The sequence below is a fragment of the Gobio gobio genome, assembly GCF_949357685.1.
Source record: "Gobio gobio genome assembly, chromosome: 13".
In the NCBI taxonomy this organism is placed as follows: domain Eukaryota; kingdom Metazoa; phylum Chordata; class Actinopteri; order Cypriniformes; family Gobionidae; genus Gobio; species Gobio gobio.
The window spans coordinates 30,790,030-30,934,208 of NC_137106.1; the positions used below are offsets into that span (position 1 = coordinate 30,790,030).

The 144,179-nt window shown below is 38.4% G+C and overlaps 3 protein-coding genes and 1 long non-coding RNA gene across 6 annotated transcripts; 1 reads left to right on the forward strand and 3 right to left on the reverse strand.

Annotated features, from left to right (window-relative positions):
- Positions 1-23,796: 23,796 nt before the first annotated feature.
- On the reverse strand, positions 23,797-49,203 carry setd3 (SET domain containing 3, actin histidine methyltransferase). 2 transcript variants are annotated; one of them, XM_079833341.1, is made up of 13 exons: positions 49,113-49,203; positions 47,536-47,663; positions 46,480-46,572; positions 44,028-44,176; positions 43,144-43,216; positions 41,994-42,250; positions 33,766-33,824; positions 32,755-32,869; positions 29,107-29,181; positions 27,890-28,056; positions 26,754-26,839; positions 26,019-26,179; positions 23,797-24,620 (listed from the first exon to the last, which is right to left on the reverse strand). In XM_079833341.1, the coding sequence occupies exons 2-13, from the start codon at positions 47,636-47,638 to the stop codon at positions 24,156-24,158; spliced, it is 1,803 nt and encodes a 600-aa protein (XP_079689467.1). In that variant the 5' UTR covers positions 47,639-47,663; positions 49,113-49,203; the 3' UTR covers positions 23,797-24,155. The 2 variants fall into 2 exon arrangements, with proteins under 2 accessions (XP_079689467.1, XP_079689466.1); XM_079833340.1 differs by having other exon boundaries at positions 26,019-26,203.
- A 1,420-nt stretch (positions 49,204-50,623) lies between these two features.
- On the reverse strand, positions 50,624-105,844 carry ccdc85ca (coiled-coil domain containing 85C, a). 2 transcript variants are annotated; one of them, XM_079832688.1, is made up of 6 exons: positions 104,721-105,844; positions 71,396-71,475; positions 67,171-67,275; positions 58,913-59,008; positions 56,570-56,668; positions 50,624-53,590 (listed from the first exon to the last, which is right to left on the reverse strand). In XM_079832688.1, exons 1-6 carry the CDS (start codon positions 105,424-105,426, stop codon positions 53,501-53,503), a joined length of 1,176 nt encoding a protein of 391 aa, XP_079688814.1. In that variant the 5' UTR covers positions 105,427-105,844; the 3' UTR covers positions 50,624-53,500. The 2 variants fall into 2 exon arrangements, with proteins under 2 accessions (XP_079688814.1, XP_079688815.1); XM_079832689.1 differs by lacking the exon at positions 56,570-56,668 and having other exon boundaries at positions 50,630-53,590; positions 104,721-105,744.
- A 5,355-nt stretch (positions 105,845-111,199) lies between these two features.
- Positions 111,200-126,901, forward strand: hhipl1 (HHIP-like 1). The gene is made up of 9 exons (XM_079833567.1): positions 111,200-111,820; positions 117,089-117,735; positions 121,392-121,535; positions 121,661-121,989; positions 122,088-122,214; positions 123,339-123,484; positions 123,838-123,919; positions 124,623-124,705; positions 125,375-126,901. The coding sequence occupies exons 1-9, from the start codon at positions 111,530-111,532 to the stop codon at positions 125,923-125,925; spliced, it is 2,400 nt and encodes a 799-aa protein (XP_079689693.1). The 5' UTR covers positions 111,200-111,529; the 3' UTR covers positions 125,926-126,901.
- LOC307136503 lies at positions 114,104-115,642 on the reverse strand. Its single transcript, XR_013817792.1, has 5 exons — positions 115,518-115,642; positions 114,859-114,932; positions 114,555-114,602; positions 114,389-114,471; positions 114,104-114,238 (listed from the first exon to the last, which is right to left on the reverse strand). It is a non-coding gene; the product is annotated as an uncharacterized lncRNA (long non-coding RNA).
- Positions 126,902-144,179: the final 17,278 nt, after the last annotated feature.

Sequence of the window (144,179 nt, forward strand, 5' to 3'; positions counted from 1 at the left end):
CTGGTGGTCAGTTTTTTTTTCCGTTTTCTGACCTGTCAGCTATCATTTTACCCATTATTATAATAACATGTAGAATAGTTCACCCAAAGAAAGTAGCCATTAAACCAGTTCTATTAAAGTAGTCCATATGACCAATCTAGCGGGGAGAGAGTCTCAGTCAGACAGAAAAAGTAATGTATCTTTTTATACAAAGTAGCAATATAACACAATTTGTGGTATTTTTAATGAGTAACATCGCTTTTTTTAAAACCTTCATTCTCCTTGTTCCTAACACAAAGCTATTGTATTAGGGAGAGATGCGAGATATATTGGTACTTCACTACTGTTCAAAAGTTTGGGGTTGGTAAGATTTTTTAAATGTTTTTGAAAGAAGTCTTTTATGCTCACCAAGGCTGCATATTTGACCAGAAATACAGTAAAAAAGTAACATTGTGAAATATTATTACAATAACAGTTTTCTATTTTAATATTTTGTTATGTTTAATATATTTTATATATTAATAATGTTGTTTATTCCTGTAATGGCAAAAGCAGAAATCATTCTAATACTGATTTGGTTCTCAAAAAAAACATTTATTATTATTATCATCAATGTTGAAAACAGGTGTTCTGCTTAAAGTCCACAAGTCTTTATATTCAATAACCAAAATGAAAGAAAAAAACCGGTGAAAAAAATTGCTTAAAATAGCTTGAATTGCACTCAGAGACCCACTCTGTGAACATTTAATCAAGTTACTGTAAACGCTGCACAAAGATATCGTTCTTTACAACGCCAGACACATAATGGCAATCAATATGATTAGCCTTTTGCTTGACTACATAATCAAACAGCTAATAATGTGTTGCTAATGTTACACAAACTATGTTTCTGTTCGCCATCTCAGTCTGCCCTCGAAAAATCAGCATCAGTGGAGAAAGGCATATAGTTCATCATAACATAATAATTTACCTCAAATACATAATTCACTGCTAGAAATACCCGATTCATATCTACAGAAAAATATACCAGAATAACCTAGCTGGCTTCTCTTAAAGGGTTAGTTCATCCAAAAAGGAAAATTCTGTCATTAATTACGATGGTTCAGAAAGGCCTCCATTGGCACAATGTACTTTTACACTCTCAAGACCCATAAAAGGAACTAAAGACGTCGTTACAAAGTCCATCTCACTACAGTGGTTCTACAATAACTTTATGAAGCGACGAGAATAGTTTTTGTGCGCAAAAAAACCCTAAATAACGACTTATATAGTGATGACCGATTTCAAAACAAGGCATCATGAAGCTTCGAAGCGTTATGAATCAGTGAGTCGAATCATGATTCGGATCGCGTGTCAAACCGACAAACTGCTGAAATCACGTGACTTTGGCGATCCAAACCGCTGATTCGACTCACTGATTCATAACGCTTCGAAGCTTCATGATGCTGTGTTTTGAAATCGGTCATCACTATATAAGTCGTTATTTAGGGTTTTTTTGCACACAAAAACTATTCTCGTCGCTTCATAAAGTTATTGTAAAACCACTGTAGTGATATGGACTTTGTAACAACGTCTTTAGTACCTTTTATGGGTCTTGAGAGTGTAAAGTGCATTGTGCCAATGGAGGCCTTTCTGAGCCATAGGATTTCAACTAAAATATCTTCAATTGTGTTCCGAAGATGAACGGAGGTCTTACGGGTGTCGAATAACATGAGGGTAAATAATTAATGATAGAATTTTCCTTTTTGGGTGAACTAACCTTTTAAGACTCCCCTGCGTTGCAGCATAGTAATGATATGTTAAAGCCCGCCCACATGTGTATGTGATTGGATACAAGGTAGTTTGTGACGTCAGAAACACCAGTGATTTCAAACCGTGTTTTTGGTTCACTGCAGTTTTAAGGAGACAATACTCAGCAATGGTGTTGACTTGTGAATTTGTACATGGTTTGTCCAAAAGCAAATTAAAAACACCACATAGGCATTAAAAACTAGTCGTTAAAATTTGTGTGGAAACTGTGAAACTTTCTTTTTCAGAATTAATGTCTTTAATGTCACTTTTCATCAAATTAATGCATCCCTGCTCAATAAAATAGTATTTATCATTTCTTTTTCTTTTTTTTAATCGGTGTGGGTAGATATCAACTGCATTTAACCGTCCATGCTCATATTCCCTTACATTTAGATTCAACCTTTGCTGTCATCTAATGCTCACTCACAATTAATCTTTGCTAATAAAAACTAATAATTTAATAGCATTTTTAAATGTTATCTTTAGAAAAAAAAAGTCATACTGCACATTATAATGTGATGCCTAAATTCACTTGTACACTATAAAAAATGTCTAAAAAATCAAGTTGGATCTTATATAACTTTTAAAAAGAAGTTGAAATTGCTTAAATTATTTTATGAGTTATGATTGCCCCTAAAGGGACATGGTGATAGAAAAAATATGAGATGGGAGGAAAAAAATGTTTAAACTCTCGCAAAGCTTTTGTGTTCCCCGAGAATCTTTGCGTTCGCTTGCAAACCTTTTGAGTTCTTTGAGAGTGAACCCAAAGTTTCATGGGGGAACGCAAAACATTGATTTTCCCATCTCATATTTCCACCATCATGTTCCTTAAGGGGCTTTGTAGATTTTTAGTTTTCAGTATTTTATTTTTAATTAATTTAGACACAACAGTATAGAACTGTCAGTTATAACTGTGAAAATAATTATTGGTTTATCGCTATATCTGCCAAAAATTTTATATTTTTGCATCCCTACTTTGTATGGCTTTAGCCATGAGTTGCATGGCTTTATATGTTATTTTAGTGTAACTCACCATCCACTTTTGTTGTATGGACATGAGAAGCCTGGACATTCTGCAAAACATCTACTTTTATGTTCCTGAGAAGAAATAAAGGCAAATGACATAAGTAAATTAAGTCAGATTTTCAAATTTTGTGTGAACTAGCCTTTTAATGGCATAAAAGGAAAAATAATGTAAATTACAGAGCGCTTTTGTGATGCGTGACACTCGGTCAGTCTTTGGTCTTCCTGTGAAAAACCATTAAGAAAGATTTGGTGTCCTGCCGCACTTCTCCTTGAGCTAGAAAAGCAGATAGAGACAGAGAAGAAGAGAGACGAGGTGATGCCACATTCACCTTTGATCAGCTATGATTTTTCACACCGCACCGGTGAACTGCACTTTTCACAGTCCACTCATGGAAAACGGGAAATGCTTTAGTGTCCAAACATATATGCATCACAGCCACTTTCCCGCCACCCTGACCTAGAAATGGAGGACCCGGTGAGCCGGCTGACCGGTGAAGGGGGCGAGGGGCCCCGGCTGACAGGAGCTGGCCGCTCAGGTGGAGGCACCAAGGAGAGGAAGACGAGATGGCTTGTGGCACGCTGGCTTTCCAGCTGGCCAACCCGTCCCACTGTCAGGACCAATGTCTGTGGAGGAGGAATGCAGAGAAAGAGAGAAGAAGAGAGGGGAGAGAGTTCAGCGTAAAGGCAGACCTGATGAAGAGAGACCAGTGGAGCTCAAGTCACACCTCAGGGACTGGCGCTCCTCTGCAGGGTCAGAGTGTTCGACTACAGGAGGTCATGAAAAGGTGAAGGAGAGTCTGATACTGCAGCTGTAGCTTTGTGTAGCCAGACTTCTGACCATCGGCATAAAGCCTGGTCCACATTAAATCATATTCTAGCCAAGAACTGTCCAATTAGCCAGGAGACAACATTTAAAGTGAACAATTGCAGTTTGTTTTTTAAACGAGTTTACCAATCTAAAATTGGATAAAAAAAAAAAAAAAAAAACATTAGCCGCTTTTCCACTGTCAGGCCAAACCGTTCTCTTTGCTTAACCGTTCCATTCCATGCCAATCCGACCCAGCTATTTACATATCTATGGTTTCATTTTCCACTGTGGGGCTGATGATGGAGAATACAGATGTGTCAATCATTGCCTTGTAAAGTATGTGTTCCCCAGGTAAGCGACGCACACGCACCCGGCCATCCACGTGATGTAAAAGAAAACGTGGTTCGTCAGACTAGGCCACCTTCTTCCATTGCTCCGTGGTCCAGTTTTGATGCTCACGTGCCCACTGTTTGCGCTTTCAGCGGTGGACAGGGGTCAGCATGGGCACCCTTACTGGCCTGCGGCTATGCAGCCCCATATGCAACAAACTGCGATGCACTGTGTACACTGACCAGCATTAGCTTCTTGAGCAATTTTGAGCTACAGTAGCTCGTCTGTTTGATCGGACCACACGGGCCAGCCTTCGCTCTCGACGTGCATCAGAGCCTTGGCCGCCCATGACCCTGTCACCAGTTCACCAGTGTTCCTTCCTTGGGCCACTTTTGATAGATACTGACCACTGCAGACTGGGAACACCCCACAAGAGCTGCAGTTTTAGAGATGCCCTGACCCAGTTGTCTAGCCATCACAATCTGGTCCTTGTCAAACTCGCTCAAATCCTTACGCTTGCCCATTTTTCCTGCTTCTGACACATCAACTTTAACACATCTGAACAAAATGTTCACTTGCTGCCTAACATATCCCACCCACTAACAGGTAATGAGATAATAAGAACTCAGTTTACATGTTGTAATCAAGTTCTACAAGCACTTGAAGGCTCTGTACAGTTCAGAATCATTATGGTAGTCACAAGTGAACGCACCTAAAGCAGTTTATAAAGTGTCATAAGTGGAGTTATTTGTCAGGGTTTGTAATGGGCTTTATTTAAATAAAAACAAAAACAAACGAACAACAACAAAAAAAAAATACATGGCCAATGAACACAATCGTAAGCCATGTGCTTAAAGGGTAACTTCAGCGATTTAGCATTAAGCTTTGTATCAGTAGAAACCCGTAGTATATTCGAATTATCGTACTTTCCCCCCTCATGTCCCCCTGAGATGAATATGCATTTTATTTCTGGAAAAAATCCTCCGATGACGCAAATATCGTCATTTTGCATCATCTGAGGATTTTTTGGCCAGAGGCTAAAGACTACAGCCAGTAGAAGGAGCTAGTTCCGCATGTTTTCAACCCGGCCTCGGCTCGGGCATTCATAACGGAGCGGTGCGGAGCAAAGTGAGTGTTTCAACTTTTCAATGAATTCCTATGAAAGTTAAGCTTCCATAGGCATGATCTGATAATGCGCCAGACGCGCTCAGCTCTGCTCAGCTCTTCGCTTTTGTAATGAATGAAATCTGACTCCTGCTGCATTTGTGTCGTGACTTTCGTTCGGCTCACTCACACGTTATTGAAAAGACGTTCAGTTTTTAATTGTAGTGTCTGTTCTCCAACTGAACAAAATTATTTTATTACTATGAATATCAAAACGATGGTGGGGTGGTGGGCAAGTGATAACCAGTAGCCGTGGCCTCATAGGGCAGCGAAGCAAGTGCATTCTGGGAGTTGTTGTCTTTCATCCACATGAGACAAAAATACATTTTCTGTCTTTTCTCAGTCTAGAAGGGACCAAATTCAAATATAATTTCACATTTCTACTACATAAATGACCCAGTTTAAATACACATTCATCTTCCCAGCGCTGAAGTACCCCTTTAAATATAATATGACACGAACACGCAGCCAATGAGAGCTCTCACCAACTGTGTCCACACAAAACATGACAACATTAAAGTATACGGACAAAATAAACGCAAGCCACATGCTACACAGCACAAGACAACAAGAAAGCATGCGGCCGATATAAAAACAAACCACGTGCTACACAGAACACAACAACAGAAGACAAACACATGGAGGATGAATGTCTGAACACCGACAGAAACTAAACCAAATTAGATTGAAGTGCCGGGATCTGAACACCACGCTCCGGACACAAAACAACTCACATGGATGGGACAGCAGAACCGCACACTCACCATGACAAGACAATAGGGCTGCTTCCGAAAACTGAAAAATTCTGCATGTCATCACCGTCATCTTTGAATTGACCTCAAATTACACTTACTGAAGTTAGGGGTGATCTGACCTCAAGTGGTTCCAATGGTTATTTTTAAGTACTTTTTAAGGGGGATGTCTAATGCTATTTCATGCATTCTGACTTATTTACAATGTTAAAGAGTTGGATTTTCATTCTAAGCATAGACAAAAAAAAAGTTGGACGTATATCAAAGTATTTCTGTGCCAAATACAATCCTTCAGGATTCTAATAAGTTTCGGAAAGATTTTTTTCGAGTAGGGTCATGTTCGATGTCATAAAGGGCAGAATTCCTTATATGGGCACTTCTCCCGGATGAGCGCATGCGCACATCAACCAGAGCGAGAGCAAGAACACACCCATCAACAACCTTCGTTCGGGTTACGGAAGCCGTCTACAGCGCTGTCCTTTTGTTTTTAGACCACGAAATCAACAGCCACTAAAGAAGTGTGTTTCTGGTTGTGAGGGAAATATAACCTTGTTCAGCTTCCCAAATAACCCAGCGTTAAGGAAACAGTGGATGCCGTTTGTTTTTACGGAGCAGCAACAGAGTTCTGCAAGTGTTTGTGTTTGTTCCCAGTCAAAAAAAAAAAAAAACGCAGGCGGTGAGTGAAACGGCATCAAATGTGTTTTGTTGGCAATCGGCACGTAAGTGCATATGATATAAACATCAACGTATCTTGAATCGAAAGTTATCCAGGGATAGTGCCATGATGTATTGTGTGTGTGTGTGTGTGTTCGTGCTGTTTAATGTTTGATGATCGCGTTATTTTACATTTGCGTGAGCAATCTTCTATCCCTTGTTTCAGCTTCTTCTTTTCCTGTATTTTGATAGAAGATGTGTCATAGCGCCCACTACCATATTAATTATTTAATTAAAGTTAAAGTAAACACTACCAAAGTTCCTTACACTATTGTGTTTGCATCAGACACATTCTACCTCCCTTTTGTCATATGACACAGTTTTTTGTGTCAAGTACTTGAATAACCAGCTGTAGAAAACCGTGGAAGTGGGAAACACTCACCTCTCTGTCTATACAGTTCCTGCAGAGGCCCTGTGATTGGCATTGGTGACACTGGTCTCTCGAGGAGTTCTTTCACCAGGTTGCATTTGTTAGGTCTCAGAGGTGGTCTAGCAGTCGGAGTATCCACCTGAAAGAGAGCATGACTTTTAATGTGTATATTCTCTCCAGAGAAAGAACATGGTTTGAAAACAAGCCATGGTCCTCAAAGCCACATACCGGAACCAAGACATCCATTTTCTCGCTCTCTTCCCCTTAAATTTCTCAGTGCAATTGTATATTGATCTCACAAAAGACAAAATTCGTTTTCCCCAGCACAGAAATGTTATTCTTTTATTACAGAAATGAGTGCAGTGAAAACAACACTACATGCTCTCTATCACTCTGGGTGCACACGAGCCAGAATTCTATTATGGGAGAGCCGCACCAGATACAATGAAGTATTTTCAAGGGATCTTGAGGCAACAAAGTATATAAAATGCCATAAATAAATTATGGCAGGCAGACAATTTTAAGAGCATTAAAAGTTTGATCTCCTTCAGGGGAGGCCGCGAGGGACTTTTGAAGCAGTAATTATTCATAAAAATGAAATGTCATATTAGTTTGTCCCGGTCTAATTTGATTTCACATTGATAAATTTTTTCCGCTTCGACAGGATTCGGTGGGACAAATGTGGTGCTCTCCTCACATCATTTTCTCTAATAAAGACACATTTGTTTGAATATACAGATGAGGGGTTCCGAACAATGACAGTAATTAAAACTGTGGAGCCAATCACTGATGTTTAACGATTATGTCTGTTATTACATCTGATTACTGATACAAAAAAATTATACTTAATGCATGTTTGAATGGAATGATACATTTCTAAAAAGCTGATTTGAATGTGAAATAATTAGGAAAGCACCATATTTTTCAGATAACTTTCCATTTTGGTGTATTTGGTCCCACTCTTAGACTTGCACAGAACAAATGTTAGCATGGGAGCAGAATATTCAGCTGAATTATTCATTTAATAAGGAAGCTACAAACAAAGAAGCACATTTATGGTAAGAATCAAAAAAACAATACTTACTTAGATACACTTTGTGGTTTGCTGGCAAAATCACTTGCTTGTACTTACCTTGTATGTTTAAAAATCCAGCAGTGAAAACACATTCAACTTTAATTTTCAAATTTCTATTATTTTGAAAGAAGTCCCTTATGCTCATCAATGCTGCATTTACAGTAAAAATAGTAATATTGTGAAATAATGTTGCTATATAGAATAACAGTAGCAGCCATTACTCCAGTCTTCAGTGTCACATGATCCTTCAGAAATCAATTTAATATGTAATATACACTCACCTAAAGGATTATTATGAACACCTGTTCAATTTCTCATTAATGCAATTATCTAATCAACCAATCACATGGCAGTTGCTTCAATGCATTTAGGGGTGTGGTCCTGGTCAAGACAATCTCCTGAACTCCAAACTGAATGTCAGTCAGAATGGGAAAGAAAGGTGATTTAAGCAATTTTGAGCGTGGCATGGTTGTTGGTGCCAGACAGGCTGGTCTGAGTATTTCACAATCGGCTCAGTTACTGGGATTTTCACGCACAACCATTGTTAGGGTTTACAAAGAATGGTGTGAAAAGGGAAAAACATCCAGTATGCGGCAGTCCTGTGGGCGAAAATGCCTTGTTGATGCTAGAGGTCAGAGGAGAATGGGCCGACTGATTCAAGCTAATAGAAGAGCAACTTTGACTGAAATAACCACTCGTTACAACCGAGGTATGCAGCAAAGCATTTGTGAAGCCACAACACGCACAACCTTGAGGCGGATGGGCTACAACAGCAGAAGACCCCACCGGGTACCACTCATCTCCACTACAAATAAGAAAAAGAGGCTACAATTTGCACGAGCTCACCAAAATTGGACAGTTGAAGACTGGAAAAATGTTGCCTGGTCTGATGAGTCTCGATTTCTGTTGAGACATTCAGATGGTAGAGTCAGAATTTGGCGTAAACAGAATGAGAACATGGATCCATCATGCCTTGTTACCACTGTGCAGGCTGGTGGTGGTAGTGTAATGGTGTGGGGGATGTTTTCTGGGCACACTTTAGGCCCCTTAGTGCCAATTGGGCATCGTTTAAATGCCACGGCCTACCTGAGCATTGTTTCTGACCATGTCTATCCCTTTATGACCACCATGTACCCATCCTCTGATAGCTACTTCCAGCAGGATAATGCACCATGTCACAAAGCTCGAATCATTTCAAATTGGTTTCTTGAACATGACAATGAGTTCACTGTACTAAAATGGCCCCCACAGTCACCAGATCTCAACCCAATAGATCATCTTTGGGATGTGGTGGAACGGGAGCTTCGTGCCCTGGATGTGCATCCCACAAATCTCCATCAACTGCAAGATGCGATCCTATCAATAATATGGGCCAACATTTCTAAAGAATGCTTTCAGCACCTTGTTGAATCAATGCCACGTAGAATTAAGGCAGTTCTGAAGGCGAAAGGGGGTCAAACACATTATTAGTATGATGTTACTAATAATCCGTTAGGTGAGTGTATATAAAATAACATTATAATTTGGTGCTCAAGACACATTTCTTATTATTTTCACTGTTGAAAACAGTTTTGCTGATTAATATTGTTTGGAAACTTTGAAGAAATGATTTGTATTGAAACAATGTAAAAGTGTTCACTTTTAATCAATTGAATGGATTTTTGCTTAGTAAAAGTATTAATTTGTTTTATTTAAACCCCAAACTCTTGAACAGTAATGTAAATAAATAAATGCTAAAATTGAGCCTAAACAGTGCACTTCTTTGTTCAAAAGGATACTTTTTTATTTTTTGGAACATCGCCAAAAAATGTATAAATAAATACATTCAGTGTTGATTGTGTTACCTGCAGCCCACAAGGTATGTATGGGTGAAATGAAGTCTGAATCATCACCTTTCTGATCAGCATAAAGCACCGGAGGACACTTGCATGGCCAATTTATTTCAGCTTGTAATACTCCTACTGTTTGCCTGTTTTGGCAAGACCTGGTCTGTTTGTTTTCCATGGTGGACCACTGATACTGGCTTACACTGGCACTATCCAAAGCAGATAATGAGGTGAACATGGACCTGCGCTGCAGTAAAAGGACACAAAGAGTACAAGTGTGACTGAGAGAGAGACACTGTAGAGGGCTGACATGTCCTTTGAGTCCCAGACACTCCTTGTTAAGGGTATTAGGATCAACACCATGATTGATCTACATGTCAGATCGGTAAGTGAAGGCGTGGAGTCAGCTGTCCACAGCTCATTTTCCACCTGGAGGTCAATTAAGACACGGAGAGGTGAGGAAACCGCTAGGTGCCTTACAGTGCGTAGACCCTAATATGGAGATCTCAACACACACACACACACACACACACACACACCGCATGCTTATAGATACACAAAGCTAGCCTCATTTGATTGCCCAATGTCACTGCATGGGGGAGGGTTCTGTCATGATAGACAGAGTGTCTTTTCTATGAAGGTACGCAGAGAAACAAAAGGAGGGGGTGGTGGATAAAAAGATAGATGAATAAAGGTAGAGCTTTATCTTTGACTGGGCTGAAGACTGTCTGTAGTCATTCAGTACTGCCTCATTTCCCTGTAACGCATAGGGCTTTTCTTTTTCATTAGCGGAGCTCGGAGCACACAAGGAGTCAACCGTCTGGATATTCTGACACCCCTACAGCACTCTATTTACCACAGCTCTTCAGTGATGTATCAAGGGGAACGTCTTCCCGGTATTAAATATAGATGCAGTCGGATTAACATATCAGGAGAGAGCATGATTAATGTGAGATTACACTGGATAACGCTGCTGCTTTTTCCATCACTGTTGGAGTAATGGACTTTGATTTGATTCAAATCATCCTTTACCCATCAACATAAGCAGCTGCTCTTAAGAGAGAGACGGGACATCACTTGACTGCTTTTGAGGGCGCTTAATACAAATAATATATGCAAGTTTGAGAATAAACTTACAATAACTTCTCTTGCTTGCCACGGGTCTCTTGGTTGGCATTTGTTGCCCAACTTGTGCCGTACTGTTTGTGCTACAAATCAGATGTTGTGCTACAACATCTAATCGTTTTGTTGAAGAGAGGTGCGCTATACCTTCTTAAGCGATCTTACATGATATAAATCAAAGGAAGAGACTGAGACTTGGGGAAGTAAACACTTAGTAAATACCCGAAACAAATTAACAGCTACATGCTAACCACTGCAGACAGACAAATACTACTCACATTATCTTCAGAAATCATGCTTGTGAATACTGAACATTCTAGAAACCACCTTGTAACCACACAAAACACATGAATAAATCACATGGCAGCATGCTAACATCTTAACTTAGCTAACACTCTAGCATCATAAAGTCAAGTCCCATTTTCTTTAGAAAAAATCTAGTTTGAGAACCTAACAACCTAGCAAACACCTAGCATAACACCCAAAATACATGAACAACATAGCAGCATGCTAACATCTATAGCAATCACACATAGCGGTGATTTTTGCTAAGTCAAGTCCCGCTAAAATAAAAATCTAGTTTGTGAGTATTGAATATCCTAGCAACCACATAACAGAATGCTAACCACTCAGAACTTAAAGTAAAGGCACCACTCACATATAGCATAGCCTACTTCAGAAAATGTAAAAATCTTCTTTGTTACTATTGTAAAGCTAAATTGATTCAAGATCTTCTTAAAACAGAGTAAAAATTTATTTTTTGATATGAAGTTACCAGTTTTATTTCAGTATTTTGGTGAAAAATCGTTTTTTTATATGAACTATAAATGCTATAGACCATGAAAGGTGCTGAATGAACATGACCCATGGTGTGGTGCAAAAAACCCAATAACCTGACCAATCCATGACCATCTGATTTATTTTAGTTGCTCTCTGCACCTTAAGAGATACATCACAAGTCTACATGTGCATATCGAATTTCACACCCTCGATAAATTGCTGGGCCAACGTATTGATATTTTCTGGCCTGGTCCCGTTTTGCCTCCTTTCTCCTTGAGAGAGACACCCGCGAAGGGTTAAACCCTCCCCCCTGTTCTGCCCCGTGCCACTGCGTCTCTCTCGCTCCCTCACTGTGTCTCCCTGCATCCATTTGCAAATGATCTCGCTTGTCTGCATATTGTCACTTGCAGCCTGCCCACACATTCATCAACTGTCGGCCGGCTCGCCGCGCACTCCACGCGCCCTCTACACTTAATTGTTCCCACTCTGACCTGGGAGAATAGAGAATGATGTTTCCCTCATTCGTGCCGATGCGGGGCGAGGAGAATTAACAACTCTGTGGGGATGGCCGAGCTGTGGTATGGTCGGTCAGGCTCTCCCCCTTCTTTGTGTTTCTGGGGCACGGTCCTACCCTATTACCAGAGGCAGGAGAAGATTCACTGGCTGCATGAAGAAATGAGACAGAAAAGATAGGTGTAGACATCTCCTTCCATGGGCCGCAAGTTGGAGATCTAGTCCAGATATATCCGTGTAGACAAATGGACATGGAAACTAACTTTAATTTTTCAACATCAATATTTTAGGTTAAACTTTATATGTTTGTATAAGAGAAAATGTGCATTTTCAAATGATGTTTATCTTCATGAGTTCATTACAAATCATATTTAAAACGGTTCTTTAGCTACCTGGGCTGCTAACTCTCATGCATTCAACGTGAGACTCAACAATGAAACTGTTCTCATGCTCTCACGCCATTCATCCATTTTCTCAATAAAATATAAAATAAAATAAAAAAAACTCTCGGAGCAAAGAGAACACTGATAACACGCTGACAGACAAGACAGAGCAGGTTACTTTTGATATGAAACAGTCTCAGCTTTCAAATTCTGTTATATACAAAAATACCATTTTGGTGGTGTAACAGATCCGTCTACCTCTTTATTGCTTGTTATGGCACCAAATAAACATAAATTAACATCAGAAGGCATGTTGAAGGATACAGTACAGTTTACTGAAATGTCTCATGTTATCGTTCAATGAGTGCTTCAACCACGGAAAGAGGAATAAAACAGCTTGTAAACCATGTCACGTAAAGCCATTCAATGACCTGGATGTTGGTTAGCTAGAAAAATTTACTCTAGAGAGGAGCATTTTGCTAAATATATGCACTATATAACGTATTTATTATATTTTACTCTTATATCATTACAAATATAATAACATTATTATAAAAACTGCATTATTATTTAAAATAATCATTTGTTAATATGTAATTTTCGCTGCTAGAGGTTGCTTATTCAAACCAAAGGCATAGCTTGAGGGCGCCTTGATTTTGCGTAATCATGAAAAGAATCCAACGGGTAGAAATCATATTCATTGAGGAGCTAATGTATTAAAGATTTATTAACATTACTGTTGTATGAAGCAGGGCGCGGCTGAGAGCCGTTGGAGAGGAATGAGTCTGCTGGAGCGATTGCTAATTAGAGGTGAGCATGAGGAGCTTTTATTATGCCGCAGATGACCACTTCCGCTTCTTCCGGTCATGCGTAGCGTATGTGGAGTAATGCAGTGCTGTTTTATCATATTAGATACATTTGAGTGTGTTGAAAGCAAGCCTGTAGTGCTCCTGTCAGAAATTGAAGCTTCCGCGCCTCAATCGCCCCCCGGTGGCCGGTCCCAGTATAGCTCCTAAACCCCACCCCTCCATGTATTTGAATGGGTGCGAGACACACTAAACAATTTAATTACACTTCAAATAATTGTTTCCTAAAGATGGTTTCTGTCATTTTAGGCAGTTTTTATTACAATAATTTAATTTCAAGTGTTCGTTTTTTAAATAAGTTTAGTTTTAGTGAGTTATTTGATGCTATAAAAACGGGGGGTGTGACGTCATGATTGACAGCTGAGATTGACGGCTTCTCTGAGTGAAGTTGTCACTGAGGCACTAATGGACTTTTTTCTGGATTTTTGGGAGGAGATTGGAGCTTTAGCTTTAATTTCTACATTTCCATAACTGTTTATTTCACACCAACATAATGAATTGTTCTGCATCTGCGAGAGTGTGGGCGGGCTTTTGATAATCGCGCCTCTACTTCCTGTTCTCTACTGCGCAACTCCGGTCCCGAGATCGCTACTGCGCAGACTCGGTCCCAAGATGTCAGCGTCGTGAGCGGGCCTATGAAAGCTTCAACTTTGGTCAGCGGAAGTCAATGAAGTCGCGTCGTCCATATTTTTTTACGGTCTATGGTTGAAAGTTATAAAGCTCATAGATATACATAATAAAGGCTAGATATCTCGTCCGCGCTGCTGGCCAATGGAGGTCGACGTCCGCACCTGGCGGCCATCTTGTCACAGGCAGCTCGATCACTCGTAACATTGTTTTCATGGTGCTTGCGCTTTTTAAATAACCATAACTTGCTCAATTTTCTACTGATTTTCAAACTGTTTGGTTTGTTATAAACGTCAGAGATGTAGTTGTGACACTGCATACTTATGAAAAATTATTCATAATTTGTTCAAGCATCCATAATCATAGCCACGTTAATAACGTTTGTAAGAAACCAAACCATTTTTAAATCCGTTAAGATTTCAGTGAGATAAGAGTATTTGTGTTCATGCAGATCACTCGCCTTAAATCAGGTACCACAGAGCCCTGCCTGTGACAAGATGGCTTAAGATATCTAGCCTTTATTATGTATATCTATGATAATGCTACTCTGTGCGTTCGCCCGTCAGCTACTATGAGACGCTTGCTGCACACTGCAGTAAGCTAGATCGATATTAGGCATGGTAAAACATGGTACTCGCGGTAAATCAAGAAAACGAGATTTTAACAGTAGGACTAACTGTGTTGACCTGAGCTATATAACAATGATTCATTTTCTGTCTATGAATGCATCCGAACAGTTGCTCACCTGTCTAATAAAACATAATATATCAAAGCGTCTTTATTTCTACAAATCGTAGAAATTGAGGTTAAATTGCTTATTTCTCTGGATTTAAACATTTTTGGAAACATTTGGGATAATGCAAGTACAAGTCAAAATATATAACATTGTTCTAGTGTTTTTTGGATATTTTAATACAAAAATTTTACATATTGTGCCTTTAATTTTAGTCTTTAATAAGTTGACAGGTTTCCCTGTATGTTTACATTATTAGTTGAGAGATTTGTTCAAATATGATAGCAGGGCTCGACATTAACGTTTGTTTTTTGATGGGGCAAGTGAAAAATAATTTTACTTGCCCGACGTATCCAGAGTAAACCGTCAAAACAAAAAATAACTAGGGATCCACCATAATGCAAGAAATGATTCTGCATTCAGTTAGTGTAAGTGATGATCGATAGTGGATAATAATATAAAAACAAACTGACCTTAACAAGGTTGTGCTATTGATGCTCTCGAAGCCTCTCGAGGACGAAAACAAATGAGCGCCGCTCATACAAAGAAACTCAGTTAACATACACGGTTAAAATTGTGTAGTTTTTATAATTTATAACATATGATACAGTTAAGCAACATCACACTAACAAGAGTGTTGTTTTCCTGAATACCATCACGACTGAAAATTACACTGATTTCATACGCCTGTTCCATAAACAATTAATTAACATTAAGTCACTTACATTTTAGATGCAATATGGACTGTTTTTGTTCCATTTCAGCAGCGAAAATAGTTTCAAACAAATATCGCAGCAGAACCATAACGCATCACACTCCAACGTGTTACTGAATGATTCAGCGTTTGAATGAATCGGTTGAATCAAAGATTCAATGACCTATTCGTAAACGACCGCCTAATTCTTGAATGAATCCGCCATTTGAACGAATCGACTCAATGACTCACTCATTAAGACGGTCACATGCTGCCACCTACTGGTGGTTTCGTTTCACCTTTCCAACATTTCTTATTTGTATATTGAAAAATATTTAAAATATTCTCATAACATTATTTAATGCAGTTGTAATTTTTCAGTGTAAATGATTTAATTTGATTGGTAACAGCCTATAGTGTCTTATTCTAATTAAATGTATAGATCAAATTTAAGAATATAAAAGGAAAGCTGAAGCATAGCCTATATTTAATAAGATTATGGAAAAATGACCTTTATAAAAAGGTAAAAATATCACAAATATGCATATTTAAATATGTCAAAGCTGATTGAACACTGGTGAGAATATTGCTTCAGAATATATTTATTGAAAATATCCGGACAAGCACATTTTTTACTCGGACAAGTGAATGACATATTTACTTGTCCGAAGGACAAGCGTGTGAACAGGCCTAATGTCGAGCCCTGATGATAGGACTGCCATGTGTCTTGCTGTTGTTTAACATCTCGTGACAAAATGCTGTTAAAAGTTAAACTTTTAAAAATGCATCAAATAGTGCTGCACCCACCTAAATATGTAATGCTTTAACTTATTTAATGTTTAGTAAATCACACTGTAGGACAGAGTCACTCCACAAAACATAATTGCGAATGTGTAAATTAATGACCAATCAAATATATTTTTAACCAATTCTAATTATTTTTTTAATGGTATTTTTTTGACAAAATAATTGAATAATTATAGGTAAAAATCGTTGTTATTTGCTGTCCAGCTAAATGAATAAATATAAGGCAATAAAAAAAAAAACACTGGCCTTTTTAGTAAAATTGCATGTCGCGTCAACTGCCCATCCAAATATATAAGCATCATCTTGCGGCGGGGCCCCCGTTCTGTTCTGGTGGCGAGAGGTCAGTCTGCGTATGCATGTCACAGACGAGCACTCCAGGAACGTGCCGGCACTGCAACGTCACACACAATGGATTTATGGCTTCTTATCTGCATGCCATTTGCATTAGCGAGGAGAACGGGCCCATTTTCTCCGTCTGGATGGCGGAGCGGCCTCCACCGGTGCCCAGGGGCTCCTCAATGCATCACTCGCTCCCTCCTTCGGCTGCTAAACATTCCCACTGCATTAGCTAAGACAAGACATCAATTATACATGCCGTGGTTTCACTGTTGCAAAATACTATTTCCAGTTGGCTTAAATAGGATTAAAAATTAAATATTGCTTGCTGAAAAGGAATATGAAATCAGCTTGAACTTCTGCTACTTTCAAGCAGGACGTTTGGGGCCAGTACAGAGCAAAGGGCTTGTTTTGGGCGAGCTGCATGCGTGCGTTTGTCCATGTGATGGCAAAAAGGAAAGACTTTTAATTAGCTGTTTTTGGTCTAGCAAATATTTACCCAAGCATTTCACAAACAAGTGCTTTTAAAAGTTTGATTTAAAGCAGATCTAACAGATGGTGAACCAGGCGCTGGCTCATAACTCAACTCATAGCCGAGTTTCAGTGTGACCACAGGGTACCATTGCATATGTTAACTCCGAGCAAAAGACGCTAATATTGGTATCAGTTCAGCCATTAAAATCTTAAACAGCATATTCAGAGCGACAGCAAAAGGAAGCATCCAAACTTTGCTTTAGAAAAAAAGAGTGCATACCCACCACCACCAAATGTTCTTCACACTTCTCTTCATGGACTCAACCACTCCTCCTTCCACATGTCAGTTCCTTAAAGGGATGGGGTCGGAAGTGGTATGGGCCGGTCGTGCCAGGCCAAGCCTGATGGCTCATCCCCAGACCTTTAGTCCTGCCTCGTCAATTATGAATAGCTACTTCCATTATGAGCGCCACATCTGTTTTAAGGTCACACTTGGTCAAAAGAAAGTGCGCTCTGGCAGTCATCTAAGATTTTTTTTATACATTTCTCCCTCTTTATCACGCAAATACTAACATTAAAAGCGATTTAGTATCCCATCTGACCAAAGCCAACTATAAGGAAGCAGTTTGAGCAAAGCAGCGTTGATTCCACAGGTATGCGTTTGGGACAGGAATATAAATCAGACCAATGCAGACTATTTGTTTTCGCTTATTTGAAAACAGTAACAATCTCATTTGGTGGCTCTAGTGATGGAGAAATAATACTTCAGCTTTAAAGTCAACATGAAATCTTTTATTTGTAATAAATTATGTTTTATTAAAGTTCGAGAGGAGCACGTTCCGATAATTGACACTGAGCAATAAAAGGTGTATACACACACACACACACACACACACACACACACACACACACACACACACACACACACACACACACACACACACACACACACACACACACACACACACACACACACACACACACACACACACACACACACACACACACACACACACACACAGGACAACACGGCAAATATGCATTTAAATGTACTCCCTCTAAATGATATGCAAGTGTGAACTCGTGAAAGTCAGCATGGAACAGAAGTGGCGGTCATCTTTTCTTCACTATTGTGACGTTTATCCGAGGGAAACGGCTTCCCGAACAAGAAAAACTGTCCGGTGGGACTTGATTTTATCCATCAGAAATTTACTGGATCATAGTGGTTTGCTAATTGTTGCGATCTCATGTGAGTGACCGGTTGCTGGAAGGTAGGGATTATTCTCATCAGAGATGAGATGTTTTTGTGAGGACAATTTGATGGAAGGTTTTTCTGTGAGGACACCCCTAAAAAAAAAAGATTAAATGATTTTTTTATTTGAACCCTCTCCAGCAGGTATTAGGTGTTGTTACCTGGATGATCCACAACTGTTTTCAAAACTGTTTTTAAACTATCCTGAGCAGTTTAACTACCCAATGTTCCTTCAGGTCCTGCACATTCTTCAGTTTTCCAGCATCTTCTGCATATTTGCCCTTTCCAGCAGGGACTGTATGATTTTGAGATCCATCTTTTCACACTGAGGACAATTGAGGGACTCAAACACAGCTATTAAAAAAGGTTTAAACAGTCACTGATGCTCCAGAAGGAGCAACAACGCATTAAGAGCTGGGGTCAAAACTTTTGAACAGAATGAAGATGTCATTTTTCTTATCTTGTTTAAATATCAAACTTTTTCATTTAGTACTGCCCTTCGGAAACAACAGAAGATACTTGCATGTTTCCCAGAAGACAAATAAGTTCAATTTACCTTGATCTTCAAAGTCAAAAAGTTTTCACCCCCAGCTCTTAATGCGTTGTTTCCTTCTGGAGCATCAGTGACTGTTTAAACCTTTTTTTAATTAAAATACATCAGAGATGTCGGAAAAACATATTTAGTTTCTGCTCTGATAGCCACTAAACCACGTAGGGCCTTGTGAGACACTGATTACCTGTTTCAGGTGTGTTTATTTGGGGTTGGAGCTAAACTCTGCAGGACAGTGGCCCTCCAGGACCGAGTTTGGAGACCCCTGGTCTACACTAGTTCATTAGAAGAACTGAACAGAAGTGAGAACTAGGGTCAGATATCACTGGGAAAGTTGTCTCATGAAAGCTTTCTTCATGCAATGTGCATTAACTGCTGGGAGCTACAGCAGAGTTAAACCGAGACTAGAAGAGGGTCAAGTCGGAGTCCAATGAAAATAGTCTTAGACTTGGGATCTACAATACTGATATCAAAGGCCCTGTTTACACCTGGTATTAAGAAGCGTTTTGGAGAGACGAGGGAGACATTCCCGTTTACACCTGGTGTTTTAATCCGTCTCTTTTGTCCACTTTTAACCACCTCTGTCCTGATTTCTTCGAGGGAGGGTCTATGGGAGGGTAAATATATGAGCTTTTTTCAGATCTTTTGATATAATGGACGACATAAGCTTGCGCAAAGTTACATATGAATACGATCAGAGATGTCGGAAAAACATATTTAGTTTCTGCTCTGATAGCCACTAAACCACGTAGGGCCTTGTGAGACACTGATTACCTGTTTCAGGTGTGTTTATTTGGGGTTGGAGCTAAACTCTGCAGGACAGTGGCCCTCCAGGACCGAGTTTGGAGACCCCTGGTCTACACTATGAAAGCAAACCAGTCAAATGCGTTTTCGACTACCTCTGAAAGTGGTCGAAAGAGGACAAGCAAACCGTTAGACCCGGTTTACACCTGTATTTAGTGTCGTCCACTTGTGATCCGATCGACCAAAACGCATCTTAACACCAGGTGTAAACACAGGGCCAAAGAACCTCCTCCTCATCACAAACAATTGTTGCTGTATTTGGGCTTTTGAGTTGCTAAATTTTGGAGGTTTATATATATATATATATATATATATATATATATATATATATATATATATATATATATAAAAAAATACATTATTGGTTCTTATAGGTCTTGAATAACAGCAGAGAAATGAAGCTATCCTGGGTTCTTTGAAGCACCAGTGGTGTCCAAAATTACGATGCTGTTTTATTACTTACACCTGGAAATATAGTTCATGAGCAAAAATGTCATTAAAATGAGGAAATATTCAGATCTATTGCTACATCACCAAATCAAAAGTCAATTGTGACATTGATCATGTGACCGTTTAAAGAGGTTTTTCACTTCCGCTGAAGCACAAGATGCTCTTTGGACCATATCAAATTATCCTGGAGAACTTTATCCGTTCTTACTTGAAGGTGTTCACCTCGAGCGTCAAAAAAGAAATTAATTTGAATTGAATTACATTTTTAAGTCAACTTTCACTAGTAGTCTCAAACTTTGGACCGCAATGAAAATGGTTTTCTGAAAACAATGGTTTTCCCATGTCATCATCAGGCTGCAAAACCCTTTCTGGAACATTTATTTTTAAGCGTGCAAGTCATCTCTACATGTCAACAGTACCGGTCGGGCCTCTACCACTTAACGTGCATGTAAATGTGACCTCGTAACCTTGGAAGAAAGCCCCCCTCTCTCAAGTATGGCACACGTATTGGTAAATACTTGCATGACAATGGGCCCTCCGCCCAGGACCCTGACAGCATTCTATATTAATAGAAGTGCTGTATATTATTCATAGGCAGAATTACTTTGGTGGCATGGTCCCAGGCCAAAGGGAGCTCCACTGCACTTCTGCTCTCAGCCCTGACAAGAGGAATACTAACAATACCGGACATGTGCAGGGCTGCCCGAGTTTGCCACTGCCCACACTATCGCCCATTATAATAATCTATTCAAGGATTAAAGGGGTTTTATCTTGAAGCCCATGAATAATGAATGTGGAATTTCAAAATTTAATTGCCCCGAATTAAATGATTCAAGATAATGTTTCTTTTATAAATTTGTAATGGGGCTTGGGGGGCAAAGAATGAAAAAAAAAAAAAACATTAAATAAAACCTTTTTTTCCCCCCTTCAAATGAAACGAAGAATGAAAGGACAATGGACAAGTGCCCTTATGTCTCTTAATGGAAATTGTTTTTAAAAAGGCCCTCTTAAAGACAGATAGACAGGTCAAAGATTTCAAGAAAAGCACTCCACCTTCTTTGATTCAGGTGAACAAATGCACACAACTTTAATCTTGGACTTGTCATTGTAGACAGACTCTAATGGCTTTTCCCTATACAGTTGTACTGATGTACTGCGAGTCAGTGCAATCCACAATGTACCTTCTTTATGGCTAGATCATGTTAAAGATTTGAGAATAAGTGTATTAAAGCTGTTAGCTTTCCAAAGCTATAAATCTATATACAGAAGCAGCAAGAACAAGTGGCAGGCTTCCATACACTCAAACATCTTTCAACCAAAACAAACAATTCTGAACAGTATATTGAACAGCGCTGTTTATAGGCAAAACACTTTAAACGTAATGCAGTTTCAGTTTCAATATGCAGTTTCAAAAGGACAACAAAACACTGTGGGGGTATCACCTAATACAAGTCACTACGGATGGATCATGTGACTGGAGACAAATAGTTCACCCAAAAAAAGTCAATATTTACTTAGCCTCATGTTGTACCAATCCATAATTATGTCATTTATATTATTATAACAGTAGATTAAATGCAAATAAGCAACTCATTTTTATATTTGAGAGTTAATAGTGTGGAAAAGCACCAAAAAGGAGCCATACGATAGCTTTGTGTGAGGAAAAGATGCAAGATTATCAGTGAATAATGACTTAAATCACAGTCTGCACCCCCAAAGCTATCATATAGCGTCAGGAGACTTGAAATATAGTGCGCAAGTTGCATGTATAGACCACTTTCATGAAGCTTTTTGGTGTGGCGGCCCTTGGTTACCACAAGCATTGTATGGCAAGAGCTGCAATTTCAAGCTTTAAAGGATTAGTTCACTTTCAAATAAACTTCTGCTTATAATTTACTCACCCCCTTGTCATCCAAGATATCCATGTCTTTCTGTCTTCAGTCGAAAAGAAATTAAGATTTTTGATGAAAAGATTTCAGGATATTTCTCCATATAATGGAAGTCAATAGACCCCATACGGTTAAAGGTCCAAATGAGAGGTTCAGTACAGCTTCAAAAGGGCTTTAAACCACATCAAACGGTACCAGTCGATCAATAAAGGTCTTATCTAGCGAAACGATCTGTAATTTTTTTTTTAATAAATAAAGTTTAAGTTTTATAAGCACAAATGCTCGCCTTGCTCTGTTCATTGATGCGCGCTCGTGACGTCACGTAAAACGCAATTACGTTGAAAAGGTCACGCTAGACGCAGGCGCAAAGACGTTTGAATATGTGGATACGGTCCTCCTTCCGCTCATTTGTAAACACTGACTCAGTACTTCCGCCTGCGTCTAGCGTAACCTTTTCAATGTAATTGTGTATTATGTGACGTCACGAGCGCGCATCACTGAAAAGAGCACGGCGAGCATTTGTGCTTATAAAACTTAAACTTTATTTATTTAAAAAAAAAATGACTGATCGTTTCGCTAGATAAGATCCTTATTGATCGTCTTGTACCGTTTGATGTGGTTTAAAGCCCTTTTGAAGCTGTACTGAACCTCTCATTTGGACCTTGAACCGTATGGGGTCTATTGACTCCATTATATGGAAAAATATCCTGAAATCTTTTCATCAAAAATCTTCATTTCTTTTCGACTGAAGACAGAAAGACATGGATATCTTGGATGACAAGGGGGTGAGTAAATTATAAGTAAAAGTTTATTTGAAAGTGAACTAATCCTTTAAGGTCCAGAAAAACAAAACAATACACAGATTCGAAACAACATTTGGGTAAGTGAATAATGCTAGAAGTTTCATTTTCGGGTGAACGATTCCTTTTATAAATAGTCCCCAATGTTTTGTTGTTTAAAAATTGACAGGAACAGAGTTTTGCCTTGTGGGAGTTGCAGATCTGTAAGTGCGCAAGGTCTTCACCCTGGATCAGTATTTCTCTATCTGGAAAGCAACTAAATGGCATTTGTTAAGGCTTAAAGATGACCACAATAGTTGCATGACAAATTCGAGAGAATTTTGCAGTGAATACTTAAATAAAATCCTCAATACTTGCATTAAAAATAAGTAAAAATAGATTTCCCAAAGATCCAGTATGAGCGAAGTTAGTCCTCCGAGATCGTATTCTCCATGTCCATTAACTGCAAGGTTGTCTCATTAGCATAGAAGAATTAAAATGAATATATATATACCGTCCTAAAGAGTGAATGGTTTTAACACAAACTTAGAATTACATTCACAGCAAAGAGCAACCATACAGCCACCAACAACCTCTTATCCTCTGGTTCAGGTTATAACATTCAAACCCGGAAATAATGTTCACCATGTTGGGACTAAAGTCTTTTTATGCGAGTAAAGTAACCAGCGTGCAGCAGTGATGATCTCTTCGCAGATCAATGTCAGAACATAAAAGAGTAATGATTGTCAAGCGGCACTAAACGTCAAGCGTGTTTCTGGCATGATCTACAGCAACGGCTGGTTAGAGAGAAGTCCGAATTTTAGATGACTAAACAGAAACATCCTTGGCAACGTTACCATGTTAAAGTCTTTGATATATATTTTTTGTCCTTTTTTCATTTTGTGAAGTCCGAGCAAGCCTTCATCTAGACAGGAGTCCATATGATTGGTTACTTTCTCACCTTGTTACCAGGAACCTTTCTGGCGAGCAAGATTGAAGCTACTACAAAAGAAAACGAATGTGGCACTGATTAAAAACTCAAACGAAACAAAAAATAAAACAACAGGCTTTTTGTAGCTTGAGCTAGCTCATACTTAAGCTGCATTTATTAAAAAAACGAACAAAAAGAAAACATTTAAACTGAAATCCTCTGCTTTTTTTTTCCGTTTTGTTTAGAAAGCTTTTGTTCCTATTGGTGAGTCTCTTAAACAAAGATAAATAAATAGCAGGAACTAAGATTGCCACCGTGCTCTGGTCATGACTATTTGCAACTATCTTTTGGTTCACCTTCAGTTCGTTTGGTACTGGGGTCGTGCTTCTCAACCTCACTCCCTTTCTCCACTGCATCACTTCCTGGAGGATCCTCTTGAGTACCATTGAGATCTTTACACTGGCCGTTAAGAACAGGGGATTTGGAAGAGTCCAGGAAGGCTGCGTCGGGCTTGATTTCAACCAGGTTCATCTCCTCCTGAACATTCTCGTCTTCTTCTTCCAGTTTGCGCAGGATGATGGGGAGTTTGGCGTCTGCGTTCTCCAAAAGGGCGATATCACTTTCTTCGTACAGCGGCAGCGGGGCCCCTTCGTCCAGCTGCTTCTGGAAGTGCAGACGCTTGGCCCGACCGCAGGACACGGCGCGCTCCAGAATCTCTTTCTCCGCCAGCCGTAGCTTTATAGCAATGCGGGAGTGCAGGGACAGGTCGGGCTTCTCCAGCATGGAGCGATCCTCCTGAACAAGACAACAACAGAGATCTTAAAATAATGATGATATTGGGATATTGGGTAGCACGACCATTACAGTTTACCAATCAGTAATAAATTAACTGCTAGATTACAAAATCAGTTATCACAATCTTTCAGCGGTTTTCCCAGATAGTTGAATTTTCAATTCTGATTGGATGAACCACATTCAAAGCCCTTGTGTAAAAATTTGGGCAAGAATTAATGATTCATTTTTAAATAATTCTAAATAATTATACTGCAAATAACATCACACCATTCATTTTTGGTCAAGATCATGTATTGACAATGCAAGAGTCAAGCACTGCGTCAAGTCTCCTCCAGCACATCCCAAAGACTTTCCATGAATTTAAGCTGTGGACTCAGAGGTGCCAATTCATGTGTGAAAATGATTCTTCATGCTCCCTCACAACCATTCTTTCACACTTTGAGCCTGATGAATCTTGACATTGTCATCCTGGAATATGGCCATTATGTGTCTTCCTACATGGTTGTTTAAGAAATTAAAAGCTACACACTCCATCAATTAGGGTTAGAAGAACTGTTGCCAATCGTCGGCTGAAGCCTTTGCCAATTTAAATCCATCAACTTTTTTTTGGCCGGGCAGTGTATCTATATGCATATATGCATAACGAAAACATTTGTAATATTACAAAAGGTGGCTGTTCTATACAAAGAATACTCAAAAAACTGTTTCCATTATCCGCTGTGCTTGCATGCATCACTTATGATGTATATGTTTTTTTATTGAATTACTTATTGATATAACTTTTAAATGAACTTCATGAGTTTAAAGAAGTGGATGTTTATAATAAACCCAGGACAGGATTAGGTTTCTCAGAGGACTGTTTAATTTGTCGAAAAACGGTAGGTCATTTGCCCTGGAATATGTGTGAGAAAAGATATGGCAGATTCGGACAGGATAAAAATCACAAAGCATGTCTGTGAAACAAATTTCTCTAACATCCTCCATGGAAACCATTCCCGTCCGAATAGGGCTTTAGTTGACATGAAGTTGCAAAGTTACTTATAGTTAATAGAATGTCTAAAATGGACTAATTGAAGTGTAACCGATAATAAGAGCAGCAACTCAGCTTATCAGAATGATTCTACTTTTGTTCCCTATGCAATTTAAACGTTTAAACAACTTAAAGCTGCACTATGTAACTTTTGTCACTCTAGCGGTTAATAAACTAAACTGCGTGCGTCTTGTGGAAGAACACTGCAGCCGGAGCTACTTCTCTCTGTTTATGTCTATGACGAGTCACGCAGGTACAGGGCTATGATTTGGAAAATTGACATTTTGTCCAAAAAAAAAGTTACGGAGTGGAGCTTTAAATATGCTTTATAATATTTGGGTTCAGATATTGTATGACTGTTCCATCACCTCTGAGGTCGTCTTGTAGGTTTTGAGAAGCAGCGCAGCTCGTGTTTCCAAGAACGTCCACAGCTTGATTTCGTTCTCCCAGCTGACAGGGAATTCAGTGTTGCCCAGGGTGAAGATCTTGTTGATGGCGTGATCGCCCACCAGGTAGTCCCTGAGTTCCTCTGCAATCAGAAATGCACACCTCTCTGGTTAAGGGAGTAATCTGCTGCGCAAGTGAGCCGGCAGGTCTGATCTGCGACGATTATGTAAGGTATGATTACACGGCTGCTAACGAGATGAAAGGGCTTGCCGAACGAGTGCTTTGCACGCGCACACCGCTGAATCCTGTTACACCAGTAAAATAGAAGCCCCTAGCACAGGGGCTTCGCTTAGTTTAAAAATTAACATAAAAATTCTGAATAATGTATCAGCTCAGACTTAAGAGGTCTTGCCAGAGGACATGGCCTTGCTTTATGGGATTTATGACAAAAACTTCTACTACATGGATGCTGATAAATATTTCACTGACTCTGGATCAGTCCTTCCACACATCTGCCACACTGTCTTGATCAATTAAACACCTGAGGGGCACTTGTTTACGCTTCGTTGTCCTGTCTAGTTCAGTGTAAGGATGTGATATGGAATAAGGCATCTCACTTCCTGATTTATGGACCACAGGTGGCCACTGGTCTACCTTAGTGCCAGGCTTGACGGTATCAGGACACACACACACACAAAAATATGCAAGATGCATACCTTCAGTCATGCAGAAGACACGCAGGAAGGCCAGGAGCTGAGCAGATATGGGCGGCTCGCTGCAATGCAGGGCAAAGATACTGGACCTGAGGAGGAGAAGAACCGGAGAGGGTTCAAAGCACCATCTGACTTCCCCCCCACCTATCTCAAATTAAACCCCAATTAACTCCAGCGGAACGGGCAGGTGCTAATGGAAGCCTCCTGCCTGCACGAGACCGCAGCGCTGCTCCCCGTCGCATGACAACTGATTGATCTGAAGCGATGAGAGGCCACTGAACTTGATGCATTTTTAAAAACACGCTAAATCATTTATAATTTACCGTTTAATTACTGGAGCATATCTATGGCCTCTTCCTGTCTGACTTACAGTGGGATGAAAAGAAGCATCTTGACTCTGACCTGAATCAAAAGGTAATTTCATATGGGCCTGTGTGGATTTTTTTTTTTGAGACTTAAAGGATATTGATCTGTGTGACAGAAAGTTCACTGATAGTATTATGCCACAATAGAAGAGGTTTTACAGCACTGTAATTCTGTTACACCTGAAGGATGATTCTTGCAGCAGTACAACTCACAGCTGAGACATCTAGGATTTAATCGGATGTTAACATGAGAATACCTTGCGTATGAAAAGACAAGAAAATGCTTTTCAAATGTGTGGAGAAATTGGCAATGTACATTGCCCTCTAGTGCTGATGCTACCTATCAGCTAATAATAATAATAATAATAGTAATTTCCTTTTAATTTATTTTATTTATTTTCAATTAACTTTTTTTAGTTTTAGTTTTTATTATTAAAAAGTTCTCATTAAACTAAAACTTTCAAGTGTTCAACAACTTCCTATTCACTTATGATGGTAAAACTTGAAGGCATAAATGACAGACACTTTTTCCATTGCCTCTTTTGGCTCGAAAATAAATGAAGTAGTGCTATGAAATGTAACTTATTTCCTAAATTCATCAGCTACAAAATCATTAAAAAAATGTATAATAATTCATGCAATGCAATGCAATGTTTATAGTGACTTAAAACTAGACTAAACACTGAAGTAATGATAAAAAAAGAAAAGCTAGTCAAAGATCTGACTCTACATAGATCATGTGGACTGGATGTCATTTCTGTACAGGATACTCACGCAGGAATCCCTGCACGTGCCAGAACTTCTGCCTTCATGGCATACAAACGCTCGCTCTTGCTCACACCCAGCTTAATTTTCACACGGTCGTGTGCGTTGTCCTCGAAGAAGAAACCATTGTGGATCACAAACTCTGCATTGGATCTTGTACCATAGAATATGTAGATCTGAGGGAAAACGAAGGGAAGGGCTTTTGTAATTCAACATATTACTACAATAAAGCATAATTGACAATGCCTTTTATTTAATGACAGAAGTAGACCTGGACGCACAGGTCTATGGGAATGGATGCATTATTACACAGTGGCAATTTAGTCCAGAAAACTTCCTTCCCACACTACAGTCCTTTCAAAACACCGTTCACGTCTTCCCCTCAACAATACATCCACAAAATTTACAGATAGTGCAGTGCAGAAAGTGTGTGTGAGAGAGAGAGAGAGAGAGAGAGAGAGAGAGAGAGAGAGAGAGAGAGAGAGAGAGAGAGAGAGAGAGAGAGAGAGAGAGAGAGAGAGAGAGAGAGAGAGAGAGAGAGAGAGAGAGAGAGAGAGAGAGAGAGAGAGAGAGAGAGAGAGAGAGAGAGATTAAACATAGCGCTGAAAAGAAAGAGAGGGGGCGAGAGAGAAGCACAGTTCAATCCTGTTCTCAGCCTCTCCACAGTGAGTTCTGGCACGATGCGAAATCAGCAGCAGGAATCAGGGATCAAACGGCTCTGTACGGAGCAACGCTCCCGAAACGGCCCCTCCTACTCCCCCCAACGCTTGTCCGAGTCCCACACGCCGGCCCCCGCACTCTCTTTCTTCTTCCACTGGCTGTCTCTGCAAATCTTATCAAATAATTCACATTCTGGAGAGAGAGGAGGGGGGTGTATACCTGGCTTGTCACTGTGTGCCCTGCATATCCGCTCTCCCCATGACTGGATCTGAATGCCTCCGCTCTGATATTACCCCCGGGCCTTCGTAATGGCCGCTGGCTGATAAATGCATCACGGAAGCACAAGCATAGAGCAATAGCGCGAGGTGAGAGTGTGCGAATAGAAATTGAAAATGTACCAGTGCATTAGGTGGACAGTGCATGGCACGAAACCCACCCGCTGATTTTTGTCAATCGCATCGAGCAATGTTAAATTGAACGAGATATTTCTGCAGTAAAAGACCGATGGTCATCCTTATTGTGACCTGTAAACGGATGAGCTGCTGTGATGATGTTGCAAGACTCACCTGTTCGCCCTCTTTGTAATCTTTCAGAGCTACGCATTCGCATCGGTCATCCTCTAGATTGTAGCCAGTCGTAATCTAGAACAGAACAGAAAATTCTTGTTAACATTTGAGTCACGTCATATAGTTGTGAGGTATATTCATACAAGACACTGACTCAGCTATATGAGATCTGTATGCATACATGTAAAGTGCATCCGGAAAGTATTCACAGCGCTTCACTTTTCCACATTTTGTTATGTTACAGCCTTATTCCAAAATGAATTCAATTAATTATTTCCCTGAAAATTCTACAAACAAGCAGCACTCCACCAATCAGGCCTGTATGGTAGAGTGGCCAGACGGAAGCCACTCCTCAGTAAAAACGCACTTGACAGCCTGCCTGGAGTTTGCCAAAATGCACCTGAAGGACTCTTAGACCATAAGAAACTAAATTATAAGGTCTGATGAAACAAAGATTGAACTCTTTGGCCTGAATGGCAAGCATCATGTCTGGAGGAAACCAGACACCGCTCATCACCTGGCCAATACCATCCCTACAGTGAAGCATGATAGTGGCAGCATCATGCTGTGGGGATGTTTTTCACCGGCAGGAACTGGGAGACTAGTCAGGATCGATGAATGCAGCAATGTACAGAGACATCTTTGATGAAAACCTGCTCCAGAGCGCTCAGGATTGTTGTCCTGTTGGAAGATGAACCGTCGCCCCAATCTGAGGTCCAAAGCACACAGCCAAGAAAACAAAGGAGTGGCTACGGAACAACTCAGTGAATGTCCTTAAGTGGCCCAGCCAGAGTCCAGACTTGAACCCGATTGAACATCTCTGGAGAAATCTGAAAATGGCTGTGCACCGACGCTCCCCATCCAACCTGATGGAGCATGAGAGGTCCTGCAAAGAAGAATGGGAAAAACTGCCCAAAAATAGGTGTGCCAAGCCTGTAGCATCATACTCAAAAAGACTTAAGGCTGTAATTGGTGCCAAAGGTGCTATTTAGTATTGAGCAAAGGCTGTGAATACTTATGTACATGTGATTTATTTTTCTTCTGCTTTTTATTTTTGTATAAATTTGCAAAGATTTCAAACAAACTTCTTTCACATTTTGAGGAAAATAATTAATTTAATCAATTTTGGAATAAGACTGTAACATAACAAAATGTGGAAAAAGTGAAGCGCTGTGAATACTTTCCGGATCCACTGTATGTGTGTGTGTGTGTGTGTGTGTGTGTGTGTGTGTGTGTGTTTGTTTAAAAAAAAAAAAAGAAATTAATACTTTTATTCAGCAGGGATGCATTAAATCAAGTAAAGAATTTCACATTATTATAAAAAATATATATATTTCTATATTTGTCATCAAAATTCGCCCTGGCTGCCCTGCCAACAACGCTGTGGAAAGATTTGTGGATGCTCCTGATGTAGATCGAATGCTTGGTCTTGTAAACTTTATTTAAAGGGGCCGCAAAGCAAACAAGCATGTTGATTGGTATTTGTGCAGATTGACCACGAGAACTTAATTATAGTTACAAGTTTGCTAACGAAATAAACCAATTATAAGCCATTTGTGTGGTGTGGCTTTTGTGTTCATAGTTAAGTGCTAATCTAATTTCAACATGCAGTTTATAAGAGACGTTTACTAGCCTTGGTCTGTAATTAACATTAACATCCATTTGTGTGCAGCCTACATTACAATAACTGTCCAGGTTGGTAAGTGTAAGTTTAGCCTCAATGCAATTGGTCAAATCTGTGTTGTTTTGAGCAAATTAATTGCATTGCCGCGGAAAAACAAGCGTTTTAGAGCGAAAATGTTGCGCTTCTTATCAAATTCACATCACTGTGGATCATCAAATTGTTGTGTTTTGTGTGACTTTACTCTACCTTCGGAGAAGACTGAACTAATGTTTGGTCAGAACCAAAGTTTACTCCACTGTGTTCTCTGGAATCCTCTCAAGTGGAGGACTTCTACATTCCATTTGGTTGCTGCCGAACCGCGTCATAGCTCAATACCATAAAGTTGCCCTGACTTCAACTTTCCCCGACGCCCACAACGTAGCTCGCCGGCTCACATTGAAATTGAATGACTTCCGGTCACTTTTAGCAGTGCAGCGGTCTGAACGCACAGTAAGGAAGTATTCTTGAGTGTTGTCTGTGATAAATAAAGACCCATTAGTGCTGACCATACAAATGAGATTTGTTCCCTGAGTCTAATTGGAGTGATAAAAACATTTTGGACCCCCATTTACATCTATTCACAGTCAATTTGTTACCAGATCAATGGAGACATTTTAATACCAGATGTAACAAAAGTCAACAAAAACTTGTACCTCTTTGTCCCCCCGCCCTACCCCTTAACTGTCATCGTTCAGTCACGCTCTTTTTTTTTTTTAATCGCCTTTTTCACATCACATTTTAGTAATCATCACAAATTAGGTATCATTCGAAAGCTTACAAACACAAAATTCATCCAGTGAAAACTGAAACTGGACATTGCGTTACGATAAGTCTCAAGGTTCCATATTTTGTGAAAGAAGTGATATTAGGACAGAAATGTATTAATTTGTTATAGGAGAATGCATCAAAACAAAATTCAATGGAATGTGAATTTACACTGTCTAAACAAAATCCCATAGGAACTAAATTTGGAACAAAACTTGGTTAGACATTTGGCTTTGATTTTATAGTAATTTTAGAGTAAACTTTATTTTGTAAAATATATATTTTGCATAAAAATAAAAAAATATTTAGTTCAGTACATTTGATATACAGTAAATTTAAACTTCCATAACTTTTTCAAAACTGTCATTTTCACTTCAGCAATAATCTGCTGAGGGTCTTCTTTAAAACAAGACCAAACTTAAAACGGGGTTAAAACGTATAAAAAGCTTAAAAACGTCAAATACAAAAACAATTAGGAACCAAAATTGCAAGGCTATTTCATGAAATATTTCTGTGGGTGGGAAAAAGATTAAATAAAAACAACAGAGCAAAACCAACAAATAAATGTAACTTACTAATGGTTATAGAGCCAGCCTATTAAAATAACACACCCCAACAAATACAATCCTTCACTATTAAATCTCTCAAAATCTAGAAATCAACTAAATCAAATAAGCTATTTGTAAGTAAATTGTACGAAAAACACTGCTACCAAACATACAATAAAAACAATATGTTTTTATTAAACCTTAACCAGGGGATTACCAAAAAAAAGCATTTCATTACACATTTTAATGACCGTGATTTTCAATGCACATGATAATTTGAAACAAAACTTCGTTTTAGGATATAAGTGCATTACAGAGTCAAATGAACAGAGGCGATATATTGCTCTGTGGCAAGAGCTGCTGAGCACAATCAAAGACAAATTATCCAAATAAATATAAAAGATCCCTTGGGATGAAGGCATAATCTACCGAAAAATCGCATTAGACTTTGCTCCCGCATTTCTTAAAAGTAAATGTTTTTTCCCCCTGTACTTCAAGATTGCAATACAAGTGAAAGCACTATAAACATCCATGTCATGGAGAAGGATGATAGATTGATAGATAGATAGATATAATTAATACAATATAATATATAAATAAATTGGTTGCAAAAACCTTCTGCTACCCATAAATGATTTAACAGGGAGTTCTGTATTGGTTTTGCAGACTCACCAGGCCGTTGGTGTGGTTGCACATGTCCCAGAGAGGGATGAGGGCCAGTGTGACCCGACTTCCGTCTGCTGTAGGAATCTGGTTTTGACGAGTCATTACAGAAGACACTGCCCACCTGATATACAAAATGGCATCACTTTATTACAGATTTAAAACACTACTAAAATTGCTAGACATTAAAAGGGAAATATAATGGAAACCCAGATTTTTCTTGTTCTTTTGAAATCTTTTGAAAGATTCTGCGACTAGAAATAATTGTTTGTTTTCTGTGAAATTATTGTCTAGTAATGTGTATGAACAAAGTAAATGGAGTCAATTGTATTGCATTCCCATCCATGTTTACACACCAAGGCCTTTAGTATTCTTAATTGGCAGCGCTGATGCACACTTCACATGCAAAAATGTACTAATCAAAACAGGGGTCAACTGCATACAAAATTCCTAAATGTGCAAGAGTAAAAATGACCTTTTTAATTCTTAAGGCAGGAGAGAGGGTGGGAAATGGTCATGTAAAACTAAATTACAACTGAAAGAAAATCTTCTTACATTACGAGTGCACTTCTGATAAAAAAGTACAGAATACAGCTGCTTCAATAGCCTGCGCATCAGGCAATATAATGACCTTAAATCTGAATTTGTCCAGAAGAGCGTCTTACTTATCTAGTCTAAATAATCTGGACATAATTTATTAAAAGGAACTTAAAGTCCACCGAAGACAACATTAGCTGTGACAAGACGCTATTTCATTCTCTTCACACATTACCCAACGGGAGCACAGACTTGCATCATATTCAACAATCTGAAGATGAAAGGGGACCAATGATAAATTATTCCTTCACAGATAATTTGGTTCTAATGAAAGAACAATGAGAACAAACGCCTCATTTTTAAAGGCCATCGCGTAGCCCTACAACCAACCTACGGCTTGTCTTCCTGCTCTTTTCTTTTTTTGAACCTCAGCAGGGAAGAGAAGTTCTACTTTTTTAAACATGGTAGGGCATTTCAACCAACCTGTAGTCGTCAAAGGTAAAAGCATCCTTCAAGGGCAGTTTGCTGGCGTTTGGATGAGTCTGGGAATTGAAGATGAAGAACACAGAGTGGAGGGAAGGAAAAAGGAGAAAAGAGCATAAAGGACCAGAGAAGGAGATATAGAGGTAAAGAGGAAAAAGGAGGAAAGAAAAGAGAGAGAGGGGAAGAAAAAAGAAAAACCACACAAATCAGTCAGTGGAATTTCATTATGTGGCTGCCTAACAGATCCTAACAAGAGTGTAGCCAGGCAAAGAGCGTCCAGTGGTGCTATGCAAGGATCATGGTGGCATTAGCCCCCCATACATCACTGTCAACTTAATTTGTTGTGCCCAGCAGCCGTCATAAATCTGCTTCATCAATTTGTGTGACAGAGAGTCACTGGTGCCACAGAAATCTACATTTAAAGCCACAGACTCGCTCCCTCCAAGGGCTCATTTGCAGCGGGTGTCATGGAGAGGGGGGAAAAAAAAGCTACAATCCCGTAGAAGGGGGGGAAAAAAGTAGGGAGCAAAGAATGCCAGGGTCTAATTCAGCCGGCCCGTAGCACCCTCCTGAACATGCAAAATGAGCCATAAAAATAGATGTAGGTATGAAGCTGAGAGTGAAGGATATTCTTCTTTTCCCCCACAGGTGCTCTCATGGCTGTGTGTGTGGTGCTTGTCCTGTGAAATGAAGCACTGTACTCCACAATGAGGTACCGTGCAAACCGTAATGGTGCTGATATGTATATAACATAATACATCAAAAAAGCTCACGCTCGAATATCATAATCACGACTCAGGTGATCAGTCCATCACACAGAACGAGTGATAAAATTGCCCAACAGACACAGGAACCAAAACAACATATTAGAAATCTGCCACGTTCACATTTTCTTTAGATATAAATCACTTACAGATATGAATACAAAATAACCTCCTTAATAATAAAGATGTCTCTTTGACATGAGGGTTTTCATCTGTAAGATGTAATTTTTTCAAACCTGGGGATCGAAAACCCCTGGGGGTTCATGAGTAGAGTTGGGTATTGTTTGAATTTTAATGATTTAGATTCTGCAGATCGATTCCGATTCTTATCTATTCCAATAAGGTGTATGAAAAAAAAAAAAAAAAAAAAAAACTTGCATATTCACATTTATTCTTTCAAAACCTTTCATTGCAGCTGAATAAAGGAACAAAAACCAACAGCAAAAACCGTGGCAAAAACTGGTTTAACTACTATAAATGTCAAACATTTATTAGTAAACACTCAGTAATTAAAAAAAATAAACAAATTAGAAAAAAAGACAACTGAACAAAATGATTGAAATAAATTCTCTTTGTCTTTTTTTGTTTGTTTAAAGTTATTATAGAGACAGCAGCAGAAATATTATGCTGCTGTCACTTTAAGAGCTGCATGGATCCAAAATACTGTTACTCATGCGCTTTCTTTGTCAACTGTTTACATTCACTTAAGACATAACCGACTGTGTTTACGAGGATATTTACAAATGTTATTTATTTATTTTTTCGTTCAAGTGCAAAAAGACGTGGAAGAGATCTCAATTCAGTAAAGCGCACTATACAGTATGAGAGGCGGCTTTCTGTGCGCACATTTTGGGTGTGTGCACAGCACAGAAAACAGCGTGAGAGTCTTGAGCTTTAATGGTTTAAAGTCATATTAAAATGCACACAAAAGGAATCGATGAAAAGGAATTTAATTTATAACAAGTTTCCGATTCCTGACCTTATATATCAGATTCCAGAATTGGAATAGATTTTCGATTCCCAAACCTATTAAGGAGTTGATAAGCTAATAGATTACAACATAAAGTCCTATTCAAATCAAAATACAACAATTACTAAAAAATGTAAAAGTTTACAGTATTTGTTTACCTGCATGTCATGTAACCATGTTAACAAAAAAATGGGAACATGTCAATGTGATAAATTGATATATTAATTTTAAATATTTATAAGATTAATGCTGCCTTTACGTGCTATTGGAATTGTTGTAAATACGGGTTTCCTAGTTAAAAATTGGACGTGAACGCCTTCAAGTCGTATTTACCACTAGGAAGTTCAGGGATAATTTTGATACCCAAGTTCCTGAGTTGGGCATGCCACAAACTTGAAATATGGCGGAGGGAAGAATGATTGCTGCTGTGACTGGATCTTTATTCGTTTTTTCCACAACCGCTACATACTAGTACATATTTACATATATGATAATCATTTGAAGCGTATTATAGCAAAAATAGCCTGTATTTGACTGAAATTCCAGAATGGTCAACTAGCTGACTATAGATAGCGTGGTGAATGTTTATATGGTTGTCAATAAATATGGTATGCTTAGTATAATTTTGGCTTTAATAAGATTTTCCCAATTGCAAGAATAAACCTAGTGTCCTCCATGGCTCCTGTTTTTTCCATCAACAAAGCATTTGAATGTGACAAGCTCGTAATCACGACTTCAGAAGTGGGAAGTAGGACATTTCCAATAGCACATGAATGCAGCATTAGACAAAGGGGTTCGGCTCACTGACCAAAACAAAAATTTGCTGTAAACAATCCCTACTGTAAGCGATTGAGACTGTTCAAGCTTTACTGTGCAAAATGCATTTTTAACCCTCTGGTGCTCTTCGTTTAGGGGTTGCATTGGTTGTCTTCCCGGTCATAAGTGACCGGACACCTAAAAATTCCATTAAAAAAAAAACAATGCAATTTTTTTCTTCAGTAATATTGTTTCTTTTTAATTTTGTATTTTGAGATGATTTGATGGTATTTAATATTTATGCAATAAGTATGGTCTATTTTTGCCATTGAAAAATATACAAACATTTTTCTTTGTATTCTTTTTTTAAATTTTTTATTATTGCAGTATTTCAGGTTAAAACAGAGACTAGGCCTTCAAAATATTTTTTTTTGAAGGCAGGTTAGCGCCCTCTTTTGGAATTATTTGAGAAATCATGCAACCATTGGTGTAATAACTAGAGGTCTATGGAGAGGCTTGAGAATTCCCTAGTTCTGTTTTGAACACATTTAATGATTTTTTTTTATGGATTTGAATATATATTTAAAAAATCTCAAAGACTATTTATTATAAAGTTTTAGATATTTTTGTTTGTTTGTTAGAAATATATTTTTTTCTGTGAATTTGTGTTTTTGAAGATTTCCCATTCATTTCCTATAGTGTCATTTTTGACCGAAGAGCACAAGTGGGAGTATTTTTTTTACAACCACATAGCATGCTCGAATCATGCCCTCAATTTTTTTTGTGTTTACATACCTAATGCTAGAAAAGTCACCAAGTTTCATATCATTCTGATGAAGCTGTGATTTTTAAAAATTCCAAATATGGTTCATAGGTTCAGTTTTTCATAGGTGTGTGTGTGTGTGTGTGAGTGTGTGTATAAGTGTGTGTATAAGTGTGCGTGTGTGAGTGGATGTGTCAATATCACACTCTTGATGTTTTAGAGTGTCACCCCTTTACTGCTGTGCTTTTTTTCAGCATTGTACTAGCATTTGTAGATTGTACAAGCAAATATTCTGTGAATTTTTGTGTTTTTGCTGATTTCCCATTAATTTCCAATGGTCGGTCATTTATGACCGAAGACAATGAACGCTACTTTTTTTTTAACGACCAATTAGCATGCTCGAATCATAACCCCAATCTTTTTGTGCGTTTACATACTTAATGCAAGAAAAGTCACCAAGTTTCATATCATTCCGATGAAGCTGTGATTTTTAACATTTCAAAACAGAAAATTTTCCGGTCAGAAATAACCGAAGAGCACCAGAGGGTTAAAAGACTTATTTTATGGTGCTTTTAAATGCATGCTATATGCTTTTGTTGTATGGAAAAGAGCAGTGTGAACACTCCTTTAGTGTTCCATTGAAGAAAGTTATATGAGTTTGGAATGATAACAAGGTGAGTAAATGATGACAATTTATTTATTTTTTTGGTAAAGGATCCCTTTTAAATACAATGTGAAGGTTTCCAGGTAGTGTACTCCACCACAGAGGTCTCAGAGACATACGTGTGCTTACTGGAAAGAAGGCGCAAACTCCTGTGAACCAAGCTGCACCATTAGGCTCGCAAACCGAGGAATATAAGCATTAAATGCAAGTGCTCAGAAGTAGTGGCTAACTTTTACCTTCCACGTCTCTCCCCATTAATCAATTTCGCTGACACTAATTGAGCTCTGTATTCCCCCTTGCTGCTCTGGAACCCACACACACTTAGGGAAGACGGTGATACAGTGTGGTCACATCACATCTTTGCCTGTAACTCAGTGTGTCGGCAGAGTAGAGTCCAGTTTTGAAATTGTTGTAGCCCTACAGCAGAGCGTGAGAACATGTACTTCGGCTGCTGGGAGTAACCAGGCAAAGGTGTAACACGCTCAGGTGGATGAAGGTCTACAGGTCAGCTGTGATTTCATAAAGCATAACATAATAAAAAAAGAAAAGCCTGACCACTTCCTTCCATTTCAACCCCAATTCTAAGAAACAGGCTGACTTGGAATCATCGCTCACGTATGCTGACGGACAACCATTAAAAGATAAGCGCCGGGTAAAGCCGGTAAGTCAGAATTCTGTGTCTTGGGTTTGAGCCTCACATTGCAGATGAAGGGAAGTGGTTCATGTATGGATGGGAAAAAAGAAAAGAAAAAAAAAAGCGTATTACAGGTTGACCGAAGTAATAGGGCAAATCTCTAGAGAGTCAAGCGGTTCACCGCAGACTTCTTGCAGGAAGATGTGCTGAAGCTAGCTAAACAAAGTAGAAAAAAAAACACATTTGAGCATCGGTAACCATTACAGGCCACCTGAAAAGGGTTAAAGCACAGTTAATGATATTTTCAGTCCTCTGAGAGCCAAATACTCGAGTGCCCAAGTACCGTAATAGATTCAATTAAGGCAATAATTAGTTGAACAGAGTGATAAACCTCAGGGGGGGAGGGCGAACCTGGCTGCAGAAAGGCCACAAAGAGGTCCGCCCGGATCCTCGGAGTGCTGTGGGTTAGGATAAGGCCTTTAGTCTGGAAAAATGTGCTCATGTACAGAAGTAGTTTGAGACGAAACGGAGGTAGTTTTAGACGGCACGTTTGATGAGGTGTAGTTTTCGGAGATAAAGGGCAGCTGCACCGCTGCAGGTTCATCTAGTGATGCATTAGCATCACCAGAGAGAGGTAATTCATCATGTGCCACAATGGCACCGCGGCTCAGAGAGAGACGAGGGGGGAAACGGCCCTGTAAATCAATTAGAAAACAAAAGCTCCCACCACGAGTGCCTGCTCTCCTTAACGAGGACGGCGGGAAACGCGGCTAATTGGCCGGTGGCCTCCAGGAGGTCTTTCTGGAGCTGAGATCCCCAAGCACCCCATCCGCCGCCCTGGCCGGTATTAGAGAGCTTGCCATCAGTGTGCATGCTGAGGTTCAAACGGGATTGATTTTTACTTCTTACTTCAGTTACGCCGACCGTTTCAATGCTCGACTTAATGCACATTGCTGAAAATGATGAAACAAACGCAGGCCTATATCGTCGTTCGACGCCGCAAACTCTCCCTCATTTTCCGAGCTGCATCAGGAAGGTCAGACAGATATCTTCTCAGGTTCAGGGAGAGGGGGTGGGATGAGAGCATACCACTGGGACCCTGTTCATTTCTCATCAACAACGGCAGATGCAGCACACCAAGGTTACTTTGCATTCGCTGCATACCGGGGTCACCTTATGAGGTTCACCTCCCCCACACACGCACGCATCCAGCCCCAACGAGGAAGACACGGTTATCATTGGTCCCCCGCGGACACGGGAGGCGCTTGGATACTCCTCAGAGGGCGCTCGGCGTTGACAACAGCCTATCCCTCTTCACACAGGCAAATATGTATAAAAAGCTCCTCAATTCCAGCAGGTGAAGGGCCTTGCTTTCTCAGTTCTTCCCGAGGAGAAGCCGGGAGGGGGGGGCAGGGACCAGATAAAGCAGGCGGTGGGAGGAAGTAGAAGAAAGGGGGGCTGGGGTTGTCAGTCATGTGTGGAAGGTACATTCAGGTCAATTCAATTCAAAGCCAATGCGACAAGCTAATTTTCCAGCCCGGTCATCTGCGGCCGCCTCAGAAGAGAGGCTGACATTGACAGTAGTCATTACAGTGACACTGGCTCCCAACCTGAAGAGCCAAGAGGAGAGGAGCGGACAGGACACTCACCGAAGGGCCGGCAAGACAACCCTCCCCCTCAACTGAACCTCTTTGGAAAAAAAAAACAGAGCTTTATATGAGCAAAAAGAGTTATGTTCATTTCACTCTGAACTCCTGCTTGAACGCACAGAGAATGAATCTTTCCGTTCATTAAAAGGTTTACTCGGCGTGATCGGTCTGTAATTCATTACGCCAAGAGGTCGGCAGGTCCTGCAGCTTTATTTTAGCAATACAAACTTTACCAAGTTCATTTCGGAGGAAGAAACGTTTCATTTAAACCAGTACCCTTGGAAGCTTAACTCACTTCTGCCACCTAATGGACTACAGATTCAAATTGAAATCGCTCACTACATATACAAGTTGATTAACTTTCTGATGACTGACGCCGACGGCTTAAAGTAGCAGATGCATACATTTCAGTTTATTGTATTTCCTGTTATTTGTCCCAGTCGCTGTATAGAAAACAGCATAAATACTCTTGATTAAAGTTATTAACAGAGCACGAGAAACAATAATACCGCTCCTAATTACACTCCCACCCCCTTTTATAAACTAGAAAACATTTAATAAAGAAAAATGTCAACAGATTTGCAGACAAAATGACAAATACATTAACTATCTGCATGAATATTTGATACCTTATCTTGACAGTAATGTGAAATATTAGTTTCTTTTCCCTAATTGACAGTCATCTAATGAAAGAAACAAAATGTACCAGCAAAGATGTAGAACTGAACTGGGAAGAGCATATTATTGCTTCCTTAATAGCCAAGAGGAGGTCCAAGAATCGGGATACAATTTATTGGACAGATCACGGTCCCGTTGAAATGAACTGCCATCTCAATGTGTCATTTAATAATCATAAATCTGCATATTCAAGATTTGCATCATAAAACTGGAATTACATTTTATAGTAATATCATGCACTTTTTGTGAAAAAAGTGGAAAGAAAATACGTTCTAGAACTTACCAGGTGAGGCTACAATCGAACATTAAGCATATATATTTGACTGGACTTGCAAAAGTAAAACTTATTTTTGTTTAGAATGAATGGTGGAAACAATGAGATATCAATAAATCAAAAATTGTTGCATCTGAAGGGACAAGTAGATTTTATAGTCTAAAAGTACATTTCTATTTCTTACATTTTTAATTCCTTATTGAAAAGTATCATATCATATTGATCATTAGCATATTCTTTTCTAGCACTAAAACTTCAAACATACAAACTAATTCAAGCCCACTTATGTTTTGCTTTGAACACTACTTTGAAGAATAAACATCTCCCCCTGCTGGTCAAAGATTGCCACTGCAACACCGTCTCTGAGCCATGTCAATGGCAGCTTATCAGGGGCCCTGAAATTGGGTGCAAGAGGGCATTATAAAGCTCCTTTTACCCATCTCCAATGTGCCTTCAACGGCAGGGATCCTTTTAAAACTGGATTTCCTCACCTCAGCAGACAGCAGTGTAAAGGACAGCTATTCATGTGGCTAGAGAGTCTGAATAACTTGTCGCTCTGATTGCTTAAAAAAACCCTGCACTCAAACGGCTTGCAGTCCATGTATGAGACACAGATAGGGCTATCAGTCACCGCACTCATCAAAACTGCCATCTTATGAGTACAACTCTATGAGTTTACTGAAGAAAGTTTGTACTTTTGTATACTTGTGATAAATTCAGGGACATCCATTGCTAGAATGTGAGAGTAGGAGCTTAAGTTAGAGCTGGATTAACAGCTGAAGTTATTTTTCTCTGAAAAAGTAAATATATGTAAACAGTATGCAATAACCAATTGATATATAAAACACTTGATTACACCACATTACATTTGGCCTTCAACAAAAGGGTTTAATAATAACTTTTTTTTTTAATTATTCAAGTTTTTTGGTGGTGAAATCATTCATACAGTTAAGATTGAGGTTGATTTTCACTTCCTTTTGTCCTTCTATTAATTAAAAATCAAGCCAAATAAATAAGTGAAAATAATGAATATATATGCATGCACCTAGACTATTGAGGGAATCTGTGTGACTTACGTGGATGACTTTGTAGAAATAGGCGTACTGCCGCGCTGTGTTTTTATATTGACTGAGCACATCCTGTATGGCTTGTGTGGCCAGCAGGTGGCGCACTTCCTCCTCTTCAAAGTACAGAGGTGTGTCGTAGTCAGCAGGCAGGGTCTTGATGTAGGGCAGCCAGGGAGAGCTGGGATTGGCCCGTTCACACAGCAGGTGTAGAGCCAGAGTCACATTGCCCATGGCCTGGAGTATCCGGTCCTGACTGTACAGTGGCCCTGTGAAAAAAGGTTAAATTAGGAGTCTGCAAATGATTTCCAGATATGAATACAAAACTAATACTTCTCACTTAAATTCATGCTGTTTTCATGCTAGGTTTTGATGTGGACATGTATTTAATTGAGCAGAAAGCTTGGTTTGTTTGAAAGTTAAAAGAGTTTATATCGGGTCATGTAAACCACAGTACAGTTAGATTTTGAAAAAGTAACAGCGCAGATAGTTACTTTAAAAACAACTAGTGTTGTTATTGTTAATAAAAACATATATTTTTTTTTTTTAAATATTCAGCTATAGAAATAAAGCTGAAATAAAACAACATATTATAAATTTTATTACATGGAAAAACTTATAACAGCTTTACTAAAACTTATTAAAAAAAATATTTAAAAAAAGTTTTAAAAAAACCCACTAAAAATAAAACTGAAATTTTAAAAAGTATTAAATAAAAATATAAAAATAAAAGCTAATAATATAACAGTATAAATAATACTAAAACAGCACTGTTTCTAAAAAATGTTTTATCTACACTGTAGAATTAAAATTTTAAATATGACAACAATAAGTTATTACTATTATAAAAGAAAAATAAATAACAATATAAAATAAAATAAAAACATCATAGTAAAAAAAAAAAAATTATATGATATTTTATTTTACATTTGCCCCACACACTTGCATGTTTATTAATTCATTTTCCAATTAATTTTTTGGGGTAATCAACAGCATGTCTCAGGTGCTATCGATGGAGCTAAAAGCTGTATTTATCCTGGAACATTAAAGTAATATTTATATAAACGTGGTCTGCATATTCTATGCGAAGAGAGAAACATTTGCACATTTCAATGTTGAGTTTGAGGTCAAAGACTGACATTGCTACACAATGCGAACTCACCAAGGACAGAGTTCTTGGCTGATTCCACAGTCATCAGCATTTTTCTGGGGATCCACAGGAACAGCTCCTCAGCCTGAAATGGACAGAAAGCCCACGAACAACTGAATTTCATGGTTAAAAACATGCATTCAAAAGCACATCTTCATTTCAATAAAAACATCAATGTACAGTTCAATAAAAACTTTTGATTACAGGGTATAGTCCTTTCCTGAGACATTCAAATTCCATTACTACATTTTGTAAATAACAATTAGCTAAAGAACCTGAACACTGTAACAGCCATTTAAAACCACCCGAACATTAACCCCAATTAAGTCTGAAAGTAAAATATGTCCAATCAATAACCTCTATAAATCAATCAGCATGAAAAACATTCCCTCCTAAAGCTCTAATAAGGATAATGGGGGAGTGAAAAACAACAAAAACAGCTATAATCACTACATAAAGGCCTGTAATTAAAACTTGGTCAATAGCCATCAAAAAGGAACACAAATAGTTATCATCTACTTTATCTACTGCCAATATACAAGTTGGGTTACGTGTTTCAGCCTTCAACAGAATATATGACAAAACACTCTGTAGGTGGCAGAAAAAGTCAGCACATCGCACATATGATTTACAATGGATTTAATGTTGATAATTTCAAGTGGTTTTGTGATGGCAATAAAACTATCAGCATGAAGCCTAGTTTATATTCTAGCTTATTTTGGCTAAAATAGATATTATTTAAAGACAAAAGGGCCTTTCAGACCAACTTGTAAAAACAATTAATAAAAAAGAAAGTTTAAAAAATTGTCCAACATGAAAAAAAAAAACCCTGATAAAACTGATTAGTCTCAACTCATCCATCTCATCATCAAATAGCCTGTGACAAAGACACCAACCTTGATATCTTTGGTGGCCTTCAGACCATATCCTTCATCTGAAAAGTTGGAGATCTCAAAACCATCACAAGAAGCCCCACATTCTGTGGCCCAGGCCATCAGCTCGGAGAAAAAGTCTTCCCTGATTCCCTCAAACGATACCGACATCCCTGAGGAAATAATACAATCTCATCACAAGCCGATTTAGCTATATATATATATATATATATATATATATATATAACAGCAGCGTGAGAAGTTCTCTCTGTAATGAATTCCATTATTCTATGGCACTCTACTGTATTAGGTTTCTGTAACACAACACAAGTGAAGCTAAACGGTGCTACCTATTACTCTTGTGTATCCTACTACTGCGCAATGTGCTGTCTAACGTTTATTCAAATTGATATTTATGTGTTCTAAATGCACATCACTGAGACTCCCACTGAGTATTTGATTAAGTAATGTGATAGGCTCATTCTCAAGTCTTTGCATCAGTGCATAAGTGAAGCCATTTCTGTGTTTGCTACATGAACTTCCTGCATACTGTATGTGCATTATGTTATCAAAGTCATTCTATCAATAAAGAAATGTATAACAAGTCATCTTTATGCTAATAAGATTTATTGCACTCATGTCGCTGCTAAAGGAATAGTTTACAAAAAAAAAAAAATTAATCAAGATTCTGTCAATATTTAATCGCCTTTGTGTCATTCCAAAACATTTTTATAGTATATATATTATATATATATATATTTTGATATTGATATATGGCACTATTGTATGCTATATATCACACTTATTGCCAACAGTATTGGGACACCCCTCCTAATCATTGAATTCAGTTGTTCCAATCACTTCCACGGCCACAGGTGTATAAAATCAAGAACCTACGCATGCAGACACTTCTACAAACATTTGTGAAAGAATGGGTCGCTCTCAGGAGCTCAGTGAATTCAAGCGTGGTACCGTGATAGGTTGCCACCTGTGCAATAAGTCCATTTGTGAAATTTCCAGGGACAGGGACAATGCAGTCAAACATAGTTACTAAATATTCCACGGTCAACTGTTAGTGGTATTATAACAAAGTGGAAGCAATTGGGAACAACAGCAGCTCAGCCACAAAGTGGTAGGCCACGTAAAAATCACAGAGCGGGGTCAGTGCATGCGGAGGCGCACAGTGCACAGAAGTTGCCAACTTTCTACCTTTCTGAGTCAATAGCTACAGACCACCAAACTTTGTGAGGCCTTCAGATTAGCTCAAGAGCAGTGCATAGAGAGCTTCATGGAATGGGTTTCCATGGGCGAGCAGCTGCATCCAAGACTTACATCACCAAGTGCAATGCAAAGCGTCGGATGCAGTGGTGTAAAGCACGCCACCACTGGACTCTAGAGCAGTGGAGACGTGTTCTCTGGAGTGACGAATCACACTTCTGGCAATCCAATGGAATCTGGGTTTGGCGTTGCCAGGAGAACGGTACTTGCCTGACTGCATTGTGCTAAGTGTAAAGTTTGGTGGAAGGGGGGAGTTATGTGGTGGGGTTGTTTTTCAGGGGTTGGGCTTGGCCCATTAGTTCCAGTGAAAAGAACTCTCAATGCTTCAGCATTCCAAGATATTATGGAAAATTGCAATCTCCCAACTTTGTGGGAACAGTTTGGGGATGGCCCCTTCCTGTTCCAACATGACCAGTGCACAAAGCAAGGTCCATAAAGACATGGATGAGCGTGGAGGAACTTGACTGGCCTGCACAGAGTCCTGACCTCAACCCGATAGAACACCTTTGGGATGAATTAGATTGGAGACTGCAAGCCAGGCCTTCTCATCCAACATCAGTGCCTAGAAGCACATTTGTGAAGTCAGAAGAATGGTCAAAAATTCCCATAAACACACTCCTAAACCTGCTGGAGAGCCTTCCCAGAAGAGTTGAAGCTGTTATAGCTGCAAAGGGTGGGCCAACTCCATATTAAACCCTACGGATTAAGAATGGGATGAGTTTAAGCCATTAAAGGTCATGTGCATGTAAAGGCAGGCATCCCAAAACTTTTGCCAATATAGTGTATATATATATATATATATATATATATATATAACTAACATGTTTGGCCTGTTACTCACACAGAGCTATAATTTGGCTTGAAAAGAGTTGAAATAGTGCAAAAACTATAGTATGCCAGTTTTGAAGGTCGACAGCATCCATCCACATTCACTTTCATTGTGTGGAAAAGAATATTTTGCAAAATCTCTCATTTTGGGCTCATCCAGAGAGAAAAAAATAATAATGAGAGCAAGTAAATGTGCCATTTCTGGGTAAAATATTAAAGTTCCACACCATCTGTTTCCCCCCCCGTCCTCTTTATTCTTGCAACTAGGACAATTAAATACTTAATGGCCAATGGCAAATCAAAGGGCAAACCACCTTACATAAAAGCTTGAGAACTGCTAAATCATATTCACGTGAAGCAACAAATGTACCTTTCTGTTTCTTACGGATCTTCTCCACCAGAGCCCGGATCTGAACATATTCCTCCCACTCTTTCCCAGGAGAGGGAGCAGCGCTGCTACACTCTGAATGGGGGAAAGAAAAGAAAACGTTTCCACTAATTTATATTTTTCACTCACTATTTCTTTGATCAACAAAATCCAACGGGGGACTGTGGGGAAATAGCTTTAGTGCTCTATATTAAAGAGATAGTTTACCCAAAAATGAAAAATCTGTTATCATTTACTCACCCTCAAGTTGTTCCAAACCTGTATGAGTTTCGTTCTTCTGCTGAGCCCAAAAGGTGATATTTTAAGGAATGTTGGTAATAAAACAGTTGACTTCCATAGTAGGACAAAAAAAAAAAGAATCGATGGAAGTCAATGGGGCTCATCAACTGTTGTTTGGTTACTAACATTCTTCAAAATATCTTTTTTTGTGTGTTCAAAAGAAGAAAGAAATGTAAACAGGTTTGAAACAACTTGAAGGTGAGTAAAAGATGACAGAATTTTCATTTTTGTGTGAACTATCCCTTAAAGTAGAGTTCTTAGAGAATCCAAATTCTGGGTGATTCATGTTCTCTTCTGGCTGTTTTTGTAAAACGTTACGGTATCAACCGGCATGGTAAAAGTCCTTGCACAAGAGCACAGACCACAAATTATCTTTGATATAAACAAATGCATGTCCTTCCCAAAATGACATGCTATTTTGGAGAGATGGTTGATGCATGGTTTAACAAATCTGGACTGATAACCAAATGACTTCATGAAGTACCACCATACCCTTGAGCACAACCTCAGAGGCTCCATTTGGATAAAAGCTTCAGATGATTAAATAAATAGATTTATTTATACATTAAGAAATCATTCACACCGAAGAGGTTTAATTTTCAGGATCCAGTTGCATCCTTTAACACCACAACAAATATTATAACAATCATGTAATGCGATTATGGAACATAAAAGCCTTTTGTTTACATGCATGGGAGAAATTCATTGCAACAGTATTTCAGAGCAGGAATGCAGCCATGAAGAATGTTTTATACTCACTCTGCAGTAGTTCAGAAATTAAATTCATCATCTCTTTTGGAGAAACAACAGCTGTGGCCCCGGTCCCAGATTTCTGGGTCTTCACTCGGCTCTTTTTGCCCATCTTGCTGGTCTGGGAGAGAGGATGGCTGTGAAAAATGCAATATAATTAAAGTTAAATTTAAGTAAGAATAACTAAAATGTGACCAGGCTTCATTCTCCTTTATGCAGCCTAGAAGGCTGTTCAGTAAATGAGCCAATAGTCAGAGAAGTACTGGACTCTACACTTCATATAAATATTTAGGTGCAGTGGACTAGGTACAGTATATTTATATCTAAATGGTAGAAACATGTGAATGTTTCACATCCAAATAATCTCTGAATCTGAAATCACTGCCAAGAAAGATTAATGTCTCTGTGAGGGATTAAACGGATGGCTAAAGCGAGCCAAAGGGCACTAAATCAGGTACTTCTTTGTAAACAAGGAGCATGTGGCCTACATGAAACTCGTCAAATACAACATGCTTGTATGTAGTTAAATTCAATAAACGAGTCCTATGGAAGCTGTTCCCATTTTTCAAAAATGGTCTGGCTGCTTTACCTGTACAAATTTGGGCAACGCACAAAAAGACTACGGCAAGAACATTTCTATGGTAAACCGTACATTTTGAAAGCTCCGCTGGTGCACTTTGTGTTTGTGATTGCAATCATACATGCATAAACTGCCATTATGCAAAATACACAATATGCATGGCCAGTTGAACTGTCAAATTTCTCAGTGCTGAATCCGGAAGACGTCTAAGCTTAAATCTTGGATATTTCCATCAAATCAGCCAAAGCCTACAATTTACAAAATAATGACAGGCCCAATTGTATTACTGAAGAGCAAATTGGATTGAAACACTTAAAATAAGCTACTTAGGGCTGAAAACAAGAGAAGCACTGCAATTATACTGGATGACAGCAAAGACATGCAACATAAAACAGACTCAACTGATCAATATTCAGAATACAAGATCAGAATATTAGATAATGATCTTAACAGCTTGATGCCTTAAAATAACTGGCCTGGCCCAATGCATCCATTCAAACCCACCAGTAGATGATAACACTAGTGCACTTCATTTTAAATACTGGGTAGACCAATGATCAAATGAATGAATTAAAACCTCAACACATATATTAATCCATTCATATTTATTTCCATTCATCTATCTATCTGTCTGTCCATGGCCCAAGTGTCTCAAAACATGCCTACATAGACACTGTTGTATGGGTAACGTTACCATAAGCGCGTTTGAAACGTTCAGACACCATTTAAAACGTTCAACAACATTTTGGGCAGCGTACTGATCGCTTCAAGCACGCCTACGACGCCCAGATATGCTGTCTAGGTAGGTAGCTCAATGGGTTTTTGAGACACATTCAATGTGTTAACCAGCATGCTTGTGTTTCGCAATTTGCTGAATTAGACACCATTTACAGCGTATATTTGCCACGCATTTGCAGGCGTGTGGCGTATTACATGTTGTTTAGTTATAAACAGCTCGCGCACATTTGCAAACATCATATTATGTCACATTATATACCAAAACTACCTTCCAATTGACTGCAGGGATCCTCCTGTCAACCTGGAATTCAATCCTCTTCAGCTCGGTTTACTGGTAAAACCTAACTTTCTTCAGAGGCAAAGCCACGCCCTAATAAGATTTCTAAAAAGCGGATTGGGCCATTGAAGCGTTTATCCCGCCCTAAGCTTGTCCAGAAACGATCATAATTTGCTCATGTTCCCTACGCAACTGCGCACGTGTGAGATAATTGGTTAAAGTGTAAATATATTTCTCTTCTCTAAACTGTACGTTAGGTGTCTATTGGTTTGCGCTAAGGCGGTACCCGTTTGTAGAGACTTCACTGGTCGTGAGAGGAGTCGATCTGTTTGGTCAGATTTACAAGGTTAGGTTGACTACACAAACTGAAAAGGCTTGTGTGTCTTGTGATTGGAAGTTTACTTTGGGTTTATAAAGTGACCATAAAAGGATAAAGTTTGCACAACATGATTCGCGGAGGAAAACGTCAATCATAGTATATCAAATGTAACACAACTGTAACATACTGTTGTAAATGTAACATCATTTATCATTCATATATATATATATATATATATATATATATATATATATATATATATATATATATATATATATATATATATATATATATATATATATATATATATATATATATATATATAAACCTATCATTTATAATAAAGTACAATCCTAAGGATTCCAAATTAAATTGAATAATTAGATAATAATCGATTAATCACATCCAAAATAAAAAAATGTGTTTACATAATATATGTGTGTGTACTGTGTATAATTATTGTTTAGGCCTATATAAAAACGCACTCATTCATGTATACATTTAAGAAATATTTGCATGCATAATATACTGTATATATATTTATATAATTAATATTATATATAATTATTTATACAAACATAATAATAATTATACACAGTACACACATATGTAAACACAAACTTTTATTTTGGATGTGATTAATCGCGATTCATTGATTTGATAGAACTAATAATAATAATAATAATAATATAAAAATAATACATTTCATAAATCAATAATTCATTTTTCTACCACTTTATACTTTATAATGTACAATATAATTTATTCTCTTTTTTACTTATTATATTTATTATTTTATATAATATTTTATTTACCATTTGTGGGCATTTATGATAACTGATTATTCCCTAACCCTGTTTAAATTACACCAAAGACATAAATGTATATATAATTAGAAAACAACAACAATGTAGGGTTCAAGGTAAAATTACATTCAGCCATATCAGAAATAGTATTAACAGGATTGTAAGCTTATATAGAATGAATAAATAACAACACAGCTCATGTAATATTTAGTTTGACCTATAGTTGGCGGTTAAGCCCTTTCTCAGATAAGTTTTGGAAAAGACAAAAATTCAATCATTAGGAGCGTACATGCAATTGCAGTAAATTTCCAGTAGAGGACAGACTCTGCCTTTTTTCTGCTGTTCATTTCATTCAATACAAAAAGGAAAGCCATTCTACAAAGAGAAGGATTCTTTATTTCAAATCTACAAGAGGGGTTATTTGCAATGCATTTAGAATTTTTTATTAGCTAAAATACGGGTCCATTCTCAGCTACATACAGCTTATTAAAAATATATAAACGCATGCTAGTTACAGGAATTCTACAGTAATAGAAGTCATTTACATTGCGCTGAATTGTATGTCCTAGAATACAACTTCATGTGTGTTCCACATACAGATGAGCTACACAGAACATCGAATTCGATGAAAGATTCAAACATCAAATCCTCGTTCACAAAAGAAGCAGTGCATTTGAAAAGAAAATAAGAAAATATCAGCATTTCAGATTCTTTTGTGCTTTAAACTTAAATACAAAAAAGTCAGTAGTTGTGTAGACTAGATCTGCTTATCAAGGACACTTTTAATTGGATTTCAAAAAAATCGTTTGAATGAATATGTGTACTTCAACAACGATTATTTAGGCATTGTGTTCACATGAAACACTTTCCAGCAGTACACACCGTTTTACTGACCCAAATTCACAACGTATCCTTTTCATAAAAAATATGCAATTATTTTCTTTACTTGTTCAAATGTTTGCTGCGCATTTTGTTCTCATAAACAGAAGACAACAACAAAAATGTAACACACCGCCAAAAGCCACCTGCTGCATCCAGTGTGAACAAAACCATCCAATACGAATGTGATTTCAGTCTAGCACTGTAAAAGTGCTCTCATAAATATACAATTTCAATGAAATTCCACACAAGTTTAATACAAAAAGAACGAGAGGGATTTCGGCAATGCTCAGAATAGCTTCGATTTAAACAAACGATACAAAATTATGGCTTATCGGGTCACTGGTTTTCAAAAAAAGAGCTTTTGTGTGAATGCAGCAAGCATCTTTTGAGGCAGTCCTTGTATACACAGATAATGGTTCTGAATTATAACACACAAACTCAAAATATACTGCGTTCTCATTTACTTCCATTCAGACTTTGCTTTATATCATGTACGGTAGGGTACGCACACAAAAAAGACGTTGCCTGAAGTCTCATGAACTAGGCCTATGGAGTAGAATTAGACGTTTTACAGACAATTCAGCAAAAGAAGCTCATTATTAATAATGCTAATCTTATCCAGTTTTAATCAGCACATACTGTATGGTCTGATGTCATTTAGTATACACAGAAGCAATGAGCTGGGTAAAAGGAATAATGGAAAATGTGACTGGCTGAGGTACTTTACATGCTCCGATTAAAACTGCATGTGCTAAAGTTTCATCACATACTAAATGCTATGAAGTGATGATGAAAATTCACACCGCAAACTGGAATCAGTTATGCTATTCCAGGCTGAGCTGAAAACACAACATTTCCATACTTCCATTCATCTATATTGCACCTATTCAGTATCTAGAAACTGAAATTGGGTTCCAGTTCTTTTCATACAGGACTCAATCTGTAGACCTAAAACAGATAGTTTTAACAGTACTTGCAATTATGACACCATAAAGCCATTAGGTCTCATGTGCAGTTAAAAGCACTACACTGGGACGCATTATAAAATAATGATATTGAATTTTGACATTTTTGATCTGCTTTCATTTGATAGACCACAAGGCATAGAAAGCAGCTTCAATAAATCACGATTGTCAGTTTGGACATGAAAGTACTTTACATAATATGCAGTGAAAGTTGAGCTGGCATTTATAAGTACTGTTTGGGAAAAAAAATACTTATTATACTCATGAGCTGGCCTGCATGTATCTTCTGAATATTCCCAGACTAGAATTTACTCATATAAAGTACATTTTATTGTGTTATTTTATGCATGTCTGGGAACCTGAGCAAATGTGTCATTTCCATGGCTGGAAAAAAATCTTACCATCATATTTTATTTTGCCGCTACATGAACAGGTTCCAAAAACCAACTGTCAGCAATAAATTAGTACAAACTGGCATTGTGCAGTACATTAAACTTGTTATTTGTCAGTGGCATGGTACCATGATTCTTGGTTTAAGTTTATTTGTAATGATAATAGTCACATTCTGATGTGATGCGAGTGGCTGAAATCAAAATATATACATCCATTCAAAAGGTTTGGAGTCAATACAGATTTTTTTTTTAAAAGAAATTAATAATTGTATTCAGCAAGGATGCATTAAATTGATCAAAAGTGGCAGTAAAGACATTTATAATGTTGCAAAAGGTTTCGGCAACATTTTATAATAAGGTTTCATGGTCCCACTTTATATTAGGTGGCCTTAACTACTATGTACTTGCATCCAAAAATGATTACAATGTACTTATTGTGTTCATATTGTATTGCAAATCACTTTTGCTGATATTGAAGTGGGATATGGGTAAAGTTAGGGACAGGTGTGGTGGTATTGCCAAGTATTTCTGTTTTTACTGTATTTTTGATCAAATAAATGCAGCCTTGGTGAGCAAAAGAGATCCCAACAGTAAACTTTTGAATGGTAGTGGTCTACAAAAAATCAAATAAATAAATAAAACATCCTTGGATAATTATGAAATGGTCTTTTAGGAGCGGAAAGGTTTTATCTTGTAGGAGTGTCTACATGGGGCATTTATCTGTGTAAGAGTTGTGTGCTTTCATGAATCCATTAAGCTGCCTTGTATGAATACTTGGAAGGTATGCACATAAATAGAGCTTGGGCTAATTGTGAGTCCATTATATATTAAACTACCACCTGGCGCTGTAGGTAATAGGTTTGAAATGTCTCAACTGAATGCCATGAGAGAAGCTGGCAGTAGAAGCCAAGTCCTTTGTGTCATTTCCCGAAGTTGCCCAGATCTGTCTGCTCCTCTTGTCATATTCACAGATTTGTTTGTTTGTTCAAGGCCCTGCCGGTCATTGACATGGGAGCTACAAAGGGCCTTTGAACTGGTTCCCAGAGAGATGTTGGCGGATGGAAGGTTTGGATCCTGCTGCATCACCGAGCTTTCGCCACACCACCTGAACACACAAAGCGAACACACAGTTGGGTGGAAGCTTTTGACTACTTGAAATCTTGTAAGAAATGAAAAAAATGTCTTATTTATATATATTCTAGATATATCTCCTGTGTTACATTGCAGTATGTCTTGGAATAAACTGATTTTTGATATTGGGTGTGATGGTAATTATGATGTGACTGTTCGGGTTTTGGTGAAAGATCTTCCTTGCAAAACACATTAGCTAGCAGCCAATTAACTAAACAAAATGAAATATCTAAATAAATGTTTATATTTTCATTTATTTAGTATTTATTGCTTTATCTAGTGTTTATTTTATTTATTTTTATTCTAAATGCTTTTTAATTAAAAATTAAACTGACCAGTTTAGTAATGACACCTAATGAACCAACTCATGATGAAAAAAATTTTTTTTTAATTAAATTAATATTTAAATTAAATGACTGACTGCAATTTTTATTATAAAAATTTACATTTGGTTTATACATTTAAATAACAATTTGAATTAAAATATTTTAACCTCTTATGAAAAAGTGCAAAGTATAATTTTCCTGATTTTAACACTTTTTCCACCTGGAAGATGCGACGGCTTATTGGTGGAGAGCAGACCAATAGGAGTGATGAAGCCAATCAGTATATGGGGATTATTAGGAGGCCATGATGGGCAGAGGCCAATGGGCAAATTTTGGCCAGGATGCCGGGGTTACACCCCTAGCCTTTTTCCGAAGGACAACCTGGGATTTTTATTGACCACAGAGAGTCAGGGCCTCGGTTTAACGTCTCATCCGAAGGATATACATATACTGTATATATTTACAGTTGTGGTCATAATTATTGGCACCCCTGGTAAATATGATCAAAGATGGTTGTAAAATAAATCTGCAATGTTTATCCTTTTGATCTTTTATTTAAAACCTTTCATTGAAGTAAAAGAATTGAAAGTAGGGGGTAAATCACATTATGAAATAAATGCTTTTCTCCAAAAAATGTAGGCTATCATTATTGGTACCCCTAAAAAATGTTATGTGTAAAATATCTCTCAAATATATTCCCATTAATATTTTAAAAATTTAGCACACCACGGTGACTATGAGCATGAAATTGTCCAGTTATGACTTCTTGCTTCACAGGAGGATAAATATGAGAAAAAAGAAAGGCCAAATTCCCTTAATCATCTATCAGAATGAGTAAAACCAAAGAATATAGTTCTGATGTGCAGCAAAAGATTGTTGAGCTTCACAAAATAGCAAGTGGCTGTAAGAAAATTAAGCATTGAAAATCCCCATTTCCACTATCAGGGCAATAATTAATAAATTAAGTTCCAATCAACTAAAGATGAATCTGCCTAGAAGAGGATGTGTGTTTATATTGTCTTGCATGGTGAGTAGGAGAGTTTGAGTGGACAAAGACTCTCCAATGATCACAGATCGAGAATTGAAGAGATTAGTTGAGTCTTGGGGTCAGAAAGCCTTTAAACAACCCCTATAAATCACCACAATTTGTTTGGGAGGGTTTCAAGAAAAATCTTCCTCGCTCATCCAAAAACAAACTCAAACACATTCAGCTGTCAGACACGGCTGGAACTTCATAAGGGACCTGGTTCTGTGGTCAGATGAAACTATAAAATGAGCTTTTTGGCAGAAAAAACACCATTTGTGTTTGGTGCAAACAGGGATACGCCATGCCCAAGGTTAAATATACTGCTACATTATTGTTGTGGGCCTATTTTTTTGCTGGAGGTCCAGGACATCTTGTTCAGAGACATGGTATCATGGATTCTAGCAAATACCAACAGATAAAAAATCAAAACCTGACCGTTTCTGCTAGAAATCTTATAATGGGCCGTGGCTGGATCTTCCATCACGACAACGATCCAAAACAAATATCAAAATCAACACACAAATGTGTCACTGAGCACAAAATGAAGCTTCTGCCCTGATCTGAACCCTATAGAAAATAAGTGGGGTGAATTGAAGAGAAGACGCACCAACATGGAGCTGGGAATATGAAGGTGTTCTCCAAACTCATCAGGCATTATAAGAGGAGACTCAGAGCGGTTATCTTGGCAAAAGGGGTTGCAAAAAGTATTTAATAAAAGGGTGCCAATAATTATGGCCAACGTGTTTTGGAGAAGCATTTATTTCATAATGTGATTACCCCCTCCTTTCAATTCCTTTACTTCAATGAAAGGCAAGATTTTTGCGCATTTTTAAATAAAAGATCAAAAGGATAAACAATGCAGATTTATTTTTACAGCCATCATATTTACCAGGGCCAATAATTCTGACCACAACTGTATATCATTTATATTATATATACATATACATATTTTATATATAAAAGTTAAAAAAAAATCTTAAATATATGTGTGTGTATTTATATATACATAATAATTAAACACACTACACACATATATTATGTAAACACAAATATACAACACAACACAACACAAATATATATATAAACTATACATAAAACTATATTAAATTAGTAATATTATATCATATTACATTATATGATATTATCAGAGAGATCTTCTAAAAAGGGGGTTGGGTGGGACTGGGGACTAATTATGATCAGAAAAGAAAGAAGCCCTTGTGCTATCTGAGATTTTTCTCTCCGTGAAGGAACAAAGCACAGGTCCCAGATTCCAGGGGCCCTTCAGGGAGCTGATAAACCTGCATTGTTTCAACGATCAAGTTATTTTAATTGCATGGACAACTGTGTAGTAAACACTCCCGAGGACTTTTGCCAAGGCCTCTCATTAAAGTGGCCTGAAAGTGGGTCTCTGTTGTGAAACATTCAAACAGTGTCCTCAATCAAAGCTGGCGTAATTATACAAAGTGACAGGAAAACAAACACATGGGAGAGGGAGCACAAACTTACAGCCTCTTTCTGTTGAACAGGGTTTTATTAATGAATCTAAGCTGAGGTTCAGGGGAGGGGGAGGCAGATGGGAGATGTTACTAAGTAGACTCACATTACACATCTCTCTGACAATGGCTTTCTCTTTCTCACTGAGATCCTCCTCATAGTCCTCTGGGATCTTCCTGTCTAGGTTCTCATGGACTTCTAATACCTACAAAGCAAATCAACAGAGGGTTAAATGATTAGCGGTATTCGCTACAGCAAGCTTCACTATCACTATACTTAACTGACATGAACGAACCCTTAACCCGAAGTATGTAGGGACCTGGCAACTTTTTGTGCTACAAAATGATTGATACCTCAAATCAAAAGTGAAATACTTTTTTTGCCAGGTGAAAACATGTTATAGACTAATAATGAAAAGGGGACCCGAGTCAAAATTTCACAGAGACTTGAGTTGAGGATGGGCTATTTTCACTTGTAGAAGTAAGAAACCACATAGCAACTCCCCAGCACACCTTAGCAACCACCTGGCAATGACCTATAACACCTTAGCAACCAACATGTTGTGACAATAGCCTAGTCAGTGTATCTATGGCCAGATTTACTAACAGCTTGCGTCAGCACAAACCCTCTTTTTGGCGTTAAAAAACTACTGTCAGGATTTACTAAAGACACGCAGTGATAAATTAGCGCTGAAAAAAGGTTTGCGCCATTACTGATGTTTGCGCCATTATATAATAGGGTTGGGTATCGTTTGGGTTTTTTTCGATACCGGTGCCAAACCGATACATTTAAAACAGTACCGTTGTCTAAACGGTGCCTGAATCGATACTTTAAAAAAAAGAGCCACAAAACGAGGTGGATGACATTAAAGAATGGCTTTTTATTTAATTGTTTTACTATTATTTAAATTGAACCATTTATTAAAAGTTTAAAGTATACTTAAATATATAAATATAAATAAATACAAAACACAATTTACTTAACAAATTCACAGTAAAACCTAAGCCACCAAACCCAACTACAATAGGGCTAATTTAACACTAAGTAACTGTTAGTATTAATAACAGCAAAGTAGTCTGTATTCTTGGTATGCTACAAACCAGCTTCAAAGTGAATGTGTGTTAGTTGAGCTATAATGCGCGATGGGCGGCGCCATGTTAGTTTGCGCCTCAGAGAATCGGATCTGTCGGATTTACAACACGTACACGTCTCACGAAATACATGAAAGTAAGTGACCGGTGAACTGGGAGAAGAATAGAGTTAACTATATAGTAACTATATAATGTGTATCTGATGTGAATAAATCACGTAGGCAAATTATAACTGTCTGAAAGGATTGTTATTGCCGCTTCCATATAGCCTGACAAGCCAGACCCACATCAAGATGTTGGGTGTGGGAACACACCATTGGCAGGGCTCAATCCGAGGGGCGGGATAAACCGCTGTCTTTCAAATTCCCTCTGCACGCAATGGGATAGCGCTACAACCAACCAGAGCAACGAAGAAGGTGAAGGCCTGTCTCTGGCTCGGCGCCAGCCAAAGCGCGGAAGCACGTCTGAATTTAAGTGGCACCGAAATGGGTATATATTGTTTTGGTACCCAACCCTATTATTTAACAGACAAAAAAAGAATGTCTTAAAGGGATTTAATTTAAGGTGCTTGTACCTTTTTTGGTACAAGCGGTTTTTCCTGTGTGTTTTTTGTTATTTACTCCTTTCACTGTGCGCTCTTTAAGACCAAACGTGACAATACCAAAATTACAAAAATTTAAATGAAAACGTTAAATATAAAAATAAAAACTAATTCAAAATATGAATAAATAATATAATGGTATATAAATAATACTAAAATAACACTGGACCTTGCACTGTGGCAGCAAGTTTTGCACAGGCAAGCACCAATTTATCTCAGAAAATTTTAAATAAACTATTATAATTTTTGTGGTATTTTATTTTTCTTTTATATGATATTTACTGTAATATTTATATGACTTCTTTTTGGCTCTCTCTGCTTCCCTTTACCAATGTTTTGTTTTCTTTCAAATAACAGAAATCCTACAGTTCACAGAAAATCCTCTAGGTGACAGTATTAGTATAATAAGTAATAATTCAACTCAATGATGCGTCCTAAAACCTATGCCTGGGGAATCAAGCAAGCAACCAATCAGGCGTCTCTACAATGAAACTCAATCTAATTCCTGAAATCAGACACGACCTATAACTTTGTAATGATTTTTTACACTTTTTATTGAGGGATGGCAAAGAGAGGATGAGAAATGATTAAATAATGATGTGGGAACACAACTTGGAAATGACGCAAACCAGCCTTGAACTAAGTAGAATGCATGAGCACTGCTAGGCCATAATATTTTTAGTAGTGCTGTCAAATCGATCAATCAAATACAATTTTTGTATGGCTTGATTTTGCAACATCAGCATCATAATCTTACTTTCATGGCATGTACAACTGCCTCTGGTTTCTGTGCTGCCGGCAGGTATCCCGTGACAGGGGGCGGCAGATCACTTCCAGGCATCCGCGTAGACCCCTGTGGACAGACGGACACACATTCGTCACGATCAAAGATCACTCATACTGCTCTCTCAGATTACCAGAAGAGATCCGAGCACTGGAAAAGCCCATTGCTGTTTCTCTGAGTCAACCCAGGCTTGAAATGGGTTAAGCCATCTCATTATAACTCATCTCTGCTTGTACCCCCTTCATGGGTACCCATCAACAAAGAGCTCTTTCAGTGCACAGGGTCTTGTGAGCCCCAGTATAGACACAGCCCTTTGAGTCCCGTTCTAGCGTTAAATCCACAACAATTGAGCTGGCATTTCAGCAGTGGGGTCGGGAGAGGACCCCTGGATGGAAACTGCAACTCGCTTTTGGCCTGGGAGAACAGGACTGTGATGTTCACTTGCAGTTGCCAGCAGGTTTATTGAGGGCTGGAGCCATGGGTACTTTACCCTGGACTGACCCGAGAACATCCCAACCCAATGCTTGCTGTCATGCATCGCCCTGCAGCCTGATTAGAGAAGCCCAGGAGTCCCACAATTCATTCTGCATGGATTCATTTGCCAGTACAAGCCAAGCAGTGGTCGACTGATGTGGATTTTTTATATAGCAAATGCCAAGGACTATTCAGGCCCTTACAATGTAATTATTTCATATAAGTTGTCATCATAATGCAATTAAATAACCTGTATAATATATTGTAATATAAAATATACTGGAATTTAATTATATTTATACTGAAATTGAATTATATTTCATTATATAAGATTAAACAACACACACCAAGGTTATTATAGTTCTGCATTTTTAAATTAGTTTTTATTTTAATATTGTTTTTTAATTTTGCTATAAATCAGTTTAGTTTTATAAATTGTTTTGCTAGTTTTAGTTTAGTTTTTATTTTGTGAACACATTTCTAATTCGTTTTTATATATTTAGTTTCAGTAAAAATTTTAAATAAATAAACAAATGATGAAAATTCCAGACAAACTCATTCATATTAAAGATGAAATCTTGTTAAACATGCCTATTTTAATTTTTTCAGCAGTACAATGCATCAAAAAAACAGCTAAAGTCATCTGACTACAGCCAACACAACCTGCTGTGAAGCCAGTGTGACTAAATAATGAAGTGTATTTGCAGTGTGTGACATTTATTATAATGGGTTTATGTGATCGTGATTAATGATTAACTAGTCAGGCTGCATGATAAATAGGCCTATCACTAAAATCAAGTAGTATACTGTATGGGCGGGCGGAATGATAAATATTCTTCCATGTGTTTATTCTATTGAACAAAAAAAGGCACAATTTCATCCGGTCATCAGATTATAGATTATGAAATAATATTTGAAGAAGCAAGTGGCATCTCAAGGCATTAACAGAAAATTACTGATCATCCTATTTGTTTGGAGCCCAGTTTTGAAGGCTTGCCACAAAGAACATCTGTATGATTGGCTATCACAAAAGTAATTCTACTGGTGATAGATATAGCCAAATTCAATCATCAAGATATTTCTATAGTCCTGTCAAATCCGGGACTAATATTATTGGATAGTCTGAAGAGGCTTTCTATAATCCGCAAAATGCATTGATCATAAACACCACTTGGAAATCAGAATCAGATAACAGACCATAGCTGGATTAAACAAATCCAAAGCCTAGAACACATAAACGTGGACTGGTCAGCTGTGCTAAAAAGTATCATAGTTTCTAAAAAATTAAAGGATTAGTTCACCCAAAAATGAAAATAATGTAATTTATTACTCATGCCGTTCCACACCCGTAAGAAGAATTAATCTTCGGAACACAAATTAAGATATTTTTGTTGAAATCAAAAGGCTCAGTGAGGCCTCCATAGGGAGCAAAACAATTTACACTCTCAAGATCCATTAATGTACTAAAAACATTTTTAAATCAGTCCATGTGAGTACAGTGGTTCAATATTAATATTATAAAGTGACAATAATATTTTTGGTGCGCAAAAAAAACCTAAATAACGACTTATATAGTGATAACCGATTTCAAAACACTGATTCATGAAGCGTCGGAGTGTATCGAATCAGCGAGCCGATTCAGCGGTTCGGAGCGCCAAAGTCACGTGATTTCAGCAGTTTGGCAGTTTGACACGTGATCCGAATCATGATTCGACTCGCTGATTCGATATACGCTCCGAAGCTTCACGAAGCATTGTTTTGAAATCGGTTATCACTATATAAGTCGTTATAAGTTAGTTTTTTTTGGCGCACCAAAATAGTATCATCGCTTTATAATATTAATATTGAACCACTGTACTCACATGGACCGATTTAAATATGTTTTTAGTACATTAATGGATCTTGAGAGTGTAAATTGCTTTACTCTCTATGGAGGCCTCACTGAGCCATCGGATTTCAACATTCCGAAGATGAACGGAATCTCGGGTCTTACGGGTGTGGAACGGCATGAGGGTGAGTAATAAATGACATTATTTTCATTTTTGGGTGAACTAACCATTTAAAGTACTAAGCAGCACAACTGCTTTCAACACTGATGATAATAAGAAACGTTTTTGAGCACCAAACCAGCATATTAGAATGATTTCTGAAGGATCTTGTGACACTAAAGACTGTAATAATGCTGAAAATTCAGCTTTGCCATCACAGGAATAAACATTTAAAAATATAATAAAATAAAATATTTTTTTTTTTAAATGTAATAATATTTTACAATAGTACTGGTTTTACTGTATTTTTGATGAAATACTGACCCCAAACATTTGAACAGCATTATCATTATTAGCATTATACATTCATGTCGAAAATCATATTTACGCAGTACATTTTAGTAGGGGTTAGCAACAGCTAAAGCTCCAAACTGCTCTGATTACCCCGCCTCAACTTCCTCCTCAAGTAACCTCTAACAACGACAACCGATCTGTTGTGTCACTTGTACGAACCTGATTATTGTTTCAGCAGCTCGCCACTGCATTATTTAGTGCCATCTCCCCCCGTGATTAAAGTGAAAGTTCAAAGCCATGCTAATGAAGCGATGAGCTCGTAGACAGGGTTGAGATGAGCTGGGATAAAATAAGCCCAGCAGCCTCTGAGGATGAGACCTACGCCACTCTCTAATTGATTTCTCTTTCCTGTGGAAGCTGTCCCTCATATTAAAGTGGAGCAGCTGTGCTGTCATAGCTGATGAGTGCACTTATTAGCTAAAGCACCAGGTTCGCAGATGACCTTTTCTGAGGATACGGGTGTAGGGAAATGATGATGATGATGTCTCAGGAGAAGAGAGAGAGAGCAACGTAGGAGAAAAGAAAGAAGGGAAATCTGTTTAAACAGATTTCCTGATTTAATTGCTTAAAGGGTTAGTTCATCCAAAAATGAAAATGATGTCATTAATTACTCACCCTCATGTCGTTGGACACCCGTAAGACCTCCGTTCATCTTCGGAACACAAATTAAGATATTTTTGTTGAAAGCTGATGGCTGAGAAAGGCTTCAGATAGGCCTCCATTGGCATTCAGTACATTTACACTCCCAAGACCCATAAAAGGCACTTAAAACGTCGTTACAAAGTCCATCTCACCACAGTGGCTCTACAATAATTTCACGATGCGACGACAATAGTTTTTGTGCGGAAAAAAAATCTAAATAACACCTTTATCCAACTTGTTCTTGTCTTCCGTGTGTGCCTCCACGACGCATGCGCGAGAATATGACGCAGATCCGGCGTTCGGACACATGACCCAGAAGCGATTTGTTTACAAGCAGAGGAAGACTCGCGTATCTAAGCTGTTGAATTCTACATTGATCGTGCTTTAGGTCTCCGCCTAGTTCTCAAAATGGGGTTAAAGTGTGCATTTCATGGATTCCCGAACCCCTGCGCTACGTCATATTCTCGTAGGAGGCACACACGGAAGACAAGAAGAGGTTGAATGAAGTCGTTATTTTGATATTTTTTTGCGGGTGTCGAACGACATGAGGGTGAGTAATTAATGACAGAATTTTCATTTTTGGGTGAACTAACCCTTTAAGTGAGGCATTCTCTAATATAAGCAGTGTTGGGCACGTTACTTTAAAAAAGTAATTAGTTATAGTTACTAGTTACTTCTTACAAATAGTAACTGAGTTAGTAACTGAGTTACATCATTATAAAAGTAACTAATTACCAGGGAAAGTAATTACTGCGTTACTTTTTTCCCCCCCAAATGTTCAAATATGTCAAATAACTTTGATGCCCCCAATATTAGATATGTTAAATGAATGAATTAGACACTAAATAGAATAAATTATTATTATAAAACATTGTACATTAATGTACACTATTGTAATGTTGCTGTGGGACAATGTGAGAGACACCTATCAAATTCAATGGATTATTGTAAATATTATCAGTAGGCCTATAGTGTAAATATTGTGTAAATATTATCAGTACTATACTTTCCTTTGGTAGTGGAGCTCACGTTATCACCTGGGTTTTTAGCCACTAATTTTGTGGCATATGATGATGTGAGGCGCTTCAGAATCACTTGCCACCGGCGTGGAGAGACTCTTTCTTCCTGGGCATAAGTTGCATGTTACATAAATATTCTTACCTTTCACCTCAACGAAGGAAAAGTAGCTTATACTTCCAGTTTGCGAAAGCTACCTTTGAAGTCGTTGGACCATCGCTGAATGTGCATGTGCATATGCGGTGCGTCATAGGTGTGTGTGTGTGTGTGTGTGTGTGTGTGTGAACCATAGACCGTGAAAAAATTAGGTGTGAACTAAACCTATCAACTTCAACCTTGTCTCCCACCCACCAATCATCATCAGTTATGTGTACCACCGCACCCACCCCCAACACGCATGGCTGGTGCGCGCGCGCGCACACACACACACACACACACACACACACACACGTTGCAGTTCCGACTGACAGAGAGCCTGTTCGGATGAAAAGCGCTTCAGTGAGCTCAATTATAGTAACGCGACTAACGCCACATTTTTTTCCCTCAGTAACGCTAACGGCGTTGTAACGGGAGAAACAGTAATTCGTTTGATTACTCGTTACTGAAAAAAATAATTCCGTTAGTAACGCCGTTTATCTGTAACGCCGTTATTCCCATCACTGAATATAAGTAATGAAATTTGAGGGAAATTGTTCTTATAAGACAGAAGAAATAGGTGGGCAATGTCACTAAGAGAAGATATGACATGAAAACAAGGCTGTGGTGTACAGTTCATTATATTGAAGTGAATCTTAAAGGGTTAGTTCACCCAAAAATTTAAATTCTGTCATTAATTACTTAGCCTCATGTCGTTCGACACCCGTAAGACCTCCGTTCATCTTCGGAACACAAATGAAGATATTTTAGTTGAAATCCGATGGCTCAGAAAGGTCCATCTCACTACAGTGGTTCTACAAAAACCGCTGAATCGACTCACTGATTCATAACGCTTCGAAGCTTCATGATGCATTGTTTTGAAATCAGTCATCACTATATAAGTCGTTATTTAGGGGTTTTTTTGCGCACAAAAACTATTCTTGTCGCTTCATAAAGTTATTGTAGAACCACTGTAGTGAGATGGACTTTGTAACGACGTCTTTAGTACCTTTTATGGGTCTTGAGAGTGTAAAGTGCATTGTGCCAATGGAGGCCTTTCTGAGCCATCGGATTTCAACTAAAATATCTTCATTTGTGTTCCGAAGATGAACGGAGGTCTTACGGGTGTCGAACGACATGAGGGTAAGTAATTAATGACAGAATTTTAATTTTTGGCTGAACTAACCCTTTCAGGACTGAATTTTTCACAAATTTCCAGTGGACAAAACATTAGAAGCTAATTTTAGGATAAAAAATATTTAACAGCATTCCGTTCCACCCCTACAGCATTGTGGGGTTTGTCTCTGAAGCGTCTCCTAAGCGTCAACCAAAACCGCATCTTAATACCAGGTGTAAACAAGGCCATAAAGACAAACTTTGGTATCTTGGCAAACCTGAGAACAGTTTCTGATATATATTTAAAAACAAACAAACATAAAAATCAGACGCATTAGATAAATTGAACCATGGCTGGTTAAAGTATTCCTCTAAGGTCATTTTTAGGTTAGAAAGGATCTCTAATTAAGGAACGGATCAGCACTGAGACTCCAGAAGAGAACAACAAACCCCCTGCAAGGCCACAAGAAATGACCCATGAGCAAAGCAAAGTCTTCTTACCTACATACTAAACTGCAAACTGTTTTTTTTTTTAACTCTAAAACGTTCTTGTCATCAGTAACAACATTGACAACAGGCCAGTTGCCTTAACATCCAATGTCATGAAATCATTGGAGAAGATTATAATAGAAGAGACGCATAGGGCAGTGGAGCCATCCTTAGATCAATACCAATTTGCATAGAAGATTAACCGTGGTACTAATGATGCTATTTCCACACTTCCACTCTGCAGCATCTGGAAAGTCCGGATGAATATGCTAGGCTGCTTTTTATTGATTTTAGTTCTGCGTTTAATACAATTCACCCACATATCCTGCTGGAGATATTAGTTCATTTAAGAGTCAATCCTTTCTTGATTGTTTTTAACAAACAGGACACAAGTGAAATTTCATTCTATATTGTCTGATGTTGAAGTAAGTAGTACAGGGGCTTCGCAAGGTTGAGCAAGCTTGCCATTTTTGTTCGCTCTTAATACAAATGATTGTGTTAGTCAGCAATCAAATTAATTTGTAATGAAATTTTTGGAAAATACTGTAATTGTGAATCTATAAACAAGAGATTGTAGCATTGTTGACTATAAAGATGGCGTGGAAGGGTTTTTGGGTTGGTCAGATGACCAGTGTGTCCTTGAGCAAGGCACTTTATTCCATGTTGCTCCAAGGTGATTGTCCCTGTAATAAGGGCACTGTAAGTTGCTTTGGATAAAAGCGTCTGCCAAATGCATAAATGTAAATGTAATAAATGTATTTGAATGATAAATTAACTCATATTAAAGGAGTAGTTCACTTCAAAATTACCCCATGATTTACTCACCCTCAAGCCATCCGGTGTATATGACTTTCTTCTTACTGATGAACACAATCAGAGTTATATTAATAAATATCCTGACACTTCCAAGCTTTATAATGGCAGTGATGGGGTCCGTTGAGTTTGAAACTCAGAAAAGAGCATCCGATCCCTCCATCATAAACTTACTCCACATGGCTCAGGGGGGTTTATAAGGGTGAGTTTTGTAAAAATCGGTCGAGTTTTTGTACAAAAAAAATATCTACATTTAAAACTTTATAAAGTAAAATATCTAGCTTCTGCCAGACTGCCTTCTGTATTCAACTCACGAAAAAAGCGTAACTGGCCCAGTATGACAGTATAGAACTGCGAGAGGCTTTACACTTTTTGCGTAAGTTGAATACGGATGGCGGTCTGGCGGGAGCTAGATATTATAGATAAAGCTTGGAAGCGTCAGGATATTTATTAATATAACTCAGATTGTATTCATTAGAATGAAGAAAGTCATATACACCTTGGATGGCTTGAGGGTGAGTAAATCATGGGGTAATACTCATTTTAAAGTAAACTACTCCTTTAATTAACAGATTCTGCTAACATTCATTCGTGAGTTTTTCTGTTGTCTCATTTCAATTACGCAACTGACAGTTATGCAACAGTTGGTTCAGTTAGTTTATTAGCAAACAGTCTGGTTCGTTTCAATAAAATATAAACAGTCTGGCAACATTCTGAATTGTCAGACTATTTCAAGATAGTGAGTTGTAGATAGTGAGCATAACTTGTATAAAAATTGTACACAACTTAAAACTGTAAATACTTATTTTGCGGTATCTAGGTGGTCCACAATTTTTGTTGAACAATGTTGAGTCATCCACTTCCTGAAAAAGTTATCCAACCACCGAACAAGTGGCACTTATTCTTTCAAATAAATAAATAAATAAATACATGAGACACAGTCTTGTTTGGGATTTTACGCTGCCATTTAGGTTTTAAGCTCCTGATGTTTTAAGCTCCTTGGCACGGGTCAATTTTCATCTGCTTGTACAAAGAGCGATGCAGAATCCTGGATCCAGCTGGAATAGCAACAGCTAATTGCTGTCAAATCTCTTCCAAATCAGCTCAACATGACAAATCTTTTTAAGCTCAACTGTGATGTAGGTTTTTGGCTCTGATGCAAAATAATGGGGTCACGTTAAATTGCATCAGTAAAATACGTACATTCTGTAAGGTGTCCTGAAACTGGGATAGCGAGGAGAGCTGGGACTCTGAGTGATACAGGGACAGTCCTTTCCGGAGTGTCTTCATATCGCCCACGTTCCCCTGCTGAGGAGAGAAGCATAAATGTGTTATGTGATAAACAGAGGTATTAACAGCCAAATTAAATCTGCATTAAACTGCATTAAACTGTTTCAGTTTTAAATCAGAACCAACCAAAAAGAGATACAACGAACAATATTGTTATGAAAGACATTTTACAGTAGAAGGTCAATATATTACCATTAAAAAAAGATTCATTGATAAATAGAAAATTAAAAAGAACAACATGCATTCGAAATATAAATATTTAGTAACATTATGCAATTCTTTACTGTCACTTGTGATCAATTTAATGCATCCTTGTTAAATACAACTATTAAAATATAAATATTTTTTTTTATCTCACTGACCCCAAATTTTGAACGGTACAGAGACATGAGAAAACACCATCAATGTCCAGTCATAAAACCTATAATGTAATGAAAAGCTCAATCCTTTATTTTCCAAAAGGTAATACACTTTGCATTTGTACTTGCATAGCAAACAAAAATGTATATGATGCATAAATCATCAATAATAAAGGCACTGATTATACAACCACTAAAATATTAACTCAATGAGAAGCCTTACAAGAAGTTCATTTAAGACATGAGCTTACTTGTCATCTCTGGATGTGGAAAAATGGACAAAATGTGTTGAAATCAAATCCCTGATTAATGTTTAATGGTTAACTGGGTTTTTCAACCTTTCCTGACCTCTTCTCACAACACCAAGAAGCGACTATTGCAAATCTCATTGTTCTTTACCAGATAAACAATGATAAGATCTAGCAGTCCAAGCATAAAGAAACCACAGGAACAACTCCAACTCCAACAACTTTCTCTATCATTATGGCATGAATCTGGAAAAAAAACTGCTACGATTCGTAATGTGCTGTGTTCAACAGATTTGACTTCAGGATGATAACAAAACCCCTGCAAAAATGTTTGCGAATGAAAAATGGATAGCGGATGGCACGTTAGATCATTTCCTGAGTGGTGATCTGAGAAAAGGGTAAAAGGCAAAAAAGCAAGAAGTTCTGGAGCCGAGAGGTAATGTCAGTCACGCTTCATAAATAATGACCTAAGAAATTTAGCCAAAAGGCACCTGTCCGCAAAAACTCTTTCCGCTGCATATTTGAGTGTCACAGGCCATGAGATACCTTCTTAACAAAAGAAACCTTGTAAAAGGTCACAGACTTCCCTATTTGCATACCATTCTAAAACAGACAAAAATTTTAAATCCCTCAGCGCAACAGAGAATGAATGAATATTCTACAGTAAAAGCATCTGTATGTGATTATCCCCATTTTGAACTTTCTTGTCCCGTCTGTTAATGGCTGTTGCGCGCAAACAGCTCACAAAGGGATTACTGGAGCTTAATTCGAGGTTGTGAACCTTTTTCAGGGAAAAGTGGATTGTTTCAAAAGTTTTCTGTGTGTGTCTACGTGTGTAAGTTGCGTAACTGTCCAGCATGTACTAATAAAAGTTCTGCTAAAAGAACATGAGACTGCAGCTATTTATTTAAAGAACATTGTTAAAAATTTAAACATGATCTGTTTTTTCTGTCTGTCTATCTACACTATATTGCCAAAAATGTTGGGACGTCTGCCTTTACATGCACATAAAATTTAATGACATCCCATTCTTAATCCGTAGGGTTTAATATGGAGTTGGCCCACCCTTTGCAGCTATAACAGCTTCAACTCTTCTGGGAAGGCTCTCCACAAGGTGTGTATGGGAATTTTTGACCATTCTTCTAGAAGCACATTTGTGAGGTCAGGCACTGATGTTGGATGAAAAGGCCTGGCTCGCAGTCTCCGCTCTAATTAATCCTAAAGGTGTTCTATCAGGTTGAGTTGCAGGCCAGTCAAGTTCCTCCACACAAAACTCGCTCATCCATGTCTTTATGGACCTTGCTTTTTTGGGAGCATAACATTTGTCTAAAATGTCTTGGTATGCTGAAGCATTAAGAGTTCCTTTCACTGGAACTAAGAGGCCCAGCCCAACCCCTGAAAAACAACTCCACACCATACCCCCCCCCCTCCACCAAACTTTACACTTGGCACAATACAGTCAGGCAAGTACCTTCTCCTGGCAACCGCCAAACCAGAGAAGTGTGATTCGTCACTCCATAGAACACGTCTCCACTGCTCTAGAGTCCAGTGGTGGCGTGCTTTACACCACTGCATTCAACACTTTGCATTGCATCTTGTATGCAGCTGCTCTGCCGTGAAAACCCATTCGATGAAGCTCTCTACGCACTGTTCTTGAGCTAATCTGAAGGCCACACAAAGTTTAGACGTCTGTAACTATTGACTCAGCAAAAAGTTGGTGACTTCTGTGCACTGTGCTCCTCAGCATGCGCTGACCCCGCTCTGTGATTTTACGTGGCCTACCACTTCGTGGCTAAGTTGCTGTTGTTCCCAATTGCTTCCACTTTGTTATAATACCACTAACAGTTGACCGTGGAATATTTAGTAGTAGGAAATTTCACGAATGGACTTATTGCACAGGTGGCAACCGACCACCCTTAAATTCACTGAGGTCCTGAGAGCGACCCATTCTTTCACAAATGTTTGTAGAAGCGTCTGCATGCATACTTTTGGCAATATAGTCCATCCATCCATCCATCCATCCATCCATCCATCCATACCACCCACCCATCCATCCATCCATCCATCCATCCATCCATCCATCCATCCATCCATCCATCCATCCATCCATCCATCCATCCATCCATCCATCCATCCATCCATCCATCATCTATCTATCTATCTATCTATCTATCTATCTATCTATCTATCTATCTATCTATCTATCTATCTATCTATCTATCTATCTATCTATCTATCTATCTATCTATCTATCTATCTATCTATCTATCTATCTATCTATCTGTTATTCTGAATGATTTGTCTTTTTTTTTTAAATAATAGGCATCTCTCAATCATTTGATATGAGACGACTCAATCAAAATACAAGACTGGAGTGAAACGATTGCCTTTCTTCTCAGAGCATGCATAATTGAACACAGGTTTGACCCCATGAATGAGATCTTTGGCAGGAACTGATGACCCTGCAGGTATCAACATTCTTCTCCTCTTAAGATCTACATTACGCAGCCAAATGCAGCTTAATTTCTGGTTATAGCTGAATGATTGTTCTAAAAGTCCTGTCAGCTAAAAACCATTCAATAAAACGCTCAATTTTTTTTATAGCAACAGCAAGAATGCCTTGATCAGCCATTCTTGAAGGTTATCAGGCACAATATAATACCCAGAGCAAAACACACAATACTTGCAAATTCTGAGATATCTTTCCTCAAAGAATTGAGTTATCTATGGAGGCAATAAAACGAAAACGTGGCCCTATCCATCATCAGAGAAAGAAAAATATGAAGAAGTATCATTAGAATATCAGAGATGAGCGTATGCAATTAAACTGACAGCAACTAGTCGCCTGTGCCGTCTAAATATATTGAGATGGATGTGCTATCTCTGCCTATAAATCTGGGCTCGGAAAATAGGAGATGAAGACCATCTGAAAAAGAAAATTGTTAGTGACAGATCTGTATCTTTGTCTCATATAACTGTCGGAGCTCCAGGGCCTTTTGTTCAAAGCTCTTACGGTGTCATAAACTAAATCAGAGTCTCATTTCAGCATCAAAGTCTTGGTGCAATGACATGCATTAAAGGAACAGGATGCAATTTAAAATCTGACATCTTTGCTAATGGGCACTTAGCCAAGTTTGTGAGCTGATCACCTAAGCTGTGAAAGTCATGTGACTAAATTGGTAAAATATTTGATGCCATCCTTACTCCCTACCACTTGTCTTACAATATTACAATCTACAACACAAACACACAAAAAGTGCGAACGCCACTGCGCAGGAAAGGCTGAAAAAAGGGGTCCCAACTGACCACAGCATGCGCCCCCTGCCCACATAACCACACTCATTTTTAATTTTCATTATATTGCTGATCATGTGCTGTGTAAGCTAAACTGGGGCGACATGCTTTTAAACATCAGCACTTGATTAAAACACTTAAGCACACTATTACATTGGTGCACTGCATGTCAAACCCATAGAAGACTAATATCGTATATGGTTGCAAAACAGTAAACACGGCAGATTAGACTCTTACCTGGGATAACAATTGCTTGTTGTCATCCTCTAAAATGCGGACTTTAGTCTCCAGTTGGCGGATGTAATTTGAAGATGGATCTGTACAAAGAAAAAAGAGGGAAAGAACAGAAATATGGATTAGAACGTTTGGAAACTGGCAGTTTGAACATACATCACATACACTACAATTCAAACTTTTGATGTCAGTAAGATTTTTTTTTTGTAAAAGACGTCTCTGATACTCATCAAGGCTGCATTTAATTTATTTTTCAATTTTATAAAAAAAAATCAAAATACAGTATAAACAGTAATATGGTGAAATATTATTTTATTACAATTTAAAATATCTTTAAATGCTCAACAAACATGTCTTATTAATGTTAATGTTGAAAAAACTTCAGTCGTGTGCTACATTCTTTTCAGAATTATTTGATGAACAGAAAGTTCAAAAGAACAGCATTTATTTGAAATATATATATTTTTTTTAATTCTAAAAGTCTTTACTGTCACTTTTGATCAATTTAATGGATCCTTTCAGAATAAAAGTATAAATGTCCTTGAAATTCCAAACAAATAAAAACATCCCAAGCTTTTGAACAGTAGAATATTACACACACACACACACACACACACACACACACACACACACACACACACACACACACACACACACACACACACACACACACACACACACACACACACACACACACACACACACACACACACACACACACACACACACACACACATATGTTTGTTTTTGTGAAATGTGAGGACATTCCATAGGCGTAATGGTTTTTATACCGTACAAACCGTATTTTATATCCCCTTACACTGCCCCTGCCCCTAAACCTAGCCCTCACAGGAGACTGTGCAGTTCACTTTCTGTGAAAAAAACCTCATTCTGTGTGATTTATAAGCATTTTGAAAAGTGAGGACATGGGGAACGTCCTCATATTTCACCCTCTTTTTGTAATACCTTTGTCATACCCATGTCATTATACACATTTGTGTCCTGATATTTCACGAAAACATGCCCACACACACACACACACACACACACACACACACATAAAAGCATTCCCCTAATTTGCAATTCAGTCCATTGTGATCAGAACATTTAATGGAATCAAGATGATCTGCAGTTCTGTGTGGCCCCTGATTTTTCATCTACATGCAGCTTGTGAGATATTTTTTTACCCTCCTCATTCCTCAAGTTTCTCTAAACATAATTTCTTATGTTATGAAAACCGGTTCACTCTGAAAACTCCCTAAAAGTGATTTGGTCATCCTGGAATCTGAGTCATTTTGAAATGGTGCTGCTTTCTATTAGGCACTGACATACAATACCATATCCCAGAATGCACTGCAGCTACAAAAGTTAAATAGAAGACATCTGTCAAAGCAAAAGAAAGATGCTGAAAGACGAACGTTTAGCACAGTTCACATCCAACATGATCACGACACATAAAGGCTTATACTTTAAAGAGCTCATTTAGACAACAAAGAAATCTCAAATCTGGAAATCTACATTGCCTTTGACGCACACAAGCTGCTTTCATTTAAGCCGTCTGACGTTTGTCTCAAACATAATCAGACGTCAGAGAACGTGGCACTGGTAAACACACTGATTTCATGTCTGTAAAGTACAAGCCAATGAATCAGGGAAAAAAAAAAAGGTTTTGGCATAGTGGCAGAGGGGGGATCTTGAAGTGTCTGGTCTTGTGTTTATGCTGCATTCCCAGCATACCTTTCATGACCTTTTGGTGATGGAGGATTTGTTGGCTTGCGGAGATGCCAAAAGAGTGTTTGTAATTTTACTTAGGCAATCCTTAAATATCCCTTTCATTCTCTAAACCCTCCTGGAAGAGACCAAGAGGTGCTTAGTTATCTAAACATTAAAATATCTGAATCCAATCATGTATAAACACACAGTCATGTGGCCAATATTGCAAAATAACCCCAGACAGGGTGATCAGGACCCTGACACAAAGCAGAAAGGTTTTGTATGAAATTAAATTAAATGTTTATGTGATATTAAAGGGGTGATGAATTGAGAAATCAACTTTCCCTTGAGAATTTGATATATATAGTTCATGGTGATATAAGAATATCCTGTAAGTTTCAGAGCTGAAAACGTCCTTGTTAGTCAAAGAAAAGCTTTTATTGACACCAGGCCCAGCAAACGAGAGATCTCAGAATATGTCGACCACTGACGTCATAGAATGCAGAAACACCGCCTCAAGCCCGCCCACCGACTCGTGGAGCTAAACGGGTCGCGCTACCGAGCAATAAACATGCCGGTTCCAGCTCGCATGCGTAAGACATTGTGCGTTTGTTCGCTTCATATCACCACGGAATCGATTGTAAACAAGATACAGGTCGAGACTGGATTTGCAGACATATTGAGATTAAAACACAATGGTGTGCCTTCTATATTGGATCCGACAGGAACGGTGCAACACACACTTATGTGAGTAAAACATGTTTTTTTATATGTGTTAGTATTGCATTGTTACAGATCGTTTGAAATCTATTGATTACATACCTACGCGTGCTTGCTTCATTCGTGATCATACTCTGACTTGTAGCATTATGGGCCAGGGCTCGGACTTGACTTTTTTAAAAGCCCAACGTCCCGGGGGCTATGTGTTTTTCAGCCTGCCGACGGGCTATCGTAAATAGTGAAATAACATTCCTTTCTTGTGCGCGCATGTGTGTGTTTGTGTACGGTCCGCGGTTATATTCACTGACTAGGCGACAAAATTCCAATCAATCGCGGGTGGATGAGAGATGAATCATTGTGTTTGTTTGATAAAGATATTTTGCGAGTCCTGTGAGCGTTTCCCCAGACGCTTTCAGAACAATCCCCACATGTACTGATGGAGCTGAAGCTCATTAAATATGCAAATCTTATCCAATCCTAGCCGTGGGCGTTTACTTCCAAGTCTTCAGTGCGGCACGCCCATCATAACCGACTGTTTCTTCAGAGAGCCTCAAAACCAGGGTAGAAAATAGCCTACTACTTATTCATTATGATGTTTCTGAATGAAAAAAATATGCAAACGTCATAAGTTGACCTCCGACTACAGTATAAAAAAATTTAAAAAGCCAGTTCATGACACCTTTAACAATAAATTAAATAATACAATACTGGGAACAATAAAACAAATATATTTGCTCGCAGAATGCAGAATCAAGTTTTCCAGAGAATCTTCGTCTATTTTATACATGTTCAACTTTCTTTAATGTGTAATGTTGCTGGTTAAGAATGAAAAAGGTCTGCAAAGTCACAAAGCACAAGTCCACTCCAAAGGGAGTTATTCTCTATATCAGTGTGCACTGTTTCTGAACTCCCTGAAATGCCTCGATTGAAGTCTTGAGTTTTCTTCTGAGAACGTACTCATCACTACATTCCTCATTTAAGAGCTATTATGGATTTTTGAAAATGACCTTTCATGTAGTGTGTAACAGTTCTAAATGAATAAAAACATTCTGTAAATTTCTTTTAAATCTGAAAGTGCAGCGTATATAAAGTTAATGTCTCTCAAAAGTAAGAGTTGACTCATGAGTCAATTAAACGGATAGTTTTTCAAACGAGTCGCAAGCCGTTTTGTTATGACGTCACAACGTCAAACATTAGCATATTGACCACTTATTTTGTACACACAACGCGCAGAACCCAGGGAAACCTCGAACCACCTCAAACACTGCAGCGGATACTGGATCGCATCATGTCGAAAAGACACTGTGCTCTACAATGCGTTTATTGTGTTTCATATTGTATAGGTATCTGTCTAACTCACGTTATTACTGTCTTATTGAAATACTACTGTAAATCAGCTGTGGGCTGCAGTATTACCAAAAACTGTGTCTATTAATGCAGATTGTCTGTAATTCTTACTACTTTGAGAAAAGATAAAGGATGGAGCAAGATTTGTTTTGCAAACGTTAATATTTACATCAGCGGGGCTAACGCATGCACTGTTATTACAGTTCCCACATGTGCACCGCAATACATTAGACATGCACACACACACAGGTTTGTTGATGGAAGCACACTTGCTAATGCTGATGGTGAGGAATTGCAGTTGAAACATCTCATAATGTAACTCAAACCGAGTAGAATCACTGAGAAACGTCCTGCTCAAGGTTCGAGTTGAAAAATTAGTTAATCCATTGTTTCATCGTCGATTCGGAATCACGCTGGGATTTATGTCAAATCAATGTCATCATTACTGTCTTTACTGTGTGTACAATCACTGAGCTTTAGGAACAGGAAGCATCCGGACGGAGCTGGAGTTCAGTCATGGAAATGGGCTTTAGTTTCGAAAATACACCCTGTACGCGGTAAACCAACAGACTGGACCATCTAACCAATCAGAGCAGAGTAGGCTCACGGAAAGGAGGGATTTAGAGAGACTGATTCATCCAGTTGTTTGAGAATCATTGAACACTGTGGTGATGTGCAATGTATATTATGAGAAAATTCTATTGTTTTTTGACCGGCTTTGATGCATGTAAACCTATTGTTGGAGACATCCAAAACAAAATTAGGAAACTTTAAAATAGCATAATAGGGGCACTTTAAGTAATTCCTGCCATTAACCAATGTATTGGAAGTAATTCCAAGCGATTAACCAATCTCAACACACTGCTCCTGCCAACCAATAAGAGCACATTGCACTTTTTGGAAGGAGGAGCTTCATAGAGAGCCGAACTGAACAGAGTGTTACAGACAGACTGGGAAGAGAGGTGCTGCAACAATGTAAAATATGTGAATGATGTGCTTTTAAACATTCAAGCATGAAAACCTATTCTAGTAGAGTCCAAAAACAAAATAATGGGCATAATATGGCCTCTTTAATACATAAGGAAATGTCATGCTTTCTGTGTAATTGAATTACATAATATGATGTCAACAACAATGCAGTTCCAACAATACAAATTCCAGAAGACAGACATCAGAGGGTGATTTGGGTGCCATGCATTTGCACCATTCAGGAGCGAAGACTGAAGAAGAGATTAGCTGTTTGAGAGCATGTACACACTCACGTACACAAACACACACACACACACACACAGAGCGAGAGAGAGAAAGTGTGTGTCAAACAGGAACTGAGTGAGGATTGTGTGAATGAACAGATAAAGGCAACAGGGGACTTTAATGACAGTAGAATGAGTCATCATCAGGATTTCTTGCGTCCTTTCTCTCTGAAAGACCAAGTACCCCTTGAAGACGGAATAGAGAGCCGCTGTTCAAAACTGCATAAAAATGCCTGGCCTAAAATAACATTATAAATTGCCAATTTACATTGCATAACAATAAAATGATCATTTACAGCGATAATGAAATGTTTAAAGTCACTTAATATTGTATGTTTGTTAAATGCATATTTTTATACACTACCATTCAAATGTTTGGGGTCATTAAGATCGTTGCTTCTTTTATTATTCAGCAAAGATTAATTAAATTAATCAAAAGTGACAGTTAAGACTTACATTTTTAAATGCTTTTATGTTAAATAAATGCTCTTCTTTTGACCTTCCTGAAAAAATGCATCACATTTTCAACAAAAATATTAAGCAGCACTCTGTTTTAATCGGCATATTAGAATGATTTCTGAAAGTTCATGTGACACTGAAGACTGTAATGATGCTGAAAATTATTTTTTGCCATCACAGGAATAAATTACATTTGAACATTGTTATTATTAAATTGTAATAATATCTCACAGTCAAATAAGTCAAATGAATCCAGCCTTGGTGAGCATAATATACTTCTTTTATGTTGCTGCCCACAGAATCACACTGATACCCTTGAAACATCAGAAAGATTTTAACAGCATCAGTCAAGGATGGGCCGCCCGGCCCTTTGAAATGAGATGCAAAGGTTCATCTCCTGTGCCCTTTGAACCCAAAACTAATAAAACATGGCCAATCCTCATACTCCAATCAATCATTCATCACAGTGAAGTTGATGATCTCCAGCAGGTGTCACTGCAGCCTCTGACTTGTTTACAGTCTCTGATGAACCCTTAATGAGCCCAGAACGAATCGCTGTTTGTTTTCCATTCATCTCTTATTTCTGACAACAATACATGCATGGAGATGGCGATTTGAAAGGTAATTTAACTTAAATAGCTCAGATGGGATGGACACACGATTGTGGGCCCACCATAAACGCAGCGCTAGGCAGAGGTCCTTCTTCGTTAATCCTCTTTGCCAATCCTTGTGACCCTTTAATCTAACTAAAGTACATCTGATCACCTGATGCACAGCCAAGCTGATTAGGGAGGCTGTCTACAAAGCCTGACCGGTTCTGCCACGTACATAACCCCCGCCTCGACCCTCCTCTGGCGTGACCAGAGAAAGACGAAGCGGAACGCTACACTCCCTCCCGCTCCATTCACAGCCGGAGTGTCTTTTATCTCTGCAGGGGCTGAAATGCAGCAGGAACTCTTTGAACATGCGAGAAAAATGGTTTTCTACACCCCTCCATAATGTTTTGTTGGGATATGAGGTATACGCCCAGACTATGCAGCCATTATTGGGGTAGAGGATTAATGGTAAATTGTACAAGTATGTTCAATTGTTGACATTGAAGGATTATAAAAGAAACTTAAAGTCCCCATGAAATCAAATTGAATTTTTTTTGCTTTTACTATAAATATGTTAGCCTTACTGTTATCTATGAGCTAGTGTGCTCCAAAATAATGACAATATTCTCATTTAGAATATATTCAAATCTTCCACCAATATGGATCAATGATTTTGATGACATCACTCTGCACTTCACCTTCTCATCAGATTTTCTGTCCAATCAAATGCGTCCCGCCTCCTACATTATAAATAGACGCTGAAGCTGAGGCTAAAATCGGTTACTTGTTCACACAGTTACTATTTTCTACATGGTGAATAGCACATAGTGCACTATGTAAATATTATTTTTTTTTAAAAGTGCTTTCCATTGGGGCAAATGAAGTCTGGTTTCACGTTAAAAGAACATGCTGACTTTTTGGGGCTTTGGCTTATTCACCGTATACCCCAGAGTTAGAAAAGTCCATACACCATTCTCATCTCCGTGCGTGCCATAACTCTGTCTGACGCACCCACCGCTAGCCTAGCTTAGCACAAAGACTGAAGTGGAGGTAAACGCCAACATGGAATGAGAGTATTGTTCCTAGCCATATCGGTCTAGAAAATCGCAACTTTTAATTTTCCGTCGGTCTTAGTACACAATGTAACTATACACATCACAACATGTAAATAGGAAAATGTTGGCGTTATTTTGTCACTTATTGAGCAGTAGGCTAGATGGAGCCGTTTACCTCCAGTCTTTGTGCTAAGCTAGGCTAGCGGTGGGTGCGTCAGACAGAGTTATGGCATGCACAGAGAAGAGAATGGTATGTATGGACTTATCTAACTCTGGGGGATACGGTGACTAAGCTAAAGTCCCAAAAAGTCGCCGTGTTCCTTTAACACACAGTCTGCTCCGGTCCAGAGACATGATAGCACAGAGCGGATCATATGCGCGAGTTAGCGCATAGCAGTAAACATATCTGACCCATTTGAATTCTGCACAGAATGCTATATTTTAAAGCTATAATGGGCGAGATTAGGAGGAGAAACGGTTAGGAGGAAATTTCGGCTTTACTGATCTCAATGGCACTGGCCGAGCTAAACACTACTGGCTATTTAAAAAAAGGGAAGGAGCTGTTCGATATGTCCCGCCCTGTCTTCCTGTATGAGTGGAAATTACGTCAACACATTGAATAACGCTGCAAGTTTCAAGGCACTTCAGTGGGCCTTTAAACACATGTGGTCACATTCAAAAAGGATAAAAATACACACCTCCAGGTTATCATTTAATGGGCAACACCAGATAAACCCGGCAAAGTTAGTGACACAGGGACGTTTGTGAGAGCATCGCCCACCCCTAGTGATCTCGGCTAAATTAGACATTCTCAGCCGCACAACACTCGCCTCCATCCGCACAAGCGCTGCAGGCTCTCAAACAGAGCACACAACTTAACATACAACTCTAACAAGCTGTCCTACTGTGTCTTTACAGAAACTGAGTGAAACACGTGTTCGCGGTAATGCCAGATCTATCTGCTATCGTGCTGGCAACATCTCAGGGTGCGCTTGACTTAATTGGAGAGACGCTGTGATGTGGAATTGCCTCAGAGAAAGTCTCCCTGTCTTATTTGATCATGTCTTAGTAGTGACCCACTTGCAGAGCTATGTTTTTACTCCTTCTGTCGAGTCTGTCTGGTTGAGGTGTGGTTAGTGTTATTAGCGAAAAGTAAATTTTTTATTTTTTTTCGCTAACTCAAAATAAGGGTGTGTTTACACTTGCAGTTCGGCTCTCTTGGTTCGTTTGATCTGGACCAAAAAAACAAAACCTAAAGTTACAAAACAAAAGGAATAAGGATAAGGTCACAATCTGGTTGGACATCTTTTATGACATATATCTGAGACATTACTGAACATCCAAAACAATGCTGTGGGCTGGGCTAAATGTGCTCCTTGTATGTTGGTACATATGGTGGTATTTTAGCAGCTGAACAAAAATGTGTAAAGGAGTCAAAACAACCCCCTGACAAGATGGGTCTCTGCCCGCTTGTTTGGTGCATGTCAAGGTTCAACTTGTCAAGTCTGAAACCCAACATAACTGGGAAAAAACAAAACTAAAACACATTTTCATAATTTAAAGCTGCAGTCCGTAAGTTTTGCCTCTTTGTCTCCATCTCTGTTTGAAACTAGTAATTGCAGTTATTTGCGGAATTATCGTCTTTACATGGGTTGTGCATCAGCAAGGCTGAATCTAATGTTTTGAGCAGTATGTGTGGCTGTCATTCATTCACCACACCGTGTGGATACTGTACTTCAGAATCACAGATTCTGTCTTGGAGTGTGACCAAAATTAGAGGTTGACAGATTCATCGGTTTTGCAGATTAATCGGCACCGATAGCTGATTGGTGGAACAATCGGTTATCTGCAAAAATCTACACTGATAGTTTTTCCGAGTTGCGTCCGTTGCTGGAGCGTCTGAGACGGATGCGCTGTCATTACACAGTACGAGAGCTCTGAGAAGGGTCTGCTGGCAGTATATAGCACGAGAGCGGCCTCTAGAGGCGAAATAAAAACGATCATGTTTACATTCACACGTGAGGCTGCTCGCTGCACGGAAAGCACATGCTGCAGCGCTGACACATCAGATGCGCGTTTAAAACACGACAGCGAAACGGTATGAATACAGAACACTACAGTACTTGTTGCCAAACAATTATAAAGTAATTAATTTCTTGACTAGATGCTGCATTAACAGGTTAATGCAGGTTAATGAGTTTGAATTTGTATCTGTTAACCTTGATTAATGCACTATGATCTAACATGAATGATCAAGGTATAATTGTATTGATCAAGGTATAATTGTATTGCTCACATTTTTACATGCTGTAAAAATGTATGCATATAGTTCATGTAAGCGAATACATCCTTGTTGCATAGGGACTTATATAGTTTTACCTATGAAATGTACATGAATGTTTCTAGGTTATAGGTAAAGAAATTAATTTGACCTGTAATATTTTAATGTTAAAAAAAAATTCTGAATAATTTGTTCTGTCAGAACTTCTCATTTTAATTTAATTTAGCACATTTTCATGGATCAGTACTGTTTTTTTTAATATATTTTTTTATAAAGTTCAGCACTGGTTTATTTATTTTTTTAATCCAGTATCCATTTTAAAAACTATCAGTCGATTAATCGGTTATCGGCAAGTGCGGTCCAACCTAGTTCTCGGTATCGGTAAAATCCACTATCGGTCGACCTCTAACCAAAGTAAGAATTTTCCCTGCAAAATGTCATCTGAACAAGTAAGTAACATATCTGCCACTTTTGTTCTGACCAACTGAGAAAAAAAACATTACAATAAATCCCACTACCAACTTTGATTAAATCTAACGATCGCTGAGCTCACATCACATCAAACCATGCAAATTATTATACCTGTTATACTTTGTTCTCAAATTGTTAATGTTAACAACATCAGCATTACGTGACTACGTGTATTTAGTGTGTATTAGCGTTACGTGTAGATTTCAGTTTCCGTACAGTCCACTCTTTTGCTTTTGACTACGGGTGAATCTCCAGTTGTCTATGATGATTGTCGTTTGGACCTTTCTGGATCACAATCCGCCATCAAAATGATACGTTTAATTACTCCAGCTACGAATAATTAAACTATAGGCTAAAATGATCCGCCACCTGCAGCATCCTCACATGCGATACTACTACTAGCCGGACTCCTTCTTTATGTATACAGACGTGACATAATGATGCAAAGACTTGCTCAGAAATCCATCAGTACCACTCAAATTATAACACATTATTACAAGTTTACCGTTGTGAATCGGGCTAATGTAAGGAGATTGACTCTCGTTTGTTGACTCTCGTTATATTACGAGCTCTGTAACATTCTCTTTTTGCCAGCAGATAACTTTTCAAAAAAAAATTATTTTAAACAGGTGATTCCCGGAGGTTCGAAGTTTAGTATGCTCAATGTCAACCTTTCTCACTCATTGTGACAACCAACTATGCCACTCTCACACCATACACGTGTCGAAGTAACTGCAACTTTTCTCAATTATGGATATGACGAGACAAGCACGGGTGAGTGACGTATGTGCGCAATTTCCTGTGAAATCTATCCGACAGGTCAAAACCGTCATGGATTAGTGGGAAGCAGTTAAGGTGCTCTGCTCATATGGGCAATGTGAAATTTAATCCGGCCCCAACTTTTATCCATAATTTCCTGTTCTCTCTCAACTATAAATATCAATAAATGTGACACACAAAAAAAACAGTCACAGATGTGGCTCAGGACATATAAGAGCCACTGGCTCATGGGAGGTTAGTGTCCTGATCTCATTTCCCCTCTCTTGGCCTTACTTTCCTGTCTACACTCAACTTTCCTAACAAAATAAAAGGCAAAAAGTCCCAAAAATGAAATAAAAAGTGACTAAAACAGTTGTTGCTAGATACTGGAACCTACATTCTGCATCTCATAAGAGTTTCTACAGAATCTACAATATAGCCATTACTCACAAAAGGGGGAAAAAATTAAGAAAAAAACGACAAGACAAACATTAGCATGCATTGACCGAATGGACTACAGAGGTGGAAAACTCTGCAAGGACTTTGATCTCTGTGCACACATTGGTTACATAAGTTATGTAATCTTAGTCTTGTGATGTCTGGAAACATTGAAAATATTACCGTACGGGTGTGGACGAAGCATTTTCAGTGCCAACTTTTGCAGTTCTTGATTTGAACACAGCCACCCAGGCAGGTTGACTGCTGGAATCAATAAAAAGCTCATTAGCTTTTCCAGTTGACCCCACATTCGATTCATACATAAAGTAACACTCTACAAAAACAACTCAACACCCCTCCCACCTTCCACGGGTGTACAAGTCCCCGAGCAGCACAGGGAAATAAGCTTTGGTAGGATGGAGGCCCAGGAATGATTTCAATTACTGCAAGATGTGGAAGTGGGCTAGCCAAACACTGAGGCATTGTTCCACACCACTCTGGTACGTCTCGCTATAGTGTTAATCATTTCCCCATGAAACCTGAAGCGGGTTGATATTCAAAGGGACCTGGATACTGTCCACCCTGCAACTAGAACATCGATCCCCTCTAGCAAGAGTCACCAGGAACTAAATACGTTTCTCAGGTAACGATTGCTACAGTTCATGGGTAAGTTGTTCGCATAATAATGTTGCTAAAGTAAGCTATATACGCAATTATCCACATGAAAGATGATGTGACGTAATTATGAAGACAAAAATAATTTTCTAACATCAAAATATATACAGCACAAAAGCAGAAAAGAAAAAATAGGTAAAATCCCTTTTAAAAATGTAAAAATGTGAAACTAAGTATATTGATTAAAATATGTTAACAAATACAGAATATTACATCATCAAAATAAAAACTATTTTATACAACTAATATATAATATTGTTTTATATTACTAGAAAGAATACTATCATTTAAGCATGATTTAAGAGTACAAATACTTTTGGCGGTTTGGTGTATGCTCCCTAAAATAACAATCTGACAGTTTACAGACATCTCCGAATCAGTTACATAACATAATCTTGGTATCTCACGCTCCTTACTGTGACTAGATAAGAGCTCAGCGTTATTCAGAGATTCGGTGTCCCTGCAGGTCCTATAAACTACCACTGACTCATGTCCACTCCATCAAAAATGTTCCGACCATAAATGAAGACTCTGCAAAAATACTGCTCAAAGACCGAATAGAAAATATAGCCTTCCTCTCATCAATAAGGCTGACCGAATTACAGCAAAGTCAAAACCGACTCCCTCTTCAGAGCAATCGCTAATGACAAGTATAGAATTAAACAGTCTGCTTCCTGTAAAACAACCTTGGCACCGAGACGCAGAGGCAGGAAGCTCTGGCGCAGGTATCCAGTTCAGATTGCGCAAGCTCAGCAGGGACACATTAACAATCATGAGATGTGCTGATTTCACTCATTAACCGTGTTATGAAACAGGCTCCTGTCCTGGCCCCGTGGGCACGTCTTCAGCACTGCTGTCAGGGCAAATACAGAGAGCCTTCTGACATGACAGCAATGAAACTAGACGGCATTAAATGCACAGTAGAGGCATGTCCAGACTCATACTAACGTCAAAGTAAATCGTATCACTCACTAACCGAACAAATATTATATAACTTTTCACGCAGACTGTCCTTTTCGAAAAAAAATTCCAAGGCTGCCTACAGAGGCTTTATAGGTGTGCTCCTTATTTTGGCGAAATTCTGAAGCAGCATCACATATATTCTCTCCAAAGAATCCCCGAATGCATTGCAATGAGCTAAGTGGGGATGGGGCGAGGGGATAATCCAAGATAATATCAAAAGCTTACTTTTTAAAAAGTTTTTTTTTATCCAGCAAGGATGCATTAAATTAATCAAAGGTGACAATAAAGACATTTAAAATGTTATAAAAGGTATAATAAGAAATGTTTCTTAAACACTAAATCAGCATATTAGAATGATTCCTGAAGGATTGTGAGTCACTGAAAACTGGAGTAAAGGCCTGTTCACACCAAGAACAATAGCTATAAAGATAACTATATTAGCTTCCACACCTACGGATGATATCGCTTCTGCTTATTCTAAGCTGGTGCTTATCTGCCGCTTTAAATGCTCAAGCTTGTCACAGCAGGGTGGATTGATTCTGATTGGCTCATAATTGATCATATCCATTACCATGCTAAACTCTCCAGGAGTCATGACAGAAAATATTTTTTGTTTTATTTACATGTAAAAACATTATTTAACATTTAAAAAATATTCCTTCAAATATTCTTCAAAAATTCTCTAAATTTGCGATATAGAGTTGTTTTATCCAAGGCTCAACTTACTAACAAGCTAAAATTCACCCAAAAATGTAAATTCTGTCATCACGCCTTTACCCTCATGTTGTTTCGTTTAACTTCCAAACACAAATAAAGATATTTTCTATGAAACCTGAGAGATTTTCTATCCCTCCATTTAAATTCAAATCCAAATAAAACGTAAAAGATCCAAAAAATGTCATAAAGGCATCATAAAAATAACCAATCAAGTGGTCTAATCCAAATCCAAGTCTTCTGAAGTGACACAATGGCTTTAATTTTTGAACAGATTTACAATGGCGCGCATACTGTAGTAAACAGTCACAGAATTATCTTAGCAGCATTCTAACATTAGTTTCTATTGTTGCTTCACATGAGAACTGCTAATAATCTTATACGGTTTCCTTTCGGTTAGTGAGCTGCCTTACTCTCTTTGGTCTACATAGGCAGCTTACTAGGTTTTAGAACAGCGCCAAAGTATTCTTCCTTGTAAAATTCCATTTAGTACATTTTGAATAGTAAATCTGAAAGTCTGAAGTCAGATTTCAGGTTGCATATCACCATTAAGACAATTCCAGGAAAAAGGAAATGACAGATGGGAAAAGTAAACTACATGAAAAGTCTTATTCATCTAAAACCCTTGTGATTCATTCCACTGTCTCTATTCACACAAACGGGTCTTCAAAACAATGCCTCTGTGTCAAGCCACATATGAACTATCATTCTGGCAATGACATATATCATGTTCAAGGAAACACCAGAAGGCTTCATGTGCTGCGGAGCGCAGCATGTGTCAGTGACGGAGTGTGTGCTCATATGACGTGGCCCACGGGTGCATTTGAATGTCAACAAATGCTTTTCCTGTATCCTCAATGGGGTCCGCAGCCTAAACAGCCAGAGGCGGAGAAAAGATGGGGGAGGTAAAGAAAAAGACAGAGAGAAGGAGACAGACTGAGGAAGAACGGGGAGGAAAAGAGAGGAAGAGTGTGCATGTGCCCTTGTGCACGCAGCCTCGTGCAGCAACGCCACTGTCACTATCAATCTCTGTCTGCGGCGATGAACGCAGGGTTGTAATAAGGCGGCAAGGACGAGAGTCAGTCGTGCCCCCCCGCCACTTACACAAACATGATGCACGCTGCCTTGACAACCACACCACGACCCGCATGTGCAAGACACATCGCTTGATGCTTAGTTGAGAGACCCAGAATGCAGCAGTGACGACCCACGCATTCTTAATGAACACTGAGGGAATCGTGCGACTACATTGAAAATCTTCCAGTGCGTGTTGATGTCTATTTGAACAAACTTCTAACCCTAAATATATTTCAAAAATATATGCAACGGACATTAATTATACCGCAAATCATACAGCCTGTTGAGGAGAATTGATCAGACTTGTGATGTGAATAAGATAAAGTGGGTGAAAAAATCTGTATAGTGACCAATATCATATTAAAGTTCAGGGTACAAGCTCAGTTTTTAGGCCTTTACACATGAATAAATGAGTCTCTTCTGAAGGCCCCGATATACTCCAGGCGAAGTTCTTTTCCGTTCTTCGTTAAGGGGTAAAAGGAAGTTCGAAATATGTGACCAGCAATATACTGTTATCGAACATTCGTCGCCGCCAGTACTGCTGAGAATGAAGTTTAGATGAATATGTAAATTTGTACTGCATGCTTTCTTCTCAATAACAAAATATATACACAGGAAAATTGAGAAAACAGCAAGCATTTTAGGGTGCTTTCACACTTGGCTCGAATGCCTGGACCGAACCCGAGTTCGATTGTTTCCCCCTCCCCCTGCCCCCGCTGGACTGTGTTCATATTATATTATTTGGGTCCGAACCAGGGTGCGTCTGCGTCATCAAAGCAGCAGCTGTTTACCCGGTTGCTTAGTAACGACAGCGAGCGTGAAGGCGGGAAAATGTAATTGCTCACCTCACTTTTATATTTTAGTTTTTTAACCGTTGGTTTTGTTTCCAAAGCTTCAGTACGTAATGGCACTTACGTCTATCTGCCGAGAATGTACTGCAAATGCTCTAAAGAACGCTGAAGGCGAGCAGAAATTAGATCTACAGCTCTCTGCTTGCAGTACATCAGTCACGCTCGCCAGGAAAATGAGTAAAACACACACAAACACACATTTTTATCAAATCATACGTCATTAATAGCGGTTCACTTCCGCGATTTAGTACAATTGCATTCACATCAGCACCGAACCGTACCCGAGTTCAATTGAACTGTACCCCAGACCACCCTTTTTAAGCAGACTCTGGTACGGTTCGCGGGTGCGCACCCGAGTTCGGAAGACTGCGTTCACATCATCCAAACGTACCGAACTCTGACGTCAATCGAACCCAGGTGCGCACCAAAACAGCTAGTGTGAAAGCACCCTTAATAAAGCATAAGAAAATGTGGATGTTTGCACGAGCTCCACGACACTCTAGTGAAGACACGGCATTTATTTATAAATCACTTTATATAATAGATAGCTTAAAATCAAGCAGCTTTCCCGTATTATACATGAAAACAGCATCAGTGTCTTGTTTCATCAGAAGTACAACTTCACTGTCTAACCTCGACCGACTGAACAGGCCAAATTAACCAGAAAAGATTTTCACGTGAAAGAAGGCTGAGCCTATGTGCAGTCACACACACCTACCTATTACATAATAGCCATGAACCAATGGTAGTACAAAGGTGTTTTAGCAGCCGGAGCAAACTTTTCCGGAAAGATCGCTTTGGAAAGCTGATTCAAACTCCCAAAACGAACTTCATTTAGGCCTGATTTTGTTTAAAATTACGTCATGTCAGTTTGTTCTTCGATTTCGCTTGAAGTATATCGGGGCCTTTAGTGGGACAGTTCACCCAAAAATGACATGTCTGTCATTATTTACTCATTTTAATAGTCGTTTCACCTGTATGCCGTTACATTTTTCTGTCGAACAAAAAAAAGGTGATATTAATGAATTTCATGTAGCTATTTTCCATAAAACAACCAAGCGGCAAACCCAGTTTCTCTTGAAGCCAATACGGAAGTGACATAAACTGCAATTCATCGACAGGCTCCAGAAGGAAGCAGAATCTCATTGAGCCCCATGTTAAAATGCCCATCTTTACAGCAGAATAAAACATGTTTACAGCCTGGTACAAATTGTGGTTTTGGTCTATACAGCTAATGGATCGTTTCCACTGAGCGGTACGGTTCGGTACGGTACGGTACGCATTTATTTGTGTTTCCACTGTCAAAAGTTGTGACTGGTAGCAAAATGCCGAACCGTACCGTACCACTTTTTTTGGTACCCTTCCGTTTGGGTACCTAGCACAGTGCTAAAGGGTGGAGCTAGACTCACTCCAGAACGCTGACTGGTTGACAGAGAATCGTCACTTACGCGTGCGACAGAGGGATCAAACTTTCCCTTTCCCTGTATTTTTCGGCTGTGTTTTTCCTTGCAGACTGCAGCCTTTTATCAAACAAAGCTTGTCTCCTCCTTGTTATAAACAGCCACATGCCGAGAAGCAAGAACAAGATCTGCTGTAAGGCCTCCATCGTTCTTCTTCGTGCGCACGAATGACATCAACCGATGCTTTCCGTCATACACCACGCCTATCAAAAAGGGTACTGTTGGCAGTGGAAACGCTCGCCGAATTCATGGTTTACCGACCGTACTGTACCGTACCACTCAGTGGAAACGAGCCATAATTTTGCCCTTCATGACAACTGTGAGGGGGGTGAATTTTTTTATAACTCATTCGTTTACATTATATAAAGCATTAAATTTCTGCATAATTAAGGGCGTGGCCACTTCGAGTGACAGGTGGATAGCCATTTATCTGCTGTCTGTTAGTCATCCGTCCCCCACGTCCCGCCTTTTTGCCCATTTTCTGTTATCCGGGAGTGACGCACGATGACGCGCTGCCAAGATGGCAACGGCCAGCTCGTCCCTACTTTACGCAAAAAAATGTTCCATATTTTTTTACAGTCTATGAAAACAACATATAAAATAAATAAAACATGATCAACCTCAAAAAAGAAGAAAAAAAACTCATAGAATTAGTCTATGTGTATATTCAGTCTACAGAAGTAGATATAGATATAGTTTGTGCAAAACAGACTTTAGATTTAAGACACAACTCTCTCCAAATGCATTTATGGTGCTTTTGGTCATAACAAAATGCTGTTATTTGGGAAACAGCTGCATAAAAAAAAAAAACAGCATACGACTGAGTAAATAATGACAGAATTTTCATATTTGAATGCACTATTTTATACATCCCACTGTTAGAAAATGCAAATCAATCTACACAGTCCATTAGAAAAGCAGCTGAATAACAGCAAGCAACACAATTACGGCAAGAAACAATAAAAACAGCTTTTTAAAGATTCCTTTGCTGTTTGACCCTGTGCTGCGGAACAACCCACTGCTGTGCTGAGTGTCTAATTAATGAGTTTCACTCTGCTGGGGGCAGAATTCTCTTTAAAAGCACAGTTACTAAGTCGTTTAGGATGGACTATAGCCATTTTGCCCACTGCGTTTTTTTTCTCAAACAGGCTCTGAAAGCTGTAATCATCTTACAGCTGAAATCTGTAGATTAGCAGAGGGGCATATGCTCTCTCTCTCCCACTAAATGTCCCCCTGTCTCTCCCTCTCTGCTCTATTGCCCTCTCTCTTCATTTTGAACTCGATGTTTGTCTTTTTAAAGAGGTGTAAATTGCCCTGGGGTCATCTTTTTGGTTTACTGAACTCATAATAGTGAATCACGCTGTGTTCTCTTGGCGAAGAATGATTGCACAGTGTGTGTTTACTGCCAGGTAATTGTCACCATGAGTTTTGCGAGTGACTTTGGAAAATACACAGCAATAAATGTGCCTACGGCATTGCCATATTACGGGCTTATCTGGTCGTATGGTTATTTTATCGCTTATCTACAGGCTTTGAAACGACACCAGAGAGTAAAGCACTCAATGGCGGTGAAGGAAAAGCAGAGCATGTCTCCAGACAGTACTCTGAGGATCTGCTGATGCCTCACTTACCATGAATGGAGACGATCACAACTACCATGCTCAGAATGCAATCCTAATGTACTGCTTACAGCCTATGGTTTTAAACAATAGAATGTGAAACAGTACAGTATGCAACAATAAACATTTTAAAATACCAGTATGCTATATGGTTACAAGAGACAGATTGATACCCAGCTAAAAAGAGAAAACTATGTTCTAAGAATGTTCCCATTAAGTTATTTCTGAATGTTCTCTGAACATCAAATGTTCAAAGGTTTTGTCTTTACATTTAATTTAAAAAAAATAGTATGGGATTGTTACTTTTGAACGTTCTCTGCACATTCTGAAAAAAGTAGTAACATTTTAAAATGTTTAGACGAATGTCCAACTAAAGCGTTTTTTTAAAATTCATGAACAATGTATAGATAATGTTTTTGTGCTAACATTTTGAGAACATCATTAAACACCAGATAACTTTGAAGAACAAACATTCTATTAATGTTACTGAAAGAGCATTTGTTCATAACTTTGAGAGAACGTTGTCAGAGTGTTAGGGAAGAACATTAGCTGGATAATTGGTTTAATGGATATTTTATTAAAAATATTCACACTTTGCTGTGCTTACCAGTTCTTTAAAAAATAAAAAAAGCATATACACTAATAAAAATACTTTTAAAAAAATGCTAAAAAAAACTTCATAGCAGGCATTAAAATTATTGTTAAAGGTAAAAAAATAAAAAATAAAAAAAACATTTATAGATCTCTAGTGATGTCTAGTTATCATGTTAAAAAATTAAATACAATTTTGAATGAAAAAATAAATAAAAATAAAGTTCGGACCCACTTTATATTAGGTGGCCCTAACTACTATGTACTAACAATTTAGTTAATCATTTGATACAATGCACTTATTGTGTACATACATGTTTTTACATACATTGTACTTACATTTTAAAAAATACCTCCATGTAATTACGTCTGTAATTAATTTCTGTAGTTACATTTGTAATTACACAGTTGACACTTCCCTTACACGTAACCCTACCCTTAAACTTACCCATACCAATACACCTGTCCCTAACTCTACCCGTATCCCACCTCAATTTCAGCAAAGGTGTTTTGCAATACAATTTGAAGTAAGAGTACATAGTGTACACAGTAAGTACATTGTACTTATTTTTTGATGTAAGTACATAGTACTTAAGGCCACTTAATATAAAGTGGGGCCTAAAGTTCAATTAATGAAAGATTTATATAATTTCTGGTTCATTTCTCTCTCAAAATGTAATGTTAAACATAGTGCACTGTGAAATTGTACATTATGGGATGCACATTTTGGCGCATGTAATACTTCATCCAGGTATTCCATACATGCAGAAGATTTGCACACTGTGCACATACAGTACTACTGTATTCCTAGAGGAGTTGTTTGGTATACTGTACATCATCAACTTTCTGCTCACAGTAGCTAATGCATTGTTCTCATTTGTCTTGCCCATCATCGCACAAAGGAAGAAAGATAAAAGAACCCATTTGTTTGCATACAAAGCAGTCCAATGCTTTCAATTACTTAATGAAGGACAACCATTTATCTCCTAAAACTGTCTGGACGCATTACACGTGACAAAAGAACCATCTTAACACAGACTGAAACGACTGAGCACACGCCCTCTGAAAATATGCAGACATGAATAAAGTTCAATCCAACTATCAGTGATTCGCAAAATCTGTGTTTCTTTCTGCTCTGCAGTGCAAAGATAAAAAGAAAAAAATTGAAGAGGAAAAAGATCTTATGAATGCATTAATAGGGACTAAAAACTGGTTGAAAAAAAATTAGGAATAACAACATTCTATAATTCAAGCACAAAATCTTATTTTTCTTCAGAATGCATGGGGCGTCTCATCAACATTAAAAGTCAACACAGGGGTTTTGGGGTCTCCCAGCTTGCTGCAGACTTGGCTTGATTCAAAAATAGAGCAGTGAATAAGCAAGTGGCGGAGCGCAGCTCTGAGAAACGTGTGGGGAAGATAGACGGCATACCAAGGTATTGATAAGAATGTATCCTAGCAACAAGCCCTAGCTTTTGACTAAAGGGCCTGCCAGTGCTTTAGTATTACACCTCCAGTCTGCCAAATGAGCTTTCTCTTTCCTTCTTTCACTCTCTCTCTGCTTTTCTCCACACACACACACACACACACACACACACATGAATTCAGCATGCATAGACTGCAGTGCACCTCGTACTAGAAGAGAAAACAGCATTATTCTGGTATTTTCTTATTCAAATATTCTTTTAAACTCTCAGTTTTGTGTGTGATCTACTTGACGTACACATGACTCACTGTTTGATTGCACATCTTATCCTGAGTAATCACATGATTATCGGGCAAACAGATCACACCCATAATGAAGGTGGAATCTCAAAACACTATTACAAAACACTATTCCTCTACTTGTAAGCCAGTAAGCGTTCAATGCACTGGAAGTAGGGTGGGTGTTTTAAAAATTCACCCGCACACTTTCCAACTGCATACTGAATAGGTAGAGGAATGATTTGAGAAATGTTTAAGATGTTCATCTCTAAAGGTGAGCAGTTCATGTAAAAGGCACATGCAACAACACAAAGAAAGAAAGATTAGAGAGTTTTCAACTATATTTAATTGGTCAATGAGACAGGAAGACCTTAAAGGGATTGTTCACCCAAAAATTTAAATTACTCACCCTCAAGCCATCCTAGGTGTATATGACATTCTTCTGCATTATATAAAAAATGTCCTGGCTAATCCAAGCTTTATAATGGCAGTGAAAGGGAGCCCAAAATCTTACAAAAAAAACAAAAGTGCATCACTCCATTATAAAAGTAATCCACACGGCTTTGGGGGAGGGTTAATAAAAGCCTTCTGATGCGAAGCGATGCGTTTGTAAAAGTATCCATATTTAACACGTTATAAAGTCAAATATCTAGCTTCCGCGAGACCACCTTCTGTATTCAACTTATATACAGATATTTGACCTTTTAATGTTTTAAATATGGATATTTTTCTTACACAAACCCATCGGTTCGCTTCAGATGGCCTTCAGATGGCCTTTATTAACCCCCCTGAGCCGTGTGGATTACTTTTATAATGGATGGATACACTTTTTTAGGCTTCGAATTTTGGGCTCTCATTCACTGCCATTATAAAGCCGACATTTTTTAATATAACTCTGATTGTTTTCGTCTGAAAGAAGAATGTCATATACACCTAGGATGGCTTGAGGGTGAGTAAATTATGGGTAATTACATTTTTTGTGTGAACTATCCCTTTAATAATGCCATCAAGAATTTTTAAACCATATTTTGTGGTGGAAAAAGCCATTACACTTTATACTGGGGCAAGAGTGATGTTTATGTACTGCTGCCCACAACAAAAACTTGTAACAAGGACAAGTATGGCAATGTATACATGTGCTATTTTCCCTCCCATGAAGTGTGAAGTTTCCCCCTAAAGGTTATGAGCTGTAATTCAAACTGGCATGTGAGAAATTACAGTCACTCCACCACAGGATAATCTTTATAAATCTCACGCTATTTTAACTCCGTTGGATCGTGTTCAGTGGAGGAAATCGGCATTTGTTAAAGGTTCCTTGTGGACAGGTGTGCTGCTGATGACAGTGATTTCCAAATACACCTCACCTGGCAGGCTGGCACAGCTTCAAAGATATCTCATAAGACAGACCTGACAGTTTGAGGGCACCGAAAACACACAGGGTGCGTTTCAATCAGCTCCCTAGCTTCTGAGGTCATGAACCAGTATCTTGTACATGCATTCAGGCACAGATAATGACAGTAAAGACCCTGGCTCACCACACATTGGGACACGGATCACTATTTCCAGCGACATTGCACAACAACACTTCTGGTATTTCTAAACAACAGCACAATTGATATCTTTATTGTATTATTTTTTAATGTTGTTTAAAAAACATTGTGATAAATACTTTGCTTTTACATATACATGCAACATTTCAGCTTAATTATAAACATTAGCTAGATTATGTTCATTACCTGTCTAGCGATGAATGTCTTAAATATCATCTGCGTGTTATTATGTGCAAATTGGCTCACTTGATTTAGGTTTCATTCTTCAGAACTTCTGTTAAGGGAACTTTGTGAGCATCTATGCTCCCTGGTTTTCACGGTGCATTGTGGGACTTTTTAGGGAGTTTCAGTGCACATGTAGGATTCTCGATTGAGATGGCCCTTAAAAAAGGCTGAATCACTGATCAGTGCCCTGACTAGGGAGCTGATTGAGACGCACCCACAGTATTTTACAAAGTACATTTAGTCCACCAACCTCAAGAATTAAACTTCAGTGTGTAATTCGTCCTACCAATAATACCTCAAATAGTGTGACTTACTGACTTTTCTAAGTGATCAGATTTTTTGCCTGGGGCTGTCAGTAAAATGTAAAAAAACAAACTTAATATCATCCATCCATCCAAAATCATTCTTCTAAATTGGACCAGCATTATTTTAGTATTGTATTATCTATATAATAGTACAGTACATATTCATATTTCTTAATTAGCGTTCATTTTATATTTTTAGTTCATATTTTAATTTAAGTTTAAGTTTAGTGATTGTTTTAGCATTCTATTTAGCTACATTTTATTTCAGTTTTGGTCATTTCATTCCTTCAACTTTGTAAAAAGTGATCAGTTGACAACTTCAAAAAGTGAGGAAACCCATCGCCTTAAAACATTTAGCTAAGTAAATAAACTTCATGCGTAACTGATAAAAAAGTTATGTGGAATCGTCAAGTTCCAATAACTTAATTTTTTCAATTACACATGAAGTTTATTAATAGTTTTAAGGCAGCAAGTTTCCTCACTTTTCCTCACATTTCCTCACGTTTTACAGTGTAAACGTTTATTTTTTCTTCTTTCAGTTGACTGCCAAAGCAACCTTTCTGATTTTCATTTATTATTTTGTAATTATTTAGTTTTGGATTTAGTTAACAATAACAACGCTGACTTGAATCAGTGAGCAACCCTAAAAAGCACCCAGAACACCTTGGCAACAACCTACAACACCCAATTAAGTTTTGCAAAGTCATGCACCACACGTTTTCTTCAAAAAAAAGTGCAAATGTAGTTTTATGGAATAATGCTTACACTATTAAGTGTTAGCAGTATCGGAAATGCAGTGCTAATGTGAAGTGCATGACTTTGTGACTCACAAAACCCAGGAAATCAAGTATTGAATACGGATTTGCTTCACTTGCTGCCTAACAACGACAATAAACCCATTTGACATCTTCTTAGAGCAAATACACTGATGTCACCCGACTTCATGTTCTCACAAGTTTGTCTTTACAGAAGAGCGGAAGGAAAGATTACACGTGTCTCTTAGGTCTTTCATCCGCGAGGGGTTGAGAACAGTTTAAATAGTGGATCGCAGGTGCTTGATTGGAATAAAAAATAAAGTAGGAATGGGGCAGGAAGTAAAGAACAGGAAACAGAGATGCTCCAGAACTAGAAGACGCTCTCATGCTCAAGCAGAATGACGTTATGGCTCTATTCACTTAGTGGTCTTTGAAGGGCTCTTTCCCCTTTGTGTGTTAAACAATACTGTCGGACAGATGGCTCAAGCGAACCAAGGGCACACAACCTCAAACCCCCTCTTGACAGGGGCAGGGGTCCGCCAGCCCCACTCCCCCCCCATCTAGAGGACAGCATAGAAGGACAATAGTGAGAAAGATCCATCCAAACACCTTTAATGCGGTTCAAAACTGGAGATGTGCTCTGCAATGGTCTGGATATCAACTGTACACGTACATGAAATGAAGTATAAGCGAACAAAAAAGCAACAGATTTTGATATCAAAACAGACACAAAGGATAGGATGAGTGTGGAAAGAAGCTATAAAGTTAAATATTTGCTTTTCTGCACAAAGTAAATTGTTAATGAATGTCAAAAATGAATATGGGTCTCAGCAAGCACAACTAATAAAACTGCAATCCTTCATAATTCAATGATACATACAATATACTAGGTGTGTGCGGGAAGAAAACTAAGTTACTGGAATGCCAAATTATTGGCAGACCAGTATCCAAAGAAAAATAATTCTGCAATAAAAGACTCATCCAACCGGATTCATTCATGCTCGGCTAGTTTCCTCCAGAGGTAGCATGCCAAGACAAGGAACCTGAGTCAACAAGATCAGTGCAATGGAGCTGAAATCTGACCTTCCATTTGACATCAACTTTAGGACCCAGGCTGCTCTCTGGAAAAAACACTGAGCCGTTTCAGAGCTGCCATGGAAAAGTGGTCCCATTAAAAGAGCATCCATTCATGCATTCTGAGCTATTACAGAGAAAGATGTGCACTAATAATAGTACTTGTACCTAAGAGCAGGGATTTTCAAACTGGAATCCCGCAAGTGAGTCAGAGAAAAACAGTGTTACAAAATAGAAAGAAAAAACACATACAAATGAAATAATATATTAATAATATAAAATAAAATATGTTCAAATAACATTACTGTTTTCTAGATATTCGCTGCAAGTCAAAGAAAAAACAAATGATGCTATCAAGAAGAGGTGGATTAATTTTGTGAACCGCTCCCTTCATGGAGAGCTGAGGATCACCACCAACAACAACTGCCTCTGCAGTGATTTTACACTGGATAGTTTTCCAAACTTTCAAGGAGACAACTGGGATATCTCACACTGATAATCAGCTGCAGAATGGGGCCAAACCAACTATCTCCCGCCCAGGCCTTCATCCTCACATTTGTCTGTGGTGTGACAAACTCAGAACACATGTTTAATTTTGACTTTACGGGGACTTTAATCTAATGATGGGTAGAAATAAATCCAGTGTCAATTTAATAGAAAATCTTTTCCATATAATAATTTACGCATTTGTTTACAGTATAAATGTGTCTATATATAAAAATATATAGCTGCCTATTTTAAAAATGGAGTGCCTTGCAAGGAGAGATATTACATTACATTTCTGGGTCCATTGCATCAAAAAGTTTGAAAATCTGGTCCTTAAAGGGACAGTGAAGTTCAGTCATCATCTATCAAAATCTCACATAATTTTTTTTGTTGTATAAAATTTACTAGAAGAAGTTCATGCCCCAGAACGTGAAGTAAAATCTTAAAGGGGTCATAAGATGCTTTTTAATGCAGACGACAACATTGTCAAAACGATCCCTGTTCACACATAGCCACAAAAACAACTAAAAACGCTGTATTAAGCTGCCAGGCCAGTAGTTGGCGAAGTCACTTTGTAAAGAAAAACTACCTAACACATAATACGTATGCGCATGAAATCATTGTTTTCACAAATTTGTTTTCACAAATTTTCACAGGTTTCCAGGCCCCCTAAAACGCTGTTGTCGTGTACATGAATGGCCAAAATAAAAAGTTTAATGGTTTTAGTTGAAAACGGTGTTGTGTAAATGGCCTATTAGTGTGTAGTGTATCTGCTTGTGCATGTATAAGATAGATAGATTAATCGATTAAAAAATTATCATTCGTTTCAGCCCCACTGTGAAATGTTCGTCTCAAGTTGTGCTTGCAAAGTTGGTTCCGATCGATTGGCTTGATCATCAGCATCTCGGGCTCAAACTGATATGGTAAAACCGATATCATTATTATAATTTTTTTTAAGATTTAATTTTTTGCCATTTTTTTAGCTGGTGACATGAGGGCAAGTAGATGATGACTTTATTTGTGAAATATCCCTTTTAAATCCATCAAATATGAGAACAGACCCAAAATCCTCCACAAATGTCATAGTGAATGCATTCCCTTTATGTGGTCAAGAAATCCAAACATACTTCCTCTCAATCATCTCACACGAGGTGCCCTCCAGTCTCCCGACCCACTATCTCTGAATACAAACAGTTCCGCCCCTATCTTGGTCTACAGGATCAATCAACAAACTGATAATACTGTTGCTATGGCACTCACCACCTACCCAGTGCTGCCACCCACTCTGTGACCCCCTTTCCAGCTACTGCCTTCATATTTTCCACAGGGTAAAAGAGAGGAGGGGACATGAAATGGAGGGAGAGCAAAAAGAGAAGGAACTGAGGCAGTCAGCTATACAAAACCTAATTTTTTCATATGACTGGTTAATTCATTCAATCTGGACGTTCTTCGGATTCGGTGGGCAGAAATTTCAAGCTCATGTAGGCATGTGTAAATGTATTAATTCAGTAGTGACTTCATTACCTTACATCTGTTCAACACTCTGACAGGGTTAACCAGTTCGCTGACTACAGCTGACGGCTTTTCTACTTTCTGCACATCCAGAATACAACAGATTTCAACAGTTAAACCCTGATACCCCCTCCACCCCCCTCCGCCCCTTCAGCAGTATTCACTCAGTAACAATGTGAAACTTCCACTATTGTTGTCACGGAATGTAGTAACTCCGGACAGCCAACTTTTTGAATACGCACAAGTGGAAATATCTCAGAAAAGATAACTCACTTGGGAAGGGATGCTCACACAGCATACATAGGATGGGCACAAAAGCTAAACCTTCAAAAGCATTATGGGAAAACAACAAAAATCGACTTTAATATTTTGGAGCACTCAGATTTACACATTTCCAATCTGTTTTTTTTTTCCTTCTTCCGGAGTACACAAAATGAGATATTTTAAAGGATGTCTTAGTTTCTTTTGTCCATAGAATTAAAAGTAAATTAGGATGGCAAGTTTAAAAAAAAAAAAATATATATATATATATATATATATATATATATATATATATATATATATATATATATATATATATATATATATATATATATATATATATATATATATATATATATATATATATATATATATATATATATATTTATATTTATATATAAAAATTAGCACCATTAAAGTAACATAAAAGTTGTAAACATGAAAACATGACTCATAAACTATATTCCAAGATTTCTGAAGACATGACATTTTATGTGAGAAACAGACTGAAAGTGTTATTTTATTATTTTTATTTACCACAATTTAATAATATTTTAAATTAGCTTTCAATTAACAATAATAGATTTTCCTTGATGAGTTTCAGTTAACAGTAACACTGATTCAATAAAAATACATTCAAATACTAAATATGGCATCAAGATGCTTCACACCAAAATTACGTGAACTACATTAAAAGTTATTCGTTCTTATATGTCTCTTGACCTCACTGACGTCAAGTCTACACGATGCACCTTGACACACCATGTTCAAATGTACTTTAAAAAAAACTATTGTAGAAACACAATGAAGCCTAGGTTTCTATTGAGAGAAAAGGCTCTCTCCGTCAATGGACTTCTGTCTTTCCTGAATAGTAATTCTGTGAAAGATTATTCAAATACTCCCCATGTTTTTAGTTTCATTCAAAGCAGACGGTTCTTTCCTGGAACAACCAGGTCAGGTTTAAAAATTGGCAATTTGCTAAAGACTGGAGTGACGCAGGAAGTTAGCTGTGATTATATTCATTAATTTTAGAATCGGATAAAGGAGTTTATTGAAAGGATTCTCCACATGTAAAGAGGATCAATGAGGTTCCTCCTAATTCACACTTAGACATGGTCAAAGCTTTCTGATCTTTATCATAGCACAAACCATCAAGATGATTAATACGAATCACACCACATCAGTGACCACGGAGTATTGTATAAAAAAAAAACTCTCCTTACATACTAACGTCTTGCTCAATGTACATTACTGGTGTGCATACTGAGACAACAATTGCACTGATATTTAAAAAAATATGTCAGTGCAAGTTGCTTTCAGTTAAGACAGCTCAAACATGCATTTTAGTCTGGGACTATAGCTTAAAGGTGCAGTATGTAAGATTGACAGCTAGCAGTTGAAATGTAGCATAGAAATCTAGACGCACACTAGCGGCAGCAAATCTAATTTGCAGCCAGGGTAGTCTAGCAACTCTCCGTTGGCTTGCGAGCTGGAAAAACCAAACTCTGGTCAGGCCAATCACATCATGTATAGAGTCGGTGGGAGGGCTTAACATAACGACGGCAGAGTTGCCGCGGTTTCACATGCTACTTGTAAGCAAGGAAGCTGGCGAACAGCGGTCTTTCGAATTGGCTTTGGCCGCGACTCTGGAAGACTTGGAGTTAAGCTTTTCTTTGAGAAAAGAACGAAGAACGGCACTGAAGTCATTCTTAAGAAAGGAAGACATGTTCTGAGTTTTGCCGACCGGATACGGCGAAAGTTTAATCTATCAACTAGCTCCGCTTCACCTTCTTCGTTGCTCTGGTTGGTTGTAGCGCTATCCTATTTCCTGCAGAGGGAATTTGAAAGACAACCGTTTATCCCGCCTATCGGATTGAAAATTGTCAATGGTGAGTTCCCAGACCCAACATCTTGATGTGGGTCTGGCTTGTCAGGCTAGTTGAAATGGGTACTGCAGTCCAAATTCAAAATATTGAAGAGAGTTGTTTCCCCCGCCCCCACCTCCTCAGACTCGACGCTCACACGGGTTCCCAGTTTTAAGGACATGCAACAGGATCAAGCTCAATTGACAATGGAAGGCGAGAAGACTTACACACTGTAAGTTGATGAGTTGATTTATGATGAGTTGATATCGCGTTTTAATACGCTCATTTAATACGGGTAGAATCTGTAATCTCTGACCCAGTTTGTTTGCTGGCTTCCATGGTTGCAATATGCTGTGTTTTCCACCAACTGGCAACCTGTGGTGTCGAAATACTATTGGGTAAACTGGCAACGTGCGGTATCGACATTCCGACACGGAACGCACATTTCACTAATATAATATAAAGGAAAATAACTGACTGTAGAATTGCTTTTCAGAGAAACGAGTACGTAAGCATGTTTCCTAAATATCTGCAAACATATGGTATTTTTATGCTTTAGTAAAGTCAAAAACTTACATACAGCACCTTGAAGCATTGTCTGTGAAACCAGGCATATATGTAATAATGTAAAAATGAACCCATAATATTTCTTTAAAACACAAAACTAAACACCATATTCCTCTCAGCAAAAATCATTACTAGCACTTCAGAGCTGCTGGTCCCAGGAGACCATTTTGTAAATGTCAGCAGACTGAAGTGGGACAGCCCAATTACAGGCCCATTTAAAACTTGCTCTGGCAAAACCGCCTCACAGGGACTTTGCATGCTTCATAAGATTATTATTTTCTTTATGAGGCAAAGACAAGTGGCAGGGAACAAGCAATAACACTGTAAACTTCAGATTCAGCAGAACCAAAGACCCCCCTCTGACAAGTCTGAGCAGTTGGGGAGGTTCACTCCATCGCTGTTTGTTTTTAAAAGAACAATGCCTTGCACCAACAGCACAAGACGGCCTCAACCAGGACACACACTTGCAGAGTCACTCGCCACTGGGTTTGATGAAAAAAAAAAACACTTAACTAACATTGCTTTGATCTTTACTGTAAGGTAAAGCATGACTAAACAAGAATTGACATGGGGAATTAAAAGGTGCAGCCATGTTATCCTATATTTGGCATTCCCAGGGGAACAATTCAATTATCTCACAGATTACTCGAGGGAATTCATGAGTTCCCATCATTGGTAAAGAACTGTGAGCTAACTGAATTTAGAATGTATTGCCAATGAATAATAAAACAATGCTTTTTAATCCAATTCAGGTTGAATCAAACACAAGAAAATAAGGGGCTTTTTTCAAAGGGGTGACCTCCACACTGAAAGCTTCACTCGTAAATTGGGATCTGTTTTATGACAAGCCAGACATCTGTACCTTTGAGTGCCGCAGAAGGGCTCTAAAGGCTTGATGGAGGGTCTTGAATGGGGGCAACTGAAGGCCTTTTCACTCCAGCCGTGGGAAGAGTCAGGGAGGAGTGTTATCTGAACTCTGAAACAGAATCTCGACCCCAGCCACTAAACTATCAGTCCATTGGTGGCTTGCTGGGGGGCCAGAGTCTTTTCAACGCATGCAAGACAGAAGCATTTTTATCTCAAAAGGACAGATACATACCTCAAAGTCAGGTCTCGGGATGGCTTAACCATAAAATGATTCTGAACTATATTTACAAATAATAATAATAATAATATGGGAGTGGATTACACTTAGGTATAGTTCCCCCAAAATTTGACTCACCCATATGTTTTTCCAACCCTGAATGACATTCTTTCTAAGAAGATATTTCAAAAAATGTCTCAATATTTTTTTGTCAAGTCAGTGGCAAAACTGTTTTGGTTCTTCAACATTCTTCAAAATATCTTCTTTTGTCTTCCAGAGAAGAAAGAAAATCAGACAGGTTTGGAACAATACAAGGGTGAGTACATGATGACATCATTTTCATTTTTAGGTGAACTATTTTAGAAAAACTTCTTTCGAGGAGAAAAAAATAACATGCATCTTTTGATTTGATTCTATGCATTAAAGAAGTTTCTCTCCGCTTTTTTATTTTTTTCTTCTTTCCATTCGTTTTAATGCAAGCCACGTAAGAAAGAATTGGAACTCCTTCCCATTTGGTCAATGTGGTACGGGGAGCAGGAATGTTCTCCTGGTTGGTTGGCAGTCCAAGTTGGTTGTTTTGAGTTTTGTAAACAAGGAGAGATGCAACCTGTGGCTCAGATTAACTCATCGGGGGGTATGGCCTGGGAAAGAGAACGCCGGACAGCCTAATCTCCCTCCCTGACTGAACACAGGCTTACATACAACACTACAGCAGTTCTGAGAATGCATCACGGTTTGGAAAGGATTTTTTTCAACATATTCTCAAACGGTGTTACTATGTGGCTGCAAAGGTGTTCTGAGCTTTTAAACTTAGTAAATACCAATAATTATTTTAAAAAGGACAAACATGTTAAATAACCTCTAATCTTCCTCTAATTTAAATCATATGGAAACGCGAGTCACTTCAGCCCGATCTCATGAAAGTGTGTATCTAAGGCACAAATTGTATTTATTGTGCAATTTATATGTAAAAATTAGTTTTTGCATCCATGTACGCAGTTTTCGCGTGCATATGATACGAACTTTATGCCGTGTAATACGCACGTAACCCACACTTTTGCCACAGCATGTCATGATGGGAGGAAGTTTGGAGGTGGAGTTGGCTCAGCAGACAAACTAAGGATCACTGAACAATCACATGAAAGCATCCTGGCAGGCGTATAGGTCAAATGGCACTAGACTGCTCACTAGCCAACGACGGCACATGATGCGCAAAGGTATAATCGCACCCAATTAGTATTTAAATAAATAGCAAAAAAGGAATCACATTTTCTGTAACACTGGATATTAAAAATACTATTTTTTTTTTTTAAATGACTCACATATCACTTTTGAGAGTCTATAAGCATAAAAGCCACATCTTCAGCTTCCAGCTGACACTATCAGCAGTAAATAACAAGCATTTTTCTGCTACAGTTACGTGCCGCACTAGAGGTGAGCTTGTCATAAATCACCTGTCGTGGCGGGAATGAGTTGAGAACCCTACTGTTAGTCTTGAGTGAATCTTACCGATTGAACAGACCTGCTGAGTGAATCACAGGACATAGTTTGTACCTTTCAGAGAATTTTTGAAACGTTGTATTAAATTGCATTGTAGCATTCTTCATTTATGCTGCTTAAGAAATAAGCATTTGCTGAAATTGCTAAATGCGATGCGAATAACACATGTAAAGCTCTTATTGCCTCTGTGTACAACTTACTGAGAGGATTGTGGAAATAAAAGGCGGAACAAGGGGAACCAAATATACAAGTAGCTGTGAATTAAAATGAATAAAACAAGCTGCACTGGAACATGCGCATTGTGCATCAAAGGATGAAACTAAACTAATACAGGAGTCAAATGTGACGCTATGATATCAGATAATTTGGTATCTGTCTATGCAAATGCAAATCAAAAGTAAACAGTCATAAAGTACACGACGTAATAGCAGATATACACACCCTTTTGGGTCACAGGTTAGAGGCACTAAAGACACAATTAGAAAGAAAATAAATCACAGTAATACCCTCCAAAAAAAGATTACATATTGTTTTATATGCTAAGGTTCAAAAGTTTGAAAAAAAAAAACTTTTATTCAGTAAAAAATGCATTAAATTGCTCAAAAGCGACAGTGAAGACATTTACATAGACTATTCTTCATTAATTTCGAAAGCTGTTCTTTTGAGCTTCCTATTTATCAAAGAACCCAGAAAAATACTAAGCAGCACAATAGTTTTCAACATAGATAATAATAAAAAAAAATGTATTGGTGAGCCTTGGTGAGTGTAAGAGACTTCTATCAAAATTCGTATTGACCCCAAACTTTTGAACAGTAGTGTACATCTTTTTTTCACCACAATAGAGTTTCTCAGACATTTTTAGGAATGAAATGACTGTTGTCTGAATGAGGTGTCTGATGGTCTATTGACAGACCTGACGGCATGTACCAAAGCCACACGGCTAAGACAGCATTAAATCCTCATAAGATCTGACTCCACAGGCTGAGGCATTTAGTGCAATAGCATCTGTAGCTCCAGCCTGTTTGGATAAGTTGCTGGCCATGTGTATTAATACTGTCACATACGGGAAGTAAACCTGAGGCCATAAGTCCCATTGATCCTGTGTAGTCTGTGTTTCCCTGGATGTCTCAATGACTGCATTTACTCATCGGCATAAAATTATAAGCCAGCATCCTTTTCTTTATTTGGATACTAGTGCATTGCATAAGTTCAATGTTAAAAGTGCACCAAAAACCCACGTCTACATACTTAAGACTACCAATATGATACCCATACTTCTGCATATCAAATCTCCATTAAATATATGTTCTTCATGTAAAGGAGCTGCTAAAACACCAACATTTGGGAAAGACATGGGATGCTTTCCACGAAACCCTCAATTTAAAAGCCCAAACTCACCATTGAGCCCATTCGGTATGCTTCTGAGAAGATGGTTGGTTGAAAGATCGTCCATAGACCTTCTGATAGAAACGATCTTTCCCTCGGAAGGCTTGTGAATATGACTGTGGTGGTGATCAGGGCTTCCAGCACTGCCCGCGCTGGAGGTACTGCTCCCATCTCCAACGTCCCTCACGATGGCAGAACTTCCGTTCAGATTGGTCAGACTGGACTGGCTGTCTATGGAGCTCCTGGATCCAGCTCCATTCCTCTCGTCGTCCAACATGAGGATGATCTCCTTGAGCTCCACGTTCTCTCTCATCACACCCTCCTGGTTGGTCTCTAGGTCTTTCAGTTTTTGCTGGAATATGCCAACCTCCTTCCACATAACACTGGCAGTGTACCTGCCAAATCTCTGCCATTCCCTGGACAGCTTCTTCCCTTTCTGCCGGTCATCGTCCAAGAAACAGCACAGCTCTCTAAGCTCCTGGTTGTCTTCTTGCAGTTTCTGGTTGACCTCCTTCAAGCTCCGTATCTCGTGAAGATGCACTTGTAACCTCCGGTTGACGTCCTTCATCATGTTCCCGTGTTCCACCATTAAGTTCATCTTTTCACTATCCACTTTTCGGAGTCTCCTGAGCAGCTCGTCTTTGCTGCATTTAAGCAGTTCTTCGTCGGATACCTTACTTAAATCATCCCTTGGGACGTCTATAATATTTTTTGCCATATTCCTGTCGTTAAAAGTGATCTGACGCGAGAGATCTGGTCACGATTTCCTAATCATTCCTTCGCGAAAACGTCGCGAGCAATATTGAAACTCATAATTCAAATTAATCCAGTTATTCGAGAGATGAAAGAAGGACTCGCGTAACGAACGAAAACAAAACTCACGTAAGTGACCCAGAGATAAGTAAACGCTAAGCCGTGTTTTAAATAAATTCCTTCTGTGTCGTCATTTCATATAGTTATTTGAGCTGGAATCCCCTCTTTCTGACACTGGTGCCTAGTGATGAGACTCTCCGGCACGCTGAGACAGATGAATGGCGAGAAAATGCGCCTGTAGTTGCGCTTCAGCTCAGCGTTCAGTGACGTCAGCGCTGTACGCGACGCGCGCGCTGCATTGCCTGCTAATGTTAATGTCCTATAGGGGGCGCTTGACGGCTCACAAAGTCGAATTGCTTTGGGCTGCATTCAAATATCACGTTTTTGTCTTACTACATAGGCATTTGTAAAGGTTAAACTGAATATATGTATATAAAAATGTATTTTATAAAAGATTTTAAAAGGTATACTGTATAAAATATAGAGAGAATGGAAAGGGAGCATAAAACTGGGATAACAGAAAGACTGCACTAAATATGCTTTTAAGAAAGAAAGAAAGAAAGAAAGAAAGAAAGAAAGAAAGAAAGAAAGAAAGAAAGAAAGAAAGAAAGAAAGAAAGAAAGAAAGAAAGAAAGAAAGAAAGAAAGAAAGAGAATGTTATAGGGTTTCTGAAAAGTTTTAAAAGAGTTGAAAAGCGTTTAGGCACAATCTTGGCAATAATTAATAACCATTAACAACAATTTAGAGTAAGTAACTGCAATACGTTTTTAAGAATTAGATTTTTTGAGTTTGAATCAAAAATACATTGAGACCTGGCTAATTCTATACACAACATGTTTTAAGACTTTTTTTCAAGATTCAATTAATAGTCCAATTCAATCAAATCGAATAATCCTTACATATTATTCAAATTATGAATTAAGAATTTTAAATGAGTAAAAAAAAACTATACTTAATTCAATGTTTTGTTCAAATATAAATCTTAATTAACTGTCACCTCCCTTTTTGAGAATACACATGAAAATGCACTATCCAAACTTTAAGGGTTGTAATTCAAGAATGCTTTGGAATATAGACAAAAGTTTGGTCTCATTTTAAAGAAGACACTCTGCAGATTATTGCTGAAGTGAAAGCAAATATGAAAAAGTTATGGAAGTTTAAATTTACTGTAAATGAAAAATACTGTACTAAATATTTTATATTTCATATAAAATATATATTTTACAAAAAATGTTTTTACTCTAAAATTACTATAAAATCAAAGCCATATGTCTAACCAAGTTGTGTTGCAAATTTGAAGTTGATATCACAAAAATTGAAGTTCCCATGAGATTTTGTTTAGGCGCTATACCTAAAATAGCCACCGGGTGTCATTCAAATTCCATTGATTGTTTTTTTGATGCATTTTCCTGTACATTTCTGTCCAAATATCACTTCCATCACAAAACAGTAACGAAATATGGACCCTTGAGACTCAGACCTTTCCAACAATATGTGTTTTGTCAAGATTGGAAAAGATTTTGATTATAGTTAAAATAATTGGTGTAATATGAAACATGACACCGCCCACTAGGGGAGGAGCCCGCTAGAATAATTTAGAGTAACGTTTCCATGGTAACACAATGTCCGATTTCAAAACGGTTGGATGAATTTTGAGTTTGTAAGCTTTCAAATATACCATATTTATGATAATTACGTAAATATATGATATGAAAAAAGGCGATCAAAAAAAGAGCACCAGGTGTCCCACATGTGGGACGGTGACAGTTAAGTAAATTTAAACATATTTTCATTTTTTTATGAATACAAATCACATAAACTATATGGTCCATTCCCTTGTTCCAATTAAGATTTATACAAAATGTTTTATTAAGCACTAGTTCTTCTTTTTTTTTAGGCTTAATTTTTTTAGGGTGTGAACTCACTAATTCATCCAGCAGGGATACAGAATTGAATTTCATGATATGATTCCTGATTTAATTCAAATGAGCTGCAGCACAAGCTGATCTGGCTGCCAGGCCCATTCGATGTAAGCCAATTACTAGGACTAATACGACTAATATCAATGTAAAAACATTTTACAGTTTTTAAGCCAAATGTAGTTTAAAGTAAGATCTCTGCAGGCTCTGCCACTATAGAGCAACACGGAATATGCAGTCTCCAAAGACCCACAGGCTAAAAAGGACCATGAAACATATTACTGCATCTAGATAAGAATACAAATAGATTAAAAAGTTAAAAATTGCACAACTAGCAACACATTAAGTATATGAAGCTAACAATGTAGTAACATTTATAGCACTAAAAAGTGCTTGATTACACCATTGAGATGAGTGAATGACAAATGATTGAACACAAGCAAAAGAGTGAGCATGTTTCAGCCAATAGAGAATCAGTAAAATTATGTTCCCAAAAGCAGTTTATAATTTTCATGCGAATGTTGTTCCAAAAATAGCCACCAAGCTCTCTGTGAGCATTCAGATGGGGCTTAATTTCGTTAATAATAACGTTCTAATTTCTGACCTATATTTAAACAATGAAGAATTATAGCATGAACATTCCAGTGGATATTAAACACTAGAGCAACATCGGTAAATTGCCTATTCATATGTTAATACATCATGTAATGTGAATGAATGAACAAGAACACTGAACTATAGGACTCTTCTTGGGTTGTGATGTGAACACACCGCCATCTAGTGGCTAAAACGACTCAACATTGCTCACATAAGCTGGAATCACTTAAGGACTGATGTGTGACCTTACATAAACAAATATAATGGCTGGAACTGACTCAAAGACTGCAAAGAGTTTGAAAACATAAAAAAAAAAAACCTCTGCAATGAATAGTCTAAACTGTGGACTCCAACACATAATATTGACGCCTCTATTCTTTAAAATGGGAAAACTAGCTTATATAGTCTGATTCTCTCTATCATGCTAAGTTAAGAATGCTGTACTTTAACAGCCATTAGCGAGTATGCAATTGACTGCTATTTTTGTTTCCAAAATGTTTCCAATACAAGGGTTAAAAAGTCATTCTCTCTCACACACACACACACAAACCAAACTCCTTAAGTTACAATAACTGATTACAAGCAAGACTGCAACTGCAAATGTTCATTCAGAAAAAAAGAAAAGAGTAATTAAATAGGCCTACAATTATTTTTCACGTGCTGTTTTTATATCTGATTTGTGTATACAGTATACAATCCTGCCATTTGTAAATATGCTTTAATATAGTTTTATGCATATACTTGCTTGGGTCACATTGACTTAAAACAGAACAAAAATGTTCCTATCCTGGATAATAAACATAATCCCGAGGTTCGCAACAATAGTTTTTACACAAAGGAAGCAAAGCCAGTTCCAACAGAACATGAGATAAAATAAACAGCACAACGTGATCCAAGTGTTTGAAATATGACTTATAATGTGATTGCATAACAGCAAGAACAGATGGAACAAAGATTATTGTTTAGTTTCCGTACATTCAAAGCCTCACACTTTAAGCCTTATGTTCTGTTGATGTTGACTTTCTTTCTGTTTGGGTTCTGTATAAAATGATGATGATGATAATAATAATAAATTATAATAATAATAATAATAATAATAATAATAATAATAATAATAATAATACAATTAATCCATTATTTTCTCTTCAAATTGTTAATGTGTTGATCTGATCTAAAAACTTTATGTGCAGACATACACTTGCACGGATTGTTTTACAAAATAAAAACATTTCAATTTTACTTGAAAACCTACACATGTACAGATTTACACTAAGCGTGTTTACAACCTGTGGTCTCAGAGACTAATGCTGTCTTCACATGCTATCGGAAATTTCCTAGATCCCACTTCTGAAGTCGGGATTACGAGCTCATCGCTTTCAAATTTTGATTTGAGATTGCGTTAATGTCCAATTTTTTGTATTGGAAATTATATGATAATTCCGATAGCATGTGAAGACAACTCTGTAGCTGTAGTACATTGAAGTTCAACAGCAGTAAAAACTGCAGTTATATTGTACTTCATTATACTGCAAATCTACACTGTAAACCCTAAGTGCTCAAAATAATTAATGAGATTGAGTAGAGCCAACTCAAATAAAACAACTTTGTTCAAACAAGTTAACTTTTATGAGTATTTAGAACTTTCTTTTTCTTTTGAGTTCTCAAAACTGACACATTTTAAGTAATCTGAATTGTTTCATTGTTTTGAGTTCTATGAACTTGATTCTTTTAACTTTTTTTAACAATTTAACCGAAACGGGGCTGGGATTTCTATTTCTATTTGTATGATTACAAAGTAAAGATCTGCAAGTTTCTGCTTACTTCAACTTAAACTTTAAATTTAAATTAAAAAACGTAACTGATTTACAGTGTACAGTTGTATTTTTTTATTTTTATTTTTTAAACCAGTTTACTCCGGTTGAACTTCAATGTAGGGGAGAACCGGGGCGAAAGTAACACGGGACGAAAGTAACAACGCGATTTTCTCCGAGCCCTGAATACATTTGCATTTCAAGCTATGACAGCACGTTCAGCACGCAACCCTTGACGGATCTGCCAAATATCATGTGATTCCGCTATCGTTTCCCGCGGTTAGGTCCGAAATGCAGTTTTCAAGTACAGCAAGTAAATTAATGAAGCGGTACTTTTTTTCTAATTACAAGTTGTGTTTCTTGTTTTATGTGTCACAGTAATGATCAATCTACGGGTTATATAGTGCTGTTACACACCCTGAAGGTTTGTCTTTTCAGAGTTTTTCAGTATAAAAGTAAATCGTGTTTAAATGTCTGTCGGGATGAAAGTAACACTTGTTACTTTTGTCCCGCTATTATATATATAATGCATATTATGCACATTTAATTTAATTACATTTTTATATTGTTCATACTGTTGAAGAAAAAAACGTATCAAATAGATTGACATTGCAAATAAAAAATATTCTAAACAATTCAAGTTTGTACTGTCATATTACATTTGAAACATTTGATGAACTTTAACATATAAAATGAAAATGTAATTTAATATTTTTTTTGCAAAGATAAAGGACAAAATACGTTTGCAGTTACATATTAACAAGGTCATAGTCAGGTATGTTTAATAAAAACAAGAGTAGCACCAAAAAATCTAGCTTGTGTTGTTGTGTTACTTTTGACCCACCTGTGTGTTACTTTCGTCCCACCTGATGGGGTCAAAAGTAACAATGTGCAGCTTATGTTCAAAGTGAAATTATACTGTAGTCATTCTACATTTGTACAAAATACCACCTGCTATTGATAGACCACACTTGTGAGTTATTGGCCACAGCAAAAATATATCTCGGTCTAAAACATTATCTTTTAAAATTACGATTTTCTGAAAAATGGTACTTTCGCCCCTGCTCTCCCCTACTGCAGTTATATAGGCTATATATTCATTATATTGCAAATATACAATTGTTCTTTATTTTACTGCCTATAGGTTTACTGTAGTTGTACTTCAGTCAGTGTAATGCAGTTCTTTTTTGTAAGTGCAGCATTAGGACTTTTGAAACATATGAAATTCTCCTTCAACCAAAAAAAACAAAATTCTCCTTAAAAGAGCAAAAGCCATGTTAACATAAAGCTATTAAGGGGGGCGTAAAGGGTTAAACCAAAAACTAAACCTGTTGTAATGAGCTTTTTTATCGTTGCTATGGGTAACTGCAGCATAACATTACTCGTGAATTACTGTCGGAGAACTGCTGTTTGGACGACCCGTGTGTGTCTCACATCTGCTCAGAATGTAAGACGCGTCTCATAACTAAAACAATGAAATGGGTGATAGAGGTCCAGCCGCTTTGCGATTCGCTACACAGTAAATAAGACGTGAATTTGTTTGGGAATGGTTGATGATTAAATTCAGGGCAAAGTGCACGACTAGCCTACATAAGTCAGTGAGGACACACGTCGAGTATCCTCGCCATTGCATAACTTTTACTTCCATGTATCTGAAGTTGGGCACCAGGATTTGAGCGCTATGTGGTACTTTTGCGATGTTCTCGGACGTGTATGGCAATCGCCGTTTATTTGGTTTCATTTGTTTGCTTTTTGGGTCGCACCTGCGTTCCTGCATCCACAGTGTTTGGATTTTAAACCCCCCTTTCAGCCTCAACAAGAGCTACAGTTCTGTCAAACGTACAAATACTTCGGCTGCTGTGACTATGCCAGGGACCAAGAGCTGATGGCAAAATACTATCGGATAATGGATAACTTCGATTATTATGGATATTCGAACTGTGCCGCGTACGTTCAGGATCTGATTTGTCAGGTAAGTTGGTTGACCGCACGAATAATGAAACTATATTTTTTGTTTAGGTTGTTGCTTTGTAAATGTAGCCTACTCGAACCATCGTTTGCCTGCCTCTCAACACATACCGCAATTTGCAGCCATAGATAAATTGTAAACGATGATGTCCAATTGTCTGCCAGTGTTGCCAATGATTTGAAACACGGTTGGTTGGTGAGGGGCCAAATGACGTCACTAAAGGAATCTCCTTTTTTGCCAATGTTAACTAACTGAACCTAGCACAGTTAAAATAGACACATACACGCACACTCATGTAAATGAACACACAAAGCTCATGGCTAAAACAAAACAACATCAAACATTCACAATAAAAAGTAATGCATAGGCTACTCAAAAAACCCGCAAACACGTTTGAGATAATGAAGTCAATATAGCAGTCGGACACTTCAAAAGAATAGGATTTATTTGAAATAGAAATTATATAGGCCTATCATCATAAATGTCACTTTTGATCATTTTAATGCATCCCTGGTGAATAAAAGTATTACTTTCTTCAAAACTCCCTGGCAATGGCTAGCAACTACCCAGATAGCAATGAGTCGGCGGACCACCGGCGGTGATCCGGCGGCTGTAGAAGCGTCAGAATTGCGTAATCGCAAACACGTTTGACGGCGCACCGCCGGCGGCAGGCGCTTTTTAAAAGCGGCAGCCGGCTTCCTACCGCCTTCGTACCGCCGCCGGCCCGCAGGCAAACCGCCGTTCCGCCGCCTTTATACCAGAAGGCGGCCCGGCGGAGGCAAACGCTTTTTTCGAGCGATCTGCCTCCGCTTATTGTGTAATAAATAATATATATATTTATTTATTTATTATTCATATATTTGTAACATGCAGTTTATGATGGATAATAATTGAACAAACCAGATAAATTCCCATTTGGCATTTTTATTCCACATTTCAAAGTACATTAACTGTCAATGATACAAGATAATATAAATTAAATATAAATAACAGACAATAAATAAGCTTAAATAGGCCTATAAATAACAAAAAACATTTTTACTAAAGAACCTGCATGTTTCCAATTAAATTTTGGTTTAAAAAAAAAAAAAAAACAGCCTTACAAGCAAATTATAACACTTACAATATTTGTTAATAACAAATAGGTCAGCTCTGGGATGAAAAGAATTACCATTAAATATTATATCAAATAATGAGGATATTTGGTACCAAAGAATGTGCAGGATACCAAATAAATCGAGGTATAACATCACATTTAACAAGCCATTTCTAACAATAGCATAAATGGTAATAATTTAGAGTAAAGCTCTGGAGAAGAATAGAACAGTAGTAGAACAGACCATTATAACAAGCCTGACTATGGGTTCTCCGGTTTTCCCCGACCTCCAGAATGAGGCAGCGCAAATTGGCTTATCTTCAGTGATTTCTTGTGCGCCTATATAAAGGACAAACAACCTCGCCATCCCATATCTATCCAAGGAGCTGCCTTCAAGGCAGGGTCACAGGGAATAAAAAAAAAGTAATTTCCACAGTGAACAGTGTGGATTGGGTGAGTGTAGCCTGAAACTTCTGGCTTCTTTAGGGGTCTTGATGTTACTGACTGCAGGATAAAGAAAGGGTTCCAGGTGTCAGTAGTCAGCCTAGGTGTAAGAGGTCGGCTGTGGGTCCCTCTCAGCTGTGCGGCGTCTTTTTCCACCTTCACGATCAGATGCTCCTTTCAGGTAACGCATAGCGCTAACCTGGACCGCCTCATCAGTGGCATCCTGGGTTGCCGGGTTCTTCCGGATGGCTCCTGTAGAAAATACAGATCTGTCATTCCATGTGAATGTCATAAGGCCACACACATCTACTTAAATATATAACAAATTTATATATTTATATATATTACTTTGAACAATGGTCTTCAGGAACATGTCTCTAAAACATGCTTTATCCCCTACACCCTTCCAGGTTGTATTAATGGAAAGGTGATTAGAGAAGATACTCTGAAGCATTCGCCACACGGTTGTCTTTAGGTCCCTCCCACATTTGATTGCCAAAAACCGAAGCTGAAAATACAAAAAAGTGTTACAAATTACATATCTCTGAAGCTTCTCATACATAAATATAAAAATGTGACAGGCTGTGATTCAGACTGTAGAATATGCAGTGTACAATCTTAAATTTTACTTTTTAGATTACCCTACAGCATTATAAACAAAATCAGCACACTTACTGGAGCTCTTTATCCTGCCTCAAACTGTTGTCAAGCAACGCCAAATGGGTTGTCTAGGGGGAGTAACAGACCCCCTGGCAGGGATAACTCTCCAAAAGACACATTGGCACTGAAATGTTGCAGCATAGTGTCCATTTTGTTGTCCATGCTACGCACAACATCGGCAAACTCTCCAAGACGTCGCAGCATTAGGGTCTGATCTGCACCTACAGGGGTTCACAGAATAAAAGAATAAAGCAGTCAGTCCTGGTCCCTCAACTACTAAACTATGACATTTACAACTAGGTCTACTACATGTACAGGTGGCCCCAGTGGGAATTAAACCAACAACCACAGGTGTTGTTTGCAAGTTGTACCTGATTGCCCAGTACGAGCAAACGTCATCAACATTGTTTCACTTCCTTCACCTGCTCATGAAGTGAGCCGCTGCCATCCGAAGCTACAAAATGAAAGGCATTTGGTAATTTTGGACCTACATCACAGTCAAAAAAGTAAAATTTAAGAAAGAGTGCATGTTCTCACCTGCTCGTGCATTGCTTTCCCTCAGGGCTTGGTTCTCATTCTGGAAATCTACATAAAAAATATTTTATTTTAATTATATATATATATATATATATATATATATATATATATATATATATATATATATATATATATATATATATATATATATATATATATATATAAAACAACAACTACAGGCACAATTTTCCATACTGTTAAAGTTTCCAACATCTGCAATTTCCTGTTTGTCCATCTCAACTCCTTTCAATATTCTTCTCCTTATAGCCCAGTAACTAGACATTGTGACTAACAATTTATTTACCTTGAAAGCCGAAACGATTGTCCAATAGTAGGTCTCTTGGATGAAGATAACCGATTGTGCTCTGGTCAAGGTATCTGCAAGAAAATGTGAACAAAACCGCATTGTTAACGTTAAATACAGAATATACAGTAGCTATGCTGTGGGGGGAAAAACTGGTCAGCCAAATGTGGAACAGTAAAATGTATTCATTCAGTGTAGTGATTCAAGTAAACTGCATTGTCCTCAAACATAATAAGTACAGCAGTTCAGAGAAATAACTCATAAATGACCTTAAATGCTAGAAGAACAGTAGCAACACAGCACGTTAGCTAACACTTGCTAAAACTGACCTAGCAGCATGCTTGTTCGGACTAACAAAATAATTTAAATAACCTATATACATCATTCTGTTTTGTTAGAAAACACCAAAAGTTAAACTTAAGTCTTTCTAGATGTAAAGCTTTGGCTAACTTACCTACAGTAGCTAGATACATTTTAACATGTAGAACATGCTTGAACTCAGTGTGTAAAAAAGGCGAAACAGCACGTGTTAGCTAACACTGTGCATTGTGCACTATATCAGCGTGCGTGTCTGAACAAACTAATTAAAACAACCTACCGGTATATACATCAAAAATGAACATAATATTGTGTGACACAAAAAGGAAACATGTACTTACTTAAACGCTCGTAGTCGAGGATATTTTCTGATCTCCTCTCTTCAAATACTAAAACCATGTGATGAGCGGCCGCTGTTGGTAAATCTGTATGTTTTACCGGTTTGTCTTCCGCCTTTTTTAGGTATACTGCCCCTCTCGGCCGGTGGAGGTACTTCTCTGTTTTTTTTTTTATTTTATTTTTATTTAAATTAGTACATGTATAGACAAGTACAATACAAAAAGTACAATGAGAGAAAAATAAAAATAATAAAGCATTGTGGTACAGTTCCGAATATGTAGAACAAAGAATAACAACAAATGTAACACTGTATATAAAATAAATAATAAAAATAAGAATTCTGAGATAGAAAATACTTTATAATATTAAGGCAGTCACATGAAATTGAAAAGCTTTCAGGTTTCTGTTTTTGTAAGCTTTTTGTTTTGCGACCTCATGTTTGAGAGGGTTTCAAATATTGTAAAAATCAGCTTTATAAGAGGTAATATTAGAGGGCTTCTTTTGAGTTATTCTTGTCTTATGAATGTAGAATTTTTCCTAAATAATTAATAATATATTTTTGTTTTTCAGAAAAATATGGGTTTTGAAAACAAAGTAAAATGTCATGAAGTTAGTTCTAATTTTTTGTCATGTCTATTTTAAAGTCAGTCCAAAAAGAAATAGAAAAAAGGGCAATACAAAAATAAGTGTTATCCTAAAATGAACTTTCAAACTTTCTTAACCCTCCTATTATGCTAAAAAAAAAAAAAAAAGTATTACATCCATTATGGGTCAAATTGACCAACACACTCGACATGCAAATAATCAAGTGAAAATTTAAATGTAATTTCCTAAACCTAACCTTATCATGGAATCAAGAGTCAAGAATCTGTTATAAACCCTAATGGCTTTGGAGCAAAAAAAAACTAATATTTGATATAATTCACATATAGGCTATTATGATTTTATAATCGCTTCAAATGTGAGAACTAGTTAAAATGCTGTCAGTTCCACTCTATTTCCCAACAAGCCAAACATAGCCAACGTGGCTGGTCGAATTTGAGAGTAGAAATCCTTGCATTTCACAGCGGCTTGCCGCCAGCCGGCCGCGGTCCATTAGGCGGAGGCAACCGCCAGAGAAAATGAAGCCGGCGGCCCGCCGGCTAGTCGGCCGCGGCATCTCGCAAGAAATGGGAGTGACGTATTCGGCGGCAAACGTTTCATCACCGCCAGCGGGACGCACCTATAGCCGACAGCTTAGGGCCGGCGGCAAAAAGAAGCCGTGCCGATATTTTTTGCTATCTGGGTAGCCAGAATACCCATAGCAACCATTCAGGCCAGATTAGAAACATTTTGCTATATAGCTGCCTATTTTAAACTCGTAAGTTTCACATCTAGGGGTCACATAAAAACGTAAGGGATTGCTTTTTTCCCCCAGTGCAGCGCTGGCCACTGTAAACACTACAGTTGAGGTTTAAGTGGTTGTGGTTTCACAGTGTTGAATGTGGGAAAGCAGACATGACTATTCAAATGCATTGCTCGCGGCTGGCCCGATTCAGTTACATCTCCCACTTTTCCTGTTTCTGTTCTTCAGGAATGCTCTCCATATGCTGCTCATCTTTTTGATGCCGAAGACCCCAGTACACCTTTACGGACCATACCTGGACTCTGCCCCGACTATTGCTCTCAATTCCATTCCAAGTGCAGATCCTTTCTTACCTTGTTGTCTGGTGATCCACGTCTTCCAGAACTCGAGCATGACCAGCGGAGGCTTTGTCAGTACCTAGAGCTTGATGACCCAGATTACTGCTATCCTCATCTGCTGAGCAATGAGCACTTGAGCAAAAATCTGGGCCGCACTGGAGCTGACTCTGAGGGCTGCTTGCAGCTGTGTTTGGAGGAGGTAGCCAATGGACTCAGAAATCCTCTTGCCATGGTTCACGCCAAGGATGGCACGCACAGGTTTTTCGTTGCTGAACAAGTTGGCCTGGTCTGGGTATACCTTCCAGATCGATCGAAGCTTGAAACGCCATTTCTAAACATTACAAAGGCTGTGTTGACATCTCCATGGGAAGGTGATGAAAGAGGATTTTTGGGACTCACCTTTCACCCCCACTTTAAATACAATGGGAAGCTGTATGTATACTACTCTGTTGAGGTGGGCTTTGATGAGAGAATCCGTATCAGTGAGTTCCGTATCTCTTCTGCGGATATGAACGTGGTTGACCACGGTTCAGAGAGGTGAGCTGCTGTTTTTCTTTGACCAAACACTCTTAGGGTGTGTTCACACTTTGCACATTTGGTTCGATTAAAACAAACCCTGATGCGATTGCTCTGGTAGTGCGGCTCATTTGAATAAGTGTGATGGCTGCCATCCGAACCCTGGTGCGCAAGTGGACCGAGACCGCTGAAAAGATGGGTCTCTGTCCACTTCCAAGAGAACTCTGGTGCAGTTCGAATGATATTTAAACGCAAAACGGACCAAAGACAGGAAGATGCGGAAGATGATTGTTTTTCTCGTCATAGTCATGATGTTGCCCATCACAGTTCGGTACAGGCATCAGAACCGCGTCTCCTCGCAGCAGATCGTTTGCATGTGTGACAGAGGGATTCCTGCCACTGTTTTGACTACTTTACACATTTTATAAGCTCTTCACAAGTTCTCAACTGGTCAAAATAATACCATCATACACACATACAATGAGCACATTTATCCCAATCACACAGCATTGTTTTGGATGTTCGTTAAGTTCCATCTCAAAATAGGCAATACAGTTGCAAGAAAAAGTATGTGAACCCCATAGAGCACCTTCAAACGTCTTATTGAACTCCCTGAGCACCCTGGACTTCTTTGCCTTTTCAAGTATAGCCGCGTTTCCACCGCAGGAACTTTCCCCAGGAGCTAGGAACTTTGGGGTGGTACTCGGTGTGTTTCGACCTCAGGAATCAGGGTCTAAATGAAGTTCCGGGTAAACATTTGCCCCTCCAAACGGCCCTGCTCGCGAGGTAGTACTTTTTCAAAGTTCGGGAACTTTCGGGGGTGGGACTTGGGCGCTGAACATGCTGATTGGTTGACTCCACGCTGCATTTTTAAAAGTCTTTTGCAAGGTCCGTTCTGCGTTCAGTTTTCTGTCCGATGGCGCGCGTTCGTCTCAGCAATCTCACGGTCAATGTCCATAATAGCTGATAATAACCTACGTTGTCTTATTTTAAATCTAGCGTTAAGAGCTTTCAGAATACGCTTCAGTATCAGTGCTCGTCTCTTTTCCGCAGTTTTGTTAATTACCTCTTTAGTAAACCAATACATATCTAGCAAACGCAGCGCTGCTTGCATCTCCTCCATACTTGTTATTGTTGCAGACAGTATCGCACAAAAATTAATACTGTCCGTCGGTGACTGGGAGGAACCGTCATGCGCAGTCCCACGTCTCTGGGCTAATTTGCCTAATCTTCACGGTACTTTAGACCGCAGTGGAAACGCAGACAGTAGCAGGTCTGGGATCTTTGAAAATGTGAATAATTTTAACTAAATGAAAGAGATCATACAAAATGCATGTTATTTTTTATTTAGTACTGTCCTGAATAAGATATTTTACATAAAACATTTTTTAGTGAAAGTGAAAGTGAAAAAAGTGAAAGTGAAGTGAAGTGTGGCCAAGTATGGTGACCCAAACTTGGAATTTGTGCTCTGCATTTAACCCATCCAAGTGCACACACACAGTAGTGAACACACACACAATGAAAATGTGGATCTGTGGATAGTCCACCAGTCCAAAAAATTGGTGAATTTATTCAAATAACCCCGTTCAAAAGTATATGAACCATTAATTCTCAAAACTGTGTGTCGTTCCCTGGATGATCCACGGCTGTTTTTTGTTTTGTGATGGTTGTTCATGAGTCTCTTGTTTGTCTTGAGCAGTTAAACTGCCCAATGTTCTTCAGAAAAATCCTCCAGGTCCTGCACATTCTTCAGTTTTCCAGCATCTTCTGCATATTTGAACCCTCTCCAGCAGTGACTGTATGATTTTGAGATCCATCTTTTCACACCGAGGACAATTGAGGGACTCAAACACTACTATTAAAAAAGTTTCAAACATTCACTGATGATCCAGAAGGAAACACGATGCATTAAGAGCCGGGGGGTAAAAACTTATTGAATTTGAAGATCAAGGTAAATTGAACTTAATTTGTCTTCTGGGAAACATGCAAGGATCTTCTGTTACTTCTGAAGGGCAGTTCTAAATGAAAAAAATATATATATTTAAACAAAATAAGAAAAATTTTGACATCTTCATCCTGTTCAAAAGTTTTCACCCCCCAGCTCTTAATGCATCATGTTTCCTTCTGGATCATCAGTGAATGTTTCAACCTTTTTTAATAGTTGTGTTTGAGTCCCTCAATTGTCCTCGGTGTGAAAAGATGGATCTCAAAATCATACAGTCACTGCTGGAGAGGGTTCAAATATGCAAAAGATGCTGGAAAACTGAAGAATTTGCAGGACCTGGAGGATATTTCTGAAGAACATTGTACAGTTTAACTGCTCAAGACAAACAAGGGACTCAAGAACAACCCATCACAAAACAAAAAAAAAACATCCGTGGGTCATCCAGGGAACGACACACAGTATTGAGAATCAATGGTTCATAAACTTTTGAACAGGGTTATTTTAATAAATTCAGCTTTTTTTGTCTTGTGGACTATATGTAAAAAAATTTTTTTAATGTAAAATATCTTATTCAGGACAGCACAAAAAAAAGAAGCATTTTGTATGTCTTTTATTTTGTTAAAATTATTCAAATTTTCACGGATTCTGCAAGCGGTTCACATACTTTTTCTTGCAACTGTAGGTCATAAAATCCGACGAATTAGGTTGTGAATGTATCCCTATGCTTTAAGGTTCAGTGTCTTTAGGTTTGTTGATAAAAATGCCAATCTGAATGCTAAGCAGACCAGAACTAAATGTTTTGGGGTTGTATGGTCTGAACCAAGCGAACCGAACTACAAGTGTGAATTCACCCTTTCACACTTGACATGGTTTGATTAAAACGAACCCTGGTTCGATTGCTCTGTTAGTGCAGTTAATTTGAATAAGTGTGAACATTGCCATCAGAACCCTGAAAAAAAAAGCGGACAGAGGCCGCTGAAAAGAATGGTCTCCGTCCGCATTGAAACGAACTCTGGTTCGAATGAAATATGAACGCAACCTGGAACAAAGACATGTAAAACAAACCAAAAACAGGACATAATGTCACAAGATGAGACCCTAAAAATGACAGAATGCACATGCCTGTTTTTTCTCGTAATAGTCGCGATGTTGCCCATCACAGTTCAGTACAGGCATCAGAACCACATCTCCGCTCTTCATGAGTTGTCATATACAGTCATATGTACACACATACAGTGAGCACATTTAGCCCAGCACACAGCATTGTTTTGGATGTTCGAGAAGTTCCATTGCAAAATATACGTCATAAAAGCTGTTTTTTTTCTTTTGTATCTTTAGGTTAGGTGTTATGATATTGTGAATGCTAGGTGAACCAGGACTAAATGCATTATTTTCTCATTTTGGTGTGAACACATCCTTAAAAAAAAAGGTTCCAAAAGTTTTAGTTTCAGTGCAATAGAAGAACTATTTTGGGTTCCTCAAAGAACCTTTCTATAAACAGTTCTTAAAATAACCAATTTTTTTATTATTGTGAAGAATATTTTAATAATCTGAAGAAAATGTTTCCAATTTAAAGTACCTTTTGAGCAATGGAAAGGATCAATGGTTGTTAAAGGTTCTTCATGGAACCATCAATGGCAATAAAGAACCTTTATTTTTAGAGTGTATGCTTTCAATAATTTCAATTGAGTTTAGACCGGACAATACTCCACATATCTTCATGTCCCCTCAGAATCATTTTAGAGATCGATGAACCTGCTTCTAATCACAATGGTGGGCAGCTACTCTTCGCCGATGACGGATACTTATACATCTTCACCGGGGATGGTGGAATGGCAGGAGATCCATTTGGGAAATTCGGAAATGCACAGAACAAGTAAGTTTAGTCTGGGACTCAACTCTGAAATTACTTATATTTTTGTACAATAAGCTAAATTTAGTTTGGTACAAGAAGGACAGATTATGATCATTTTCCATCTCTTATCTGGATGTTACTGCTAGATCTGCCCTTTTGGGAAAGGTTCTACGCATTGATGTAGATGACAACGAAAGGGGGCCGCTGTATAGAATCCCACTGGACAATCCATTCGTACATGAACCCAGCGCTCGTCCAGAGGTGTATGCCTACGGAGTGAGGAACATGTGGAGATGCTCGGTAGACAGAGGAGATCCAAACACCAAGGAAGGAAAAGGACGGATTTTCTGTGGGGATGTGGGCCAGAATAAGTATGAGGAAGTAGACATTGTGGAGAAGGGCCGGAATTATGGCTGGAGAGCAAAAGAGGGCTTCTCTTGTTACGACAAAAAACTCTGTGCCAACAGCTCCTTAGGTGGGAATATTTTGATTAATTTCTATTTGATGGATGGATGAATTTGTGTCCTTTTCAAACCATAAAGTATTTTACGCTATATACTCTTTTACTTCTAGATGATGTTCTTCCGATTTACGCATATCCACACAAAAAAGGTAAATCGGTCACAGGTGGATATGTTTACAGAGGCTGTGAAAATCCAAATTTAAATGGCTTGTACATATTTGGAGACTTCATGAGTGGGTAAGTAATGCTTTTTTTAATAGGAAAAAAAAAAGATATTAATACTTTCATTCAGAAAGAACGCATTAATCATCAAAGAATCCTGAAAAAGATGGTTTCCACAAAAATATTAAGCAGCACTGTTTTCAGCATTGATAATGACAAGAAATGTTTATTGAGCACAAAATCAGCATATTAGAATGATTTCTGAAGGATCATGTGACACTGAAGACTGGCATAATGATGCTGCAAAAGCTTTTCCATCATATATATATATATATATATATATATATATATATATATATATATATATATATATATATATATATATATATATATATATATATATATATATATATATATATATATATATATATATATATATATATATATATATATATATATACACTGTAAAAAAATATTGTTGGTTTAACTTAAAAAAGTAAGTAACCTGGTTGCCTTAAAATTGAGTTCATTGAAATTAAAAATGTTGTGTTAATGCAATGAAGGAAATTGGTTTAATAAATAGAAACTCAAAATATTATTGTATCTGAACCACATACATTTAAAAAATATGTTGTGATAAATCATGAAAATAGCACAATTTGGCATGTTTCATTGCATTATGACAAATAAAACACAATTACGTAATATGCTTACAAAATCTTTTAATAATATTTGAATAAAGGGTGATGTCGATTCTCAAAAATGTCCATTGTATTAACTCAAATTTCTAATTACAACGAACTCAATATTAAGGCAATCAGATAACTGACTTTTTAAATATTTTATTACAGAGTGTATATATATATATATATATATATATATATATATATATATATATATATATATATATATATATATATATATATATATATATATATATATAAATATATATATATATAAATATTCAAATATAAAACAGTTATTTTATTTATTTTATATTGTAATGATAATTCTCAATATTACAATATTTTTGATCAAATAAATACATCCTTGGTGAGTGTGGGACTTTTTCTTCAAAACATTAAAATTGTATTCTTTTGAATGGTAGTGTATGTTGTGATACTACTTGAGGTCATAAGTAATTTCACTTTTTCTAAATGACAAACATTGTTTTAAATGTGAACTGTATGAATTTCCAGACGCCTGATGAGTTTAAAGGAAAACGGAAACACACACAGTTGGAAATACAGTGAGATTTGCATGGGTGTGGGTCTTACTTGTTCATTTCCAGGGCTCATCAACAATTACTATCCCTACATCATTTCGTTTGCAGAAGATGAAGCAGGTATGTACAAGAAAGGCTATGTTCCTTTTACACACTTTAAGTCCCCTCTTAAGCCTTCCAGACTAAAATGCATGTTTGAGCTGTTTTAACCGAAAGAAAACTTGCACTGACATGTCAGTGCCACTGTTTTGTCTCAAGATGCACACCAGAAGTGTTTAAAAAAGCTACTTAAATAAATATCCTAATTAACCTAAAGTCTAATCATGGTTTAATCTATACCCTGCCTGTGAAACCAGGCCTATATGCTGCATAAATTAGTTGCTAACGCCTCCTAGTGGACAAAAACATATTTAGAGTTTTGTATTAATGTGATCAGTATTTCACGTGACTTAACTTGTGTTCTCTGTGACCAGGTGAACTCTATTTCATGTCCACCGAAATACCAAGTGCAACATCTCCTACAGGCGTTGTATACAAGATTGTTGACCCCTCAAGGTATTCTCATAATGTCATAATGTAGTTTCAGGTGTGCAAAGATCAGCTTGTGTTGCCTCTTAACAGACTTTACTCCCAAAATGTTGTGTTGGCAGCAATACGTGCTGCAGTAATCTATTTCTCTCGCTCGTTCTCTCTCTCTCTCTGATCTAGATTAAATAAAGACTGGCAAAGTACTACAGTTATTTGGTTTACAGTAAACTTGTCCCTCCCTTTCTTTAAAAAAAAAACAAAGAAAGAAAAATCAGGGTTACAGTGAGACACTTATAATGGCAGTAAATAGGGCCAATCCATAAATGATAAAACACTCACTGTTTTAAAAGTATGGCCGCAAGATGTAAACAGTATGTATGTTAACATGATTTTAGTGTGTCAATTGATTTAGTAACCTATTTTGTGCATAGCTATATCCACTTTTACAACTATGACAACATAATGTCTAAAACAATGACGAGAAGGACCTTACAGCTCAAATAATACACAAGTTTTAACAGAATAACATAAAATTTAAAGCTTCACATTTTGGCTTCTAAATCCTCCAGAAATTGCCCCCCGTTTGCTTCCATTATAAGTGTCACACCTAGATTTTTGCTTCTGTTAAAGAAAACGAGAGACGAGATGAAATTAATGCTGTTGATCTCAACTTGTATTGAACCCGGAATATTCATTAAAACTTGAACATGCTCTTCCTGCTTTATTACAGACGTGCACCTCCAGGAAAATGTCATTATAAGCCCCTTTCGGTTCGTGTTAAGAGCAATCTTATACCATTCAAGCCAAAGGAAAGTAAGTTTGCTTGCTTTATAAGAGATCTAGAAATGTTGTACATCTAAAACTGTTTTTGCCATCAGAATATGCTTATTTTAACCAACTGTGCAATAGAGTACCACAATAGAGTAGGCAACCCAGAAGTTAGCATCACCTTGGTTCCCTCAAAATGGCAGAAAATTAGATCAGCGACCAACAAAAGTTTGATCCTTACTAGATTTGTTCATCATGAAATTCCCCCTAAATGCAATTGTAAGAAGTAAAAATGAAAGTTATGCTCTGAATGAACTACACCATGTACGCACAACTTTAATGTCACCACTAAGCTTCCGACTACTCCTTCCATCTTTATTTAATGCTTACAATTTGGAAAGTTTGAGTTAGAATAGTTTTCAAGATCATGAGTATAAAAACAATGAGGCTTTGGAAGCAGACTAGTAAGTAGAAAAATGTTCCTGTTCGTTGTGATGTTTAAAGCCCCTGTCCTATTTATCCACTTTTTCAAGATTTGTTTTAATGTTGAGTCACGTAAAACGTGAACATATATGGAGCTCGGGTTAACCATAGACCTTATTTGAGACATTTAATAAAAAACCAATAAAAAAAACAAAACTTTGACTTCAGGACCAGAGTGAAAATAAAAATTAAAGATAAATTTTTTTAATGTAAATTCCCTCTTTTTTCCAGCATTGATAGGAGTCCATGTTCCAACCAAGCCTCCCAGACTCTCAAATGCAGGGGAACCTCCTGACGATGGCTCAAAGGACTGGTTTCAAAAGCTGGACATCTTAAAAGAGCAGGATGGGCAGATCACCACCACACCATTCACCCCAACTACATCCAAGCCCCTCAGGACATCCAGACAGCGGAAGGGTAGACGCAGGAAGGACAAGCACAAGAACGGAGCGGTGAGATTAGTTGGGGATGAAGAGGGTCGGAGGGATCGGGGAAGAGTGGAAATATACGCTAATGGGGAATGGGGGACCGTTTGTGATGATCTCTGGAACACCAAGAATGCCGTTGTGGTCTGCCGGCAGCTCGGGTTCCCCTATGCACTTAAGGCTGCCAAGACCGCTGAGTTTGGGGAAGGGACGAGTCTGAAGATTATTTTGGATGATGTGCAGTGTGAGGGGACTGAGGAAACTCTCTTGGATTGTCAGCACGCTGGGATTGGCTCACACAACTGTGCTCACTATGAAGATGCAGGAGTGATATGTGGAAATTCAGATTCAGCCTAGAATAATCTGAAACATTTCAGAAACAACCTTTTTGTTATTAGTTGTAGCACATACCTCATCTTTTCCAACTGCAAGAGAGAAGACATATTGACTATAATACAGTTTTTCTCAGTTGCTTTTGTACATTTCTCAAATCATCCTTAAAGGGTTAGTTCACCCAAAAATTCTGTCATTAATTACCCTTCTGATCCATCCCTTCCATCATGTATCTTTACCTGTTTACTGTTTGTTTCTTTGTTGTGTTTTCATTGTCATAAATTGTAACACTGTGTTGTCCTCTGTCTATGCTTGCTAAATTGAAGCTTCATGAGATGCACCTCTGAGGTATTTTACAGAACTGGTTGATCATTAGTTGATCTAATGCTTTTACATTATCTTCTTTAGTCAAGATTCATCTGTACAATTCATCAATTCAGGACACATTTGCACAAAAAAGGTCTAAAATAAATGTATAGATAATATCCTTGACAGATTATGACAACTAGTTCAACTATTTTGCATTTACTCACTTATTCAATGACATGACTAGATGTTTTGGGGGATACGAACAGAGAGTAGGCCTGTAATATATTATGATCAACGTGAAGTGATGTAGGAAACAGCAGACCATTTTAAATGCATGAACGTACCAAAGCATTGGCAAGTCATAAAAAAAACCCCAACAACTAGAAATTGCTTTATGATGTGCACAAGTGACTAGATGATGTGGAGGTTGAACAAGTAGTTTTGAGAATTTCTGTTGTGATCTGAGAAATGTACCAAAGGGGCTGAGAAAAACTGTAAAACGTGATATTTTAGTTAAGTTTAAATCATAACAAAACATTGATGTTGATTTTTATGCTCAAATTATAGACCTGTGGATGTTTTACATCGTCTGAATCAATAAAAGTTTACATCATTAGATCACCCTGAATTCACCCTACATAACTTTTGTAACAGTTCATTTAGCGTTACATAAATAAATGTGTAATGATACAACTTTTGTGATTATTTTAAACCAAACACAAAACACAAGAAAATCAGCATGTAATGTCTTAAAATGTCTTTGGACGTGGCTAGGCTTGTTGTATATTTTGGAGTAGGCTACAAATACCATGATATGAATGGTAGCCTACTCATTTGTATAATATTTCAGGAGTATGGTATTTTCCACCTGGTGCTATCACTTGACAACGTCACAGAATAGGAAACACAACAACTGGCAAACTAGACGGATTTTTTTTTTTTTTTTTTCACTATAGATACAGCTGGTTATTTTTTATTTTCACTGTAAACTATGCTAGTTGTTAACTAACGTTAGTAACGTAAATATTGTTTGAGTAGCAAATAGGTAATTTTTACACCGTATATGTTTGCTACACATTTAAAGCTAAATACGAGATTAAAATATATAGATGTGTAATTAAATACAAGGAAAATATCTTCGAAGAATATTACGTTTTTATCGTTCTGGTAATATGTCTAACTATTTGCGTAGTAATAATGCTTCACCTTGTACAAGTATATTTATTAGCCATTAGCCAGTTAGCATACAACATCTTGGCTCCATAGCTCAGTGGTTAGAGCACTGGTCTTGTAAACCAGGGGTCGCGAGTTCGATCCTCGCTGGGGCCTTCATCCTTTTATCTAGCTTACAATCACGTAAAGTTTTTATCGTGAACACTGTAGAGAAATAGTCTAGTATCAGCAAAACATAAGCAATCGAAGCTAAATGTTAGCAAAGGATGAATGTGTGTTTAAAGTAACTTGGAATGCTAGAGTGAGTAAAAGTTACTATTATTTTCAACGTTTTAAATAGGCTACTTTTTCTAATAACATGCGCATCCAAAAAAACTAAATAAAGTGTGTTATCCAAGTGGGTAGATGACATTGTTCTCATTTCAATGATGTCTTTGTGTGTTGAATTCCAGCTCTGCTTTGAACCGGGTCATTGATATGCTGAGCATTCAATCACGTAGGTAGTGCCAGCCATCTCTGCCAGCTTCCCTTCCAAAATTGGCATCCCTCTGAACAGTAATTTAGCTCTCTGCCTCCAGAAACACATCATTTACAAAGCAGGTCTTCCTGTTAAATAGAGCAGCAATAGAGAGATGGATGCCATTTTATCTCATGAGATCAGAAGTCTCATCATTTTATTTGTATTAATAATTGGACTACATTAGCTGTCAAAAGAGTTTTAGCTTTCACACTTAACACATAAGGCATAAAAAAAACGGATAAATCATTACATAGACTAAAATACTTTTAAGTGTCTAAAGTTCCATATTCCGGTATCCGTACTCTAAGGTTCCAGTCACCATATAATTGTGGTCATTGTATCATCCCTTATGTAATAATGCACAAAAGATTTGTTTTGCCTACAGCCATATGAGGCTTTTTATTCAAATCAGTGCTAAACCTACTGTTTATTTCCAAAAAATTAAATGTGGGGTTAGAGTGACACCTACTGGCATTGTAAGTTAATTGATTTTGGAAAATACATTTGTGTAGTAAGTGTAGACATGTCATACCAATAGATGGCAGTGTTGCACTGCCATAATTATTCAGTGGAAGATCTAAAAAAGTACCTTTTGTTTCGAATGCAATCAACTAATATGCACAGTTCAGCAACACTCGATTTTACTACTAAGAGCGTTTTAACACTATATATATATATATATATATATATATATATATATATATATATATAATTTTTTTTTAAGTCGATACAAATAATTTTAACAATTCCTGTTTAAATTATATACACGAGTGAGTGTAATATATGGAAGAGCACCTGTCATATATTACAAGAATCTGCCATTAATGGTCATGGAACGAAATATTAATAATAGTCTGCCACCCATATGGTGCTTCTACTCATCTCTCCCCTTGTCAAGAACATTAAAAGTGTGCATTTAAAAAATCCTGTCATTATGTTAAAATGGTATTTATTCTCCTTGTGAATCACATTGGATCAAACGACATCTGAAGCGGAAAACTTTATGACTGAAAACTGAGCCGCCTTCTGTGTGGAATACATTTTCCAGATGATGACACAATGATTATTACATGATACAAAAGTCAACAAATGTTGAAAGGTTTGACTACTGCCTCCCCTATAAAGGATGGACCATGTGGATATAGGGTGTAAGTGGTTTTAAGCCATTTCAAATCAGAACAACCATGTCACCCCAACATTTCATATCTCACATTAGTCTTCCTGTTAATTATGGCCAATTAATGGGACACTAGTGAGTGTTCTCCTCTAGCAAGCTTTAAGTGGAGCGCTGAACCCGAACAAATCCCGTTTCCTGTCATATGTCCCCCTTGTCTTATCAAAAGATTGGTCATCTCCGCCCCACAGACCCCGATCCTGCAGTTCTGGAGAGGCGCTGAACTCTTGTGTGTCACTGCTCATCACATCATAGGCCAACTAAAGAAGTATTGTCCCTCTCAGAATAAGTATGAATTTGCTAACTAACACAAACATAGGCTACATTATATAATAATAAGAAATGTTTGAACTCCAAATCAGCATATTAGAATGATTTCTGAAGGATCATGTGACACTGAAGACTCGAGTATGATGCTGAAAATTCAGCTTTGTCACAGGAATAAATTACATTTTATAAAAAAAAAAAAACAACAGATATTTTTGATATAGGTTTTTGATCAAATGCAGCCTTGGTAAGCATAAGAGACATTTTAAAAAATCTCACAGACCCCTTACTTTTGAACGGTGAAATATATCATCATTATAAAACTTTTCAAAAAGTATTTGGACACTTTCTGGTTGTCAGACATTAGTGGATCATGTCAAACTTAAATGTGACAAACTACACCTGTGGTACGTCCAAATTGTTCGGAAATTAGTTTATCTTCAGTTTTATTGAACAATTCTTGCCGTCTTTAAACTAGATTCAGTGGTTTACCAAACAATGAAACACAGATCTGATGAAGGTCCATTGTTGTCATGCCTAACGGTTTTCCATTTAGAAGTGTGTGTATGGCCGCAGGTCTGTTAATAGGACTGGGGTGACTGACACGAACGGGTCAGTGAGTGGGACTAGAGGTCTGTGCCTGGCTCCAGACTGGCAGGCGATCCTACATACAGCTGTTTACTCACAGCTTGGGGCCTTCCTGAGGACCTGCCCCCTCTAGAGACCCTGAGTTAGGAAGCTTGTTTCTGCCATGGAATAAAACATGAAAAGGGTAGTAGCGACTTTTTATCTCACAATTCAGACTTTTTTCCTCAGAATTGCATGATATAAAGTCACAATTACATGTTATACATTGACAATTGCAAGATAAACAGATATAAACACATTTAAACTCAGAAAAAAGTCAGAATTGTGAGACAAACTCAACAACTCGCAACGTTTTTTTTCCCCCTCAGAACTGGACTTTATAATTCGCAATTGCGACTTTATATCTCACAATTCTGACTTTATATCTCACAATTCTGACTTTATATCTCACAATTGAATCACAAGATATAAAAACACAATTGTGAGGAAAAAAAAGTCAGAACTGCGAAACTTGCAATTGTGAGAAAAAAAGTCAGAATTGTGAGATTTAAACTGAAATTACAAGAAAAAAGGCAGAATTGCAAGATTTAAACTCGAATGACAAGAAAAAGTCAGAATTCTGACTTTTTTGTATTTGCGAGTTTATATCTCGCAATTCGGACTTTATAACTCACAATTGCGAGTTTCATCTTGCAATTCTTACTTTTTTCTCAGAATTGCATGATATAAAGTCATAATTACATGTTATACACTGAAAATTGCAAGATTAACAGATATAAACACATTAAACTCAGAAAAAAGTCAGAATTGTGAGACAAACTCGACAACTCGCAATAAACTCGCAACGTTTTTTTTCCCCCTCAGAACTGGACTTTATAATTCGCAATTGCGACTTTATATCTCACAATTCTGACTTTATATCTCACAATTCTGACTTTATATCTCACAATTGAATCACAAGATATAAAACCACAATTGTGAGGAAAAAAAAGTCAGAACTGCGAAACTTGCAATTGTGAGAAAAAAAGTCAGAATTGTGAGATTTAAACTGAAATTACAAGAAAAAAGGCAGAATTGCAAGATTTAAACTCGAATGACAAGAAAAAGTCAGAATTCTGACTTTTTTGTATTTGCGAGTTTATATCTCGCAATTCGGACTTTATAACTCACAATTGCGAGTTTCATCTTGCAATTCTTACTTTTTTCTCAGAATTGCATGATATAAAGTCATAATTACATGTTATACACTGAAAATTGCAAGATTAACAGATATAAACACATTAAACTCAGAAAAAAGTCAGAATTGTGAGACAAACTCGACAACTCGCAATAAACTCGCAACGTTTTTTTTCCCCCTCAGAACTGGACTTTATAATTCGCAATTGCGACTTTATATCTCACAATTCTGACTTTATATCTCACAATTCTGACTTTATATCTCACAATTGAATCACAAGATATAAAACCACAATTGTGAGGAAAAAAAAGTCAGAACTGCGAAACTTGCAATTGTGAGAAAAAAAGTCAGAATTGTGAGATTTAAACTGAAATTACAAGAAAAAAGGCAGAATTGCAAGATTTAAACTCGAATGACAAGAAAAAGTCAGAATTCTGACTTTTTTGTATTTGCGAGTTTATATCTCGCAATTCAGACTTTATAACTCACAATTGCGAGTTTCATCTCGCAATTCTTACTTTTTTCTCAGAATTGCATGATATAAAGTCATAATTACATGTTATACATTGACAATTGCAAGATAAACAGATATAAACACATTTAAACTCAGAAAAAAGTCAGAATTGTGAGACAAACTCAACAACTCGCAACGTTTTTTTTCCCCCTCAGAACTGGACTTTATAATTCGCAATTGCGACTTTATATCTCACAATTCTGACTTTATATCTCACAATTCTGACTTTATATCTCACAATTGAATCACAAGATATAAAAACACAATTGTGAGGAAAAAAAAGTCAGAACTGCGAAACTTGCAATTGTGAGAAAAAAAGTCAGAATTGTGAGATTTAAACTGAAATTACAAGAAAAAAGGCAGAATTGCAAGATTTAAACTCGAATGACAAGAAAAAGTCAGAATTCTGACTTTTTTGTATTTGCGAGTTTATATCTCGCAATTCGGACTTTATAACTCACAATTGCGAGTTTCATCTTGCAATTCTTACTTTTTTCTCAGAATTGCATGATATAAAGTCATAATTACATGTTATACACTGAAAATTGCAAGATTAACAGAAATAAACACATTAAACTCAGAAAAAAGTCAGAATTGTGAGACAAACTCGACAACTCGCAATAAACTCGCAACGTTTTTTTTCCCCCTCAGAACTGGACTTTATAATTCGCAATTGCGACTTTATATCTCACAATTCTGACTTTATATCTCAGAATTCTGACTTTATATCTCACAATTAGTTCACAAGATATAAAATTGTGAGAGAAAAAAAATCAGAACTGCGAAACATGCAATTGTGAGGAAAAAAAAGTCAGAATTGTGAGATATAAAGTCAGAATTGTGAGATAGGCTATAAACTCACAATTGTGAGAGAGAAAAGAATTGAGAGAAAAAAATCTGAATTGAAAGATTTAAACTGAAATCACGAGAAAAAAAGTCAGAATTGCGAGATATAAACTCGAATTACAAGAAAGATCTCGCAATTCTGCCTTTTTTCTCACAACTGTACTTTTTGAGTATAAATATGAGTTCATATCCCACAATTCTGACTTTATAACTCACAATTGTGAGTTTCATCTCGCGATTCTTACTTTATAGCGATTCTTACTATAAAGTCACAATTGCGTGATATGAAGTCACAATTGTGTGTTATAAAATCAGAATTGCCAGATAAACAGATATTAACAGATATAAACTCGCAATTGTAATAAAAAAGCCAGAATTAAATATAAACTCGCAAATGCAAAAAAAGTCAATTCTTTCAAGTTACCAGCAGGTTAACATTGCAGCTGGCAAAGATACAGGCTGCCTATAACCTAATAAAGTTTGATAAATGCATCTGCCGTAACCCGTGATGGGCTAAAATGTTATATTCAACTGTTCACCTTAAGGAAAGCTGTATTACTATAGCTCATCCTAGCAACCACCCAGAACAGCCTATCATTGTGTAGGTGAGTTTGGAATGAGTAAGCAAAATCCACCCAAAATCTAGTTTGCACTGCTTTCTGGATGACTGAAAAAGCCTTCTTTCCAGTTCTCAAAAGCTACACACACTTTTTGAGTGGTCAGATTCATGTCTGAAGAACCACGGATCAAGGGTTGCCCTTTGGAGGTTGTAAAAGCTAGCTAAACACAGAAAAAATAAACAGTCATAAGGACCTCGGAGCTCAGCAGATGTGGCGCCGCACGTAGAAAGCCAGCAGCAAACATTTGGTTAACTCTCTCTATTGAACAATGAAAGATCTGGCTTTACAGCCATCCGCAGCAATCATTTCATTCTATTGTCTGCATGGCCAGGTGACTTATCTTCTACTATTGTGCTCTGTGAATGAGAATGGCTAAAATACCCTCCCCAAGTGATAACATCTCTTAGGTATAGATTTTATGAAGACCCAAATGTGCAGCACACAATAGACTGACCCCAAGAGGTTAAGTTCCAGCCGCCCAGATAGTGAAATTCTCTCTAATACGACAGGTTAAGAGCTGAAAACAGACATGTTCCTAATTCTGAGTATGTGATTTTTGTGTAGTCCACTCGTATAGCCTACATATAAATTTACTTAAAATCTATTTAAAGTAGCTACATTTAAATGTATATTTCAAGTATAATAAATAAATACTTAAAATGGGAACATAAATACTTAAAGTGCAAAAATAATGTATAAATAGTAAACTGTAAGTATGACGTTAAGTTCACTTAAAGAAAACTTAAGTATACCTGTAGTATAAAACTGAGAGTATACTTCAAAGTGTATTTTCATAAACAAAACAAAGTGCTACAAGTATTTAACTAGTAAACTATCAGTATACCTATAAGTTCACACATGTAGTATGGTTGTGTAATCGACCCGCTCAGAGCAGGATTCGTGTCGTAGTCTCCGTCGTGGGAGGCGTTGCGCTAACAAGAAAGTTAAAGACTCCAGTCTCTAACGTGCCTCTGGAGGCCAGTGAGGTTTACATGCACAGCTCTCATTAGCTAGCCTCCGTTACACTCACCCCCCTAAACCTCACTCCCATCCGGGTCACATCACCAAATATAACCGTTCCTACTCAACCCGCTCAAAGCGTGATTCGAACAGGGGTCTCTGGCATGGGAGGTGGGCGTGCTAACAAGGGCGATAAAGACTGCAGTCTCTAACGCCTCTTGAGATCAGGGGAGTGAGGTTTACACGTACAGCTCTTACCGGCCTAAATTACACTCACCCCCCCAAACCTCACTCCCATGTGGGTCATGGCACCAAATGTACCTGATCTGCTCCGAGCAGGATTCAAACCAGAGTCTCCGGTGTGGGAGGTGGGTGCACTAACAAGGACTCTAAAGACTGCACTCTCTATCGTGCCTCTTGAGATCAGGGAAGTAAGGTTTACTCGCACAGCTCTTACTGGACTACATTACACTCACCCCCCTAAACCTCACTCCCATCCGGATCACAGCACCAAATATAACCAGTCCTACCTGACCCACTTCAAGCGGGATTCAAACCGTGGTCTCCAGCATAGGAGGAGGGAGTGCTAACAAGGACGCTAAAGACCACAACCTCTAGCACCAGGCGCTAGCGCGCCTCTTGAGGCCAGGGGGGTTTACATGCACAGCTCTTACTGGCCTGTACCTGTTATGAACACTTGATTCTGGGTTGAGTAGCTTTGTGGAGTTTTTGGACAATAAGACCCAGGGCAACAGGCTGCAGTTTGCTGCATCTTTTAATCCTGATAACGAAATAAGCAGCCTATTTTTAAAATTTAAGGGGAAACACTCATTTTGATCAGGCAGCCACATTAGGCATGTAAATGAACAATTTTGTAATACATACACTCACCTAAAGGATTATTAGGAACACCATACTAATACTGTGTTTGACCCCCTTTTGCCTTCAGAACTGCCTTAATTTAACGTGGCATTGATTCAACAAGGTGCTGAAAGCATTCTTTAGAGATGTTGGCCCATATTGATAGGATAGCATCTTGCAGTTGATGGAGATTTGTGGGATGCACATCCAGGGCACGAAGCTCCCGTTCCACCACATCCCAAAGATGCTCTATTGGGTTGAGATCTGGTGACTGTGGGGGCCATTTTAGTACAGTAAACTCATTGTCATGTTCAAGAAACCAATTTGAAATGATTCGAGCTTTGTGACATGGTGCATTATCCTGCTGGAAGTAGCTATCAGAGGATGGGTACATGGTGGTCATAAAGGGATGGACATGGTCAGAAACAATGCTCAGGTAGGCCATGGCATTTAATCGATGCCCAATTGGCACTAAGGGGCCTAAAGTGTGCCAAGAAAACATCCCCCACACCATTACACCACCACCACCAGCCTGCACAGTGGTAACAAGGCATGATGGATCCATGTTCTCATTCTGTTCTCAGGCAACATTTTTCCAGTCTTCAACTGTCCAATTTTGGTGAGCTTGTGCAAATTGTAACCTCTTTTTCCTATTTGTAGTGGAGATGAGTGGTACCAGGTGGGGTCTTCTGCTGTTGTAGCCCATCCGCCTCAAGGTTGTGCGTGTTGTTGCTTCACAAATGCTTTGCTGCATACCTCGGTTGTAACGAGTGGTTATTTCAGTCAAAGTTGCTCTTCTATCCGCTTGAATCAGTCGGCCCATTCTCCTCTGACCTCTATATTCAACAAGGCATTTTCACCCACAGAACTGCCGCATACTGGATGTTTTTCCCTTTTCACACCATTCTTTGTAAACCCTAGAAATGGTTGTGCGTGAAAATCCCAGTAACTGAGCAGATTGTGAAATACTCAGACCGGCCCATCTGGCACCAACAACCATGCCACGCTCAAAATTGCTTAAATCACCTTTCTTTCCCATTCTGACATTCAGTTTGGAGTTCAGGAGATTGTCTTGACCAGGACCACACCCCTAAATGCATTGAAGCAACTGCCATGTGATTGGTTGATTAGATAATTGCATTAATGAGAAATTGAACAGGTGTTCCTAATAATCCTTTAGGTGAGTGTATATTTAATTGTATAATCTTTACACCTGTTACAGTTGCAGTATACAAACTAATAACATTTTTGTTGTTTACTCAAAGTTTACAACTGTTTATTACTTTATACACTAAAAGTGGCCAATTTATCTCTCTAGTATTGAAATAGTACACTTACAAGTAGGCCTAACCCTCCATTGATATTAGTATATTTACTGCAGGAAGTATACTTACTTTTTGTAAGGGATGGTGGGTTTAGAATTGCTTTATAAATTAGAGTACTTATAAATTAGTACATATTCATACTTGAGTTCTTGAGGTAACCTATAAGTTGAAATCTCAGTTTTTTATTTGACAGAATTATGTTAAATAAAGAATAGGAAATGACAGTGGCAGGGTAAAAACTAGTGTACAGAAATAGTTGCAGATAATCAAGGCTGACATCATTGGTCTGTCTGTTATTCGTTTCATTTGTGCCTGTGGAAGAATGAACTTGAGCGTAACACATGAGCTGAAATCCCCAACTGATAAAACCTAAATCAAACTCAGCTGTGAACTTAGCTGTGGGTCACGGCTAAAATACACATGCCATATCAAACATATCCACAGAGGAAAGAAATCACAATAACTGTCAAGTTTCACCAATAGGAAATTGTGTTACTGTGCTGAAACCTCTTCATAAATATATATGAGTCTTAAGGCCCGTTCACACCAAAAACTGTAACTATAACGATAACCATATTAGCATCAATACCAATGCACGGTAATGTTCTGTTTATTATAATTGTGTGCAGCCGCTTTAAATGCTCGAGCTCTTTAAAGCAAGATAGATTTTGATTGGCTGTCAATTTTTTTTTATCATTCATCAGCTAGAAAAAACATTTCTAAAAGTGACTACAACGATATCGTTCTCAGTGCTGCTATCGTTATAGTTGTGGTGTGGACCACCTAATCATTGACTTACTTGGGCCTTGTAAGACACTGATTAGCTGGTTCAGGTGTGTTTTTTTGGGGTTGTAGGACAGCGGCCCTCCAGAACAGAGAGTTTGAGGACCCCTGCTATAGAGCAGTGGTTCTCAAACCTGTCCTGGGGACCCCCAACCAGTGCACATTTTGCATGTCTCCCTCATCAAACACACCTGATATAAATCATCAGCTCATTAGTACAAGAGGGACTAATAGACAGGGCCTGCAGGTCCCCTATTCTCTTCAGAGAGGCCGACGCCATTAAAATAACGACTTTTCTGCCACCAGTTCCAAAGGCTCAAAAAGTTCACCTGTTATTCCCTCCAGGGCGACAGAGAGATCACATGAAGGAATTCGTGCAGGGCGGAAAGGCCTGTCTCATCCCTTGCAGCAAATGAGAAACCAGGAGGTGACGTCCAACGGAAGCATCCTCCATCTGTACATGCTCAGCAGAGATAGCTGCCACATAAACTTTCAGAGTGGCTGGGGCCGCCCCTGTTGAAAAACAACTCTGTAAAAACTCCAGCATCAAACCAATAGGGCAACTAACTGTGTCCAAAATACGTAATCCACTTGAGGGTATAAAGATGCTTCATGGAGGGGGCTCTTGAGTTAAGAATAATATCAGTAATCTCCTCGGAGAGACCAGAACGTCTTAACGCGCCCCGCTCAGGGGCCATACCCACAACTTCCATAAGTTCGGACGGGAGTGCCGGATCATTCCCTGAGCTTGAGTCAACAAGTCTGGTCTGAGGGGAATCTCCCACGGAGGGCCGACTAACAGACTGACCAGGTCTGAAAAACAAATCTGAGTGGGCCAATGAGGGGCAACCAACAATAGACTTCTCACCTTGTCCGATCGCACTCTGAGCAGTTCACCCACAATGCACTTTGCTCCAGACCCCGAAAATTGTGTGTCCCTGATAGACCACCCCCCAGCCTGTAAGGGATGCGTCCATTGTAATCATCTTATGACAACAGCATGTCCCTAGCTGAACTCCCTTGTGGAGTTCAAAACTCCCTTGTGAAGCGCAAGCTTCATCCATGGGTGCAGAGTACGATAGCCTCTGCGTGTGACCAGGATTTTGCGAAAGGGGTGGCAATGGGGAGAGACACTTAGACTCTTCATTCACCATTTAAATGGTCTCATGTGGAGCAGGCCCAACTGAACCACAGGGGACGCTGCTGCCATAAGGCCAATCAGTCTGAGGCAAAGACCAACGTGGACCAAACGGCCTGTCTTGAAATGGCTCAGACAACCTTGTAGTGACTGTACGCGTGCAGGAGACAACCGTGCCCGCATCACACCAGAGTTCAGATCCACACACAGAAAAAATATCTGCTAACTGGGCAGGAATACACTCTTCTGATGGATTATGCGTAAACCTAGGCTCCTCAAATGGCAGAGAGCCAAGTCTCAATGAGCTACTGGCAATTCCTGGGACTGGGCTAATATCAGCCAATTGTCCAGGTAATTTAATTTCCGGACACCCTGGAGCCGCAGTGGGGGGCCAGAGCAGCATCCATGCATTTTGTGAACGTCCGAGGAGCCACAGCTAGTCCGAATGGAAGGACACGGTACTGGTAAGCTTTGCCCTCGAAAGCAAACCTGAGGAACTTCCTGTGTCTCTTGATGATCTGGATATGGAAATATGCATCCTTTAGATCGATAGTTATGAACCAATCTCCAGTTCGAACCTGAGACAGAATGGACTTTAGCGTCAGCATCTTGAATTTGCTCACTCGGAGTGCAAGATTTAAACAACGCTAGTCCAGAATCGGACGCAGTCCACCATCCTTTTTGGGCACCACAAAATAACGGCTGTAGAAGCCTGCCTCCCCCTGGGCGGGTGGTATCTCTTCTGTAGCACCTTTCTCTAACAGAGACACAATTTCCTGTCTCAAAGCCGGAGCTTCCCAAGGACGCACCATTGTGGGAAGAACACTGCTGGAAAGAGGTGGACCCTTGCGGAATTGGATGGTGTAGCCGTGGCGAATAGTACGTAACACCCATTGCGAGATCTACCATCCCGGCGCTGGGGGGTTTGAATGCCGTCATGAACGGGACACACGCATGTGACCCTAAGGCTTTTTCCTGAACTCCGAAGGCTAGAACGCACGGAGTGTCTGGTATGGTGCTCGTCGATGTGGCTTGGCCTAAAGCTGCCCGAGGCGCATTTAGCGGCGGAACAGTAAAAGCCGGAACCAGGAGGCCACAATGAGAGAGGCGAATACGCTTCATGGTTCGTCCAAACTCTCCAATGGAGGGCCTGGCCTCCGTGGCCAAGCGAGCGGTTCAGGAATGATTCTTGGGGACCTGAGAATGAGAGGCTTTGGACGAGCCGGAGGTGGTTGCCGTTCAAAATCCCTGGACCGCTTTGGAATGAAGACGAAACACGGCTGACTGTTGTTTTGCCAAAATTTCTCAACCAACGCAGTTACAGACTCTCCAAATAGGCCGTCATTAGAAATGGGGCATCTAATAGGAATAGGATTCTCCTTTTCTTTAATGTCAGAAGGATTAAGCCAAAGGTGGCGCTCGACTGACACCATTCCCACCATTGACCTTCACACTGCACGGGCAGTATGCTTGGTAGCTCTCAGCGCCAAGTCAGTCGCCCGCCTGAGCTCTTTAACTGCCTCAGGAGTCATGCCTTCTCCCTCATCTAGCTCTTTCAGTAATTCAGCTTGATAGGCTTGAAGTACGGCCATAGAGTGAAGGTTAGCTGCTGCTTGCCAAGCTGCCATGTAGGATTTCCCAATCAAAGAAGACGTAATCCTGCACGGTTTGAAAGGCAGCTGGTGGCATGACTTCCAGGATGGAGCTGAAGTATGCACTAAATGAGCCGCGAGAGTCTCTTCTGCGGTTGGCATCATGGTGTAACCGCGATCCGTCATTTTAGAAATGGTTGGGAAATCCGCAGCCGCATGACTAGTGATGCGCACCGAAAATGGTTGCTTCCAAGACTTCGAAATCTCGTGGTGGAGGTCTTGGAAAAAAGGGAGAGGCCTACGGGGCTGGGTTTGTGCGCGACGCGACCGGGGGAGAGAGAGAGAGAGGGATGATAATCCATCTGCTCACTCTCCATGCGCTCCGATTTGCCAGCGTCATCCCAAGCGTCCGTCTCATGCGGTGCTTTGGCGTTCGCAGAAACGGAAAGGTAGGGATTAAAAGTGCGGCCTTTAGTAAAGGTGGCGAACCTCGAGCGCAGCACTTTCAAACGCAGGCTATCGCAGCACGTGTCAACACTAAGCGCGGCCTGAGCATGCTTAAAGCCTAGACATAGCACACACCTGTCGTGAGTGTCTCCTCCTGCGATGAACCTGCTGCGCGGGTCGATGCATCTCTTGTAACTCATCGTGTCCGCTTAGAGGAATGAAAAACTGCTCTTAAAAGGAGTAGCACTGAGGAAATCTGGGATTCTTGTTGGTCTGGAAGAGTAAACATGGCATTAACCACCAGGCCAGTGGCAGCGGACCAGTGGACCTGCCCGTGCTGTCTGTACACATACAGTAGCTCCTCTTTCATGAACTAGCTAAAGTAACTCTGACTTAAAGCTAATGGCTATGGGGGAAAAAAAGAAAGGATATGTCTCCTAGTGTCACAGTTGGTTCATGTTTAGTTTTCACGTTTATGTTTTCACATTACCTTGCTTCTTGGTCTTGTCATGTGGTTCTTTGTCATGTGATTCCCATGCCCTCATGTGTTGTGTCATTGGCTAATTGTCTCATCATTGTTCACAGGTGCCCCTTGTCTTGTCATTAGTCTGTGTGTATTTAAGCCCTCATGTTTGCCATGTGTCTTTGTCGAGTATTACTATGTGTAACCGCTGTTGGTGAGTGTTGTCAAGTCAGTTTGTAACGTCTTTGTTTTATGTTTGGATCTTGTAAATAAACTGCACTTGGGTTCTCAACTTGCCTTCAGTGGAATCCGTTACACCTAGGCAGGTGGGAGGCCAAATTAAAGTGGTGGTAAAACACATTCTTTTGAAGGCTTGATTGTGTTTGTGGGTGCACTGTAACATGTGTTCATGCTTAGTTTAAAAAAAAATTGCATTATTTTTCATATATTTGACCTTTATTCTACACTGCTCTGTCCCTCCTTGTAAAACGGTCTGATGGTTTCCGGGTTCTATGAAGCCAGTCCCTCAAAAATACGCAATGGGCTCAGATTGGTTAGCTGGCCCAGTGTGTTGTGATTCGGTAACCGCCTAGTGCACGTTTGTCGGAAACACCACGCCCCTTACCTTTACCGGTAGACTGTGCTTTGGTCAGTATTAGAAACAATGGCGTCAATAAAACCATACCAATCTGAGCCCGAATCAGACCCAGAACATTTTAGTGAAGATGATCGAGCAGAACCTGTTCAGTCCTCAAGAGTAAAGACTGCGGATCTATAGTGATCGCTACTGAATGGCACTTTTGTATTTTTAGAACGATTATAGCTAAATATCTGTGGCAAGAACTATTAACCCAAAACGAACACTAAACACTGGCTTTACTAGTAACGTTAGCCAAATCAAACACAGAACCATGTTTAGCATGCCTGTAGATAAATAATACATAAAAGCTCTAATCAAAGAATCATTTAATGCCAAGTTCGCTGTTGAGATTTTAACGTTAGGTGTTTGTAACGTTAGGTGTTCGTCGGATAACGTTAAGTATGAATGAGCATTTAACAGACTGGTTTGCAGAACAGCGTTGTCATCTGTTTACTTCCTTGCTACAACGTACAATTAACCTATTACAGGAAAACACATTGATGAAAAATAAATCAGATTTACAGGTTGTGGCCCGTAAACAGCTTCTGTTTGTAAATCAAGCTTTCAGGACAAGCCGAGGTGCAAATCCGGCATTGAACTCGCGAAGATTGTGGATGTTTTCCTCTGTGAAATGTGCAGCGCGCGTCGTGCATCCACGCACTGGCAGTGTTTGTCTCGCACATCTGACGTTGTGCAAATCCGGCATTGAACTCGCGAAGATTGTGGATGTTTTCCTCTGTGAAATGTGCAGCGGGAGGCGCGCCCGTCGTGCATTTACACTGAACCGCTCATGAATTGCAACGGACGAATATTGTCCATTATGTCACATTTTCCAGTCTTCTCCTCCGACCCTGTCTGTCTCGTGCTTTATGATGGGCAGCATATATCAGAGACCTGTTCCCCTCTGTCTTAAACACATGCATATAACATGCTGTATGTTAAACGTCCATCCCCAGACATGCAATTGAGCCTGGTGATGTCACCAACCCTGGAGGAATGTCTGTAGTTGCCTACTGGCCGTTTGCTGTAGTCCGTAGAAATGGATTTCTTTAAAAGCAAATATCTCCCTTTGCTTTAAACTTTGAACGTTGTAACTTTGCAGATGTTGTTTATGCTCAAGCAGCAACATTACACGCTAGCTAAAGTTAGAATAGTGAAATCGTGGTTTACCACCCCTTTAAGGAAGCCCCAATTGTGAAAGGTCACTCAGGAGTTTAAAATGTTTCATTATCATTATGTAATATAATTCTAAAGTGCATTATAACACACCATGCCAATCTAAGCATTATCTAAACATTAGGACAAAAATATTGATGAGTTTCCAGCTCGCATTGGATGTTCATCATATACTTTGACATACAACAATCTTGATGCAATTAACTGCAACGCTTTCCCTTTACGTGACTCGTGAGAAATCGATCATCCACCTTAGATTGGGCCTGATCTTGCGCAGGCTCGCTGTCCTTAGCTTGCGCAGGTAGCTTATCTACCACGCGGGAAACTACTTCTAATAGCTCGCTGTACAACGGGGAACCACGTTTCTCCTGTCCGCTCGGGGGGAGAGAACTACACAAACGCCCATGAGCTCTTCAGAATCAGAAGCCACGATAGATAAAACATCATCATCTAGAAAGCCACTGCCAAAAGAAATCGTGTCACAAGCTTCTGGGGTTGGCCGCATTTTGTGATGAATGAAAAGAACAGGGTCGTCATCATGGCTTTCGAAGGCGCCGACGCGACCGGGGGAGAGAGAGAGAAAGGAATGAAAATCCATCAGCTCACTCTCCATGCGCTCCGACTTGCCAGCGTCATCCCAAGCGTCCGTCTTATGCGGTGCCTAGGCGGCCGCAGAAACGGAAAGGCGGGATTAGAAGTGCAGCATTTAGTAAGGGTGGCGAACCTGTCGTGAGTGTCTCCTCCTGTGATGAACCTGCCGCTTGGGTCGATGCATCTCTTGGAACTCATCGTGTCTGCTTAGAGGAGTGAAAAACTGCTCTTAAAAGGAGTAGCTAAGAACACGAGAAAGCTTTCCAACGGGTTACAGAAAGATCCGCTTCCTGAAGGAGTGAAATCTGATGATATGACGCCTAGTGCGCACATATAAGCATACATGACGTATTTCTAAAGGCGGCGCTAAGCGTCACAAGCCAATCAATTGGCGTGATGGTATAAGGGCTTCAGACATTCATCACATCGGAGTGTGGAGGAGAGCACACACCTCAGTTGCCAATAAGCAGGAGGAAACCATGATGACAGGGAAAGGCACGGAGATGAAGGAGGGAGACAACGGAGGAGGAGATCGTGGAACCGCTGGAGAATAGGAATCTTCGTAGGACTGTCGCCACTTGGTAAGTAGCATAGCGAGTGTCAGTCTTTTATCTGCTTGGGAGAACAGACAATGTGTGTGACTGAGGTGTGTGCTTAAGTAACTAAATAACTAAATAAAATGACTAAATGTAAGTAGTCCATGCTGATAATTAACAGGTGCAGGTGATTAGTATTCGGGTGACAATGATCGTTGTGAGGGAGTGACGGTGGAACCTGGTGTATCCGTGACACCTACACCTTCCACAGACAATATATACATTTAGACCACTTAACTTAGTGATTGCTATTAGGACGTGAAAAGACTTTCAACCAGCATAACAAAAAATGCTTCTGTATTAAATCGATATCTTTATTACTACTGTTATAGTCCCGGTATATTACCGGTATACTGTAATTTTCCTTGGTGTGAACTGGTCTTTAGTTTTGTTAATAAAGGGTCACTAACATAGTCACTAATAAAGTGTATGTTGTGGTGCAAATAATAAAATAGTAAAAAAAAGTTTGCTCATGTGCAAAGATGGCATTTTAAAGCAGATGTTAAATCACATGATAA

What these genes read in the sequence shown, in the direction of transcription:
- ccdc85ca (XM_079832688.1), bottom strand. Translation starts at nt 105,426, where the DNA reads ATGGCAAAAAATATTATAGACGTCCCAAGGGATGATTTAAGTAAGGTA. An exon ending in TTCAGGACACCTTACAGAAT is followed by an intron (nt 59,009 to 67,170) that starts GTACGTATTTTA and finishes GTCTGTCCACAG; the next exon opens with GGGTCTACGCGGATGCCTGG. An exon ending in TTGTCAGAGAGATGTGTAAT is followed by an intron (nt 53,591 to 56,569) that starts GTGAGTCTACTT and finishes TTGTGTGTTCAG; the next exon opens with GTGGTGTGGCGAAAGCTCGG.
- hhipl1 (XM_079833567.1), top strand. Translation starts at nt 111,530, where the DNA reads ATGTGGTACTTTTGCGATGTTCTCGGACGTGTATGGCAATCGCCGTTT. An exon ending in TTCGGAAATGCACAGAACAA is followed by an intron (nt 121,536 to 121,660) that starts GTAAGTTTAGTC and finishes TGTTACTGCTAG; the next exon opens with ATCTGCCCTTTTGGGAAAGG. An exon ending in ACCATTCAAGCCAAAGGAAA is followed by an intron (nt 124,706 to 125,374) that starts GTAAGTTTGCTT and finishes TCTTTTTTCCAG; the next exon opens with CATTGATAGGAGTCCATGTT.
- setd3 (XM_079833340.1), bottom strand. Translation starts at nt 47,638, where the DNA reads ATGGGCAAAAAGAGCCGAGTGAAGACCCAGAAATCTGGGACCGGGGCC. An exon ending in AATTTCTGAACTACTGCAGA is followed by an intron (nt 46,573 to 47,535) that starts GTGAGTATAAAA and finishes TCCCCCATTCAG; the next exon opens with AGTGTAGCAGCGCTGCTCCC. An exon ending in AGCCAAGAACTCTGTCCTTG is followed by an intron (nt 42,251 to 43,143) that starts GTGAGTTCGCAT and finishes CTTTTTTCACAG; the next exon opens with GGCCACTGTACAGTCAGGAC.